We start from the raw sequence: 136,027 nt of genomic DNA, 5'->3' as shown, positions 1-136,027 counted from the left end.
CAAAAACAGGAGAGACGGCCCCATGCTGATCCGGACTTCAGTCAGTGGGTGGAGATATCCCAGCTCCTGTCCACAAACAGTTTCATCTGGAGCCCCTACCCCCTCCCTGACTGTGAGGACCTGGGGTTCCTCTTCTGTCCCACACAGAAGTGGAAGTTTCCTCCCTAATGACCCCAGGATGGTCTTAGACACATGCTAGCTGTCAGCTTTCAACTCTGTTCTTTGATGTGCAACCTTCTCAAGTTAAAAAAAAACTTTTCATTTCTTTTTCTGCACAAAACTTTCATAATCTACATATTTCAGATATATATATATATATGTATGTATGTTTTGAGACAGGGTCTTGCTGTCTCACCCAGGCTGGAGTGCAGTGCTGTGATCGTACCTCACTGCAACCTGGACCACCCAGGCTCAAGCAATCTTCCCACCTCCGTCTCCCAAATAGCTGGGACTGCAGTCGTGCACAAACACACCTGATTATTTCTTTTTTATTATAGGCAGACACGGGGTCTCACTATGTTCCCCAGGTTGGTCTTGAACTTCTGAGCTCAAGGGATCCTCCATCCTCAGCCTCCCTAGGCGCTCAGATTCCAGGGGTGGGCCACCATGCCGGGAACTTCAAACATATTATAAGGAGCGTTTCTTGGTATTTGGAGCAGATGTGGGCTCTTGAGTGGGAGCATCAAACATCTTCCTCAACTACGGAGCTCAACGCCAGGATCCTCTCACGCCCCAACCACTCCTGTCCTAATCTGGTCTGGAAATTCACCATGGCCGAGCCCTCTCCCATGTCCCAGGCACCACAGACCCCCACGTCCACTCTGAGAAGCTGAGGTCATGACCACAAGCTCCAAATGAACAAGGCTCAAGCAAAAGCCACTTTATTGTCTAAGGTCACATAATCAGTGGAAGTGGGAATAAAATTCAGCTCCCTCCTCCACCCCCTGAGTCAGATGACAAACCTGAGTAATTGTCTGAAAACCTTGAACGTGGTTGGAGGTACAGAGGGACGGCCAAGGACAAAGGGGCACTGAGGAGGCAGGAATGATTCAGGGGTTCATTCCCGGAGAAGCGGGTTTTGCTGCTCTGCCCCAGCCCTTGGTGAGCTGAGCGTAGGTCACTAGACAGTGGCTAGGGCTCAGGGCGACCCCATTTCTGTCTGAAATGTCTGCGGAGAGCCTGGAGGTCACCCCAGCCCCATCCCTGGCGAAATGAGAGCCAGGCTCTTGGGGAGGGCGGTTCCCCTTCCTGTTGCGGACGGGACAGCCTTGTGACAGGGAGAACCCAGCCTCCAGTCCACACTCTGCGTGTTTTTGTGTCCCGCCAGGCACTGTGGTCTCATCCGCCTGCACAGCTGAGTCCAGTGGGAGCTGACGCCATGACCCTCACCCTCCCAGTCCTGATGTGCCTCGGTGAGGTTTGAAGAGGGGAAAGGAAGGCCCCAGTCTTGGAGGGAACTCAGTCTAAAGCCAGGCTCTGGTCTGTCAGAGAATCTGGTCTATCAGAGGCTCTGAGGGAGGAGAGGAACTCCTGAGGCTTCGGGGGGCAAATCTCTCACAGGGAACTCTCTTCCAGGGTTGAGTCTGGGCCCCAGGACCCACGTGCAGGCGGGTGAGTCTGTCCCCAGCTCTCCCAGGTCCCTCCTTCTCACTGGGGACAAAGACCCAACCCCGGGCAGCTGGGGGTGGAGATCGCTGTTCTGGGTGACTGATGGGGACATCTGGAGGGTCCTGGGGCTGGGAGCTAGCATCTGAGGGATGAGGATGTCTTGGGATCCAGCCTCTGATTCCATTCTAGGCACCCCCCCCAAACCGACCCTCTGGGCTGAGCCAGGCTCTGTGATCATAAGGGGGAGCCCCGTGACCCTCTGGTGTCAGGGGCCCCTGGAGACTCAGGAGTACCGTCTGGATCAGGAGGGAGTCCCATGGACCTGGGGGAGACAGAACCCACTGGAGCCTGGAGCCAAGGCCAAGTTCCACATTCGCTCCGCGGTGTACAGCACTGCAGGGCGATACCGCTGCTACTTTGAGACCCCTGCAGGCTGGTCAGAGCCCAGTGACCCCCTGGAGCTGGTGGTGACAGGTGAGAGGACACTCAGGGGTCCCAGCCCCAGGCTCTGTCCTCAGGAAGGGGGTCGGCTCTCAGGGGCGTCTCCCTCTCACAGCCCAGCCCTGGGGATGATGCGGGAGGTGGGAGCTCATTTACACTGTGCCTCCTTCTCTCCTAGGATTCTATGCAGAGCCCACTCTCTTAGCCCTGCCCAGCCCTGTGGTGGCCTCAGGAGGGAACGTGACCCTCCAGTGTGATATACGGAACGGATTTCTCACGTTTGTTCTTGTTGAGGAAGAACAGAAGCTCCCCAGGACCCTGTACTCACAGAACCTCCCCAAAGGGCCATCCCAGGCCCTGTTCCCTGTGGGTCCCGTGACCCCCAGCTCCAGGTGGAGGTTCAGATGCTATTACTACTACAGGAAAAACCCTCAGGCGTGGTCGAACCCCAGCGACCCCCTGGAGATTCTGGTCCCAGGTGAAAAGGCCACCAGGCTTCTTTATATAATTTTGGGGAGCCAGATAGGTTGTTGGGAGTTTGGTTGATGACTGATCATGGCCAGGACCCCAGGAGGATGTGCTGATGGATGGGCTGAAGCTGCAAGGAAGACCCCATGGGGAGGCTCGATAGGGAAAGAGGAGCCTGAGTCACCCTCACCTGGAAAGGGGTCAACTCAGGAAGGCACTGGGTGTATCTGCTGCAATTTCCTGTCCCCCTGTGAGGAGAGGACAGACCAGACAGGCAGTGGCCAGGAGCCAGGGAGACACTAGTGATCTGGAATTTCTCCAAGACAGACCCAGGTGAGAAGGAGCCCCTGGGATCTGAGACACAGAGCGTGAGAGACAGTGAGACCTGCAGGGCCAGGACTGGAGAAGGAAGGGGCAGAGGAGGAACCAGCCCTCGGAGTCCCAACTCGTCTTTCCCTTCAGGCGTGTCTAGGAAGCCCTCCCTCCTGGCCCCGCAGGGCCCTGTGGTGGCCCGTGGAGGCAGCCTGACCCTGCAGTGTCGCTCTGATGTCGGCTACGACAGATTCGCTCTGTACCAGGAGGGGGGACATGTCCTCCTCCAGCGCCCTGGCCAGCAACCCCAGGCTGGGCTCTCCCAGGCCAACTTCACCCTGAGCCCTGTGAGCCGCTCCCACGGGGGCCAGTACAGATGCTACGGTGGACACAACCTCTCCCCTAAGTGGTCGGCCCCCAGTGTCCCCCTGGATATCCTGATCGCAGGTGAGGAGCCCAGCGGGTTCAGTCAGGGACCCAGGCTCTGCACAGGCCCTGCCGGGGAATCCAGTTAGTGATGGCCGGGATGAGGGGTGGGGGCGTCCCAAGGGAGGGAGAGACAGACAGAGATGGGATGGGTGGGGAGGGGGAGACTCAGAGAAAACAGAGACAGAGGCTCCCAGAGAGGCCTGGGGAGGTCTCAGCTCAGAATAAGGTGGGGCAGCCCCTCACCCATCCTTCTTCTCTCCAGGACTGATCCGTGACACACCCTCCGTCTCAGTGCGGCCGGGCCCCACGGTGGCCTCAGGAGAGAACGTGACCCTGCTGTGTCAATCATGGCACAACATAGACACTTTATTTTTGACCAAGGAGGGTGCGGCCCATCCCCCGCTGCGTCTAAAGTCGAAGTACCAGTCTTATACATACCAGGCTGAATTCTCCATGAGTCCTGTGACCTCAGCCCAGGGTGGAACCTACCGATGCTACAGCGCAATCAGGTCCTACCCCTACCTGCTGTCAAGCCCTAGTTACCCCCTGGAGCTCGTGGTCTCAGGTGAGGACCCTGACCCTGTTCTGTCCGAGCTCAAAGGCTCAGCTCGGACCCTGCCCCCAGGAGAGCTCTGGGCTGGGATGGAGTCGGGGTTGGGGGGGTCATGATGGGAGGCTCAGCCAGAGGGGGACTCACCCCTCAGAGGGGAGGAGGACAGTGGGGGCACCCCAGGCACGCCCACCCTTGGCCCCATCTCCTGGGACACAAAAGGTGAAAGGTAAGCAGAAGGAAGTTCCGGAGAAGCCACAGAGCAGGTGGAGGGAGGGGTCTCAGTGGAGGAGGGGACTCCAGCACCAAAGCTCCTCACTCCCTGCCTGTGCTTATTCCCAGGACCCTCTGGGGACCCCAGCCCCCCACCCACAGGCTCCACCCCCACACCTGGTGAGTCGCTGAGATCTGGGCTCAGAGGGAGCACGGCCTCCCCCAGGGCAGCCCTGAGTCTCCTGGAGGATCCCATTCCCCTCAAAGACTCAAGCACGAGCTTCCCTCCAGGGAGCCGGGCAGAGCCACAGGAGGGGCCACAGGCTCCCAGGGGCTCCGAGGCTGGGCCGGTGAGGGGCGGGGGGGCGAGGCAGAGGGAGGTGTTGGGGCCCAGCCTGGGGGAGGAGCAGCCGGGCTGATGTGGGGAACAGGGCCACCCCAGCCCTCACCTCCTCATCCTGACCCAGCAGGCCCTGAGGACCAGCCCCTCACCCCCACGGGGTCAGACCCCCAGAGTGGTGAGTGAGGGGCTCTGAGTGGGAGGTGGGCGGGGTCCGGAGGAGCCAGGGCTGGGTTCTGTCCTAGGTTCAGGCTCCTCCGGAGATGGTGACGTGCACAAGCCCTTCCCCTGCCTGGGCCTCAGTTTCTCCAAGTGTAAAGGAGAGAGGCCTGCACAGGTGGGATTCTTCAGGGGCCTGTCCTGTCCCACCTGCAGCAGTGACGGTGACCTGGGGCGGAGGAGGGGAGCAGGGCCATGGTTTGGGGCATTCAGGCTCTTTCCCGGCATCTCCGGGGCTCGGCTCTGGTGCTGGGAATAAGGGCTGCAGGTCAGACTCCTGGGTTCCCTTCCCAGCTCTGCTGCATCCCACCGTGGGGCCCCAGGCAGGTCAATTTTCTACTCCAAGTCAGGTTCAGCAGTTGTAAATGGACTCAGTCCCATCCAGCTCATAGAACCGCTGTGAGGTGTAAGTGAAATCTCGGGATCTGGCCCTGTACACAGTTCAGCAGGGACACAGCCCTCCTGCTACCCTCGGCCCTTCCCAGATACACACAGAGCCTCTATCCAGACAGGTGCTGCATGGGAGTGTGGGAACTCAGCAGAGTGGGAAGCGGACCTGGCTGAGCTGGGGGTGACAGCAATGCAGGGTCCATCCTGCATAGCCCACTCCTTCCCCCAGGTCCTGCTGTGCTGGGGAAGGGAGGGTCGTAAGGAGGACACCAGCCCCAGATGGAGACACTAGCACAGGCCTCTCCTATCAGACGAAGAGACCCAGAGCAGGAAGCGGGTGTCCACCTGGTAGGGCAGCAGGAGAACAGCTGGGGAAAACACAAGGTCCTGGGTTCCCTTCCCAGACCTGCTTCTTTCAGGCTGGGGGGCCTGGGGCAGGCGATTCCCCTCTCTGAGCCTCGGTTTGCTCCTCTGTGAATTGGGGGGTTGGCAATCCCATGTTGCACGACTGCTGTGAGGGTTGGAGTTCATGAAGGAAAGACCTAGCTCGCGCCTGCACACAGTAGGTGCTCACATCAATGACGTCATACCCATTCCTGACGTCATCACGCACAAGGTCTGGGAAGGCACCTGGGGGTTGTGACCGGGGTCTCAGTGGCCTTCATCCTGCTGCTCTTCCTCCTCCTCTTCCTCCTCCTCCGACATCGGCATCAGAGCAAACACAGGACATCGGGTGAGTAGGGAATGGGGTGACCCGTGGGCTGACCGAGGGTGGGCTCAGGGCACCAGCCAAAGGGAACCCAAACACACAGGAAACTCAGCTTAGAAAAACTGCTCCAGAAATTCCCAGGTGAAATATCGAGAAAGAAGAGAATAAATGTGAGCATGCGTGGCAGTGCTTGATTCTCCTGATTTTACTTTAAATTTATGATGTATTTAAAACCTCAGGGCCAGTGGGCCTCCAGGTTTCTTTCTTTCTGCTCAAGTTGTGTGTGCAGGGCAGCTGGTTCGAATTCTCCCAAGCCTGACACTCTGTCCATCTCTGCCCAGCCCATTTCTACCGTCCTGCAGGGGCTGCGGGGCCAGAGCCCAAGGACCAGGTCCTGCAGAGGAGGTAATTCTGCCTGACGACCCCAGACTCCCATCCGCCCGCACAGGCCCCTCACTGCCCCTCACACTCCCGTGTCCTCCCCCAGGGCCAGCCCAGTTGCTGACGTCCAGGAGGAAATTCTCAGTGAGTGACGAGAAGAGGGGGGCACCTGGGGTGGGCAAGGGGGCTCCAAAGTTTCTGTAGCAATGGGAGCATGAGCACAGGCTGGGAAGGGTCTGGGGCCAAGGGGAAGGTGGTCTGAACCCACACTATGGGACATCGGGGACATCACAGTCGCTCCCTGGATCTCGGTCACCCTAGTGGGAGCTGGGCAGGGGCCAGCAGGACTCAGAGGTCTCGGGGAACCTTCCCAGGAGATGAACCCCTTGCTCTGGCCCCGCAGATGCTGCCGTGAAGGACACACAGCCTGAGGACGGGGTGGAGCTGGACAGTCGGGTGAGACCCCGCCCCTGTCCCGGGCACCAAAGGCCTCCTGGTGCCAGATCTAATCCTGCAGGACTTCTCTGTCCTCTTCCCCCGGTTCTCAGCATCATCACGGTGGACCCCTCCTTGTCCAGCACGCTGCCTCCTGCCTGCTGTGACCTCACTCTCTCCTGCTGTCCTGGGACCTCGAGGGCCTCCTCCCGGGTCCCCTTCCTGCTCCTCCTCCTCTGTTTGGCCGTCTGGTGGTTAGAGCGCTCCCCAGGCCTCAGGAGGATGAGGAATAGATGAACCACCCCAGTCCCCTGGGCTCCCTTCATTCATTCATCCAGCCAGTGTTCCCAGGAAGCTCACTGTGGATCGGGCTCCCTGTGGGAGCTGCAGACACAGCAGGCAGCAGAGCCACCCCCGCCTCCTGAGCTCACCTCGTGGTGGGAGACAAAATGCAAATAAATGCAGTGTCCAGCAGTGCAACGTGCTGTAAGAAACATAAACCAGGGAAAGGGCAGAGTGTGGGGCAGTGGGGCCAGTCTGAATGTAAGGGGAGGGCTGTCTGCTCAGCTGTCATCTGAGAAGCCTGGACGGAGGGGGCCACAGGATCCTCTAATGGACGAGCCCCTGCAGGCAGAAGAAACAGCCGTGCAAAGGCCCCGAGGCCACAGCAAGCTCTTGCAGGAAGGCGGGCATTAGGCTGCAGCCAAATGGGCAAGGTCGGAGTGAGGAGGAGAGGCCAGAACCACAGGGAGGGAGAGACCAGACCCTCCACGGCCTTCAGGCGTCCCTGAGATTCCATCAGGAAAGGGATGTAATCAGATCACCCTGGGAACAGTGGGGAAAACTGACTCCAGGGGGTCAGGGGGATTCAAGGACACCCCCCACCAGTGTCTTTCTCCAGCAGAGCCCACACGATGTAGACCCCCAGGCAGTGACGTATGCCCAGGTGAAACACTCCAGATATAGGAGAGAAATGGCCTCCCCTCCCTCCCCACTGTCCGAGGAATTCCTGGACACAAAGGACACACAGGCGGAAGAGGACAGGCCGATGGACACTGAGGTGAGTCCTTTCCTCTCCAGGCCCCCAGGCCTCCCCCACCGCCACCACGTTCCTTCCCTCTCACTCTCCCCCACTGCAGGCTGCTGCATCTGAAGACCCCCAGGATGTGACCTATGCCCAGCTGCAGAGCTTGACCCTCAGACGGGAGGCAACTGAGCCTCCTCCACCCCAGGAAGGGGAATCTCCAGTTGAGCCCAGAGTCTTTGAGACTCTGGCCATCCACTAGCCCATGGGGGACCCAGATCCTACACTCAACAGAAGGAGACTCAGGGACTCCAGAAGGCACGGGAGCTGCCACCAGTGGACATCAATGAACCCCAGCCAGCCTGGACCCCTAACAGAGACCACTAGGATATCCTGGGAACTTTGGGACTCACTCGATTCTGCAGTTAAAGATGACTAATATCCTTGCATTTTTGAAATAAAGCCACAGACTTCTCAATAAATCAATGAGCTGAGAAAACTAAAACAGAAATTAGAGAATGGTATAAATTGAATGATAATGTAAATATTACATATTAAATGATGAAATTGGAAAACTACAAATGAGTGAATGAACTAGAAAAGAATAAAACCAGCCGGGCGCGGTGGCTCAAGCCTGTAATCCCAGCACTTTGGGAGGCCGAGACGGGTGGATCACGAGGTCAGGAGATCGAGACCATCCTGACTAACATGGTGAAACCCTGTCTCTACTAAAAATACAAAAATTAGCCGGGCGAGGTGGCGGGCGCCTGTAGTCCCAGCTACTCAGGAGGCTGAGGCAGGAGAATGGCGTAAACCCGGGAGGCGGAGCTTGCAGTGAGCTGAGATCCGGCCACTGCACTCCAGCCTGGGCGACAGAGCGAGACTCCGTCTCAAAAAAAAAAAAAAAGAAAGAATAAAACCTAGGTAATTAATGACCTTGGCAATGATAGAATTTAGAAAAAGAATGACAAATTATTCCAAATGAAGGTGTGAGGAAGTGGACAAAAATAACAAGAGGAGTTACTAATGAGGACAAAACAACTACGTGAAAACTCATTGAAGCCAAAAAAGCTCATTCTTGAGAATGGTAATTACATTCACAAATCCTAGCCACAATAAGCAAGGAAAAAAGCAGGGGTCAGGCACACATTTCCATATGGGGGCGAAACAGCAGACAGCACCACAAATCTGACACATATTGCCTTTATTTTTTTCACTTTTAAGTACAGGGATACATGTGCAGGTTTGTTAGATAAACTTGTGTCAAGGGAGTCTGTTTTGTTTTTGTGTGTGTGTGTGTGTGTTTTTTTTATTTTTTTTGAGACGGAGTCTTGCTCTGTCACCAGGCTGGAGTGCAGTGGTGCAATCTCCACTCACTGCAAGCTCCACCTCCCAGGTTCACGCCATTCTCCTGCCTCAGCCTCCCAAGTAACTGGGACTACAGGTGCCCACCACCACACCTGGCTAATTTTTGTATTTTTAGTAGAGATGGGGTTTTACCATCTTGGCCTGGCTGGTCTCGAACTCCTGACCTCGTGATCCACCCTCCACGGTCTCCCAAAGTGGTGGGATTACTAGGTATTAAACCTAGTGCCCTGTTTTCCTGATCCTCTCCCTCATTTCTCCCTTCACCCTCAAATGTGCCCCAGTGTCTGTTGTTCCCCTTTATGTGTCCATGTGTTCCCATCTTTTAGCTCCCACTTATAAGTGAGAACATGCAGTATTTGGTTTTCTGTTCCTGCATTAGTTTCCCAAGGATGATGGCCTCCAGCTCCATCTTGCCCCCGCAAAGGACATGCTCTCATTCTTTTTTATGGCTGCATAGTATTCCATAGTGCATATGTGCCACGTTTTCTTTATCCAGTCTGTCACTGATGGGCATTTGGGTTGATTCGATGTTTTTGCTATTGTGAATGGTGTTGCAATGACCATTTGCGTCCATGTGTCTTTATGGTAAAATGATTTATATTCATCTGAGTATATACCCAGAATTGGGATTGCTGGGTTGAAGGGTAGTTCTGCTGATAGCTCTTTGAGGAATTGCCATACTGCTTTCCACAATGGTTGAACTAATTTACACTCTCACCAATGGTGTATAAGTGTTCTCTTTTCTCTGCAATCCCACCAGCATCTGTTATTTTTTGACTTTTTAATAATAGCTATTCTGACTGGTGCAAGATGGTATCTCATTGTGGTTTTGATTTGCATTTCTCTAATGATCAATGATATTGAGGTTTTTTCTGTATGCTTGTTGGCACATGTATGTCTTCTTTTGAAAAGTGTGTGTTTGTGTACTTTGCCCACATTTTAAGGGGGTTGGTTGTTTTTCTCTTGTAAATTTGCTTAAGTTCCTTATAGATGCTGGATATTAGACCTTTGTCAGATGCGTAGTTTATAAATACATTTTCCCATTCTGTAGGTTGTCTGTTCACTCTGTTGATAGTTTCTTTTGCTGTGTAGGAGCTCTTAAGTTTAATTAGATCCCACTGGTGAATTTGTGCATTTGTTGTGATTGTTTTTGGTGTCTTTGTCATGGAATATTTGCCCATTCCTATGTTCAGGATAGTATTGCCTGGATTGTCTTCTAGGGATTTATGGTTTTGGGCTTTACATTTAAGTCTTTAATCTGTCTTGAATTAATTTTTGTGTATGGTATAAGGAAGGGGTCCAGTTGCAATCTTCTGCATATGGCTAACCAGTTATCCCAGCATCATTTATTGAATAGGGAATCTTTCCCCATTGCTTGTTTTGTCAGTTTTGTCACAGATCAGATGGTCGTAGATGTGTGGCCTTATTTCTGGGCACCCCATTCTGTTCCGTTGGTCTATATGCCTGCTTGTGTACCAGTGCCATGCCGTTTTGGTTACTGTAGCCTGGTAGTATAGTTTGAAGTCGGGTAATGTGATGCCCCCAGCTTTTTTCTTTTTGCTTAGGATTGCCTTGGCTATTCGGGCTCATTTTTGGTTCCATATGAATTTTATAATAGTTTTCTCTACTTCTGTGAAGAATGTTGTTGGTAGTTTGAGGGGAATAGCGTTGAATCTGTACATTACTTTGGGCAGGATAGCCATCTTAATGATATTGATTCTTCTGATCCATGAGTATGGGATGCTTTTCTGTTTGTTTGTGTCTCCTCTGATTTCTTTAAGGAGTGTTTTATAATTTCCATTGTAGAGATCTTTCATCTCCCCAGTTAGCTGTATTCCTAGTATTTTATTTGTGTGTGTGTGACACTTGTGAATGGGATTGCCTTTCTTATTTGGCCCTCAGTTTGGCTGTTCTTGGTGTATTGAAATGCTAGTGAATTTGTACATAGATTTTGTATCCTGCAACGTTGCTAAAGTTGTTTATCAACTGGAGGAGCTTTTAGGCTGAACAATCAAGTTCTTTCAAATATCTTAAAAGCCTTTTCAAGAAGGATTACTACAAATAAGCACAGATAATGAAAACTACAATAAACATATAACTCTTCAAAGCCCAGACAATGAAGAACATTTACTAACATCAACACCATCAAGAAAAACACGACCTCACTAAATGAGGTAAATAAGGCACCACGGACCAATCCTAGAGAAGCAGAAATATCTGAACTTTCAGACAAATAATTCAAAACAGTTTTGTTGAGGAATGTCAAAGACACTCGAGATAAAACAGAAAAGGAATTCAGAATTCTATCTTATAAATTTAACATAGAGATTAAAATTATTTTTAAAAATCAAGCAGAAAAATTCCAGAACTGAAAAAAATGCAATTGGCATACTGAAGAATGCGTCAGAGGCCTTTAATAGCAGAATTGATCAAGCAGAAGAATAATTAGTGAAGACAGGTTATTTGAAAATACACAGTCAGGATCAAGAAAATGAGGTGTATATATATATATATATACACATACATACACACAGACATACATACATACACACCATGGAATACTATGCAGCCATAAAAAAAGAATGAGATCATGTCCTTTGCAGGAATGTGGATGGAGCTACAGGTCATTATCCTCAGAAAACTAACTCAGGAACAGAAAACTAAATACCTCATGTTCTCACCTATTAGTGAGAGCTAAATGATGAGAACATGTGGACACAGAGAGGAACAACAGACAGCGGGACATATTGAAAGGTGGGGGTTGGAAGAAGGGAAAGGATCAAGAAAAATAACTAATGGGTACTAGGCTTAATATCTGGGTGACAAAATAATCTGCACAACAGTGAGAGCCTTGGCACTTGGGTCTGAACCTTGCTCAGAGTAGGAGTCTGTGCGAACATCAGTTAAGTTTCCAGAATGACTACCATCTTGACTTACATTTTTAAAACTCTTCCCACTACATGGCCGGGCATGGTGGCTCACGCCTGTAATCCCAGCACTTTGGGAGGCCAAGATGGGCAGATCATGAGCTCAGGAGATTGAGACCATCCTGGTTAACACGGTGAAACCTCGTCTCTAATAAAAATACGAAAAAAAAAAAATTAGCCAGGCATGGTGGCGGGCACCTATAGTCCCAGCTACTCAGGAGGCTGAGGCGGGAGAATGGTGTGAACCCAGGAGGTGAAACTTGCAGTGAGCCGAGATTGCACCACTGCACACCAGCCCGGGCAACAGAGAGAAACTCTGTCTCAAAAAAATAAAAAGTAAAAAATCTTCCCACTACATCAAAACAGGCCCTCAGATTTTTTGATTTTTGTCTTCCCGTTATAAGACCTCTGAGCTGTTCCTCCAGCTGCGAGCTGCCCCAGAGAGAGAATCTGACCAGCACAGTTGATCACTTATACGTAGATGACCCTGGTTTCTGGATTGGTTCCTATATGGATGGATCATTGGATTTTTAGCTTTATCTGAAAGCCGTCCAGACCAAAATGAAGAAGACATTAGCCAAACCCAACATAAGGAATATTGTGGTGGTAGATGGTGTTCGCACTCCCATTTTTGCTGTCAGGCGCTTTCTATAAAGATCTGACGCCACATGATTTGGCTAGAGCAGCATTTACGGGTTTGTTGCATCAGACCAGTGTCCCCAAGGAAGTTGATTATATCATCTTTGGCACAGTTATTCAGGAAGTGAAAACAAGCAATGTGTCTAGAGAGGCTGCCCTTGGAACTGACTTCTCTGACAAGACTCCTGCTCACATTGTCACCATAGCTTGTATCTCTGCCGACCAAGTCATGACCACAGGTGTTGACTTGATTGCTTCTGGCCAGTGTGATGTGATTGTGGCAGGTGGCGTCCAGCTGATGTCCGATGTCCCTATTCACCATTCAAGGAAAGTGAGAAAACTGGTGCTTGCTCTCAATAAAACCAAAACTGTGGGCCGGCGACTGTCTTTAATCTCTAAATTCCGATTGAATTTCCTAGCACCTGAGCTCCCTGTGGTTGCCAAGTTCTCCACTGGTGAGACCATGGGTCACTCTGCAGACCAACAGGCCACCTCCTTTGCTGTTTCTTGGCTGGAACAGTGTGAAGACGCACTGTGCTCTCCCAGTCTGGCCAAGAAGGCACAGGATGAAGGATTCCTTTCTGATGACGTACCATTCGAAGTACCAGGAAAAAATACAGTTACCAAAGATAATGGCATCCATCCTTCCTCATTGGAGCAGACGGCCAAACTAAAACCTGCATTCATCAAGCCCTACGGCACAGTGACAGCTGAAATTCTTCTTTCTTGACTGCTGGCGCATCTGCAATGTTGATTATGGCAGAGGAAAAAGCTCTGGCCATGGGTTATAAGTCGAAGGCATATTTGAGGGATTTTATGTATGTGTCTCACGATCCAAAAGACCAACTATGACTCGGACCAATGTATGCCACTCCAGAAGTTCTAGAACAGGCAGGAATAACCATGAATGATACTGATGCTTTTGAATTTCATGAAGCTGTCTCGGGTCAGATTTTGGCAAACGTTAGAGCCCTGGATTCTGATTGGTTTTCACAAAACTACACCGGTAGAAAAACCAAGGGTGGGATTGCCTCCTTTGGAGAAGTTTAATAACTAGGGTGGATCTCTTCCCCTGGGACACCCGTTTGGAGCCACTGGCTGCAGGTTGGTCACGGCAGCTGCCAACAGATTACGGAAGGAAGGAGGTCAGTACGGCTTAGTGGCTGCCTGTGCAGCTGGAGGGCAGGGCCCTGCTATGATAGTGGAAACTTATCCAGAATAATAGATCCAGAAGAAATGACCGGAAGTTTCTGTGCAGCACTCACACTAGGCAACACTATTTCGGTGCATTCCGAATGACATTTATAGCTCCTAGCTCCCTTTAGGAAAGCAATTCTTGTGGCCTTCTGTTAGACACTTTGCACTTAAGCCTTGCCAGTGTTCTGAGCTTTTCAATAATCACAGTTTACTGCTCTTTCAGGGATTTCTAAGCCACCAGAATCTCACACAGAGGTGTGTAGGTGGTTGGTTTTGGTCTCTACTGTCACTAAAGACAAAACGACGGGATGCAATTGGGAAAGAGGTCAGCTGAGATTTGGAATCATTTTTGTAATATTTGCAAATTATATTTTTCCTATCTGTGTCCTGAAGATAAGTGTTCTCTATAAAATACAAACCAATGTGCCTAAATTAATTCTGGAAAAATAATTCAGAATCTAAACATCACTGAAAACTTACAGAAAATGTTTAGATACATAAATATCATGGTGGTCAACCTTAATAAAGTGGAGAAATATTGAAAATAATAGGCCTGGCATGGTGGCTCATATCTGTAATCCCAGCACTTTGGGAGACCAAGGCGGGTGGATCACAAGGTCAGGAGATGGAGACCATCCTGGCTAACACGATGAAACCCCGTCTCTACTAAAAACACAAAACAATTAGCCAGGCGTGGTGGTGAGCGCCTGTAGTCCCAGCTACTCGGGAGGCTGAGGTGGGAGAGTGGCGTGAACCCGGGAGGCAGCTTGCAGTGAGCCGAGATCGCACCACTGCACTCCAGCCTGGGGGACAGAGTAGGCGACAGAGTGAGACTGTCTCTAAAAAAAAAAAAAAAGAAAATAATAATAATAATAATCTACACAACAAACTGTCACAACACAGTTTACCTGTATAACAAACCTGCACATGTATCCTTGAACTTGAAACAAAAGTTAAAAGAAAAAGAAAAAATCCCATTAGGACATGAGCAAAAGGGCTGGGCATGGTGGTTCATGCTTATAATCCCAACAGTTTGGGAGGCCAAGGCGGGAGGATCTCCTGAGGTCAGGAGTTCAAGACCAGCCTGACCAACATGGTGAAACCCCGTCTCTACCATTAATACAAAAATTAGTTGGGTGTGGTGGCGGATGTCTGTAATCCCAGCTGGGGACAGAGTCACCTGCCTGCATGCAGGTCCTGGGGCCCCGACTCAGCCCTGAAAGAGAGTTCCCTGTAAGAGATTTGTCCCCCTGGGAGCCTGAGCATGCCTTCCCATCGTGGGAGTACCTGGAACTACAGGTATGCACCACCACACCCAGTTATTTTTTGTCTTTTTAGTATGCATGGAGTTTCACCATGTTGCCCAGCTGGTCTCGAACTCCTGGGCTCCAGCGATCTGTCTACCTCGGCCTCCCAGAGTGCTGGGAAAATAGGCATGAGCCATGGCAGGCAGCCAATCATAGCACTTGTTATCATTAGGATGATTCCTCTTTCTTCTCATTCTTGGACACACACCTCCCAGCATCTCATCTGTCAGAGAGGGTTTCTACCAGGGCTGTACTGGGAGTTAGGCTTGAAAAGGGGAGGAAGGCACCACCTGCCTGGGTCTCGAGAGTCTGCTCAGGGCTGTAACCAGCAGGGGAGGGTCCAGTGTGAACCTCATGTCTGACAAGTCTACAGTGAATCTGCTTCACATACACATGGAGGAGGCAGCTCAGGGCTGACCATGAACCTCAGTCAATGGGCAGAGATATCCCAGTGCTATCCACAAACACAGGGGAGGAGGAGCCACAACGTCCCACTTTCACCCAAAACCCCGAGCCCTCCCTGACTGTGAGGGCCCTGGGGTTCTCCTCTGTCTCATACAGAAGTAGAAACGTGCCCCTTAGTGACCCCCTGACATTGCAAGTCACCAGCAGCCACTCGGCTCTGAGCTCGCTGCTTCCTGAGGTTCCCTGCCGGTGTCAGGAAGTTTCATTTCTCATTTCCTTCTAGGGCTGCGTATTTCAGAAACATTATGTATTAGTCGGGGTTCTCTAGAGGGGCAGAACTAATGGGATAGGTGTATGTATAAAGGGGAGTTGATTAAGGAGTATTGATTCATTCACACGATCACAAGGTGAGGTGTCACAATAGACCGTCTGCAAGCTGAGGAGCGAGGAAGCCCGTCCAAGTCCGAAAACCTCAGAGGCTGAGAAGCTGACAGTGCAGCCTGGGCGGCAGAGCGAGACCTTGTCTCAAAAAAAAAAAAAAATATATATATATATATATATATATGTGTGTGTGTGTGTGTGTGTGTGTGTGTGTGTGTGTGTGTATATACACACATATATGAGTGTGTTTTCAAGTCTCCTTCTTTCCCCTCAAGTCGCATGTACAGGGTGCGTGGTTCTAAGGTTCCCAGGGCTGAGACTCTGTCCTTCTTCACCCAGCCCAGAGAAAGGCTAATTTCCAACACCCTGCAGGGGCTGTGGAGCCAGAGCCCAGAGACAGAGGCCTTCAGAGGAGGTAATTCTGCCCGAAGACCCCAGACTCCCACACTCCCCGCCCACCACACTCTCTGTCCTCCCCCAGGTCCAGCCCAGCTGCTGACATCCAGGAAGAAAACCTCAGTGAGAGGAAGAGGGGGTGCACCTGGGGTGCAGATGAGGGCCCTGCAGTTTCAGTGGTAACAGGAAGGGGCTGGGAAGGGGCTGGGGCTCAGGGGAACAGACACTGCCATGAAGGACCCACAGCCCAGGATGGGGTGGAGCTGGACAGTCAGTGTGAGAAACACACTCACCCCTGAAAACCCAAAGAATGCACTCAGAGGCACGGGCAACAGCAAAAGCGAGACTTTTTGTTTGTCTGTTTGAGACGGAATCTCACTCTGTCACCCAGGCTGGAGTGCAGTGGCCAGATCTCAGCTCACTGCAACCTCCGCCTCCACGGTTTACACCATTCTCCTGCCTCAGCCTCCCGAGTAGGTGGGACTACAGGTGCCCGCCACCTCGCCCGGCTAGTTTTTTGTATTTTTTTAGTAGAGACGGGGTTTCACCGTGTTCGCCAGGATGGTCTCGATCTCCTGACCTCGTGATCCGCCTACCTCGCCTCCCAGAGTGCTGGGATTACAGGCGTGAGCCACCGCGCCCGGCCTGAACCTGAGACTTTTAATAGGGTCTTGCAAGATTGGGCGTCTGCTAGGCAGGCACACCTGGGGCAGTCACAGCAGGTAATTTATCTCCTAGCACGCAAGTCCCTCCCTCACTTCCTCACTGGTCCAGTACTATGAGGTTACAATCTTCCCAGACTTCCCCTGAGTTTCATTATCCCCCTTATAAGGTTATATATCTCGTCCCCTTCCCCGCTTAACTTGTAATTTCCCAGTAACGAAACTTTTTTCCCTTTTATGGGCTGACCCCCGCTCTACATTCTGTTCATTTACTGTGATTTGCTGGGAGCATGAGCCCTGCGGTTTGTTAAATCCGCAGACTGGCTGCCAGTGCTGAGAAGGTCCATGCTTTGAAAATGGACCATTTAAAATGTGTTCTCACAAATCCCCTCCTCCTTCTTATTTACTTCCTTTGGTCTCATGTTCATTTGAACCCTTCTAGGGCTTGAATCGCTTTAGAAGTTGTTTACTTTTTCTATTTTATTTTTATTTTTTTGAAACAGAGTCTTGCTGTGTGGCCCAGGCTGGAGTGCAGTGGCGCCATCTCAGCTCACTGCAACCTCCGCCTCCTGGGTTCCAGTGATTCACCTGCCTCAGCCTCCCGAGTAGCTGGGATTACAGGCGTGCACCACCACACCCGGCTAATTGTTTTTGTATTTTTAGTAGAGATGGGGTTTCACCATGTTGGCCAGGCTGGTCTCAAACTCCTGACCTCAGGTGATCCACCCACCTCGGCCTCCCAAAGTGCTGGGATTACAGGCATGAGCTACGGCGCCTGGTCAGATTTTTCACTTTATGACTACATAGTAGGTGTATATATTTATTAAATTACTTTTCAATGGTATTAATTCAATTTGCTATTTTTCAGCTTCACAATGTCTGTCTAATGCATTTCACCAGCTGCCTATATTTTCCTCATATGGTTGTCATTCCTGTGGGGCGGCTCTCCTCCCGCGCACCTGGCCTTTCATAAAGGATTTCTCCCAGGGCTGTCCAGGCATCAGCCTGATGAAGGGAATCGATGCCGCTGCTCCTGCCCCACTCTCCCAAACTTAGCCTCAGCTCAAGACTGTGCCCAGCAGGGATGGGACCAATGCCAGCCTCACACTCACCTGTGGGGCAGACGCCCACATCTGAGCACCGTGGACTGAATCTGTTTCTCACACACAGGGGAGGGGCTGAGAGCTGAGCGTGGACTCCAGTGAGTGAGCAGAGACCCCCCAGCGCCTGTCCACACACACAGGGGAGGGGGAGCCACAGCTTCCAGCCCCACCCAGAGCCCTGACCCCTCCCTGCCTGGGAGGACCCGGGGTTCCTCTTCTGTCCCACACGGAGGTGGGAACCTCCTCCTCCCTAATGACCCTGGGTGGTCCCAGACACCTGTGGCCACTCAGCTTTGAACTCTGTTCATTGCAGGGGACGCATCTCAATGTTGGGAACTTTTCTTTCTCTTTCTGTGCCTGTGGCTGTGGTGATCTGCATATTTCAGACGTGTCACAAGGAGCATTTCTTGGTATTTGGAGCCAATGTCGGCTCTTGAGTGGAGGCGTCAATCATCCTCCTCGACTGTGGAACCCAAGACCAGGATCCTCTCCCGTCCCACCCTCCGGTCTGAACTGGTCTGGAAATGCACCACGGCTGAGCCTCCCGTGTCCTGGGCACCACTGACCCCACAGCCACTGTGATCAGTGGGGTTCATGACAACAGGCTCAGAGGTGACATTAATGTCCAAGGTCACATAAACCCTGGATGATAATCAGGAATTAAACACAAATCAGCTCCCCTCCCCCGGAAGCAGATTACAGACCTAACAAACTGTTCTGAAAATCCTGAACATGGACGAAGGCGCCGAAGGACGGCCAAGGACACAAGGGGCACTGAGGAGGCAGGACCGACTCAGAGCCTCATTCCCGGGGGGGTGGGTGATGCTGCAACAAGGAAAAAAGGGAAAGTACAAGAGAGGGACTGTTTGGTAAGAAGGAAACATACACTCCAAGGACTGTATATATATATATATATAATATATATACTATATATAATTATATATGCTATATATACATTGTATATATAGTATATATATGTGTATATATATTTTTTATATATATATATGTTTTATTCTCTATATTCCCTGCATTTCTCCTTTTCAGACAGGATCTTGCTCTGTCGCCCAGGCTGGAATGCCGAGGGGTGATCATAGCTCCCTGCAGCCTCCGCCTCCCAGGCCCAAGTGATCCTCCCACCTCAGCCTCCCGAGTAGCAGGGACCACAGTCATGAGCCTCCATGCCCAACTCACTTTTTTCTTTTCTGTAGAGACAGGATCACAGTATGTTGTCCAGGACTGTGTGAAGCTCCTGGCCTCAAGCCATCACCCGCCTCAGCCTCCTGAAGTGCTGGGATTCCAGGCGTGAGCCACCACGGTAGACCCTGCATTTCTCCTGTGTTCTCACTGCCACACGCAGCTCAGCCTGGGCTGCACAGCCCGGTGTCAGGTGCGTCTCTGCGGACCTGGGTCTGCCTGCAGCATGGACCTGCATCTTCCCTGAAGCATCTCCAGGGCTGGAGAGACGACTGCCATGGTAAGGACCCCGCAACGCTGAGCCGATGGACGGGCTGAAGGAGGGAGGCTCTGAGAGGGAAGAGGAGCCCACAGTCGCCCTCGCCTGAAAGGGGCTTACTCAGGAAGGCACCGGGTCTATTTGCTGTTGTGTTCCGGCCCTCAGTGAGATAAAGATAAATCAGGCAGACAGTGACCCAGGGACAGGGAGACCCCATTTCTATACGAAATGTCTGCAGAGAGCCTGGTGCCTGCCCCCACCTCAGCCCTGGGGAAATGAGAGCCAGGCTCCTGGGGAGGGCAGTTCCCCTTCCTGTGGGCTGAGGATGAGACAACCCCATAACAAGAAGGACCCAGCCTCCGAGCGGCCACACCCTGTGTGTGTCTCTGTCCTGCCAGCACCGAGGGTTCATCCATCTGCAGAGCCCGGGGTCACTGGGAGGAGACACCATGACCCCCGCCCTCACAGCCCTGCTCTGCCTCGGTGAGATTTCAAGATGGGGAAGGGGAGATCCGAGTCTTGGAGGGACCCCACCCCACACACAAGCCCTGGTCCATCAGGAGACCTCAAAAGCTCGGGAGGCACCAGGGTGAGGAGGGTCTGCTCAGGCTTCAGGGGCAAATCCCTCACAGGGAACTCTCTTCCAGGGCTGAGTCTGGACACCAGGACCCACGTGCAGGCAGGTGAGTGTGTCCCCAGCTGTCCCAGGTCCCTCCTCCTCACTAAGGACAGGGGCCACCCATGGGCAGCTGGGGGAAGAGACTGCAGTTCTGGGTGACTGATGGCGATGACGGGGGGTCCTGGGGCTGGGAGCTGGTATCTGAGTGTGGGGATGTCTTGGAATCCAGCCTCTGATTTCCTTCTAGGGACCCTCCCCAAACCCACCCTCTGGGCTGAGCCTGGCTCTGTGATCATCTGGGGGAGCCCCGTGACCATCTGGTGTCGGGGGACCCTGGAGGCCCAGGAGTACCGTCTGGATAAAGAGGGAAGCACAGAGCCCTGGGACACACAGAAACCACTAGAGCCCAGGAACAAGGCCAGATTCTCCACCCCATTCATGACAGAGCGCCATGCAGGGAGATTTCGCTGTTACTATCTCAGCCATGCAGGCCGGTCAGAGCTCAGCGACCCCCTGGAGCTGGTGGTGACAGGTGAGAGGACACTCAGGGGTCCCAGCCCCAGGCTCTGCCCTCAGGAAGGGGGTCGGCTCTCAGGGGCGTATCCCTCTCACAGCCCAGCCCTGGGGATGATGTGGGAGGTGGGAGCCCATTAAACACGGTGCCTCCTTCTCTCCTAGGAGCCTACAGCAAACCCACCCTCTCAGCCCTGCCCAGCCCTGTGGTGGCCTCAGGAGGGAACGTGACCCTCCAATGTGGCTCACAGCAGGGATATCAGCATTTTGTTCTGATTGAGGAAGGAGAACACAGGCTCCCCCGGACCCTGGACTCACAGCAGCTTCACAGTGGGTGGTACCAGGCCCTGTTCCCTGTGGGCCCCGTGACCCCCAGCCACAGGTGGACGTTCAGATGCTATTACTATTATAGGAACACCCCCCAGGTGTGGTCCCACCCCAGTGACCCCCTGGAGCTTCTGGCCTCAGGTGAGGGACCACGGCCTTCTCTAATCCACTTTCGGGGCAGCTGACAGGCTGTGGGGAGTCTGGCTGGTGACTGAATCTGGAAAGGACCCAGAGTGATGTGTGGATGGACGGGCTGCAGGCGGGAGGGAGACCCCATGGGGAGGCTCTGACATGGGAGGAGGCGGCCTCGGCCACCCTCACCTGGAAGGGGAGGACTCCGGAAGGCACCGGTGTGTTTGCTGTGAGGTCCCGGCTCTCAGGGAGAGGAGGAAGGATCAGGCACAGGGGCCAGGGCTAGGGAGACCCCACTCCTCGGAAATGACTCCAAGGTGAGAAGGAGGCCCTGGGGTCAGAGACTCAGAGTGTGAGAGACAGTGAGACCTGCAGGGCCAGGACAGGAGAAGGAAGAAGTGGGGAGGAACCAGCCCTCCAAGTTCCAACTCCTCTTTCCCTCCAGGCGTGTCTAGGAAGCCCTCCCTCCTGACCCTGCAGGGCCCCATTGTGGTCCCTGGAGAGAACTTGACCCTTCAGTGTGGCTCTGATGCCGGCTACGACAGATTTGCTCTGTACAAGGAGAGGGAACGTGACTTCCTCCAGCGCCCTGGCCGGCAGCACCAGGCTGGGCTCTCCCAGGCCAACTTCACCCTGAGCCCTATGAGGGGCTCCCACGGGGGCCAGTACAGATGCTACGGTGCACACAATCTCTCCTCCGAGTGGTCGGCCCCCAGTGACCCCCTGGACATCCTGATCTCAAGTGAGGAGCCCAGCGGGTTCAGTCAGGGACCCAGGCTCTGCACAGGCCCTGCCAGGGGAACCCAGGTGGTGATGGCCGGGATGAGGGGTGGAGTCCCAAGGGAGGGAGAGACAGACAGAGACAGGGGATGGGCAGGGAGGGGGAGACTCAGAGAAAACAGAGACAGACAGACTGAGGGTCCCAGAGAGAGGCCTGTGGAGGTCTCAGCTCAGAGCAAGCTGGGAGCCCCTCACCCATCCTTCTTCTCTCCAGGACAGTTCTATGACACGGTCTCCCTCTCGGTGCAGCCGGGCCCCACGGTGGCCTCAGGAGAGAACGTGACCCTGCTGTGTCAGTCACGGGCGCAGTTCCACACTTTCCTTCTGACCAGGGAGGGGGCAGCCCATCCCCCGCTGCATCTGAGATCAGAGCACCAAGCTCAGCAGTACCAGGCTGAATTCCCCATGGGTCCTGTGACCTCAGCCCACGCGGGGACCTACAGGTGCTACAGCTCACTCAGCTCCAACCCCTACCTGCTGTCTGTCCCCAGTGACCCCCTGGAGCTCCTGGTCTCAGGTGAGGACCCTGATCCTGTCCCCTCTGAGCTCTAAGGCTCAGCTCAGGCCCTGCCCCCGGAGATCTCAGCTGGGATGGAGTGAGGGAGGTTTAGCCAGAGGGGACGCAGCCCTCAGAGGGGAGGAGGCCAACAGGGCTTCTCCTAGGCATGGCCACCCGTTCTCCTTGCCTGGCATGCAGAAGGTACGGTGGGCAGAGGAATGGTTCCCGGGGATCCACTGGGCGGATGAGGAGAGTGGGAGTGGAAGGGTGCACTCCATGGACGGCCCGAGTCCCTCACCTGCCCCCTGTGCTCCTTCCAGGACCCTCTGGAGGCTCCAATCCCCCACCCACAGGGCCACGCTCCACCCCTGGTGAGTCACTGAGGCCTCTTGGGGAGCGCGGCCTCCCCCAGGGCAGTCTGAGTCTCCTGAAGGATCCCATTCCCCTCCCCTCAAGGACAGGCTTGTGTCCCAGGGACTCAGGCTGGGCTGGTGAGGCGTGGGGGGTTCAAGGCAGAGGGAGTGTTGGGGCCCAGCCTAGGGGAAAAGCAGCTGGGTTCATGTGGGGAGCAAGGCAGCCCCAGCCCTCACCTCCCTGTCTTGACCCCAGAGGTCCTGAGGACCAGCCCCTCAACCCCTCAGGGTCAGGCGAGTGACCTCCTGGAGCTCATGGTCTCAGGTGAGGGCCCTGACCCTGTCTTCTCTGAACTCAAAGGCTCAGCTCAGGCTCTGCACCCAGGAGAGCTCTGGGACACTAGAAAACAGGGGAGTGAAGGGGGAGAATCCAGCCCATGGGAGGGTGGAAATAGACGGGGACCTCCCACCCCTGGCTCCCACACCTGAAGTCCCAGTAGGGTAAAGAGCAGGGAGGGCTGGGAGGACACAGGGGTGAACCTTGGAGGAGATGAGATTAGACTGAAGGTGGAAGACGGAGGCCCCACCCGCTCCCCTCCTCATGTCTCCACCTCAGAATCAGAGCTCTGGGTCCCAACCCCCAGCAGACGCCCTCCTGGAGGGAGAAGAATTCAGGTGCCACCTGACCCTCACCTTGTCTCTGGCAGCTCCCCAGCACTCAGCGCACACCTGAGCGTCACAGGGACCCGCACCTGCTCCTGCAGCAGCTCAGGGACTGTGCACGGCTCCTCTTCTGCTCCACTGACCACATTTTTATTTGGGTTTTTAATCTCATACTGGCCTTTGTGTGCAACCTGGCGAAAGAAGATTTGCAGCATCGCCTGTTTTTCATTCTCACCCAGTTTTGTAACAGCCCTGATCTTACGCACTCCCTGAGGTTTGGTAAATGTCAGGTAGAAATGTGGACTTCCCTTGTTCTGGACGTTTGCTATGGAGGGGGTAGGGCTTATCTTTTAAGAAAAAGTCAAGTGACTGGCACTACTCCCTGAAACCCGACAGCACTTTCCAGATCTCAGAGGGAGGGAGAGACAGAGACAGAGACAGAGACATGCTGGGGCCGCCCTTTCCTGGGCAGTTCATCCTGGCCTAGTCTCAATCCACCAAAGCCCCGAAGCTCAGCTCCCCTGCTGCTCTGCCTTCCCCTCCACCCCACAGACAAGCGGTCATTCCTCTCTGAAGAACAGGCTGAGACCTTGCTGGGACCTGCTTTCTGGAGCCTCTGATGCTCCCTGTCTGGGTCTCCACGCGCCTCCTTCCTGGCTCTTTTTCCTAGTGAGGAATCAGCTTCAGTGTCACCTCCAAGTGTGACCTTCACTGATGACACAGCTCAGCCCAGACCTGCCTGCTTCTCATCTACGTCAAGTAATCAACCTACACCATGCAGCTTAATTCCCTCTCTCTTTCACCATCTCTGCACATACACATGTGTCACACCGACATCTTATGTGACATTAAAACCTAGTTATCTGTATATGTATTCAGATAATATATACTCACACATAAATATAGATCTCTACCCATACATCTAAAACTATCCCTGTGACTGGTAAATTTCCACTATTGTGGTTTCAGATGTTTGTTCAGAAAGCAGAGAGAGCTTTTAGGGCCCACCATATATATAACATAGATTTCTATTTGTGTTTGTGATTTTTGGTGTGTGTATCACATTCTACCTTTTGCTGCCTACATGAATAATTAGCTACCTAGAGATTAAGTGGAAGGTGAAACCTCAGGGGTAGTGGCTGAGCTGGAGTGAAAAGGATGCAGCCCCAGACTGTCACCGCTTTGTGCTCCTGACATTCAGGAGCTCCTGATGACCAACCCTTCATCCACGCAGCCTGGGTCCTCCACTGGTGGATCTGTGAAACTCTCATCTCAGGGGGAATCGGCTTAAGTGCTCCTGTGTCCCAGGCTGCACAGATAGCACACAGGGCTCAGTGACCCTATACTGGGGACCACTTTCGTTGCAAATCCTGAGCCCCTGAGATGTAAGAAAACTCTCCCCCAGATGACTCAGGAGCAATGTTTAAATTCATAGAACACAGGAAAACTGAACTAGTTCCATGAGGAGACTGGAGGGAACCCTGCTCCAGGAGAGGGAGGATTTATTGAGGAACTCTGTAAAAGCCACGTCATGAGGCCTGGAAAAATAAGAACACAGAGCCCAGGGGAGAGGCTGGCTCAGGGCTCTCCCCCTCTGTTTTCATTCTCAGGAGGAGCTGAGACCCTCAGCCCATCACAAAACAAGTCAGACCCCAAGACTGATGAGTGAGGAGATGCTCTCAGTTATGGGACTGGCACAGAGGGTCAGGGTCTGTCAACAGGAGATGGGGGGCGTGCGCTGGGTGGGCATCCAGGGGTCCTGGGTGATGCTGATCTGCCCTGACCTTTGTCGCCTCTTTGTCCATGATCCCCAGCCTCACATCCCCAGGATTACACAGTGGAGAATCTCATCCGCATGGGCATGGCTGGCTTGATCCTGGTGGTCCTCGGGATTCTGTTATTTGAGGCTCTGCGCAGCCGGAGAAGCCCCCAAGAGGCAGCCGGGAGGTGAACAGCAGAGAGGACAGTGCACCCTTCGGAGTGGTGGAACCTCGGGGACAGATGTGATGATCCCAGGAGGTTCTGCAAGAAAATCTACAGCCTGTGCTTTCTGGACTATCTGCCAATCATTCCCGAAGAGAGGGATCAACGTTGAGGTATTCATTTCGCATGACGAAAATGACAACATCAAAGTCATAGGTAGTAGGGCTGACTTAGAAATCCAATACATCCGTAGTAGGACTGCAAATTACTTCAATCAATTTGAGGAGAATATCAGAAGTACCTAACTAAAAAGAAGAGACACACAGCTATAAACATAAAGTACAGAACCTAGAGGAAAATGTGTTCGAATGGTGAGGTTTCATTCACAACAACATGGACAGGACTGGTGCTCGTATTACACACCAGCCGTAAAGCCCAAAAATACATCTAAAACAAAAGAAACAAGTGTGGTTCAATTCCACCATGGGATACCAGGAGCACATGCAAAGGCACAGACGAAATCTACAAAGAGCAACACAAACCAACCATCGATCATGAGGTTGAGTAAAGACACAAGAGTATAAAAAGCCATGCACGGCTATTTCAGCACATGAAGCTCAAAAGGAGGCAACATTTATTTTATAGGGAGGCAAACTCAAAATAGACCCCATAAATAAAGGAAGTAGATAACTCTATGTAATCCAAAATAGTGGTTACACATCAGGAAATACTGGAAGGATCTGTTCAACATGGAAACCACAAGGGCCGCTGGACACAGGCACTGGAATGCTGACTTTCATTTGGTGACCTACAATCCACTTCAAATTATTGGTAAATAGCACATTTTTAATTTGATAGAGAATAATCATACATATTTCTTGGGAGCATGTGGTAATCTGATTCATGCATGCAATGTGTAATGATCCAATAAAGGTTCCCAGGACATCCATCACCCCAAACATTTATATACACATATTTGTTTTTTTCAGACCAAGTCTTTCACTGTTGCCCAGGCTGGAGTGCAGGGGCGCGATCTTGGCTCAATACAACCTATGTCTCCCAGGTTCAAGCAGTTCTCCTCGCTCAGCCTCCCGCGTAGCTAGGATTACAGGCGTGCACCAAAACGCCTGGCTAATTCTTGTATTTTTATTGGAGATGGGGTTTCACCATGTTGCCCAGGCTGGTCTGGAAATACTGACCTTAGGTGATCCGCCCACCTAGGCCTCCCAAGGTGCTGGGATTACAGGCATGAGCCACTGTGCCTGGCCAACATTTATAATTTCTGTGTTGAGAGCATTTCAAATCTTCACTTCTAGCTCATGCGGAATATACAATAATTTGTTGCTGACTATGGTCATCCTACTGAGCTTTCAGGCCCTGGAACTTACTCCTCCTCTCCACTTGTATTTATGCACCCATCCACCAACCTCTCTCCATCTCCCTCCTCCACACTCCCTTGCCAGCCTCTGTTGACCACCATTCTACTCTCTGCCATCACGAGGCCCAATTTTGTAGCTCCCGCGTGAGTGAGAACATGCAATGTTCCTCTTTCTGGGCCTGGCTTATGTCACCGAACATAAAGTCCTCCAGATTCATCTGTGTTGCTGAACATGGTACAATTTCCTTCTTTTTTTGGCTGAATATTATTTCATGGTGTATATAGACCACATGTTCCTTATCCATTCATTCATTGATGGACATAGGTTGATTCCATATCTTGGTTATTGTGAATACTGCAGCAATAAACATGGTGATACAGATGCCTCTTTGCTATACTGATTTTCTTTCTTTTGGAAATATACCCAACTGTGCCATTACTGGATGGTGTGGTTGTTCTACTTTCAGTTTCTTGAGGAACCTCCATACTGTTTCCATATTGACTGCACCAACTTACGTTCCCACCAAGGTACAAAGGTTTCTTCTCTCCACATCCTTGAGAGCATCTGTTAATTTTTGTCTTAGAGATTTAACCAGGGAATGGCATATCTCTGTTTTCTTACCTATCTATCTTTATTTGTCAGGCCATTTAGGGAGCTGAGATTGCAGTATGGTGGTGAAAACCACAGGCTGCCCTGGCCACTAAATGGTAAACAAGGTGGCTCTTGATCTGTCAGACCAATGATCTCACAGGTTAACTTTGTGTTTCATTCACAACATGACCCCAACCTGCCTGATGAGCCTCACCTGAGTCCAGTCAGACAATGAGCCACTACCCAGGTAAGAACGGGAAGAGGAAACCCCTTGCGCAGTACTACATAACATGCAATTGACATTTTTAAGTGGCCATATAACTTTCTGATCTCATTATGTTGAAACCACCTGAACTGGGACGGAGGACACCAACATGGCCTTGGGGTTATTTCAGAGATGAGTTTCAACCCAATCAGGTGGTGGTTTACGGGGATCACACACAGCTTGGTTATTCCAGAGATGAGGTTCCACCCAATCAGGTGGTGTTTTAGGGATCACACAGGACTGGGTTCCAAATGTGACAATGCTCCATGTGCCTTGTCACCTCCTGGACTCCTCTGAAGTGGAAATCAGAGAAAGGCATTTGTGTGCAGCTGCTGCTCATTCCAGATTCCATTCCTAAATGGGAACTTACACGATGCTTGACCCTGAAGAACAGAATTGGCTGAAAAAGAATTCAGGAATTAAATCCCATTTATAACAGCCACAAACATTGAAAGACCTACTAATAAATTTAACCGACAAGGTAAAAACCTCTACAAACAAAATTATGAATCTCTGATAAAAAAAAAAAATTAAAGAGGACAGGAAAAAACTGGAAAGATACCTCCTGTTCATACATTCAAATAATAAATATTTATTAAAAGGACCATAGTACCCAGAGCAATCTACAGATTCATTGTAATTCCTGTCAACATCCCAGTGTCATTCTTCACCGAAATATTTAAAAATTCTACAATTCATATAGAGCCATAAAATACCCAAAATAGCCAACATAATTTAGAGAAACAAAGAACAAAGTTGGAGACATCACACTACCTGACTTCAAAATACACTACAAAGCTACAGCAACCAAAACAGCAAGGCACTGGCTTAAAAACAAACACACTGACAATGGAATAGAGCAAAGAACCTAGAAATAAATCCAGAAATTACAGCCAACTAATTATCAAAAACATGCCAAGAACATATACTGGGGAAAGGACAGTCTATTCAATAAATGCTTCTGGCATAACTGGATATCCACATGCAGAAAAACAAAACTCAACCTCTATCTCTCACGATATACAAAATCTACTCCAGATGGAATGAAACCTGAAGTAAGACCTGAAACTATGAAACTATAGAAGAAAACACAGAGGAAACGCTTCAAGCAAACATTCTATCAATAAAACCTTAAAAGCATAGGAAACAAAAGCAAAAATAGACAAATGGGTTTATCAAACTAAAAAGCTTCTGCAGAGCTCAGGAAACAACCAACAGTGTCATGACCTACAGAAGCAGGGAGAAACATTCGTTACCTATTCCTCTAACAAGGGTTTGATCATCAGAATATATGAGGAACTCTAAACAGCTCGGAGGTTTTGATGGAGAAATGAAGAGAAGGTGCTGCCACGTAGAGAAATAAAGAAGTCAGAAAGAGGAAGTTTGGGAGAAACAAACCACACTTTCCAGGTACTGGAAGGTTCTGCTTCTCTCTCTGACTCAGTTAAGTGTCTTAAACACACCTCCTTCCATCTCCTTCCCCGATGGGGTTATTGCTCCTGTGATGGCCCTGTTGGTTCCTCTTGTCAACCAAGTCACAGAATGGAAGAGCTTTCATTTCCTCAGCATCTTCCTCTTCACACACGATGAACAAATCCACACCATTCTATCCCAGAGCGCTTCTTATCATTGTCTCCTGTCCAACACTACAGTCCAAGCTTAGCCAGTTTCCTCAGTTAATATTTCATGGATTGTGGCAGCATAACTCCAATCCCTGCCTCTATCTCTGGGAAGGTTTCCCATTAACACTGCAGAAGCCCCCATTCTGTGCAATGAGGCACAGCGACACACCAGACACCCACTCCAGCCTGGCCCCTGGAGGATTTGAATTGAGATTGGAACTCTGCAGAGTTGCCCAGGAACGTGGTTTCACACATCCTCCTGTAGGAAATCCATAACCACTATCACCAAGCGGTCCTTTCCAGCATTTCAGGGTGTAGGGGATGCTGGTTGGTCCCTGCAGTGGCAGATCATGTGACAACAACTCTATGGAGATCTTATGAAGAACCTATGGATATCCTATGAAGATCCCATGGAGGTCCTGTGGAGGTCCTATGGAGGCCCTGTGGAGAACCTATGGAGGTCCTGTGGATGTCTTATGGAGATCCTATGGAGGTCCCGTGGAGGTCCTACTGAGATTCTATGGAGGTCCTGTGGAGGTCCTATGGAGAAACTATGGAGGTCCTATGAAAGTCCTATGGAGATCCTATGGAGGTCACATGGAGGTCCTATTGAGATTCTGTGGAGGTCCTGTGGAGATCCTATGGAGAACCTATGGAGGTTCCATGGAGGTCTTATGGAGATTCTATGGAGGTCCTGTAGAGGTCCCATGGAGATTCTATGGAGGTCCTGTGGGGGTCCTATGGAGAACCTATGGAGGTCCTATTAAAATCCTATGGAGGTCCCATGGAGGCCCTATTGAGATTCTGTGGAGGTCCTGTGGAGGTCCCCTGGAGATTCTATAGAGGTCTTGCAGATCCTATGGAGATTCTAGCACTTTTCCATGCATGAGGGTAGGAAATAAGACTTCGAGTTTCAGGATAGGAAGTGCAAGGCCAGCACTGTTTTCTGAGGAACTCAAAGTCAACAGTTTCATGTTCCAGAAGAAGCCCAAATCTTATACGGCTGCTAGGGACACATAAGCATCTTCTTCACACACGATTAACAAACTTCACACACTTCCTCACACACTTCTTCCTCAGTAAGGCACAGAGACACGGGCAGAAAGAAAGCCAGTCAAGGAAAACAAAGCCTATGACTGGCAGCCAGTCAGGCAGACACACTTACAACACACACACACACACACACACACAATCAGTCAGGATCCTACAGATAAAACAGAGATGAAGATAGATGCCAGCAGACATGCAGAGTACTCCTCAGTACAAAGAAAAAAAATACTTTGTTCCCGCCCTGTGCACAGTGTAAGCATGTCTTGTGCTCTGCAGTCAAAAACTCTTTTCTCTCCAGATGTCGACAAGAAACCTTCCCTCTCAGCCCAGCTGTGCCCCCAGTGAGTAAGCTTGGAGAGAATGTGACCTTGTTCTGCAACTCTGGAAGCTCATTTGACCTGTGCCTTCTAACCAGGAAGGGGAGGCCCCTGGACACTGGCTCACTGGGGTGCAGAGACACAGTGGGGCATTCAGGCCAGCTTCCCTCTGGGTCTTGGGGCTGGTGATGGGACCTGAAGATGCTGCAGCTCTCTGTCGATGGCTCTGCCTGTGAGTGCTCAGTCCTGAGTGACCCACTGCACTTGTTACGGGAGGAGCATGCCCTGCAAAACACTAAATCATAGAGCCATGTCTAAGGGACAGTCAGATGGAGACATGGGGATTTTAGGGATCCTGGATGCCCAAGACCATGGGAACCCACCTCCTGCAGCAGCATGACCCAGATGTGAGACATGGAGTCAAAGGAGATCATTTTGGAGCTTTAAGATTGGACTGTCCTGCTAGATTTGGGGCTACCACATACCCTGTTTTTGTTTGGCCTTTGTTTTGGCCAAATTCTTCCATTTGGAACAGCTGTATTTACCCAATACCCGTACCCCTATTGTATCTAGAAAGTAACTAACTTGCTTTTAGTTTTACAGGCTCATAGGCGGAAGGGACGTGTTTTGTCTTGCAATTCAACTGCCTCAGCCTCCCAAAGTGCTGGGATTACAGGCGGGAGCCCGCCTTGATAGTTCACATTTTGATTATGCATCCACCAATTGCTAAACACTGGGGTTGTTTTCTCTATTTACCTATTGTGAAAAATGACACAAAACAAGACACACTTTATATGATTCCATTTATATGAAATATCCAGAGTATGCAAATCCATAGAAACAGAAGGTGTGTTCCTGATTCTTAAGCTGAGGGATGAGGACAATTTGGATGACGACTCGGGGGCTTTCTCGGGTCATGGAAATGATCTGGAATTAGATAGAGGTGGTGATTGCGCCAAAAAACACTGATTTCTCACCTTAAAATGGTGTGAATTCTATCCCATAAGTAAATAAACAAATACTTAATCTATATCCAGGTCTCTGCCCAGGGTTTGGGAAGCTGGAGAGTTTCGCCACAGCCCTAACAGAGAGGAAAACTCAGTTCAGCTCCATCGTGGAAGCTTCTCCTGAGACCATCAGACACCTGAGCTCTAGGAGCAGCTGAGTAACCTGAATGCCAAGGAGGGGGGAGCATCATGACTGGTTCCACGGAGACAGAACTCATAAGGGTGGGAGGCTGCTGTACACACTGAGGGGGGACTTCAGCTAACAGTGAATGCGGGGAGTCAATGTTTTCTGCTTCCCTAGAGATCGAGACACACCTGGGGACCTAAGATAGAGGGGCACTGTACACTCACCCGCAAGTTCTTTCCCATGGGTCTCAACTGAGCATTCACAAGACTGACTGGGAGCAAGATGGAGACCCCACATTGGTGATCAGACAGAAAGAGCTTCCACTGTGCATGGCCTGAAATCTCATTTCCCACACAGGTGCTTCTCTCACATGGAGGAAAAGACATAAGCCATTGGAAAAGGCTCAGATAATTCTGCCCACCTCAGATCCCAGGTAATGACTCATTGTGGCTGGAAGAAAGTGGATCATAAAATCCCTCTACCATAGGAGGAGTGTAGAGAACAATCCTGGACCGTGATCCTAGACAAATATCATTAGAGATATGCACATTTGGAATAGGGACAGAAAACCCCTCCCCACCAAACAAATCTACTCAGTAGAATGCAGCTGCCATGAGGAGCGGGGACAGAAACATGGAGACAGCCCCACCCTCGAGGCCCAGGCACACAGAAACTGCCGGAGACTGAGGCTGGAGGAGGACAGGAGAAACGTCTGCTCTTGACCAGGAGCCTCTCCTGAGAAGCAAGCAGGAGCACCCACAGCTGGGGTTAGGGGACCTAAGGATCCGCTGATGACTTGGTTAATGCAGTGAGCTTCAGCCGGCTCTGTTTCAGCAGTCCCAGTGCATGCTGGAGGGCCCATGAGTGTCACAGCCATGGAGCAATAAAAAAAGGACATGCTGCCAGGCGCAGTGACTCACGCCTGTAATCCCAGCACTTTGGGAGGCCAAGGTGGGCGGAGTACCTGAGGTCCGGAGTTCAAGACCAGCCTGGCCAATATGGGCGAAATCCCGTCCCTACTGAAAATACAAAAATTAGCCAGGTGTGGTGGAAGGTGCCTGTAATCCCAGCTACTCAGGAGGCTGACGTAGGAGAATCAGGGACAGAGGTTGTAGGGAGCCAAGATCGCGCCACTGCACTCCAGCCTGGGCGACAGAGTGAAATTTCGTCTCCAAAAAAATTGTAAAAAAAGGAATCAAAGAAAAAAAGGACATGCATGGAACCAACACCAGCGACTCCCTCTCACCAAGGACCAAGTAGCCACCACTGTCGCTGACAGTCTCACCTGTGACCAACAGAGTGTTCGCCTTTGAGTGGACCAACGAGTCATCTGCTGGCCGCTTGACGACATGACGTGTATTCAACCAGGAGGGGGCAGCAAATCCTCCTGACCGGGATGGATCCTGGCACTGAGACGGGTTCCTCTGAGCTCATTGCGGCTCTCCCCCAGGAAGCGGAGTCTCCCACCTGTTAAATGGAGCATCTCATGACTTAATCTCAGATCGAGGGACCTACACTCACATGAAATCAGTGAGGCAATGAGAACAGGGCCACGTGATATCCTGGGGATGACCTGAGATACGATGCATGCCATGTAGTGGTTGGGTGCTGCTGGGACTGACAGAGCATCAGAATGGCCTCTTACAGTAGATGCAAGAAACGGTTTGTTCATGAGACTCTGCACTTTAGGTGCTCTCTGATGGTGTAATAGACATAGATATAAAACAGGGATATAGATAGCTGTAGACAATATACATATTCATGTGAATGAACACTAAATGATGCTACGTCTTTTTCTTCTAATATTTTTGTTCTTATTTATTTTTCTATAATGGGCTCTGCAAATGAAAATGCTATGTCTTTTCAGAGGTAGAACACGTGGGCTGGGAAAGGAACGGAGCGTGTCATCAATAGCCCCCATCCTCACCCTTCCAGGTGACCCACTGGGGAGATAAGCACATTCTGGGCCTGCACTTTTAGGTGATTTGGAGTTAGATTATCTGCCTGGTGGAAAATTACCACCAGGGAAGAAAATAAGGGTTACCCTATGCCAAAAGTGATCACTTTGCCCTTTCCCTTTTCTTCTTTTTTTTTTTTTTTGCTAACTTTAAAATGTTTATTTTTAAAAAAAAATAGTTGCTTTTTATACAGCTTTACAAAGTTTTTAATGTTTCATTGGCAATGGAATATAAAGGAATTTTACAACTATATAAAAAAGTTACGTTTGCCTAAGAAACAGTATTTACCGTGTGTACATAGTTGACTGACAAAATTCTCTACCATCCAGCACCCTAATAATTGACGAAATAAGTTACTTCCCATGACAAGATCCCCAAAAGAAAGGAGAAGAAAGATACACACAGACACCCTCCTTAGCTCAGAACACAGTATCACGGCCCTATCTGCAGACAACCTGCAATTACCACATACAATTCAGTGATTTAAAAAAAACAAAACAAAAGTTTCGGTGATGAAACAATACTTATAAGTCCCACTGAATTACTGCTTTAGTTTAACTCTACAGAAGAAATTACTTAACCTTCTGCTATTACAAATATAGTTGATTCTCACGTCTTAAGATAAGCCTTCCTCCCCCAAAACCTGACTGCATTTTATCTCTGAAATTAAACGGAAAAACAAACAAAAAACAAAAAACAAAAACCCAGTGATGGTGGCAAATGTACAGGGAATTCACTTCTTCATTCTTCTCAAAGACTGAAATCAATTTCTGGGACCACTAAGAGCTAGACATTCACCTATTTTCAGAGATTTGTCTGTAGACTATGCAGGAGCTTTGTTGTCTTTCTTTCAGAAAGCAGTACCATCAATTCAGATCTTTTAGGGGCCAAAAGCTGTGTTTTTCCTATATTCAAAATCTGCAAACTCTCGGTCCCCAGAACCTGCTCTGAATCCACCATGGTCAAGGTACCACCTCTGCCACCACCACGCCCTCTGCCACCACAGACACCAAGACCTCCTCTGCCTCTGTATCCTCCACGGCCACGGTTTGGACAAAGTGGGATTCCAAATGTTTCAGCATTTAATCTTCCTTCAGTCCAGGTTGGTCTCTGTTCTCTATTGTCATCACAAGAAATATTATCAAAGAAGGATTTAGTTTGGTCATAATAGCAATTACATTCAGGTGGATCTTCTTCATCAGCATATCCGTCACTGTTCTGGGTATCAACTCCTGAGTCTCCTTTATCTTCACCATTTCCAGGCTTCTCCCATTTCTCAAGTTTATCTTCTTTTAATTTATTATGAAACTCTCTGCCAATCTCTTCCTTGTTGAATTGTGCATTTGGACTTTCAAAGTCAAAGTCTTTCTCAAGTTTCATTGGCCCATCTCGCCGAATACCAAATCTTCCCCTGTCACCCCGACGACCCCCACGCCCTCTTCTTGGCACTGAAGGAGCATCTGGAGCTACTTGTCTCTTGTTATCATTTCTGAGTTGCTCATTTTCTGGCCTTGGAACGTTGTGTGCTTCAGCTCACCTGTGCTCCTGATTCTCTATTGCTTTTTGGCTGGTGGATGGCACAGGCCTGGTTGACACAGGACTCCTCCTCCCAACAGGTGCTGGAGCAGGTAAGCAGGCCCAGGCGGTCTGCACTGCTTGTTCCATGGTTGGGCTTTTTCTCAAAGGGTCGAACTGAGCGCTTGAACGACCCTGAGATAATTGTGTTTTTAGAGATCTTGTATCCTGTGTAAAGAAAGAACCAACCGCACTACTTTGGGGCAAGGTACCACTGTTTGATATTTCTATTCCAAAGGAGGTCAAAGAGCTTCCAGCAACACCAACAGCACCAAATGCTGCCCCACTAAGGAACGTGGACTGAACTGGCTGGATATGGGCATCATGCCGAAAGGCCCGTAAGAACCCACAGACTGGAATGAAGAAGTCGATGAGCCTAGTGAGAACTGCACGATAGCTGGGTCCTGACGCAAAGAACACCGTGGTTTTGGTGGCTGGCAAACAGTGAGGTCTTTCATGTCTCTCCCACGGAATACAATGGATTCAGAGACTCCATCTTGTGGCGGTACTGGACCATCTGGCGGTCTGTCTTCTGGCCCAAGGACCGAACTTTGGCGAGGGCTGCGGGGGACTGTTCGGTGTCATGGTGTAGAGGATGCCCTGGTAGTGGATCTCCACCTTGGACTGAGGCTGATGCTTGCTGATGTTAAGGGTGCCCCCGCTCCTGGCCGCTGGCAGAAAAGCAGACCCCACGCCGCTGCCGCCCGCTCCTCACGTCCTCTGCGCACGCCCGCTCCTCCTTCGCTTCAGACCCAACATGGCGGCGGCGCCCGCTCCACACGCCGCCTCAGCACGCCGCCCCCGCACGCCGTCTCCTCCCTTGCTTCAGACCCAACATGGCGGCGGCGCCTGCTCCGCGCAGCTCCCCCAGCATCCGGCCCTCAAGCCCCTTTGCCCTTTTCTTTCTTCCGCTGCAACCTCTGCTTCCCGGATTCAAGTGATTCTCCTGCCTCGACTTCCAGAGTAGCTGGGATTACAGGCGTGTGCCAGGATGCCCGGCTAATTTGTTGTTGTTGTTGTTTCTGAGGAGAGAGAAGGTTTCACCATGTTGGCCAGGCCGGTCTCAAGTGCTCCACCCTCCTCGGCCTCCCAAAGTGCTGAGATTACAGGAGTGCGCCACCGCCCCCGGCCAACTGTATCCTGTTCTTTTTATTTTCTTTATCACAGTAGAACAGCCGGTAGGGAGAATTATGGGCAGCATAGATCACTCACTGGGCACTGATGGAGGCTCCACAGTGGACACAACCATGATGGGTGTCATGGGTTGCATTGTAACCCCAAAAGGACATGTTGGCACCTTAACCCCCTTACCTGTGAGTGTGAACTCATGCAGAAACAGGGTCCTTAGAGATGTGATTAGGTAAATAAAGATGCAGTCATGCTGGAAGAGGACAGGATCTGAATCCAGTATCACTCACATCCCAATAAGACAAGGACGAGACAAGACGCGCAGGTAAGACTGCCATGTGCAGATGGATTTATATTTACCATCAAAGCTGAATCATTAGGGGCCGTTACACATTGAAATATGTTTTTGTTCTCTTCTCATATTAGAACTCCTAGCATAGTAAATAGAAATAAATATATTGGCCGGGCACGGTGCCCCATGCCTGAAATCCCAGCAGTTTGGGAGGCTGAGGCGGGGGGATCACTTGAGGCCAGGAGTTCGAGATTGTCATGGTCAACGTGGCAAAACCTCATCTCTACTAAAAATACAAAAATTAGCCAGGCGTGTTGGCAGGCGCCTGTAATCCTAGCTACCCAGGAGGCTGAGGCAGAAGAATCACTTGAACCCGGGAGGCGAAGGTTGCAGTGAGCCAAAATCGCACCACTGTGCTCCAGCTTGGGCAACATAGGAGTGCAGATATCTCTTTGATAGACTGATTTTCTTTCTTTTGGGTATATGCCCAGCAGTGGGATTACTGGCTCATACGGTACCTCTAGCTTTAGTTTTTTGAGGAACCTCCAAACTTCTCCATACTGGTTGTATTAATCTAGATTCCCACCAACTGTATACAAGGGTTCCCTATTGTCCACATTCTCGCCAGTATTTGTTATTGCCTGTCTTTTGGATATAAGTCATTTTAACTGGAATGAGTTAGTATCATTGTAGTTTTGATTTGCGTTTCTCTAATGATCAGTGATGTTGAGCATCTTTTCATATGCCTCTTTGCCATCTGTTTCTTTTGAGAAATGGTTATTCAAATATTTGCCCATTTTTTGATTGAAATACTAGATTTCTTCATATAGAGTCTTTTGAGCTCCTTATTTCTTCTAGTTATTAGGGATTCCTTGTCAGATGGGGGTTTGCAAATATTTTCTCCCATTCCGTGGGAATGTTTGTTAATTGTATCTTTGCTCTGCAGCTTCTTAACTTGATTTGACCCCATTTGTCCGTTTTTGCTTTGGTTACCTGTACTTCTGGGGTATTGCTCAAAAAAATTTTGCCCAGACCAACATCCCGGAGATTTCTCCCAGTTTTCTTGTAGTCATTTCACAATTTGAGGTCTTAGATTTAAGTCTTGAATCTACTTTGATTTGATTTTTGTATGTGGCAAGAGATGGGTGTCTGGTTTCCTTTTTCTGAGTATGAATATTGAGTTTTCCCAGCACCATTTATTGAAGAGACTGTCTTTTGCCAGTGTATACTCTTGGCACCTTTGTTGAAATCCATATACTGTTGGTGTATGGATTTGTGTCTGGGGTCTCTGTTCCATTCCATTGACATATGTGTCTGCTTTTATGCTACTACCATGCTGTTTTGGTTACTATAGCTCTGTAGTATAATTTGAAATCAGGTAATGTTATGCCTCCAGTTTTATTATTTTTGCTTAGGATAGCTTTGATTATTCTGGGTCTTTTGTGATTCATACATTTTAGGATTGTTTTTTCTATTTGTGGGAAGAATGTCATTGGTATTTGATATGCATTGCATTTAATCTGTAGATTGCTTTGGGTACTCTGGACATTCTAACAATATTGGTTCTTCCAATCCATGAACATGGAATATTTTTCCATTTTGTGGTGTCATCTTCAATTTCTTTCATCAATGTTTTATAGTTTTCATTATAGTGATCTTTTACTTCTTTGGTTAAGTCATTTCCTAGGTATTTAATTTTACGTCTAGATATTGTAAATGAGATGAGCTTTTATTCTTTTTCAGGTTGTTGACTGTTGATATATAGAAATACTTCTGATTTCGCCGGGAGCGGTGGCTCAAGCCTGTAATCCCAGCACTTTGGGAGGCCGAGACGGGCGGATCACGAGGTCAGGAGATCGAGACCATCCTGGCTAACACGGTGAAACCCCGTCTCTACTAAAAAATACAAAAAACTAGCCGGGCGAGGTGGCGGGTGCCTGTAGTCCCAGCTACTCGGGAGGCTGAGACAGGAGAATGGCATAAACCCGGGAGGTGGAGCTTGCAGTGAGCTGAGATCCGGCCACTGCACTCCAGCCTGGGCGACAGAGTGAGACTCCGTCTCAAAAAAAAAAAAAAAGAAATACTTCTGATTTCTTTTTTTTTGATGGAGTCTCGCTCTGTTACCCAGGCTGGAGTGTAGTGGCACGATCTTGGCTCACTGCAACCTCTGCCCCCTGTGTTCAAGTGATTCTCCTGCCTCAGCCTCCCAAGTAGCTGGGATTACAGGCGCCCACCACTGTGCCTGGCTAATTTTTATATTTTTAGTAGAGACGGGGTTTCACCATCTTGGCCAGGCTGGTCTTGACCTCCTGACCTCGTGATCCACCTGCCTCAGCCTCCCAAAGTGCTGGGATTACAGGCGTGAGCCACTGTGCTTGGCTAGAAATGCTTCTGATTTCTAAATTTTGATTTTGTATCCTGCAACCTGACTGAATTTGTTTATCAGTTCTAATAGTTTTCTTGTGAAGTCTTTAGATATTTCCAAAGATAAGATCATACCATCTGCAAACAATGATAATTTGATTTCTTCCTTCCCAATTTGAATGCCCCTTATATCTTTCTCTTGTCTGATTGCTCTAGCTAGGACTTCCAGTGCTATGTTGAGTAACAGTGGTGACAGTGGGCATCTTTGTCACGTTCCAGATCTAAGAAGAAAGGCTTTCAGTTTTTCCCCATTCTGCAAAATACTAGCTGTGGGTCTGTCATATATGGCTTTTATTATGTTGAGGTATGTTTCAACTATCCCCAGTTTTTTAAGGGTTTTTATCGTAAGGGATGTTGAAATTTACTAAGTGCTTTTTCAGCATCAATTGAAAGGATCATATGGTTTTTATCCTTCATTCTGTTGTTATGATGTATTACATTAATTGATTTGCATATGTTGAATGATCCTTGCATCCCAGGGATTAAATCCCACCTGATCATGTTGAATGATGTTTCTCATATATTGTTGAATTTGGTTTGCTAGTATTTTGTTGAGGATTTTTGCATCCATATTCATCAGAGATCTTGCCTGTAGTTTTCTTGTTTTGATGTGCCTTTGTGTACTTTTAGTATTAGGGTGATATGGCCTTGTAGAATGAGTTTGGAAGTATTCCCTCCTCTATTATTCAGAATGGTTTGAGTAGCATTGATTTTATTTATTCTATAAATGTTTTGTAGAATTCAGCAGTGAAGCCATCAGGTCCCAGGCTTTTCTTTACTGGGAGACTTTTCATTACAGCTTCCATCTCATTACTTGTTATTGGTCTCTTCAGATTTCTTCCCGGTTCAATCATGGTAGGTTATGTGTGTCTAGGAATTTGTTCATTTCCTCTAGATTTTCCATGTTATTATTACTTTCTCAAATATTTGGTAGAAATCAACAGTGTACCCATTCGGGCCAGATTTCCCTATGGAAAGATTTCTGAGTGTAGGTTGAATATCTTTTTTTTTTTTTTCTTTTTTTGATGGAGTCTCCCTCTGTCACCTAGGCTAGAATTCAGTGGTGTGATCTCGGCTCACTGCAGCCTCCGCCTCCCGGGTTCAAATGGTTCTTTTGCCTCACCGTCTCGAGTAGCTGGGATTACAGGCATGCGCCACTTCGCCTGGGTAATTTTTCTATTTTTAGTAGAGGTGGGATTTCACCATGTTAGCCAGAGTGGTCTTGAATTCCTGACCTCAGGTGATCTGCCCGCCTCAGCCTCCCAAAGTGCTAGAATTAAAGGTGTGAGCCACTGCACCCAGCCAGTTGAATTTCTTTAATAAAAATAGGAAATGTTACACTATATATTTGTTCTTGAGTAAATTTTGGTAGTTTGTATACTTCAAGATATTTTCTATTAAATGTAAGTTGTAGAACATCTTAGCATAGATTTCTAGTTTTGGTTCACTAGTCCTTTTATGTCTGTAGGACTGGAAGTGGTGCTTCTTTCCAACTTGGTTTGGTAATTGTTGTGCTCTCTCTCTCAGTCTCTTACTTTACATCCTGCAGATGTTCATATGTTATAATTTCATTGACTTTTTTTGTTAATGTTCTATCAGTTTAATGTTGTGTGATTCTATAACTCATGAATATTTGTTTTTGTTTTTGTTTTTGTGGTGGAGTCTTTCTTGCCTAGGCTAGAGTGCAGTGGCATGATCTCAGCTCACTGCAACTTCCACTTCCCGGGTTCAAGTGAATCTCCTGTCTCAGCCTCCCGAGTCATTGAAAATACAGGTGTGTGCCACCATACTCAAATAATTTTTGCATTTTCAGTAGAGACAGAGTTTCACCATGTTGGCCAGGCTGGTCTCAAAGTCCTGACCTCAAATGATCCACCTGCCTCAGCCTCCCAAAGTGCTGGGATTACAGGCATGAGCCACCACACCCAGCCAAAACCCATCAATATTTAGAATGCTATTTGTTTCCAAAGTATTGCTTTTTCTCCAAATGTCTTCTTATTGTTGGCTGCTAATTTAATGGAACTTCTAATCAGGAAACGTTACCTGTAGTAACAGTTTGGATGCTTACTTTGTTGTCTAAAAATGATAGATATGGCCGGGCACATGGCTTACACCTGTAATCCCACCACTTTGGGAAGCTAAGGTGGGCGGATCATGAAGTCGGGAGATCGAGACCATCCGGGCCAACATGGTGAAACCCTGTCTCTACTAAAAATACAAAAAAATTATCTGGATGTGGTGGCGGGCGCCTGTAATCCTAGCTACTCAGGAGGCTGAGGCAGGAGAATCGCTTGAACCCAGAAGGCAGAGATTGCAGTGAGCCGAGATCGCGGCACTGTGCTCCAGCCTGGCGACAGAGCAAGACTTCGTTTCAAAAAAAACAAAAAGATAGATACTTTTGATCAATATGTTTTCATAAGTAAGTATTCCTGGCCTCACACGGTGGCTCACACCAGTAATCCCAACACTTTGGAAGGCCAAGGTGGCCAGATCCCGTGAGCCCAGGAGTTTGAGACCAGCCGGGGCAACAGCGAAACCACGTCTCTACAAAAAATACATATTAAAAAAATTTAGCTGGGCAAGGTGGCATGATCCTGTAGTCCCAGCTACTCAGGAGATGGTTGTGGGAGATCCACCTAGGCCTGGGGAGGTCGAGGCTGCAGTGAGCTGGGATACTGCCATTGTATTTCAGATGGAGCAACAGAGAGAGACCTTGTTTCAAAAATAAATATATAAAGAAATACACTTTCCCACTTTGTTGTTATATGTATATTCCAGAAATGTTTCTATACAAACTTACATAATACATAAACAATTGAAACATCATATATAAGCATCAGATTGAACATTCGTGCCATTCAACTTTCACAAATATTTTGTTCACTTAATCTATCAAAGTCTGATCAGTATTTCTTCAAATCCTCCATTGTGTCTCAGTTGAAGCTTTGTAAATTTTAAGGACATGTGGTTGGCTGAGTGAAAGTGTATAACTTTCTCTTCTTCACAGATTGTTGATTTAAAAGTATGAACTATCAACTATTTTTCTTTTCAGAGGCTGTTTGTGTTAGTATTGGTTTGCTATTGCTGCCATAACAAATTACTACATATTGAGCAGCTTCAGCAACACAAACTCGTTATCTCACAGTTCTGAATATCAGAATTCTGAACAGGTCTTTTAGGACAAAATCAAGGCCATGACGTGGCTGCATTCCTTTCTGGAGGCTCCAGAGACGCGAATCCATTTCCTTGCTCTTTCAGATTCTTAGTAGAAATGTATATACTTGTATATACACAGATTACAGATAGATCTATGCTTACTAGTTTTTCGAATGTACTGTTGATTTATTTTATTCACAGTAGCATCTCATCTTCTCCATTTGGGGTTCATTATTCCACTCCCTGATTTACATCATTAGTATGGCTTTCAGAAAGAGCCCAGATGCAAACATATCTGCAGCCTTGCAGCTCCAGCGATGCCTCGCTCTGTCTCTCTCTCTCTCTCTCTGTCTCCCTCTCCCTCTCTCTGTCTCAATATCTCTCTCTCTTTCTCTGTCTCTCCATCTCTCTCTGTCTGTCTCAATCTCTCTCTTTCTCTGTTATTATCGTGGTACCTGATAAAAGGACACTGAAAACGCCCTTCTTATTCCTCATAAGACCACCGCCTGACCTGACGATTCACAAATGTCCCGAATCTCCTTGTGTTTTAGGATTTATTCACAGCTGACTCTGAAACTTAGTCCTTTAATAATAACGAGGCCAGGTTGCAGTGAGCCAAGATCGCGCCATTGCACTCCAGGCTGGACAACAAGAGTGAAATTCCATCTCAAAAACTAATAATAAATAATAATAAATAATACTTATAATAGTAATAACTAGGCCCAGCACAGAACTCTGTCCTCACAATTAAGCCCTTGTGGTTGTTTCTCCTGTCTCTTCTGGGGCTGCTGTTTGCTTTTTTGAACTCCAGTCCCGATGAGCTTGTCATTCATTCAAGGGTCATTTACATTTTCTCTGGTAGTTTTAGGATTATTTTAAATTGATGCCTCATGTTTTTCACTTTACCATGATGGAGATATTAAATTTAGTTATCAACTGATGTTTTCTCTTCAGTTCTATAAAAATTTCAACCATTAGCTCTTCATGCATATCGTGAACTAACATCCTTCTTCCTTCTTTCTGAAACCGTGACAGACACGTTCTTTCTTCTCATTCAACTTCCTGTATATATTAATCTTTTCTATTGTTCAATTTCTGTTCTTTCCATGATACAGTATGGAAAATTTAATGAACATTTTATCCTAATGTATATATTTACTATTTCAGCTGTCTTGTCCTGGATTAAATTATGTTTTTGATTTTGTTATGTTTGCATAGTAGATATATACGGCTAGTAAATTACTTTGGGTTTTTTTTTTTTTTTGAGACACAGTTTCGCTTTTTTTTTTTTTTGAGACATAGTTTCGCTTTTTTTCTTTTTGAGACGAGTCTCGGAGTCTCGCTCTGTCGCCCAGGCTAGAGTGCAGTGGTGCAATCTCGGCTCACTGTAAGCTCTGCCTCCGGGTTCACACCATTCTCCTGCCTCAGTCTCCCAAGTAGCTGGTACTACAGGCACCCGCCACGACGCCCGGCTAATTTTTGTATTTTTAGTAGAGACGGGGTTTCACTGTGTTAGCCAGGATGGTCTCTATCTCCTGACCTTGTGATCCACCCGCCTCAGCCTCCCAAAGTGCTGGGATTACAGGTGTGAGCACGGTATGAGCACCGTGCCCGGCCGACAGTTTCACTCTTGTCCCAGCTGAAGTGCTTTGGCGTGATCTCAGCACACTGCAGCCTCCACCTCCCAGGTTCAAGAGATTCTCCTGCCTCAGCCTCCTGAATAGCTGGGATTACAGGCACTCACCACCACACCTACATAATTTTTTGTATTTTTATTAGAGTTGGGGTTTCACCATGTTAACCAGGCTGGTCTCGAACTCCTAGCCTCGAGTGATCTGCCCGCATCTGCCTCCCAAAGTGCTGGCATTACAGGCATGAGCTACCACGCCCAGACATAAATTCCTTTTTAATGGTGTTAATTTAATATAGTTTTTCAGCTTCACAATATCTACTTAATGCATTTCGACAACTTTCCTCATATGGTTGTCATTCCTGTGGGGCGGCTCTCCTCCCACGCACCTGGCCTTTCATAAAGGTTTCTCCCACGGCTGTCCAGGCATCAGCCTGATGAAGGGGATTGTTGCCGCTGCTCCTGCCCCACTCTCCCAAACTTAGCGTCAGCTCAAGACTGTGCCCGGCAGGGATGGGACCAACGCCAGCCTTACACTCACCTGTGGGGCAGACGCCCACATCTGAGCACCGTGGACTGAATCTGTTTCTCACACACAGGGGAGGGGCTGAGAGCTGAGCGTGGACTCCAGTGAGTGAGCAGAGACCCCCCAGCGCCTGTCCACACACACAGGGGAGGGGGAGCCACAGCTTCCAGCCCCACCCAGAGCCCTGACCCCTCCCTGCCTGGGAGGACCCGGGGTTCCTCTTCTGTCCCACACGGAGGTGGGAACCTCCTCCTCCCTAGTGACCCTGGGTGGTCCCAGACACCCGTGGCCACTCAGCTTTGAACTGTGTTCATTGCAGGGCACGCATCTCAAAGTGAGGAACTTTCTTTCTCTTTCTGTGCCTGTGGCTGTGGTGATCTGCATATTTCAGACATATCACAAGGAGCATTTCTTGGTATTTGGAGCCGATGTCGGCTCTTGATTGGGGGTGTCAATCATCCTCCTCGACTGTGGAACCCAACACCAGGATCCTCTCCCGTCCCACCCTCCGGTCTGAACTGGTCTGGAAATCCACCATGGCTGAGCCTCCCATGTCCTGGGCACCACTGACCCCACAGCCACTGTGATGAGTGGGGTTCATGACAACAGGCTCGGAAGTGACATTAATGTCCAAGGTCACATAAACCGTGGATGATAATCAGGAATTAAATAAAAATCAGCTCCCCTCCCCCGGAAGCAGATTACAGACCTAACAAACTGTTCTGAAAATCCTGAACATGGACGGAGGCGCCGAAGGACGACCAAGGACGCAAGGGGCACTGAGGAGGCAGGACCGACTCAGAGCCTCATTCCCGGGGGTGTGGGTGATGCTGCAACAAGGGAAAAAGGGGAAGTACAAGACAGGGACTGTTTGGTAAGAAGGAAACACACACTCCAAGGACTGTGTGTGTGTGTGTATATATATATAATATATAGTATATATATGTGTGTATATATATGTTATATATGGATGTATATTTTTATATATATATATATATATATGTGTTTTATTCTCTATATTCCCTGCATTTCTCCTTTTCAGACAGGATCTTGCTCTGTCGCCCAGGCTGGATTGCCGAGGGGTGATCACAGCTCCCTGCACCCTCCGCCTCCCAGACCCAAGTGATCCTCCCACCTCAGCCTCCCGAGTAGCAGGGACCACAGGCATGAGCCTCCATGCCCAGCTCACTTTTTTCTTTTCTGTAGAGACAGGATCACAGTATGTTGTCCAGGACTGTCTGAAGCTCCTGGCCTCAAGCCATCACCCGCCTCAGCCTCCTGAAGTGCTGGGATTCCAGGCGTGACCCACCACGGTAGACCCTGCATTTCTCCTCTGTGCTCACTGCCACACGCAGCTCAGCCTGGGCTGCACAGCCCGGTGTCAGGTGCGTCTCTGCTGACCTGGGTCTGCCTGCAGCATGGACCTGCATCTTCCCTGAAGCATCTCCAGGGCTGGAGAGACGACTGCCATGGTAAGGACCCCGCGATGCTGAGCCGATGGACGGGCTGGAGGAGGGAGGCAGACCCCATGGGGAGGCTCTGAGAGGGAAGAGGAGCCCACGGTCGCCCTCGCCTGAAAGGGGCTGACTGGGGAAGTCACCGGGTCTATTTGCTGCTGTGTCCCGGCCCTCAGTGAGATAAAGATAAATCAGGCAGACAGTGGCCCAGGGACAAGGAGACCCCATTTCTGTCTGAAATGTCTGCAGAGAGCCTGGTGCCTGCCCCCACCTCAGCCCTGGGGAAATGAGAGCCAGGCTCCGGGGGAGGGCAGTTCCCCTTCCTGTGGGCTGAGGATGAGACAATCCCATGACAAGAAGGACCCAGCCTCCGAGCGAGCGGCCACACCCTGTGTGTGTCTCTGTCCTGCCAGCACCGAGGGTTCATCCATCTGCAGAGCCGGGCCACTGGGAGGAGACGCCATGACCCCCACCCTCACAGCCCTGCTCTGCCTCGGTGAGATTTCAAGATGGGGAGGGGGAGATCCGAGTCTTGAAGGGACCCCACCCCACACACAAGCCCTGGTCCATCAGGAGACCTCAAAAGCTCGGGAGGCACCAGGGTGAGGAGGGTCTGCTCAGGCTTCAGGGGCAAATCTCACAGGGAACTCTCTTCCAGGGCTGAGTCTGGACACCAGGACCCACGTGCAGGCAGGTGAGTCTGTCCCTAGCTGTCCCAGGTCCCTCCTCCTCACTGGGGACAGGGGCCACACATGGGCAGCTGGGGGAGGAGACCGCAGTTCTGGGTGACTGATGGCGATGACGGGGGTCCTGGGACTGGGAGCTGGGATCTGAGGGCTGAGGGACATCTTGGGATGCAGCCTCTGATTTCCTTCCAGGGCCCCTCCGCAAACCCGCCCTCTGGGCTGAGCCAGGCTCTGTGATCATCTGGGGGAGCCCCGTGACCATCTGGTGTCGGGGGACCCTGGAGGCCCAGGAGTACCGTCTGGATAAAGAGGGAAGCACAGCACCCTGGAACACACAGAAACCACTGGAGCCCAAGAACAAGGCCAGATTCTCCATCCCATCCATGACAGAGCACCATGCAGGGAGATTTCACTGTTACTATCTCAGCCCTGAAGGCTGGTCAGAGCGCAGTGACCCCCTGGAGCTGGTGGTGACAGGTGAGAGGACACTCAGGGGTCCCAGCCCCAGGCTCTGTCCTCAGGAAGGGGGTCGGCGCTCAGGGGCATCTCCCTCTCACAGCCCAGCCCTGGGGATGCTGCAGGAGGTGGGAGCCCATTAAACACGGTGCCTCCTTCTCTCCTAGGATTCTACAACAAACCCACGCTCTCAGCCCTGCCCAGCCCTGTGGTGGCCTCAGGAGGGAACGTGACCCTCCAATGTGGCTCACCGAAGGGATATCACCATTTTGTTCTGATTGAGGAAGGAGAACACAGGCTCCCCCGGACCCTGGACTCACAGCAGCTCCACAGTGGGCAGTTCCAGGCCCTGTTCCCCGTGGGCCCCGTGACCCCCAGCCACAGGTGGACGTTCAGATGCTATTACTATTATAGGAACACCCCCCAGGTGTGGTCCCACCCCAGTGACCCCCTGGAGATTCTAGCCTCAGGTGAGGGACCACGGCCTTCTCTAATCCACTTTCGGGGCAGCTGACAGGCTGTGGGGAGTCTGGCTGGTGACTGACTCTGGAAAGGACCCAGAGTGATGTGTGGATGGACGGGCTGCAGGCGTGAGGGAGACCCCATGGGGAGGCTCTGACATGGGAGGAGGCGGCCTCGGCCACCCTCACCTGGAAGGGGAGAACTCCGGAAGGCACCGGTGTGTTTGCTGTGAGGTCCCGGCTCTCAGGGAGAGGAGGAAGGATCAGGCACAGGGGCCAGGGCTAGGGATACCCCACTCCTCGGAAATGACTCCAAGGCAGCCCTTGGTGAGAAGGAGGCCCTGGGGTCAGAGACTCAGAGTGAGAGACAGTGAGACCTGCAGGGCCAGGACGGGAGAAGGAAGGGGCGTGGGAGGAAGCAGCCCTCTGAGTCCCGGCTCCTCTTTCCTCCAGGCGTGTCTAGGAAGCCCTCCCTCCTGACCCTGCAGAGCCCTGTCGTGGCCCCTGGAGAGACCCTGACCCTGCAGTGTGGCTCTAACGTCGGCTACGACAGTTTCGCTCTGTACAAGGAGGGGGAACGTGACTTCCTCCAGCGCCCTGGTCAGCAGCACCAGGCTGGGCTCTCCCAGGCCAACTTCACCCTGGGCCCTGTGAGGGGCTCCCACGGGGGCCAGTACAGATGCTACGGTGCACACAACCTCTCCTCCGAGTGGTCGGCCCCCAGTGACCCCCTGGACATCCTGATCTCAAGTGAGGAGCCCAGCGGGTTCAGTCAGGGACCCAGGCTCTGCACAGGCCCTGCTGGGGGAGCCAAGGTGGTGATGGCTGGGATGAGGGGCGGGGGTCCCAAGGGAGGAAGAGACAGAGACAGGGGATGGGTGGGGAGGGGGAGACTCAGAGAAAACAAAGACAGAGAAACTAAGTGTCCTAGGGAGAGGCCTGGGGAGGTGTCAGCTCAGAACAAGGTGGGGCAGCCCCTCACCCATCCTTCTTCTCTCCAGGACAGGTCTATGACACGGTCTCCCTCTCGGTGCAGCCGGGCCCCACGGTGGCCTCAGGAGAGAACGTGACCCTGCTGTGTCAGTCATGGCGACAGTTCCACACTTTCCTTCTGACCAAGGAGGGGGCAGCCCATCCCCCGCTGCGTCTGAGATCAAAGTACCGAGCTCATAAGTACCAGGCTGAATTCCCCATGGGTCCTGTGACGTCAGCCCATGGGGGGACCTACAGGTGCTACGGCTCAGACAGCTACAGCCCCCACCTGCTGTCTCTCCCCAGTGACCCCCTGGAGCTCATGGTCTCAGGTGAGGGCCCTGACCCTGTCCTCTCTGAGCTCAAAGGCTCAGTTCCGGCCCAGCCTCCAGGAGATCTCAGCTGGGATGGAGTGAGGGAGGCTGTGAGGGAGGCTTAGCCAGAGGGGACGCAGCCCTCAGAGGGGAGAGGCCAACAGAGCTTCTCCTAGGCATGGCCACCCGTTCTCCTTGCCTGGCATGCAGAAGGTACCAGGTGGGCAGAGGAATGGTTCCCGGGGATCCACTGGGCGGATGAGGAGAGTGGGAGTGGAAGGGTGCACTCCATGGACGGCCCCAGCCCCTCACCCACCTCCTGTGCTCCTTGCAGGACCCTCAGGGGGCTCCAGCCCCACACCCACAGGGCCACGCTCCACCCCTGGTGAGTCACTGAGGCCTCTTGGGGAGTGCGGCCTCCCCCAGGGCAGTCTGAGTCTCCCGAAGGATCCTATTACCCTCCCCTCTAGGACAGGCTTGTGTCCCAGGGACTCTGAGGCTGGGCTGGTGAGGAGGGTGGGGTTCAAGGCAGAGGGAGGTGTTGGTGCCCAGCTTGGGGGAGGAGCCAGGCTGATATAGGGGAGCAGGGCAGCCCCAGCTCTCACCTCTCGGTCCTGATCCAGGAGGCCTTGAACACCAGCCCCTCAACCCCTCAGGGTCAAGCCCCCAGAGTGGTGAGTGGGGGCTCTGAGAGGAGGGTGGGCGGGGTCCTGGGGAGGCAGAGGTGGGTTCTGTCCTAGGTTCAGGCGCCTCTGGAGATGGTGACGTGGACAGGCCCCTCCGCTGCCTGGGCCTCAGTTTCTCCAGGTGTAAAGGAAAGAAGCCTGCGGGGCCGGGCACGGTGGCTCAAGCCTGTAATCCCAGCACTTTGGGAGGCCGAGGCGGGTAGATCACAAGGTCAGGAGATCGAGACTATCCTGGCTAACACGGTGAAACCCCGTCTCTACTAAAAATACAAAAAACTAGCCGGGCGTGGTGGCGGGCGCCTGTAGTCCCAGCTACTTGGGAGGCTGAGGCGGGAGAATGGCGTGAACCCGGGAGGCGGAGCTTGCAGGGAGCTGAGATCGCGCCACTGCACTCCAGCCTGGGAGCACAGCGAGACTCCGTCTCAAAAAAAAAAAAAAAAAAAAAAAGAAAGAAGCCTGCGGGTGGGAACGTTCCTTTCAGCTCTGACTCCCAGCTGTGGCCTCCTGGGAGAGGAGGCCTCCCAGGGAAACCTCCCAGACCTGATTCCACAGGGGCTTGTCCTGTCCCACCTGCAGCAGTGACGGTGACCTGGGGCAGGGGAGGGGAGCAGGGCTGTGGTTCAGGACGGTCAGGCTCTTTCCCTGCAGCTCCAAGGCTCAGCTCTGGTGCAGGGAACAAGGGCTGCGGGTCAGACTCCCGGGTTCCCTTCCCAGCTCTGCCGCTTCCTGGCTGGGGGTCCTGGGGCAGGCGATTCCCCTCTCTGAGCCTCAGTTTGTGCATCTGTGAAATGGGTTGTGGGGGCGGCAATTCCATGTTGCACAACTGCTTGTAAGGGTTGGAGGTCTTGAAGGAAAGACCTGGCACGCGCCTGCACACAGTAGGTGCTCACATCAATGACGTCATTCCCACTCCTGTTATCATGCTCAAGGTCTGGGAAGATACCTGGAGGCTTTGATTGGGGTCTTGGTGGCCTTCGTCCTGCTGCTCTTCCTCCTCCTCTTCCTCGTCCTCCGACGTCAGCGTCAGAGCAAACACAAGAAATCGGGTGAGTAGGGAAGTGGGGACCCCATGGGCCGACGGAGGGTGCACCAGCCAGAGGGAACTCAAACTCACCGGGGTGTCAGTTTAGAAAACCAGTTCCAGGGAAACGTAATGTCAGCACGCATTTACAAACTTCAGTATTCATGGAGTTTTTTCTATCTCATAAAATATTTGAAACATCTATGCAGGAATATTTTTAGTTTTCCTTCTTCCCCTCAAGTTGCATGTGTAGAATGGGGGTTCTAATGTTCCCAGGGCTGAGACTCTGTCCATCTTCACCCAGACCAGAGAAAGACTGATTTCCAGCGTCCTGCAGGGGCTGCGGAGCCACAGCCCAAGGACAGGGGCCTGCTGAGGAGGTAATTCTGCCTGAAGACCCCAGACTCCCACCCACCACAGCCCATATACTGCCCCTCACACTCCCGTGTCCTCCCCCAGGTCCAGCACAGCTGCTGACGTCCAGGAAGAAAATCTCTGTAAGAGAAAGAAGGGACAAATGGGGGTGCTGGGAAGACCCAAAATTTCAGTAGCAACAGGGAGGGGCTGGGAAGGGTCTGGGGCTCCGTGGAAGATGGTCTCGCCCCCCACTGTGGGACCTCCCTGGATCTCAGTGGCCCTAGTGGGAGCTGGGCAGGGGCCAGCAGGACTGAGAGCTCTCAGGGATCCTTCCCAGGAGACGAAGCCCTTGCTCTGCCCCAGCAGATGCTGCCGTGAAGGACACACAGCCTGAGGACAGGGTGGAGCTGGACAGTCAGGTGAGACCCCGCCCCTGTCCCGGGCACCAAAGGCCTCCTGGTGCCAGATCTAATCCTGCAGGACTTCTCTGTCCTCTTCCCCTGGCTCTCAGCATCGTCACGGTGGACCCCTCCTTGTCCAGCACGCTGCCTCCCGCCTGCTGTGACCTCACTCTCTCCTGCTGTCCTGGGACCTCGCGGGCCTCCTCCCGGGTCCCCTTCCCGCTCCTCCTCCTCTGTTTGGCCGTCTGGTGGTTAGAGCGCTCCCCAGGCCTCAGGAGGATGAGGAATAGATGAACCACCCCGGTCCCCTGGGCTCCCTTCATTCATTCATCCAGCGAGTGTTCCCAGGGAGCTCACTGTGGATCAGGCTCCCTGTGGGAGCTGCAGACACAGCAGGGAGCAGAGCCGCCCCCGCCTCCTGAGCTCACCTCGTGGTGGGAGACAAAATGCAAATAAATGCAGTGTCCAGGAGTGCAACGTGCTGTAAGAAACATAAACCAGGGAAAGGGCAGAGAGTGTGGGGCAGTGGGGCCAGTCTGAATGTAAGGGGAGGGCTGTCTGCTCAGCTGTCATCTGAGAAGCCTGGACGGAGGGGGCCACAGGATCCTCTAATGGACGAGCCCCTGCAGGCAGAAGAAACAGCCATGCAAAGGCCCCGAGGCAGCAGCGAGCTCTTGCAGGAAGGCCGTGTGAGGCTGCAGCCAAATGGGCAAGGTCAGAGTGAGGAGGAGAGGCCAGAACCACAGGGAGGGAGCGGCCAGACCCTCCACGGCCTTAGGGCGTCCCTGAGATTCCATCAGGAAAGGGATGTAACCAGATCACCCTGGGAACAGTGAGGAAAATTGACTCCAGGGGGTCAGGGGGACTCAAGGACACCCCCCACCAGTGTCTTTCTCCAGCAGAGGCCACACGATGAAGACCCCCAGGCAGTGACGTACGCCCGGGTGAAACACTCCAGACCTAGGAGAGAAATGGCCTCCCCTCCCTCCCCACTGTCCGAGGAATTCCTGGACACAAAGGACACACAGGCGGAAGAGGACAGGCAGAGGGACACTCAGGCTGGTCCTTTCCTCTCCAGGCCCCCAGCCCTCCTCCACCCCCATCACGCTCCTTCCCTCTCACTCTCCCCCACTGCAGGCTGCTGCATCTGAAGACCCCCAGGATGTGACCTACGCCCAGCTGCAGAGCTTGACCCTCAGACGGGAGGCAACTGAGCCTCCTCCATCCCAGGAAGGGGAACCTCCAGCTGAGCCCAGCGTCTACGCCACCCTGGCCATCCACTAGCCCGGAGGGCACCCAGACTCCACACTCAGCAGGAGACTCGGGACTGCTGAAGGCACGGGAGCTGCCCCCAGTGGACACCAGTGAACCCCAGTCGGCCTGGACCCCTAACACAGACCACGAGGAGACGCTGGGAACTTGTGGGACTCACCTGACTCAAAGATGACTAATATAGGCCGGGCGCGGTGGCTCACGCCTGTAATCCCAGCACTTTGGGAGGCCGAGGCGGGCGGATCACAAGGTCAGGAGATCGAGACCATCCTGGCTAACACGGTGAAACCCCGTCTCTACTAAAAATACAAAAAAAATTAGCCGGGCACGGTGACGGGTGCCTCTAGTACAGCTACTCGGGAGGCTGAGGCAGGAGAATGGCGTGAACCTGGGAGGTGGAGCTTTCAGTGAGCCGAAATTGCGCCACTGCGCTCCAGCCTGGGGCACAGAGCGAGACTCCGTCTCAAAAAAAAAAAAAAAAAAAAAAAAAGATGACTAATATCGTCGCATTTTGGAAATAAAGCAACAGACTTCTCAATAATTAATGAGTTAATAAGAAAAAAAAAAAACCGACGTAAAGGCCAGGTGTGGTACTCGGGAAGCTGAGTCGGGAGGATTCCTTGAACACAAGAGGTTCAGGCTGCCGAGGCTGCAGTGAGCTATGACTGTGCCACTGCACTCCAGCCTGTGTGACAGAGGGAGACCAAAAAAAAGAGTGAGTGAATGTTTTAAATTCAATGATAATGTCAATATTACACATCGAACTTACGAAATGGGAAAATTAAGAAGCATAGCCAGGTGCAGTGGCTCACGTCTGTAATCCCAATACTTTGGGAGGGTAAGTGGGGAGGATGGCTCGAGCTCGGGAGTTCGAGTCAGTCTGAACAGCATAGTGAGACCCCATCTCTACAAAAAATAAAACTAGTCCGGCATGGCGGCACACACCTGTAGTGCCAGCTACTTGAGAGGCTGAGGCGGGAGAATCACTTTGGGCACAGGAAGTCGAGGCTGCAGTGAGCCAAGATGGTACCTCAGCACTTCAGCCTGAGCAACAGTGAGACCCTGTCTCAAAAAAAATAAACCAAAACAATTAAAAGGCCAGTGAAATTACCTGTTGATTAGTGTTTGCATAATACATTTTTCATCCGTCTGCTTTTTTAATGTGATAAAATATAAACAACAGGCCGGGCGCGGTGGCTCACACCTGTAATCCCAGCACTTTGGGAGGCCGAGGCGGGTAGATCACAAGGTCAGGAGTTCAAGACTAGTCTGGCCAAGATGGTGAAACCCCGTCCCTACTAAAAATACAAAAATTAGCCGGGTGTGGTGGCGGGCACCTGTAATCCCAGCTACTCAGGATGCTGAGGCAGAGAATTGCTTGAACCCGGGAGGCAGAGGCTGTAGTGAGCCAAGATCACACCACTGCACTCCAGCCTGGGCAACAAGAGCGAAACTCCATCTCAAAAAAAAAATCCAATCTTGTAATCTCTTTTAGATCACTTATATTTAATGTAATCACTGATGGCATTACAATCATGTGTCACTGAATGACAGGGATATGTTCTGAGAATCCATCATTAAAAAATTTTGGCTGGGCATGATGGCTCACTCCTGTAATCCCAGAACTTTGGGAGGCCAAGATGGGTGGATCACCAGAGGTCAGGAGGTCGAGACCAGCCTGCTCAACATGGTGAAACCCTGTCTCTACTAAAAATACAAAAATTAGCCAGGCATCGTGGTGCGCACCTGTAATCCCAGCTACTTGGGAAGCTGAGGCAGGAGAACCTGGGAGGCGGAGGTTGCAGTGAGCCAAAATCGTGCCATTTCACTCCAGCCTGGGAGACAGAGTGAGACTCCATCTCAAAAAAAAAAAAAAAAATTCACTATTGTGTGAACATCATAGAGTGTACTTACAATTACACAAACTTACGTGGTATAACCTACTACATACATAGGCTGTACCATCACATACGCAATGTGTAGCGGATCGAAACATCGTTCTGCAGCACCTGATTGTGCTCAGGCTTGCCTTTTTGTTTGTCTCCTCTGTTTTTTGTTGTTTCCCCTTTGCTGCCTACTCTTGGTTTTTTAGAAATATTTTTAGTTTTGGCTGGGCGCGGTAGCTCAAGCCTGTAATCCCAGCACTTTGGGAGGCTGAGACGGGCGGATCACGAGGTCAGGAGATCGAGACCATCCTGGATAACCCGGTGAAACCCTGTCTCTACTAAAAAGTACAAAAAACTAGCTGGGCGAGGTGGCGGGTGCCTGTGGTCCCAGCTACACAGGAGGCTGAGGCAGGAGAATGGCGTAAACTCGGGAGGCGGAGCTTGCAGTGAGCTGAGATCTGGCCACTGCACTCCAGGCTGGGCTGAGTAAGACTCCGTCTCAAAAAAAAAAAAAAAAAAAAAAGAAATATTTTTAGTTTTGATTTGTTAAAAACTCACGATTCCTGAACTTTTCTATTGAATATTTTTGGACCATGGTTGGCCACCAGGTTACTGAAAACATAGAAAGAAAATTACAGATAAAGGGAGACTACTGTATTACAGTTTTTTAAAAATATATTTTAAAATTGTTTGTAGAGATGGGGTCTCACTATGTTGCCCAAACTGGCCTTGAACTCCTGGGTTCAAGAGCCTCCCATCTCCACCTCCCAAAGTGTTGGGATTACAGGCATGAGCCACTGTGCCCAGCTTAAGAGTTTTTAATTGACAAATAATAATTGTACATATTTATAGGGTACAGAATATTTGATTTTATCTACTAGTGTATGTGTGGTTTTTTTCTTTTCTTTTTTTTTTTTTTTGAGATGGAGTTTCACTCTTGTTGCCCAGGCAGGAGTGCAATGGTGCAATCTCGGCTCACTGCAGTCTCCACCTCCCAGGTTCAAGTGGTGCTCCTGCCTCAGCCTCCCGAGTAGCTGGGATTACAGGCACATGCCACCACACCTGGCTAATTTTTGTATTTTTAGTAGAGACAGGGTTTCACCATGCTGGCCAGGCTGGTCTCGAACTCCTGACCTCGTGATCCGCCCGCCTCCCAAAGCACTGGGATTATAGGCATGAGCCACCGCACCCGACCCAACAAATATATTTTTATTGAGATACAACACTATTTGGTGGCATTTAGTAAATTCACAATATGTTGTAAGCATCACCTCTATCTCATTCCAAAACATTTTTATCATACTGAGAAGGAAACCCAGTTTACATTCAGCAATCACTCCCACCTAATCCCATGCAACAATTAACCGACTTTCTGCCTCTATCGATTGGCTTTCTTTGAATACCTTTTTTTTTTTTTTGAGACAGGGTCTCACTCTGTCACCCAGGTTGGAGTACAGTGGCGTGATCTCTGCTCACTGTAACCTCTGCCTCCCAGGCTCAAGTGATCCTGCCTCCTGAGCCTCCCAAGTAGCTGGGACCACAGGCACATGCCACCATGCCTGGCGAATTTTTTGTGTTTGGTAGAGGTGGTATTTCACCATGTTGCCCAGGCTGGTCTCGAACTCCTAAACTCAGGCAATCCACCTGCCTTGGCCTCCCAAAGTGCAAGATTACAGGCGTGAGCCACCACACCCAGCCTGGATATTTCTTATAAATGAAATAATGTCATATGCGACCTTTTTTTCCTGACTGCTTTCATCTAATATATTATCAAGGTTCACCTGTGTAGCATGTGTGAGTGTGTCATTCCTTTGTGTGGTTGAATAAGATTTTGTTGTAAGGATATACCACACGTTGTTTCTCTACTCATCAGCTGATAGACATTGCTACAAAAATAAGTCGTGGCTATGGTGGTGCATGTCTGTAGTCCCAGCCACTCGGGAGCCTGAGGCGGGAGGATCACTTGAGTCAGGATGTCAAGGCTGCAGTGAGCTAGGATAGTGCCACTGCACTCCAGCCTGGGCAACAAACCTTTTCTTTTCAGCAAAGAAAAAAGAGGCCAGGTGTGGTGACTCATGCCCATAATCCCAACGCTTTGGGAGGCCAAGGTGGGCGGATCACCTGAGGTCAGGAGTTCAAGACCAGCCTGGCCAACATGGTGAAACTCCATCTCTACTAAAAAATACAAAACTTAGCCGGACATGGTGGCGCGCATCTGTAATCCCAGCTACCAGGGAGGCTGAGGCAGGAGAATTGCTGGAACCTGGGAGGTGGAGGCTGCAGTGAGCTGAGATGGCACCACTGTACTCCAGCCTGGGTGACAGAGCAAGACTCTATCTCAAAAAGAAAAAGAAAAAAGAGGCCAAGCTTGGTGGCTCACGCCTGTAATCCTAACACTTTGGGAGGCCAAGGCAAGAGGATTAATTGAAGTCAGGAGTTCGAGAACAGCCTGGCCAACATGGTGAAACTGTCTCTACTAAAAATACAAAAATTAGCCAGGTGTGGTGGCACACACCTGTAATCCAGCTACTTGGGAGGCTGAGGCAGGACAATCACCTGAACCCAGGAGGTGGAGGTTCCAGTGAGCTGAGATCACGCCACTGCACTCCAGCATGGGAAACAGAGCAAGACCGTGTCTTGAAAAAAAAGAAAAGAAAAGAAAAAAGAGAGTGCTACTCTAACAGGAAAGTTGGCCGGGCGCGGTGGCTCACGCCTGTAACCCCAGCACTTTGGGAGGCCGAGGCAGGTGAATCACGAGGTCAGAAGATCGAGACCATCCTGGCTAACCCGGTGAAACCCTGTCTCTACTAAAAAATACAAAAAACTAGCCGGGCGTGGTGGCAGGCGCCTGTAGTCCCAGCTACTCGGGAGGCTGAGGCAGGAGAATGGTGTGAACCCGGGAGGCGGAGCTTGCAGTGAGCCGAGATCGCGCCACGGCACTCCAGCCTGGGCGACAGAGCGAGACTCCGTCTCAAAAAAAAAAAAGTAGGGAAGGCACCTGTTCGGGGAAACAAAACCCAGGCTCGAAGGAAGCTTGTGCTTCTCTGTGAGCAAAATGGTCTTAGAAACACCTCCCCAGGCCTCCTTCTCCCATGCGGGCCGTCTGTCCTGTGGCGGCCCCACTGGCTCCTCCTATCAACCAACGCAGAGAGTGGAAAAGCTCCTCACACTCTTCTGCTTCACACACACTGAACAAATCCAAACCGCTCTGCTCCCATCTCACCTGGCTCCACCCATGTCCCCTGGTCCATCCCCACAGTCCAAGCTCAGCTGGAGACCAAGGACGCCCTCTGGCTGTGCACTGTGTCAGCTCCCTCCTGGCCCCCTACTCCCGGCTCCCATCCATCCCTCTCATCACTTCCGAGGCCTCTTCTGACAATCTCACCTGGCTCTGACCCTCCACTGCTCAAATTCCTTCGACGGGGCTCCATCTTCCAGAAATAAGATCCACGTTCCTGTACCTCATGTTCAAGCCTGTTGATGACCAAACCCGATACGCTTTCCAGCTTCACGGGCTATGGCTCCCGCTCTGCCACAGCAAACTCATCACAGTCACCCACCCTCTGCCAGACACACACACCCTCCGTTATTGAACACTGGTAAGTCTTCTGATGGCTGCTTCCTGAGCCAATCTGGATGTAGCCGGGCGCCTCTGCAGAGCTCGTAGACAATGATAAAGACAAGCCCTCCTGCCTCATTCCACTCAACTGCAAACATATTTGTGTCACAGGTCATGAGGAGTCCACGCAAACCACTGAGAATCCTTATTAGCACATCACCTAGCGGTGGGGCTCACAATGGAGTGTGGTTATGGTTAACCGTCAGTAAAACCCTCCCTATTGCATTCTGTGCAGTGTTGGGCTTGTATAAAGAGACGTCTGTTTCTACTGTGCTTTCTAAAGATTCCCCATTTTCTTTTTTTTTTGAGACGGAGTCTCACTCTGTCGCCCAGGCTAGAGCGCTGTGGCACAATCTCGGCTCACTGCAAACTCCGCCTCCTGGGTTCCAGTGATTCTCCTGCCTTAGCCTCCAAAGCAGCTGGGATTCCAGGTGTCCACAATCACGCCTGGTTAATTTTTTATATCTTTAGTAGAGACAGGGTTTCACTATGTTGGCCAGGCTGGTCTCGAACTCCTGACCTCGTAATCTGCCCACCTCCACCTCCCAAAGTGCTAGGATTACAGGTGTGAACCACCGCGCCCAGCCACATCTCCCATTTTCGTAAACGTATAACATCCAATAAATCTTCATGGTGCACAAGACCCCTGAATGACAAGGTCCCAGCTTTCTTTGGCTCACTCTCAGGTCTGAGAACAGCCCACACTGTTTCTGGTGGAGGACGCCCTCCACGCACCACACTCGCTGTTCACGTCTTGGTCTCTCCATCCCCTAGAAGGACCCCTCACTCCCGTGACCAGGTGCACGCTGCTCACCCGCTATGGGCATGTTTTCCTCCTTTCCTACAACTTGTCGAAACCGGAGCAGAATTACCTCCTGTCTAACCATGGGTAATGTGTCTTCAGTAACCCAAGCTCCGTGAGTCCAGCAGGAATCCTATCAGCTTCACCCACAAGTCCTCTCCTCCTGGCGGCATGCCTGGATGTGGTAACCACTCGATACACCAACCGCCTGATCGCGAGGTTGATTAAAGAAAAGATGCATCCCAGAGCTCAGGACACCAAGGGACCTGCCTCTAGAATTACAACAGTGACTGGGCTGTGTCCTAAGGCCCTACCCTCTCTGGCCTCATGTGCTAGAACAAGGGTCACCCCTGGATTTGAGTTGGGTGAGGTGGAGGCAGGCAGAGCTTGGGGGAGTCAAATGTGGTCTAAAAGGCCCCCAGAGCCTACTGTCCCCACAGCCCCATCCTTCGGGGGAGCCGAGCAAGGCCCTGGGGGAGGGGCTGTTCCCCTCCTGCAAGGCCACTGATGAGAACACATGACCTGTAACACAGAGCCCAGGGCTCCTAATACCCAGCACGCCCATCTGCCCCCCATGCTCTGTGGTTCAGTGGTCTAATCATCTGCACTGCTGGGGACCATGACAGGCAGGGCCACAACCTCCACCCTCATTGCCCATCTCCCTGCTGTGTCCAGGGAAGCCTTAGGCGGACACGGGGTGGTCGGTGACCCCGACCTTCATGGGCCAGAAGCCCAAGGCAGAAGGCATGGAGTTGAGACCGGTGGGCGCTCTCCCTGCAGGCCCCCGAGAGTGTGCATCCCCTAAATACCAGTCGCCTTATCTCAGGGGCGTCCAGGCAGCCCTCAGCCCTCCCTCTCAGCACAGTCGGGATCGCTGGTGCTCTCTGGAGATGGCCTGACCGCCCAGTGTCACTCAGACCAGTTTTGACAGCTCTGCATTGACCAGGACAAGGGGTTCCCAACCCCCTCCCTGACTTCCTCCTGGGCCCTGTGAGCCACCCACATGGGGGCCAGCACGGATGCTGCGGAGGACACGATGCCTCCTGCCGGAGGCTGACCCCGTCACCCCCACCCAATATGCTGGTTGCAGGTGAGGGGCCCCTGCCTAGCCCCCGTCCCGCTCTCTGCTCAGACCCTGGGCTCAGGGTCATCCCTGGTGATGAGGGTAGAGGGAGAAAATGAGATGGGGGCAGTGGTCCAAGGAGATCACCAAGAAAGGGAGAGCAAGAGGCCCGCAGATTAAACAGACCCACGCAGGCCGGGCACTGTGGCTCACACCTGTCATCCTAGCACTTTGGGAGGTGGGTGGATTGCTTGAGGCCAAGAGTTTGAGATCAGCCAGGGCAACATAGAGACTCGTCTCTACAAATTTTCGAGACGGAGTCTCCTCCCTCTGTTGCCCACTCGCTGCCTCTGTTCACAGAGCCCTGCAGATGAAGACCCGTTTCCTCCCCAGCCTGCAGGCCTCTCCCCAGCAGAACCGCACGCCTCACCTCCCACCCCTCTCCCCCTCCAGGCGGCTGCATCTGGAGCTCTGGGGGAGCTACACCCAGGTGGGCCACCACCTCACACCAGACAACTGCACTCTTCCTCCCAGAGGAGCTCCCAGAGGAGCCCAGTGACTACGCTGCCCTGGCCATCCACGAGCCCACACAAGACCCAGACCCCACGCTCCAAGCAAGACCACAGTGAGCCCAGACGCTGCAGCAGCTGGCCCCATGGACGTCCAACAAGACCGCCATCACTTCCCAAGTAGCAACCGAGGGAAGGGCCACCACCTAGCTCGAGTAAGCGGCAGTGGACTTCACGTGGTTTACAGCAACTCAGCTGTGTTCCAGAGCCATCCCTGCACTGACCTCAAACCCTGAAGGCCTCCAGACAAGGACCCAATCAACTACAGCCTGCAGCCTGAGGGGTTGCACAGGTTCAAGTTTCTCACTTCCTCAGCAACCAAACCCCTTCCCAACACAGATATCAACAAGGCCGAGAAAAGGGAAGCCTGCCAACCTCTTGACCATGAGTCCACAGAAGCACCAAATGCAGATAGGAGGAAGAGTTCCCTCAATGCCCCTTCCCCTACACAAACCCACTTCCCCTACGTGTGAGACAAAACTGGGAACTTGCCCAACATCAACCACAACACAAACAAGCTTTGAAACTGGCAAATTCGGTGAAGTGCTCCCCAACAAAAACAGTTACTAACAGTTCACCTTCCCCAGCAACCAGTCTCAGGCCAGCTCTGCCCCACCTGTCTCTTGCTGGGCGGGGTCAGGGTCCCAGGGCCACAGGCAGGACGGGCCCCCACCTCCACTTGCTCCCTCCCGCCCCTACATGCAAACGCCGGCTTACTTGGAATTTCCATCTGGTTTTGACTGTTTTTCCCAAAAGACCATTGGTCTCTCCCCTGATGACAGAAGCTTCTGGTAAACATGTGTTCACCACTGTGGAAGAGTAGTACTGCGAGGCCAGGGACCACTGTCTGGTAGGCACGCTCCTGAGCCTCCCAGGGAAGGCTGCATGTTCAGAGCAGGGGAGAGTCAAGGAGACACCCACACACACCAATTGTAAAGCGCTGATCCTGTTTATTTGGCAGGAAAACTAGATAATCCAGCAGCCCAGGAGGGAAAGGTGGGCTTAATCCTCCTCCTCGTCGTCTCCAGCCCCGGCCCCACCCTGGCCCTTCTTGGCGTTCTTCCTCTTCACGCGGCCCGGGCGGCCACCCCCATAGGGAGAGCGCAGGGAGAAGTCAATGTGCTTCTGGGAATCCAGGCGGACAATGAACGACGGGATATTCACCACCTGCTTGCGGACCCTGGAAGAGGCGACAAAGTGAAGTAGACTGGAGGAGAAACGGATGCTAACCCCAGTTCAGGCACCACTCTCTCCTCTTCACCCACCCCATGAGGCTGCCACGGCCACAGACACCGAGGCACTGTGGGAAGGGCGCTCCTGATCCTATGGGCCTCATGTGAGTCCAGGGTTTGAGGGTATCACCTTAACCCCCAAAAATGCTTCAGGTGAGTTTCTCAACCACATTTTCTAGGAGAAATTCAAAAGTATCCCACCTAAGACCACAAAGCAAATGAGGTGGCCAAATAAGAGCCCAAGTTCTGAGTCTGAAACGTCCTGAACCCCACGCCTGACACAGCTGCATTACCACGTGCGGCAGCAATGCCCACAACAGCACAGCAACCCGGGGCTACGCTGACACACGAGGCTCTGCCTGCGGCTCACAGGCTTAGTGAAGGGCTGGGGCGGAGATTCTAAATGCTAACATCTTGCCCTCTTCCTGTACAGCTCCTCCCCGTCAATGGTGCCACGTTACAGGAAGGGCACACTGAATACCCAGAAAGCAGTCATGGATTAGGGTCTGGAATCAACTTCATAAACGAGTCAGGAGACAGCTGAACCCACCACCCAAGCGAGGAGAGGCTGGTTCTCTCCCTCCACTGGGGACACCAAGAGCTGTTACCTGTCCAGCTGCCCACATGCCTGGCAGAGGCCTTCACAAGGTGTACGGCTAGAGCCGCAGTGACCCTTGCGCTGGGCTACTGGGGCATGAGGCTGCCCCAGCTCCCTGGTGAGCTGTGTGCAAGGGTGAATCTGTACCCTCTGGGTGAGCTCACACCCATCACTTCCGAGGGCTGCATAGGAGATAGGACAGCAGGCTTAGTGAGGGCAGCCACCAGAGGGGAGGCAGAGGAAGGTTCGGGCGCCCATCAGAGGTGGTACCTGATATGGCGCTGGCGGATCAGCACGCGAGCATGGTGGATGGACTTGGCCAAGCCCAGCTTGAAGACCTGGGTCTGCAGGCGTCTCTCTAAGAAATCCTCGATCTTCAGGCCCAGGATGTAATCCAGCTTCATCTTGCCCTCATCCAGCACCCCAATGCGGACCAGCCGCCGCAGCAGGGCGTTGCCTGGGAACAGTGGGAGGAAGCACTGATTCAGCCTTCTGACCTCAGGCTTCTTGGGTTCAAATCCTGGCTCCACCTCTTCGTAGCTCCATGTCACGGTGGTGAGGAACAGGTAGTATTAGCACCAGTCACTGTGACCCATATCACTGTCAAAACTATCCTATGGGCTGGGCGTGGTGGCTCACGCCTGTAATCCCAGCACTTTGGGAGTCTGAGATGGATCACTTGAGGTCGGGAGTTTGAGACCAACCTGGCCAACATGCCGAAACCCTGTCTCCACTAAAAATACAAAAAATGGCCGGGCGCGGTGGCTCAAGCCTGTAATCCCAGCACTTTGGGAGGCCGAGACGGGCGGATCACGAGGTCAGGAGATCGAGACCATCCTGGCTAACCCGGTGAAACCCCATCTCTACTAAAAAATACAAAAAACTAGCCGGGCGAGGTGGCGGGCGCCTGTAGTCCCAGCTACTCGGGAGGCTGAGGCAGGAGAATGGCGTAAACCCGGGAGGCGGAGCTTGCAGTGAGCTGAGATCCGGCCACTGCACTCCAGCCTGGGCGACAGAGCGAGACTCCGTCTCAAAAAAAAAAAAAAAAAAAAAAAACAAAAAATTAGCCAGGCTGTTGGCACACTGCCTGTAATCCCAGCTATTTAGGAGGCTGAGGAAAGAAAATTGCTTGAACCCTGGAGGCGGAGGTTGCAGTGACCTGAGATGGGACCACTGCACTCCAGCCTGGGAAACAGAGTAAGATCCTGTCTCTCTCACACACACACACACACACACACACACACACACACACAACCACCCTATGGGTGTCAGGCCATCATCCATAGTAACGTGCAGGTGACAGGAGGGCAAAATATACCTGCCTCCTCATCTGAAGTGTGTCACATCCCTCGCTCCACATTCTTAGCAACAGTAAAGGAAATCATCTCCTTACAAGGACTCAGTCTGCAAAAGACCAAGTGCAGCTGCTATTAAGCTACTACCACCGTTAACAAAGCACAGTGGTTGAGAGTTCATATCCTGAGTCCAGAAAGCTCTTCTGATTAACCAGATGTGAGATTAAATCACATTCCCTATGCCATAAATATCAGTACCTACACCTTTTAGGGAGAGAAAAGAAATTTCTAACACTAGAATTTTTCCAGCTAAGTACATGTCATTCATTTTACTATTCTGTATGAAATTTTCCACTAAAAATATACACAGTATGTATATAACCTAACAACACACTGCATAAAATATCCAACAGATGTCAGCTACTATACCCCAGGCTCAGGACAACTTGCTCCTTACCCTGTCCAAAGCCATGGCTTCTAGCTAATACTCTGGACTCCCCTTGCCCACCTCCGTCAAGGCAAATGCCTTCCTGTAGGATCCCACTCACTGCTATAATCCCATACGCGTTCAGCAAATCAACTGCCCCTTGACACTGGGGTAAACACCTCAAACTGCTTTCCTTATTATGTGCACTTTTATAAAAAGTGCCTCTCACTAGTTATAGCAAACAATTCAAGCAAGCTTTAACAAACAGACCCACATTCATCAGGCACTCTGATATTCCTGGCACTGCTGTTACCCTCCAAGCGAAGTCTGAAAGAAAGCTAGCTGACTGTGAGGACCCAAAGTCTTCCCAATAGGGAGCAGTTACAGGTAGGGAGATAGAATCAAAATGGAAACACCAGCTGTGTACCTTTCCAGCATCCTGTGTCATACTATGGCTTCAATTTTTGTTCTCTTTTTTAATGCTCAACATCAGAGAATTTTTAAACACCCGAACATCAAAATACAAAAACATGTCCAAAAGGCAATGAAAACGAGTTTGGGATCATTTACCTCCTTGGACACTTCATGCCTTTTTGTGTTTACATTAGAAAATAGAAACTTCAGCCAGGCACAGTACCTTATGCCTGCCCTATAAACCCAGTATTTTGGGAAGCTGAGGCAGAAGCATCAATTGAGTCCAGAAGTTTGAAACCAGCCTGGGCAACATAGTGAGACCCCATTTGTACCAAAACAACAAAAAAGGAAAACTAAATTAGCCAGGCATGGTGGTACATGCTGGATTGCAGTCCCAGCTACTAGAGCTGAGGAGGATCACTTAAGCACAGGCGGTCCAGGTTGCAGTGAGCCACGACCATGCCACTGTGCTCCAGCCTGGGAGACAAAGTGAGATCATCACCATTAGGCAAAATAAAGCCATGATTTAAAAATAAAGTGTTTCACATTTATTATCATTTTTCAGACGGAGTTTCCCTCGTTGCCCGGGCTGGAGTACAATGGTGATCTCGGCTCACCGCAAACTCCGCTTCCTGGGATTCTCCTGACTCAGCCTAGGATTACAGGCACACACCACCATGGCCGGCTAATTTTGTATTTTTTTTAGTAGAGACTAGGGGGTTTTTCTCCACGTTGTTCAGGCTGGTCTTGAACTCCCGACCTCAGGTGATCCGCCTGCCTTTGCCTCCCAAAGTGCTGGAATTACAGGTGTGAGCCACCGCGCCCAACCCACATTTATTAACCCATCTATCTCCTGAAAAAGAACAGAAGAGTCAACCACAGGCAAAACCTTTAAGTATGAAGACAATAGTTTTCAACAGCACAATAAACCTTACACCTTCAACAAAATCATGTCCTGCTACTGAGTACTGTTACACGGGCTCCGCTGGGCCAATGCACCAAGAGAATTTAAAATGCTTTAAAAATGCAAACCAGGGAGGACCTCAGTGGGAAACAGGTCCTTGTCATACAAGGCAGGTATTACAACGCCTTCGTTTCTGATCTGAAAAATGGACATGATTCCCACATGTATTCACAGTTGTGCTGAGGGTGAATTCCTGATTTTTTTGTTTTGAGATGGAGTCTCCCTGTCACCCAAGCTGGAGCACAGTGCCGCAGATTCCGTCTCCCAGGTTCGATCAATTCTCCTGCCTCAGCCTCCCGAGTAGCTGAGATTACAGGACCACCACCAGGCCCGGCTAATTTTTGTATTTTTAGTAGAGATGGAATTTCACCATGTTGGCCAGGCTAGTCTCCAACTCCTGACCTCAAGTGATCGGACCACCTCGGTCTCCCAAAGTGCTGGGATTACAGGCATGAGCCACCGCGCCTGGTCTCTATCTGTTGGTTAACTGCCAGCCAAATGTTAGCGGCTGTTCAGTCTTTTAACAGATGAGACTCAGAATCTCGCCCGTCACACGTTAGTGGGAAAGGCTGGATCTGAATCAAGGCAGGATTACACCAAAGAGCAAACATCCAAGCTCCTCCTTCCCGTCCCTGGCTAGGCTAGAGGGTTTCATTTACTAGAAAGTGTACTTACCTGAACAGCTGTCTACCCCCTGGGAATTTTCACTTCTGCCTTGGAAAACCACAAATATCGCTCAGACACTTGCACCGCTTTCTCACATGACTAAGTTTCATTGCGATTAGGCTCTATATTCGGAAAGTCCTCCCTAAAACCAGAGCCAGCTGTAGCCCACTCCCCACAGGACTCTGGGATAAACTCCCACCCAGTATCAGTATCCACGGGGGAGGGATCTCCAGCACTTTCATGAGATTGTCAACAGGGTCTACAAATTGACAAAAAGAATGAAAGGGTCAGGTGCAGTGGCTTACACCTGGAACCCCAGCACTATTTAAGGCTGAGGCGGAAGGATCACTTGAGGCCAGGAGTTGGAAACCATCCTGGGCAACAATGCAAGATCCTGTGCCTATTCAAAAAAAAAAAAAAAAAAAAAAAAAAAAAAACAGCTTCTAACATCTGCAAGCCCGGGTCAAACTGCGATAATCTGTGGCTAAGCATGCTCCGGGACTTTCTCAATGCCTAACATGGATGACCACTCTCATGCCTCAGTCAGGGCTCAGGTGCAGAGACTGCTTTTCACCACAAATCATGACTACCCAAACTGAGGCAAAAGCAGCGTCTCAGGATATACTAATGCCAATCTTGGTCATGCCAATCTGCCGTAGAAAGCACTCCAATAACACCGCATCTCAGAGTAAATTTTAAAACAAAATGGTTAACATGATCAACTTTCATGTTAATGTCTGTTCCACCACAATTAGTAAAGTAAGCCTAAGTCTATATGATCTGCATGCCCTTCTAAAGTCATCACCTGAAATGCTGTTCCCTGAGACATTTTACAGATTCTCTCCTGTTCAGGCCTTTGCTCAATGCCATCTACATGTCCTTAACCAGCTTAATAAAGCAAGCACCAGCCTGGGCAACATGGTGAAACCCCGTCTCTACTAATAATACAAAATTAGCCGGGCGTGGTGGTGCATTATTAGCCTGTGATCCCAGCTACTTGGGAGGCTGAGACTGGAAAATCGCTTGAACCCGGAAGGCAGAGTTTGCAGTGAGTGGAGACTGCACCAACTGCACTCCAGCCTGGGCAACTGAGCGAGACTCTGTATCAAAAGTAAAATTAGCCGGGCGTGGTGGCATGTGCCTGTCTGTAGTACCAGCTACTTAGGAGGCTGAAATAGGAGAATTGTTTGAACCCAGGAGGCGGGGGTTGCAGTAAGCCGAAATTGAGCCACTGCACTCCAGCCTGGGCGACAGAGCAAGACTCTGTCTCAAAAAAATAAACAAAACAAAAAAAATTAAAAAAAAAATAAAGCAAGCAAAAGTGCAAACCCTGTTATCACCATCACTTATTCCAGAAATTCCACTTCCTAGTCTACTCTCACCACCAGCAAACAGGCCACACAAGCAGTACTGTTTTGAGATACCATATAAAGACATAGACAAGTGCCCAAATGTGCAGGCCTATCTTTAGCTCTGGTCATTACTAAACTGAAGGTCCAGTAACTGGGCAAAAAAGCCACACGCCTAAGAAACAGGACAAAGAGTCTGATCCAGTTCCACTTTTCCTACTCCACAAGTGCCATGAAAACACTAAGTTAAAAGGCTGGCTCCATTTGTCCAATGACACAACTCATCACTAGAACAGAGGCGGCAGAACGGAGAATGCCCCTCACAAGCCCTGCGCCCCACTGCTCTGCTGTGGACTCCCATACGTACCTTCGAACAGACGCCGTGGGTCCTTCTCATCAAGCGTCAGCAGTTCCCGGGCGGCCTTGCGGATCTTGGCCAGGGTAAATTTGACCCTCCAGACCTCACGTTTGTTCCGGAGCCCATACTCGCCTGGTGGGGAGAAGAGAGTGGACAAGTGTAAGGGAGTGGACAAGTGTAGTCCCACGTACTGGTACAAAAACTACCCTGGCAGCTTTGGATACACAGAACCTTCCTAAACCACGAAGAGTACCAAATTTAAGGGGCCGACTAGATCAAGCACGTGGGCGCCTTCATCCACGTGCTACCCGCCTCCTCCCGGAAGCCGCACCACTTCCCAGAAGCCTTGGCCACTCACCGATCAGCTTCAGCTCTTGGTCGAGACGAGATTTCTCAAAGGGTCTCCGCGGGGTCACGTAAGTTTTGCGACAAACCCAGCTCCGGGCCACCGGCATGTTGGCTCCGCTTACCCGTCTGCGCCTGCCCGGGAGGGAAGCGTGAGCCTAAGAGCTCCGGGCGGCGCCTGCGCAGTCCCACAACTACGCCAAAACCTTGCGGCGCCCGGATTGGATCTCGCGAGAATAACCTCCAAAGCTCTCATCGCCAGTATCCGCCCCCACTACTGTGCTGCACTCCCGTTCAACCACCCTACTCCAATCCCTAACGCCTTTAGCTTACTCATGGAAGCTCGGAAGGCCCGCGCGACCATCCAACCCAAACCCTAGCGAAAAAGGACATCACCACACCTCACCTGAGCGTAAGAGCCGGCCACTGACGAAGAGGCGCGCCAGCGACAAGGCTACGCTCTTATAGTAACGCCGGCGCCTCGTGACGTCATCACGCACCAGGCACGTCTGAGCCAATCAGAAGAGGCGTTGGCTGGCTGAGCAGCAGTAGAGACGTGAGGCTGGGCTAGAGCGGCGTGCTAACCTGGGAGGACTAGGTTTCTTCCGGGCAAGGAGTAGAAACCTGAGAAGCGGGGAGAATCATCCTTCTCCGTCCCTGGACGGTGGTATTTCTCTTTCTTTCTGAGAATCAGGGTCTCGCTCTGTAGCCCAAGCTGGAGTGCAGTGTTGTGATCTCGGTTCACTGCTGCCCCGGGCTTGAGCGATCCTCCCACCTCCTCCCCAGTAGCTGGGATTACAAGCACACGCCACGAGCCCGGGTTTTTTTTTTTTTTTTTTTTTTTTTTTTGGTACAATCGGCGTCTTGCCATGTTGCCCAGTCTGGTCTTGAACTCCTGGCCTCGCGAGAGCCTCCCACCTTGGCCCCCCAAAGTGCTGGAATTACAGGCGTGAGCCACCGCGCCCAGCCGAGGTTATTTCTGTCACTGACAATAATGTGGCATTATGGAACGCTTTCTATGTGCCACATACTGTTCTAAGAATTTTAAAAGTATTTACTCAATCTTCAATACATACTTATGGAGCACTCTCGGAGAAGTTGCCCTCCCCCATGGTACTATTATCAATACCCACTTAAGGAGTATTAATACTATTATCAGTAATTTATTTTTATTTATTTTTGAGATGGAGTTTCGCTCTTGTCACCCAGGCTGGAGTGCAGTGGCGCGATCTCGGCTCATTGCAACCTCTGCTTCCCGGGTTCAATCGGTTCTCGTGCCCCGAGTAGCTGGGACTACAGGCGCCCACCACCATGCCCGGCTAATTTTTATGTTTTTAGTAGAGACGGGGTTTCGAACGCCCGGTCTCAAACGCCTGACTTCAGGTGATCCACCCGCCTCAGCCTCCTAAAGTGCTGGGATTACAGGTGTGAACCACCGCGCCTGACCTAGTTCTCTTTTTATATATAGTCTGGTTATTGTCCGCTTGCAATCCCTTCTGTCCACACCGGATGCGATGATCTGTCTCCACAGCTCCTGTTCTTCAGTTCTCTTCCCTACGCTGCTGCCTCGGCAGTCAGTATCCCCTCAGGAAGCTGTCCTACCCACCCCTTTCTCTTCCACCGCATCCACACCATTCGGATGCCTGGATTCAAACGCCATGTCACCACTTGCTAGTTGCAGTGCCTTCGACAAGTTTCTCAATCAATCTGTGCCTCAGCGTCCTCCTCTGTAAAACGGGGAAGGATGGTAGTGCCTACCTCAGAGGCTTATTTGTGAGGCTTAAGTGAGAGTCTATCCAGTGTTTAGGAAAGTGTCTGGCGTAAATAAAGCGCCTAGTGTTAGCTATCATCGTCATTATTGTCATCTGCATTGTACTTCCATATCTTACAAACTACCTTGTTCAGTTTTATGGGGTTTTGTTTTGTTTGTTTTGAGACGGGGTTTTGCCATGTTGCCCAGGCTGGTCTTGAACTCCTGGACTCAAGTGATCCACTCGCCTCAGCCTCCCCAAGTGCTGGGATTACAGGTGTGTGCCACCATGCCCGGCCAAATTTTATATATTTTTGTATCCTGAACATGTGTATATTATTCTGTAACTAGAAACAAATGCCAATCACCTGGTGAATGGATAAACAAAATGCAGTTATGTCCATAAATGGAATATTCAGCAGTAAAGAGGAACAAAGCTGGCCGGGGGTCGGTGGCTTATGCCTATAATCCTAGCACTCTGGGAGGCTGAGGTGGGTGGATTGCCTAAGCTCAGGAGTTCGAGCCTGGGCAATTATGATGAAACCCTGTCTCTACTAAAATACAAAAAATTAGCCTGACACCGTGGCCAGTGCCTGTAATCCCAGGTACTTGGGAGGCTGAGGTGGGAGAATCGCTTGAACCCAGGAGGCAGAGGCTGCAGTGGGCCGAGATTGTGCTACTGCACTCCAGCCTGGGCAACAGAGCAAGACTCTGTCTCAAAAACAAATAATAATAAGCAAGGAAGAAGATGCACATGGTCAGTTCATGAGGAAGCTGCAAAGTGGGACCTTTGGGTTTCACTCTGAGATGGAAAACTCCAGGCGAGTTTTAGACAGAGCTATGACATGGTCTGACTTAACTTTTAATATGATGATTCTGGCTGCTCTGTTGAAAACAGACAATAGAGGGGCAAGAATAGCAGGCAGGGCATGAGTTAGGAAGCTATCAAGATCAAATGAGCCATGGTTCGGTTTTTCTAAGATGCTGGTAGTGAAGGTGGAGGGTGGGGCCAAACTGTGGATCCACAGTGCTTTGAACATGGCACCTATAGAATTTGTTGACTCACAACATGTGGGGACACCAGTCACAAAAGTTTTTTTGTTTTTAAATAGAGACGAGACGAGGTCTCACTATGTTCAGCCCAGGCTGGTCTCAAAGTCCTGAGCTCAACTGATCTTCCCACCTTGGCCTCCCAAACTGCTAGGATTACAGGTCTGAGCCACCACACCCAGCCACAAGGGTTTTAAATGAGGAACATTTCAGAGCGGAGACTCCTGACAGAGGTAATGAGACTTCTAAGTACTTTGTTGTAGACAGGAGAAAGGGTGGAGAATAGACATACAAAGCCACTTATGAAGCAGGCACAAAGAGAGTATTGGCCAGGCAGGGGTCTTTTTTCTTTTTGAGATGGAGTCTTGTCTTTTTTTTTTTGAGATGGAGTTTAGCTCTTGTTGCCCAGGCTGGAGTACAGTGGCACGATCTTGGCTCACTGCAACCTCTGCCTCCTGGGTTCAGGTGATTCTCCTGCCTTAGGCTCCTGAGTAGCTAGGAGTACAGGTGTGCACCACCACGCCCAGCTAATTTTTTTTTGTATTTTTAGTAGACATGGGATTTTACCATGTTGGCCAGGCTGGTCTCAAATTCCTGACCTCAGGTGATCTGCCTACCACAGCCTCCCAAAGTGCTGGGATTACAGGCGTGAGCCACCACGCCTGGCCCAGTATCATATTTTAAATTAATCTAAACTTAAAGGAAATTGAGATTCTATGAGTCTGTTTACTGGGAATGGCAAGAAAGAGGGGAGATGGGAGTCTCTCTAAACCTATTCTGGTTCTAGAGGCTGCTCAATTCACACAAAAGAGAGAAAGAATGAAACATGGGGGGAAGAAATTGAAGAACTAGCGGTGGAGACTTTCAGCCCCAGAACTTTACCATGTGAATGTCTTTTCTGTTTGTTTTTGTTTTATTGAGACAGAGTCTAGCTCTGTCGCCCAGACTGGAGTGCAGTGGCACGATCTCGGCTCACTGCAACCTCTGCCTCCCGAGTTCAAGCAATTCTCCTGCCTCAGCCTCCCAAGTAGCTAGGATTACAGGCACCTGCCACCACGCCCAGCTCAATTTTTGCATTTTTAGTAGAGGCAGGGTTTCAGCATGTTGGCCAGGATGGTGTCGAACTCCTGATCTGCCCGCCTCAGCCTCCCAAAGTGCTGGGATTGTAAGCCCCTGCACCCGGCCTCACCATGTGAATGTATTACACTGACAAAATAAACGTGACAAAATAAAACTGCATATTGATAAGATAAAGGTGAAATTATTGGAATAGTGGTAGTGTTCTAGTACTTTCTTAAGCAAAAACATGGATAAATGATTTCCTAAGTGCATATTTTATACATATACATGTGTTTTAGCTTTTATAAAAATTGCAGAATATAACAAATCCAAAAAAAGAGTCTAAAATATAAATGTATAGTATCAAAAAAATTCTCAACCACTACCCAGGCCATGAAAAAGCAGAATGCCTTCCAGAGTCATTCCTGACACTCTCCCCACGCTCTGAACTCCTAAAATTACAATACTCATTTCCTTTCATGATATATATACACACACACATATATACACACACACATACATGTCTTGCTCTGTCTCCCAGGCTGGAGTGCAGTGGTGCAATCACAGCTCACAGCAGCCTCAACTTCCCAGGCTCAAGGGATCCCTAATTTTTTTTAAATTATTTTTTGTAGAGATGGGTATTACAGTGTTGCCAGAGCTGGTCTCAAGCTCCTGGACTCAAGCGATCCTCCTGCCTTGGCCTCCAAAAGTTCTGTGGGATTACAGGTGTGGGCCATCATGCCCAGCCTATATTTTTATTTATAACCTTTGTATGCATCTGGGAAATTTTGTAGAAATCTTTTCAAAAGGAAGTTTAGTGCAGTAGAAAGAGTGCAGATTTAGGAGTGAGGAAAACCAATTTTGAAAGGCCAAGCCTGCTATTTACTAACTGTGTGACTTTAGGCAAGTCATTCCCCCTCCTCCAGGCCTTTTTCTCATCTGTATATGCAGATGAGACTATCCACTGGTTCCAGGTTTGTCATAAACATTCAAATCATGAACATTTATATAACAAGTTTATTGAGATCTTCTGAGACTTAAACCCTGTAGAAAACAGATGAATCAAACCCAGGCCCCATTCTCAGGAAGCTCACAGTGTGAAAACAGGTAACTACAAAAACACAGCCAATAAGTGCTTTCAAACAAGGAAGAACATAAAAAGGATGTAGTGTTCGAAAACCTGGAATCAAAAACTAACCGCAGAGAAAGGTAGGAGGATGTTCTAGACTCCCAGAGAAGAGCTGGGGAACATCTAGAAAGGCTCTTGCTGCAGACACAGCCATGTCCCCCTAGGTCTTGGAGTTCACTGCAGGCTGGCCCATTGCAGGGAGGTGTAGACCACCTTACCATCAGGCTGCGGAGAACAGAGGAGCAGGGTCTTTCTGACGCTGGTTCCAAGGCGCCCAGCAGCAACCAGGTCCTGGAGTGGGATGGGGTCCTCCGGGGCCCAGCACTGAGCGATGTAGTGGGCATGGAAGCGGAGGGGGTCACCTGGGGGAGGGAGAGAAGCGCTGAAGCAGTGACCAATGGCAGAGGGCTGGATGCCACAGGAATGACCACTGGGAGGAGATTTGAGATCATTTCAGCAATCACTATGAATACTCTAAAACAGATGCTCTTGGACCCAACTATTCCGCTCTAGACTTTTTTTTTTTTTTTTTTTGAGACGAAGTCTCACTCTTGTTCCCCAGGCTGGAGTGCAATGGCACCATCTCAGCTCACTGCAACCTCTGCCCCCTGGGTTCAAGTGATTCTCCTGCCTCAGCCTCCTGAGTAGCTGGAAATACAGGCGCCTACCCACCACACCCAGCTAGTTTTAGTATTTTTAGTAGAGACGGGGTTTCACCATGTTGGCCAGGCTGGTCTCAAACTCCTGACCTCAGGTGATGCACCTGTCTCAGCCTCCCAAAGTGCTGGGATTACAGGCGTGAGCCATGGCGCCCAGCCTGATGTCTAACTACTTCTAAGCGAATCTTCTGGATCATAGTAAACATTTAATAAAAGTTGCTAAACTGCTTTCCCAATGAGTTCAGGAGCTCCAAAATGTTTCCTGTCCATCTATGAATTTCAGAGGCTAAGAGAAAGTGATACAAAAAAAAAAAAATGCAGCTGGGCCTGTAATCCCAGCACTTTGGGAGGCCGAAGTGGGAGGACTGCTTGAGCCCAGGAAACGGGACCAGCCTGAGCAACAATAGAGACCCCATCTCTATTAAGACAAAAAAAAAAAAGAAAGAAAAAAAAACGCAGAATACATTGGGATCGTATGGAAAGGCACAGCAACCAGAGGCCCCAACCCAAACTCACCAGGATAGACCAGGAAGTCACCTCCGAACTTGCCAGCCGCACTGAGGAAGAACCCTCTCTCCCACAGGTCTCTGTAAATGCTGTAGCGCAGCTCATGGGCAGGGCGGCCGGCGTGGGGCCAGTCTTTAGACTGGACACGCCAGTCCAGGGGCCTGGCCTTGACAGGTCGAGGCCTGGCAGTGGCCAGCTGGACAAGGAGAGCAGATCTGGGCAAGGGGGCTACCCCATTTGAGGGCTCTGCTTGGGAAGAGGAGGGACCTGGTGGGGAGTACAGAGAAGAGTTTGGTAAATCCAAGGGGCAAAGTCTTCTCACCCTCAGGGAGACCCAGGCACTGGATTCCCAGCTAAAATTTCCAAAAGATCTCTCCTCTCCTTCCCGTGGTTCGTGGACTCCACCTCCCATACTCACCGGCTTCCTCCTGCTCTCCCGAAGCCTGGCCATCACTGGTCTCGTTCTCTTTGGCAGCCTGGCTCGAGCCAGCCTCATGGCTCGAGCTGGCCCCTGAAGCCTGTTCTAGTTTCTGCTTCTTGGCAGCCTGGCCCTCCGTAATCTTCTCCAGGAGCTCCTGACGACGGGTCTCCCGGGCCTCAGCTGCCAAGGCGCTCTGCTCCTGGAAGCTCTCCTCTTGCTGGCGCTTGAAGGCTGTCAGGGCCTGAGAAGCACACGTCGCTGGAACCTCCAAGCTTACGGTCCCTTCGGAAGCCAGGAATCCTGACTCCCAGGCCCGGCTCCCACCGAACCCAGGGGTCCCGGCCCCGCCCCCTTATGATCCCACCAGGGATCCCGCCAAGGCGCTCTGCTCCTGGAAGCTCTCCTCTTGCTGGCGCTTGAAGGCTGTCAGGGCCTGAGAAGCACACTTCGCTGGAACCTCCAAGCTTACGGTCCCTTCGGAAACCAGGAATCCTGGCTCCCAAGTCCCGCTCCCACCGAACCCAGACGTTCGAGCCCCGCCCCCTTACCAGGCTGTGGTGCTGAGGGTCTGGGCGCGGGGCGCTAACCAGAGTCACGGCGCCGATCTCGGCCAAGAGCCGCGCCTCTTCGGGCATCAGCAGCAGCGGGAGGCCCAGGCGCGAGTTCTGGCGGGGCCCGCGGGGCAGGGCGCCTACCGTGCGGCCCCCCACACCCAGGCGCTCCCGGAGGGCCTGCACCGCCTCGGCTCCCCACACCAGGGAGCGACCATTCGCCACCTCCACCACTAGCATCCTCCTGCGGGAGCCGGGAAGCAAAGCAGTTACCGAAACGGCTGCGCGCCGCGGGCCACCGGAGCACAACCAAAGCCTCCGGGGTCTTGGCGAAGACCCGCCCCTAGTCCTCAGGGGGCGGGGCCTCGCTCAGCCGCCGTTCACCACCTGCTGGGCCGGAGCGCCAGGCCCCACCCCAGGGCGATCCCGCCAGGCCCCGCGGCCGCCGGAGACCGACCGGCGGCCCTCGCCCCTCGCCGCGCCCCCGGGGCCCTGCTCTACCCTTGTGACCCTGCAGTCGGCACCCGCTTTGTGCCCACACTGCCGTACCTACCATTGCGCCTTGGAGTCTCAAAAACAAACCTCCCCAAGCGCGGCGACACGCCCCCTTACAAAGGTCCATTTTGGCACCACCCTCTTGCAAAGTGGGCGTCCCCCTTCAGGTGCCCCCCTCAGGGGTCAGAAGCTCTCGAGGCTAAGGCACTGCCAAGGCCACACCCACTTCGGGACGCTCCGGCCTTGGCTCCTCCTCTTTCCGAACCACTGTGATTCGGCTTTCGGGTCTACAAGCGCTCAGACTCCAACAGTACAAAACCCTGCCCCCTTCAGAGCACAAGAATTGCGGCGGTCGGGCGTCCTTGGCTTCACCGAATCCGCAGCCCCGCCCCCTTCTCGAACGCGAGCAATTTGGCGTTCGGGTGTTCTCGGCTCGGCCGAATCCGTAGCCCCGCCTCCTGCCGGACGCCTGAGGTTCGGCGTTCGGGCGTCATCGGCTCCCGGCAGTCCCGCAGGCTGTGGCCCCGCCCCCTCCGAGCGCCAGCGCACCCCCGATGGGGAGTTCCCGCCCGACGACCGAACCCCATAGCCGAAAGCCCCGCCCCCTGGGCACCCGCCGTCCGCTCTCCGCTCAGGCGGGCTCACCCCACTTGGGAGCGCTCAGTCCGCCTCCTTGCTTCCCTTCAGAATGTCCCACGGTCCACCGACAGAACCAGCGAGTCACCTCATAAACACTAACTCGCAGTCGAGGCGGAGCCACCCACTACGCACCGCGCCACGCGCTCCTTCCTCCACCCGCTCTTGCCGACCCTCTCGTCAACTTCGTCATCCCGCCCCGTCAGCGCCGGGGGGAGTCAGGACCCGCCCCTCGCAGGCTCGAAGCCCCGCCCTCCTCCCTCGGTGACCACCTTGGCCCCGCCCCACCGAGCGCACCTCCCTCTGCCGCTTCCTCTCCTCAGCTTGGGAACTTGAGGCTCGTCACCCTGGCCCCGTGCCCTAGGCGCACGCCGGCCCTCGGGGTTCCGCCCCTTTGAGGGCAAGCCGCTTTCGCCCCGCCCCCTTGTAAATCCTTATCAGCATCTCGCGAACCTGTTGACTCCGCCTATCATCCTAGCGTCCCTTGTACCCAACTATCTACGAAGTAAACCGAAGCATATGGCCCCACCCACATCCGGCCGAGTCTGTGGTCCCGCCCACATCGGAACAGTGACACTAAGGACTCGACTATCTCCGAAGAAAGCCGAAACATGTGGCCCCGCCCACAGTAGCCCCAGCGCTCCGTTCTCGACTATCTCCGAAGTGAGCCGAAGTTTGTGGCCCCGCCTCCCGTGAACTCAAGCTCCCGATTGTGCCCGAAGGAACCCGAACGGAGATCGCGCCTCATCCCTCACGCCGAGCTCCAGACCCCGCCTCCTTTCCGGATCCCGTCTGTCTCCCTTCGGGTCCAAAGCTTTTGGCTCCTCCTTGTTCCGAGCCCGAAGCCCTGCCCCTTCACGTTCTCGGGGCTCGGAGCCCGGTGTGGACCTGGACTCGAGTCCCGTTGTCGACTCGCGCTCCGGTCGCCTGCTCTGGGGCTCCTTCCCTGCCCGCCCGGGACCCTGACCGTGGCCTCATCCCCGCCCCGATCCGCGCGGCCCAGCGGGCGCCCAGAAGGAGCAGGCGGCGCGGGGGCGCGCTGCGCGGGGGAGGCGTGGCCGGAGCCGCAGCGGCCCGCGGGCTGGGACTGCTCGGCCGCCTCCTGCCCGGCGAGCAGCTCAGGTGGGCCGGGGTGGCGGCGCCCAGTGGCAAGGCGAGGTTACACGGCTGCAGGGTCTCTGCAGGCTGGTGGGTGCGGGGCGGCCCCGGAGGCGCGTTAGAGCTCGGGGCTGGCGCAACCGCCTGTGGATCTGCCGGGGATTGGATCCGACCCACGCTGGGGTGCGCGGGACGGGTTGGGGCTGGGCCTGGGCCTGGGGAGGGAAGGGTGTCCAATCCCCGGGTTCTCCGTAGGAGAGGGGTCTGGAGCTCCGAAGGAGGTGAGGCTGGAGGCCCGGGCTCCTCTGAGTGCTCGCGAAGGACAAGGGCTGGGGGTTCCGGATATCTGGTTTCACAAGGGCTGGGGGATGGGGGATCCAAAGAGGGGGTCTGGGTTCTTGGATCCTCGCTGGAAGAGGGGTCTCGGAGGTCTAGATTCCTGGGCTGTCGAAGAGGAAGGGTCTGGGAGGGGTGCTGTTTCTGGGTTTTAAAAAGAGGGGCGTCTTCAAATCTGGGTCCCTAGTATGGGTGCAGGGAGTAACTTTGATTTCTGCCTTCGCAAAGGAGGCGCCTGGGTGCTGGGAGATCCCCACGCTTTCCTGGGTTCTCAAAGGAGAGGAGAGCTGGAGGCCTGTGCGCTCATAGGAGAGGGGCTGGGGGTGGATTCCTGTCTCCAAGGAGGAAGGGGCTGGAGTCCGGGTTCCTAGGTTCTCAAAGGAGAGGAGCTGAGTCTCGGACTCCATCATCCTCAAAAACTGGGGTCTAGAGGGCTGGGTTCCTGGATCCTGGAAGAGGGAGGAGGCAGGGGGCCTGGATTCCTGGGTTCTCACTGTGAATCTCTGCCCCTCCCCCAGACCATGTCGCCTGAAGAATGGACGTATCTAGTGGTTCTTCTTATCTCCATCCCCATCGGCTTCCTCTTTAAGAAAGCCGGTGAGTCAGGCTCCCTCCGCAGTGGAAAATAAAGGGGGGGACCCTCTGGAAGGTTCCAGGCTTATGCTGTCCCTTCCCCCTGCAGGTCCTGGGCTGAAGAGATGGGGGGCAGCTGCTGTGGGCCTGGGGCTCACCCTGTTCACCTGTGGCCCCCACACTTTGCATTCTCTGATCACCATCCTTGGGACCTGGGCCCTCATTCAGGCCCAGCCCTGGTGAGAATTTGGTGGAGGGAGGAGAGGGAGAGGAGGGCAGAGGAGGAAGCAACCTGTTTCCTCTTTGGGTCTTTTTCAGCTTCTGCCTCATCTCTGGCTGTCTGGCTGTCTCTTGTTGATCAGCTCCCTTCTCTGTTTCATGTTTTTTTTTTTTTCTTTCTTTCTTTCTTTTTTGAGATGGAGTTTCGCTCTTATTGCCCAGGCTGGAGTTCAATGGTGCGATCTCAGCTCACTGCAACCTCCACCTCCCAGGTTCAAGCGATTCTCTTGCCCCAGCCTCTCGAGTAGCTGGGATTACAGGCATGCACCACCATGCCTGGCTAATTTTGTATTTTCAGTAGAGATGGGGTTTCTCCATGTTGGTCAGGCTGGTTTCGAACTCCTGACCTTGTGATCTGCCTGCCTCAGCCTCCCAAAGTGCTGGAATTACGGGCGTGAGCCACCACACCCAGCCTCTTCATCTGCTTTTCTTCCTCCCCCGCCTTCTGCATCTGGTCCCTGTGTGTTTGTCCCAGTCCGCTACATCCATGTCATGGAGAGAGGTGGATGGTGTGTCTGCTGGCCCTGCCACCGTTCATATTCATTCATATCCACCCCCCTCTTCTTGAGCCCTGGACCTTGGAAATAAAGAAAATGGAGGAGTGCAGGGTCTTCACCTGAAGCTTCTCTGAATCTCGTTCTTCTCTGTTGCTGTGTGTTTCTGTGTGGCTGAGCCTCTTCTCCCCATTTCAATCATACTCATTCCGTCCCTACATCCACCCTCCAGTCCTCGCTCTCTGCCCTTCTGTGTTTCTGTCTCTGAATGAATGGGGAGAGTTGGGGGAGGATTGGTGGCTGGACTCGGGGAGTGGGTGGCCAAGGCCGAGACTTCTGTGCCCAACACAACGCACCTCCTGCTTTTGCCCAGCTCCTGCCACGCCCTGGCTCTGGCCTGGACTTTCTCCTATCTCCTGTTCTTCCGAGCCCTCAGCCTGCTGGGCCTGCCCACTCCCACGCCCTTCACCAATGCCGTCCAGCTGCTACTGACACTGAAGGTCAGACTCGGGGCTTGCCACTCCCCTCCAGCCTCCCTGTGGGCCCCTTCACCTGCCCACTTTACCTCCCCCTCCAGCCGCTCCGGGATTTTACCTCCTGCACACCCTGGGGGTGGGCCGCCACCACACTGCTGCCCTGGGCATGGGGTTCCCCATTCACATGCTCTTGGCAGGTCTTCACCTCCCAGCTCCTCCTGGGGCGAGGAAATAACCCATGTGGGGTAACAGTAGGTGCCATTGGGTGCTTGCTGTGAGCCAGAGGCCCAGCCGGGTGGTTTACCAACATGCTGTCCTTGAATCTCTGTAGCTAGCTATTCTGCAAAGGAGAAAAACCAGCTCTGGGGAAAAGGTACTTGTTGAAGGGCACAAAACTAGGGCATCCAGGTCTGGCTCCTAGTCACCTGGGAAGATGGGTGAAAACAGACTCCCAGGGCCCACCCCAGACCCACAGAGTCACAGTTTCCTACTGGAGGCTTATCTGTGAACACAGCGGTCATGCTAGGTAGGGAGCGGCCTCCACAGCCTTCAGCGTGCCCCGCGGGAGCTCAGCAGTGGCAGGAGTAGGTTGGATGAGAGAGGGGTTAGAGGAGGAGCATTTCAGGCCGTAGGGATGACGTGTGTGGAGGGGAGCAGGATGGGTTCACCTGCTGCACCAGCCACATCCGCTTTCTGGGAAGAGCAAAAGGGAATGGGCAGCAGGGCTGACACCATGCTAGGTCTGGCTGGCGACCGTGAGGACTTTGGACTTCCCACGGAGGACGGAGATCTGCTGGAAGAGGGGATCATTGGTTTGCGGCCAGAAGAGGCAATGTGACCAGTTTTAAATGTTTAAAAATACTTGTTCTGGCCGGGCGCGGTGGCTCACGCCTGTAATCCCAGCACTTTGGGAGGCTGAGGCAGGCGGATCACCTGAGGTGGGGAGTTTGAGACCAGCCTGACCAAAATGGAGAAACCCTGTCTCTACTAAAAATACAAAAAATTAGCCGGGCATGGTGGCGCACGCCTGTAATCCCAGCTACTCGGGAAGCTGAGGCAGGAGAATTGCTTGAACCCAGGAGGTGGAGGTTGTGGTGAGCTGACATCGCGCCATTGCACTCCAGCCTGGGTGACAAGAGTGAAACTCCGTCTCAAAAATAAATAAATAGAAATACTCGTTCTAGGCCAGGTGCGGTGGCTCACGCCTTTAATCACAACACTTTGGGAGGCTGATGCGGGTGGATTACCTGAGGTCAGGAGTTTGAGACCAGTCTGGCCAACATGGTAAAACTCCATCTCTACTAAAAATAAAAAAATGAGCCAGTGTGGTGGCTCACACCTGTAATCCCAGCTACTTGGGAGGTTGAGGCAGGAGAATTGCTTGAACCTGGAAGGTGGAGGTTGCAGTGAGCCAAGATCCCACCATCGCACTCCAGCCTGGGCCTCCCCGGGCGAGACTCCGTCTCAAAAAATAGAAATAAAAAAATACTCGTTCTGGATGCTGAGGGAGAATTGAAGTGGAACAGGGCAAGATGGAATGGACTCGGATAAAGGGATCCTCCTTTATCCTATATAAAGAGATCCAAATAAAAAGGATCCCTTCATCCAAGTCCAGGTGACAGACTGTGGTGCCTTGATACAGGCTGTCGGCTGTGGGTAGGTCTGAGCTGCAGCCGGAAATGCGCATTTAGGATGATGGAAGGAGTGGCCACCGTGTGGGCAGGATGTAGAAGAGCGAAAAGGGGTGGTGCCGGCTGGGCGCGGTGGCTCACGCCTGTAATCCCAGCACTTTGGGAGGCCGAGGTGGGTGGATCACGAGGTCGGGAGATCGAGACCATCCTGGCTAACACGGTGAAACCCCGTCTCTACTAAAAATACAAAAAATTAGCCGGGCGTGGTGGCGGGTGCCTGTAGTCCCAGCTACTGGGGAGGCTGAGGCAGCAGAATGGGTGAACCCGGGAGGCGGAGCTTGCAGTGAGCTGAGATAGTGCCACTACGCTCCATCCTGGGTGACAGAGCAAGACTGCCTCAAAAAAAAAAAAGGGGTGGTGCCTGAACCCCAGACCAGCAGCAGGAACCATTCCCAACTCATGGCCCAGGGGAAGTGGCTCAGGTTGTGGTACCTTGATGGAAAAAGGGTTGTGTAGGCCTGGTGCAGTGACTCATACTTGTATAATCCCAGCGCTTTGGGAGGTCATAGCGGGAGGATTGCTGGAGGCCAGGAGTTTAAGACCAGCCTGGGCAATATAGTGAGACTCTGTCTCTACAAAAAAAAATAAATTTTTTTTTTAAGACAGAATCTCGCTCTGTCACCCAGGCTGGAGTGCAGTGGTGTGATGTCACTGCAATCTCTGCCTCCCAGGTTCCAGCGATTCTCCCACCTCAGCCTCTCGAGTAGCTGGGACTATAGGCGCCCACCACCACACCTGGCTAATTTTTATATTTTTAGTAGAGACAGGGTTTCACCATCTTGGCTGGGCTGGTCTCAAACCCCTGACATCAAGTGATCTGCCCACCTAGGCCAACCAAAGTCCTGGGATTACAGGCATGAACCATCACATCACGCCAGGCCATATATATATATATATATATATATTTTTTTTTTTTTTTTTTTTTTGAGACGGAGTTTCGCTCTTGTTGCCCAGGCTGGGTGTAATAGCACGATCTTGGCTCACCACAACCTCCGCCTCCTGGGTTCAAGCAATTCTCCTGCCCCGGCTTCCCGAGTAGCTGGAATTACAGGCATGTACCACCATGCCCGGCTAATTTTTTGTATTTTTAGTAGAGACGGGGTTTCTCCTTGTTGGTCAGGCTGGTCTCAAACTCCTGACCTCAGGTGATCCGCCCACCTCAGCCTCCCAAAGTGCTGGGATTACAGGCGTGAGCCACCACACCCGGCCAACATTATTTTTTTTTAAAGGGTGAGTAGAGCCACCCACCTTGAAACGATCTGTCAAGGGTGATGGCCAGCCCAAGGCCATCTCACAAGGGAATAAAAGCCCTGCCCTCCCTCTCCTGACTTTGTCCGACTCCAGCCAGGGCTTTCTATGGACAACCCAGCCACAAGCTGGAGGAATGAGATCTATTGATATAGGGTAGACCTTGGGACTGGTGGGAAAGGGTGGAGGGTACAACATATTCAGCTCAGTAGTGGAGATGAAAAGTGGCAACAGAGTCAAACTTAAGAGATTTCAAGGCAGGCCGATTACTTGAGGCCAGAAGTTCGAGACCAGCCTGGCCAGCTGAGGCATGAGAATTGCTTGAGTCCCCAGGAGGCGGAGGTTGCAGTGAGCCGACTGTGCCACTCTACTCCAGCCTGGGTGACAGAGCAAAACTTGTCTCAAAAAAAAAAAAAAAAAAGAGATCGGATTTGGGGAGTGAGGAAGTGAGGGAGGTTTTGGGTTTGAACAATTTGGTGGCCTATTGTTTCAGGGGAGACACTAGAAGAGGATCTACTTTGTGGGGCGGGTAACATCGTCTTCCGTTTCCAGTGCGTTTTGGGGTGCCTGGAGACATCCGAGTCTAAATGCCAATAAGCCACTTGATGGATAGGTCTGGGGCTGGGGTAGCGTTTGAGCATCATCAGTGTGTGGATAGTATCGAAACCTCTGTGACTGCCTTAGAGCAGGTAAGGACAGAACAGGGAAGGCGGGGAGGAGGGCCTGGGACTGAGCCCTGGGGAGCACTGCCCAGCTAGAGGCGTTACACACAACCTAGATACGCAGAGCTGCGAGCATGCAGCACCCCTTGGCTGCAGAGGGCAGCAGCACAAGGGAGATGGGTGTGGGGAAGGGCCCAAAGTCTGACCTGGCCCCTTGCCCACCCCCTTCCGCCCAGCTGGTGAGCCTGGCCAGTGAAGTCCAGGACCTGCACCTGGCCCAGAGGAAGGAAATGGCCTCGGGTTTCAGCAAGGGGCCCACCCTGGGGCTGCTGCCCGACGTGCCCTCCTTGATGGAGACGCTCAGCTACAGTTACTGCTACGTGGGAATCATGACAGGTGAGTGGGCCTGCCCGGCAGCTCTGTCTCTCCGCCGCCCTGAGTGCCTGTTCTATGTTCCCGCCCTGCCCGGGGCAACCTCCATCCTAGCATCTGCTGCTGTGAGGGTGAGCATGTGTCTGGGTCTACGTCTCACGCCTCCGCTGGACCAGAGCTGCTTCGGGGTAGAAGCTGGCTGTTCTCAGCCTAAGTGATTCCTTGCTCTTCTCTTCTGTAGCTTATGGGGAGCACAGAGAAGAGAGAAAGGAGGTAAAGATCTATGTCAACCTGATGTTTTTGCTGCCCAGATAACAAATATTCACAGCTTAGGGTCCACTTTCAGTTTAAGGAAATATTTTTCATCTGGGCGTGGGGACTGACGCCTATAATCTCAGCACTGTGGGAGGCTGAGGCCAGAGGATGGCTTGAGGCCAAGAGTTCAAGATCCACTTGGCCAATGTAGCAAGATCCCGTCCCTTTAATTTAAACCTTTATTTTAAAAAAATAAATAAATATAAAATTTTTTTTTTTTTTTTTTTTTTTTTTTTTTTTGAGACGGAGTCTTGCTCTGTAGCCCGGGCTGGAGTGCAGTGGCCGGATCTCAGCTCACTGCAAGCTCCGCCTCCCGGGTTTACGCCATTCTCCTGCCTCAGCCTCCGGAGTAGCTGGGACTACAGGCGCCCGCCACCTCGCCCGGCTAGTTTTGTTTTGTTTTTTTTTGTTTTTTTTTTTGTATTTTTAGTAGAGACGGGGTTTCACCGTGTTAGCCAGGATGGTCTCGATCTCCTGACCTCGTGATCCGCCCGTCTCGGCCTCCCAAAGTGCTGGGATTACAGGCTTGAGCCACCGCGCCCGGCTTTTTTTTTTTTTTTTTTTTTTAATAAATATAAAATTAAAAGGGCCGGGCGCAGTGACTCACGCCTGTAATCCCAGCACTTTGGGAGGCCGAGACGGGCAGATCTCCTAAGGTAAGGAGTTTGAGACCAGCCTGTCCAACATGGTGAAACCCCATTTCTACTAAAAATACAGAAATTAGCCGGGCATGGTGGTGTGCGCCTGTAATCCCAGCTACTTGGGAGGCTGAGACAGGAGAATCGCTTGAACCCAGGAGGCAGAGGTTGCAGTGAGCCGAGATTGCACCACTGCACTCCAGCCTGGGCAAAAGAGCAAGATTCCGTCTCAAAAAATATATATGTATGTTGGCCAGGCGCGGTAGTCTGTAATCCCAGCACTTTGGGAGGCCGAGGCAGGTGGATTACAAGGTCAGGAGATCGAGACCATCCTGGCTAACACAGTGAAACCCCGTCTCTACTAAAAATACAAAAAATTAGCTGGGCGTGGTAGCGGGCACCTGTAGTCCCAGCTACCCGGGAGGCTGAGGCAGGAGAATGGTGTGAACCTGGGAGGCAGAGCTTGTAGTGAGCCAAGATTACGCCACTGCACTCTAGCCTGGACGACAGAGCGAGACTGCATCTCAAAAAAGTGTATATATATGTACACATATTTATATATATAATATGTGTGTGTGTGCGTGTGTATATATATGTGTATATATATGTATATATGTGAAATTTAAAAAAAATTTTCATTAATGTTTACCTCATCAAAGTTTTTTTTCCAATAACAGCTCTAGGGAACTCTAATTCACATAGTCATCCACTTAAAACATACAACTCTTGGCTTCTTTGATTTCCTGAAAAAAAGAAAAGAAAAGAAAAACCAACATACAACTCCCTGATTTTTAGTATATCCACGGAGTTGTGCAAACATGACCACTGTGTAGTTATTTTCAGAACAATTTCATACCCTGCAAAGAAACCCCGTATCCGTCATCCCCCAAACCTCCATCCATCCCTGGAAACCAGTAATTGACTTTCTATCTGTAAAGATTTGCCTGTTCCGGACATTGTACTTACACATGGAATCACACAATATGTGGTCTTATTTATTTATTTTAATTTTTTTTTTTTTTTTAACTTTCCATGCTACATTGACCTAAACATACGGTCTTTTGTGAACATACAAAAATTTTAACCCTGGTCCCTTCTGTGAATCACACTGCTTCCTCCCTAGGCCAGATCACCATCATGTAGCTAAAGTTTCACAACTATCTCCTAGTTTCTTTCCTTCCTCCCTTCCTCCCTCCTTCCCTCCCTCCCTCCCTCCCTCCTTCCCTCCTTCCCTCCCTCCCTCCTTCCCTCCTTCCCTCCCTCCCTCCTTCCCTCCTTCCCTCCCTCCCTCCCTCCCTCCCTCCTTCCCTCCTTCCCTCCCTCCCTCCCTCCCTCCTTCTCTCCTTCCCTCCTTCCCTCCCTCCCTCCTTCCCTCCCTCCCTCCTTCCCTCCTTCCCTCCTTCCCTCCTTCCCTCCTTCCCTCCTTCTCTCCTTCCCTCCTTCCCTCCTTCCCTGGCTGGAACGCAGTAGCACAGTCACTGCTCGCTGCAGCCTGGGCTCAAACGATCCTCCCGCCTCAGCCCCCCCAGTAGCTGGGATTACAGGTGCCCTCCACCACACCTGGCTAATTTTTATTTTTTGTAGTGATTGGGTCTTGCCGTTTTGCCCAGACTGGTCTCGAACTCTTGGGCTCAAGCAGTCCTCCCAGCTAAGCCTCCCAAAGTGCTGGGATTCCAGGTGTGAGCCACCGCGCCAGCCCCTCTTTCTAATTTTCTATCACTGTCTCTGTCTCTCTGAGTTTCTTGTCCCCCTGTCTCTCGTTCCTTATCCCCATCTCTCTGGGTCTCTGTCCCTACCCTTGGGGTCTCCCCGGCGCCCAGTCTCTGCCCCTCTCTCTCCCTCTTCCCACCTTCCCTCCAAGCTCCCTCTCCTCCTCCTGCAGACTGGAGCTCTGCCCAGCTGCCTGTCTGACGGCGGCCCTCCCTCCCCGCCCCACAGGCCCGTTCTTCCGCTACCGCACCTACCTGGACTGGCTGGAGCAGCCCTTCCCGGGGGCCGTGCCCAGCCTGCGGCCCCTGCTGCGCCGCGCCTGGCCGGCCCCGCTCTTCGGCCTGCTGTTCCTGCTCTCCTCCCACCTCTTCCCGCTGGAGGCCGTGCGCGAGGACGCCTTCTACGCCCGCCCGCTGCCCGCCCGCCTCTTCTACATGATCCCCGTCTTCTTCGCCTTCCGCATGCGCTTCTACGTGGCCTGGATTGCCGCCGAGTGCGGCTGCATTGCCGCCGGCTTCGGGGCCTACCCCGTGGCCGCCAAAGCCCGGGCCGGGGGCGGCCCCACCCTCCAATGCCCACCCCCCAGCAGGTCAGGCGGCGCGAGGGAGGCTCCCCAAGACCCAGCAGCCCCCACCTCCAAGGGCTGGCTCTGCCCCTAGCAGGGAGGAGAGCGGGGAGCAAGGGGCTAGGGCCACCATCTTTTTGTTAGCAGAGTGTCGCCCCCTTGGCAACCACGGCCTGCCAGCCCCTGTCGGTAGGGAAAAGACCCCTGGTACTGACAGATGCCCCTTGTTGCTAGCGCTTGTCACCCCGCAGTATGGTGAACTGCCCCCTGTCGCTAGGAAAAGGTGGTAACTTAGCAACCCTGTGCCACCCCTCTGTTGCCACGGAAGTGTCACCCCCCAGAACCAGGTTGTTCCTGCTTGCTGGGGATGCCATCCTTTGGTAGTGGTGGGTCACCCTCTGTTGCTAGGGAAACGGTTCCCTAGCAACGGAACACTGCTATTTGCTAGGGAAGCAGGATCCCTAGCAACAGTAGTTCACCTCCTTTTTGCCAGGAGTTTTGCTCTGTTGCTGCAGATATGGCTCCCCCTGCACTGCACCTTTGTTGCTAGGAGCTAGCACTGCTCCATCCCATGTGGGATATCCTCACATGGCAGCCCTCAGCTGCCCTCTGTTTGCAAGGAAATAGCAATTTCCAATCCCTGACCAGTGCTGTTCCCCAGCAGAGGGCATGCCATTCCTACCAACTACGGTTACACTGTTGCTAAGGAAGCCAAACCTCCCCCTGGTAACTATGGGTTGACCCTTGTTGCCAGAGAGGCTCCACCCCCCACCCCCCAGCACTGGTATTGCTAGGCAAGTAGCACGGCCATAGCTGTGGACTCTCTTGTGGCTAAGGAAGCATTGCCCCCGTGTTGCTAGGGAAATGGCACCCCCGGCAACCAGGAGTAGACTGCTCTTGTGTTCCTCGCAGCTGCAGTCAGCCTTCCCCCAGGGGCTTGGACTGCAGCTGGGGGAACAGCCCGTCGATGTAAATGATGAACTACTCCCTGCTAGGGTTGTCCCCTAGTCGTCACCAACTGCCATTCTGTTGTGGGGGTAGTGACACCCCCACATGAATTTATTACCACTGCCCTAATAACCATGCTCTGATCCCCAGCTGCTAGAGAGACGATGTCCCCCCAGTGAATCCAAGCAGGAATTGAAGGTTTTTCTAAATCTGCTGGGTCCCCACCCCTAAAGGATGGCTCCCCTCCCATCATCAGAGGCCACCAAGGCTTCATATGGGCCAACGTTTCCCACTGGTGGGGCTGTCGGCATGAGTGACGAGGGAACCACTGTATTGTTAGAAGTGACACTTCTCCAACAATCATTGCGACCAGGAAAAAGTCCCTTTCTAAAAGCCTTTCTAAACATCCTAGGCCTTGTTGCTAAGGAATGCCTTTTCCTTAGCAACAAAGATCATGGGGACCCCACTGGTGCCTGGAACATCTCCCTAGCAACCATGAAGCACCTTGTTATGAGGGATGATAATCACAACTTCCCTAGCAACTGCAGTGTCCGACGATTTAGAAGGGACCACCCTTGGAGGCTTCTCTGAACATACTGAGCTTGGTTGCTTAAAGGACTCATAGCTTAGCAACCATAGCCCTTCAAGGCTTTTCATGGCTGTGGCAGGCCCCATTAGGTACCAAAAGCAGCAGCAGCCCATTGTCAGTGAACTGTACCACCCGGCCCAACCATCGTCCTCCCCTACAGGCACCCTCTGGGCCACCCTCCCTTGTTGCCCTAGCAAGTCTGACAGCCAGGAGGCCATTGCCTGGCCAGGATCCCTTCCTTAGCATCCGGGGCTGGGACACTAGCAGGCGTCGGGAGGGGGCCTGGCTGAGCTGCATGTCTGTCCCCCACCCTCATCCTCCACCCCCCAGTCCGGAGAAGGCGGCTTCCCTGGAGTATGACTATGAGACCATCCGCAACATCGACTGCTACGGCACAGATTTCTGCGTGCGGGTGCGCGATGGCATGCGGTACTGGAACATGACGGTGCAGTGGTGGCTGGCGCAGTATATCTACAAGAGCGCACCTGCCCGTTCCTATGTCCTGCGGTGAGTGAGTCCCACCAGCCTCAGGTGACACTGCAGAACTACATCACCCAGCAAGCCCCAGGGTAGCCTGCAGCTTCCCTGGCTGGGTTCCTGCCCCGGAGGCTCATGGGAGTTGTAGTTTGTTTAGCCTGGTTTTGCCCTGCCTCTGATGAGTGGCAGCATGCTGGTGTAAAACCATTCCCCCTCTCTGGGCCTCAGTTTCTACTTCTGTAAAGTCAGCCTCACTTGACAGAAGCAATGTACTGAGTCCTGTGGACTCAACAGCCAGCCTTCCTGGAATCTTGGCCATCCAGGTTATGGAGAAACCTTGAGGAGTTAGTTGACCTCTTAGTTGCCTCAAGTGTTAAATGGAGTGAATGCTATTTATTACTGGTGTCATAGGTAGATAGAAGGACTAAATGCGATAAAATGTGAAATGTATTTAATGTGAGGCCTGACAGGTAAGTGCATGCTACGTATTCGTTTTTATTGTTTTTCATTCTTCCAGTATTTCTTGAGTGGAGACTCTGCGCTTAATATTGTTATCTGTGCAGCCTTTAGAAGCAGAAACTCAGGCCAGGCACGGCAGCTCACGCCTGGAATCCCAGCACTTTGGGAGGCCCAAGTGGGTGGATCATGAGGTCAGGAGTTCAAGACCAGCCTAACCAACATGGTGAAACCCTGTCTCTACTAAAAATGCAAAAATTAGCCAGACGTGTGGTGCGCACCTGTAATCCCAGCTACTTGTGAGGCTGAGGCAGGAGAATCGCCTGAACCCAGGAGGCGGAGGTTGCAGTGACCTGAGATCATGCCACTGCACTCCACCCTGAGCGACAGAGCGAGACTTTGTCTCAAAAGAAAAAGGCCGGGCGTGGTGGCTCACGCCTGTAATCCCAACACTTTGGGAAGCCGAGGCAGGCGGATCACGAGGTCAGGAGATTGAGACCATCCTTGTTAACATGGTGCAACCACATCTCTACTAAGAATACAAAAAATTACCTGGGCGTGGTGGTGCGCACCTGTAGTCCCAGCTACTCGGGAGGCTGAGGCAGGAGAATGGCTTGAACCCGGGAGGTGGAGGTTGCAGGGAGCCGGCATCTCGCCACTGCACTCCAGCCTAGGCAACAGAGCGAGACTCCGTCTCAAAAAAAAAAAAAAAGAAGTAGAAACTCATAGCCAGGCGCGGTGGCCCACACCTGTAATCCCAGCAATTTGGGAGGCCCAGGCAGGTGGATCACTTTGAGGTCAGGGCAATATGGTGAAGACTAGCCTGGGCAATATGGAGAAACCCCTTCTCTACTAAAAATACAGAAAATTAGCTGGGCATGGTGGCAGGCGCCTGTAATCCCAGCTACTCAGGAGGCTGAGGCAAGAGAATCACTTGAACCCAAGAGGCGGAGGTTGCAGTGAGCCGAGGTCACCTGGGCAACAGAGCGAAACTTCGTCTCAAAATAAAATAAAAGAGGCCGGGTGGGTGGCTCACGTCTGTAATCCCAGCACTTTGGGAGGCCGAGGTGGGCGGATCACAAGGTCAGGAGATCGAGACCATCCTGGCTAACATGGTGAAACCCCGTCTCTACTAAAAATACAAAAAATTAGCCAGGCGAGGTGGCGGGCGCCTGTAGTCCCAGCTGCTCGGGAGGCTGAGGCAGGAGAACAGCATGAACCCGGGAGGCAGAGCTTGCAGTGAGCTGAGATCGCGCCACTACACTCCAGCCTGGGCAACAGAAAAGACTCTATCTCAAAAAAATAAAAAAGTAAAAAAGCAAAAATTAATTAATCAATTAAATTAAATTAAAGACGGAAGGGGAAGACCCAGCAGGAGTAAGTTTTGGGAGTAAGAAGGATGAGGACACAGGGCTTGGGTTTTAGTCTGATTGACTTTGAGGTGGCTATTAGATTTCCAGCTGAGGTTATTGGATATATCATTATGTGATTCTGACGCTTAAGGGAAAAGTCGCTCTTGAAAGGGGACGCTTGAGTGGCATTAGGTGTAAATTATACCTTTAAAAATTTTTATTATTATTTATTGTTGTTATTATTTTGATGCTTTGTCACCCAGGGTGAAGTGCAGTGGTGTGATCTCAGCTCACTGCAACCTCCATTTCCTGGGTTCAAGTGATTCTCATGCCAAGAGTAGATGCAGGGTTTCGCCATGTTGGCCAGGCTAGTCTCGAACTCTTGGCCTCAAGTGATCCGCCTGCCTCGGCCTCCCAAAGTGCTGGGATTACAGGCGTGAATCACCATGCCTGGCCAAAATTTTTTAATTAATTTTTTTTTTTTTTACTTTTTAAAAAATACAGAGAGATGAGGTCTCGCTGTGTTGACCAGGCTGTTCTCAAACTCCTGGCCCCAAGCAGTCCTCCCATCTCAGCCTGCCAAAGTGCCGGGATTACAAGCATGAGCCACTGCATCTGGCCAGGTATACAGGTGATACTTTTTTTTTTTTTTTTTTTTTTTTTTTTTGAGACGGAGTCTCGCTCTGTCGCCCGGGCTGGAGTGCAGTGGCCGGATCTCAGCTCACTGCAAGCTCCGCCTTCCGGGTTTACGCCATTCTCCTGCCTCAGCCTCCCGAGTAGCTGGGACTACAGGCGCCCACCATCTCGCCCGGCTAGTTTTTTGTATTTTTTTTAGTAGAGACGGGGTTTCACTGGGTTAGCCAGGATGGTCTCGATCTCCTGACCTCGTGATCCGCCCGTCTCGGCCTCCCAAAGTGCTGGAATTACAGGCTTGAGCCACCGCGCCCGGCCTACAGGTGATACTTAAAGCTCTGGGGCTGAGGCCAGGTCAAAGCCCAGAGCACCCCAGTGTTTACACAAGTGCTTCTCAACTGGGGGCAGTTGTGCTGCTGCTGCACCCCCAGGAGACACGTGGAAATCCCTGGAGACATTTTGTTTTAACTGGAAGGTGCTAGTGGGATGTAGTGGGTGGAGGCCAGGGATGCTCCTAAACACCTTAAAATGCACAGGATTCATCCTTTTTGTTTATTTTACAGCTGAAGTGAAGTGGCATGATCTCGGCTCACTGCAACCTCCCCCTCCCGGGTTCAAGCGATCCTCCTGCCTCAGCCCCCCTAGTACCTGGGATTACAGGCACATGCTACCATGCCAGGCTAATCTTTGTATTTTTAGTAGAGATGGGGTTTTGCCATGTTGGCCAGGCTGGTCTTGAACTCCTGAGCTCGGGTGATCCACCTGCCTCGGCCTCCCAAAGCGCTGGGATTACAGGTGTGAGCCACCACACCGGCCAGAGGTTTTTTTTTTTTTTTTTTTTTTAATCATCCGGTTACTTTTGTGCTTCTAGCACTCAGATGTGTCTGAGGGACAAGCCAGTGACCACGACAGGGAAGACCTCCCTCAGGTCGCCATCTGGGCAAAGCTCACTGATAGATACACAGATGGACAGTGAGATGGACAGCGACTTCTCTGTCGTTGATAAAGATGGGGTGAGAGCCTGACTCTGTAGGTCTTCAAGGGTTAGGGAATTAAATTTACGGGTATATGAGGAGAGGGGACCAAGACTCTGGGTCCCAAAAGAGGAGGCGACCGAGGCTGGAGATTTCCGAGTCTTCAGGAGGCGGGAATTATATTCTTGAATCCCTGAAGGAAGAAGAGGCTGGGACTCTGGGTCCTGAGGGAAAGGATGGGAGGGATTCTGGGTGGGAGGGGATGAACTGGGCCCTAAAAAGAAAGGAGTAGAGACTCCTGGGGCCCTGAGGGAGGAAGGGGGACAGGCTTCCGAAATCCTGAGTTCCTGAAGGAAGAGGGGACCTGGGCTGTATAGAGGAATGGGAGGTTGGGGGCTCCTGGTTTCTTTTGTTGTTGTTGTTGAGGCAGAGTTTCACTCTTGTTGCCCAGGCTGGTGTGCAGTGGCACAATCTCAGTTCACTGCAACCTCTGCCTCCCGGGTTCAAGTGATTCTCCTCTGCCTTAGGCTCCCAAGTAGCAGAGATTACAGGCGCCTGCCACCACGTCAGGCTAATTTTTGTATTCTTAGTAGAGACAGGGTTTCACCATGTCGGCCAGGCTGGTCTCAAATCGAACTCCTGCCCTTTTTTTTTTTAAGACTTGAGTCTCACTCTGTCGCCCAGGTTGGAGTGCAGTGGTGCGACCTCCGCTCACTGCAACCTCCACCTCCCAGTTTCAAGTGATTCTCCTGCCTCAGCCTCCTGAGTAGCTGGGATTACAGGCACACATTACCACGCCCAGCTAATTTTTTGTATTTTTAGTAGAGACGGGGTTTCATTGTGTTAGCCAGGATAGTCTCGATCTCCTGACATCATGATCCGCCCACCTCAGCCTTCCAGATAGCTGGGATTACAGGTGTGAGCCACAGCGCCTAGCCCTTTTTTCTTTTTTTTAATAGAGATGGAGTTTCACTATGTTGCCCAGGCTGGTCTTGAACTCCTGGCGTCAAGCAGCCCTCCCACCTCAGCCTCCCAAAGTGCCGCGATTACAGGCGCCAGCCGTTGCCCCAGCCTCCACACTCTTGAAGAACCAGAAAACCAGTGGTCTTCCCTTCTCAAGAAAACAGGACTTGGCCAGGTGCAATGTAATTCCAGTATTTTGGGAGGCCAAGGTGAGAGGATCACTTAAGCTCAGGAGTTCGAGACCAGCCTGGGCAACACAGCAAGACGCCATCTCTACAAAGAAAAAAAAGAGGCCAGGTGCAGTGGCTCACGCCTGTAATCTCACACTTTGGGAGGCCGAGGCAGATGGATCACAAGGTCAGGAGATCAAGACCGTCTCGGCCAATGTGGTGAAACCCCATCTCTACTAAAAATACAAAAATGGCCGGGCACGGTGGCTCACGCCTGTAATTCCAGCACTTTGGGAGGCCGAGGCAGGCGGATCACAAGGTCAAGAGATCGAGACCATCCTGGCCAACATGGTGAAACCCCGTCTTTACCAAAAATACAAAAATTAGCCAGGCGTGGTGGCACACACCCGTAGTCCCCGCTGCTCGGGAGGCTGAGGCAGGAGAATCACTTGAACCCAGGAGGTGGAGGTTGCAGTGAGCTGAGATTGCGCCACTGCACTCCAGCCTGGGTGACACAGCGAGACTCCATCTGAACAACAACAAAAAAATACAAAAATTAGCTGGGTTTGGTGGCACTTGCCTGTAATCCCAGCTACTTGGGAGGCTGAGGCATGAGAATCACTTGAACCTGGGAGGCGGAGCTTGCAGTGAGCTGAGATCCGGCCACTGCACTCCAGCCTGGGTGACAGAACGAGACTCTGTCTCAAAAAAAAACAAACAAAAAAAAACCCATTGGGCTGAAGAATTAGACTTGTTGGTCCTGGGAGAGGAAGGGCAGTGGAACATAAAATGTTAAATCTTTAAAGGAGGAGAGGGTCTTCATAGGACTGTGAGTGTGTATGGGAGGCTGCGAGCTCCTGGATCCCTGAAGGAGACCTATCGCCTCCTCCGCTTTCTGGAGCTAGGGGCATGGTTCTGAGCAGGGAGGGCCTGGGGCCTGGTCTCCTGGATCTGAGGGAGGAGGGAGGTGGGGTCTGGACTCCTGGGTCTGAGGGAGGAGGGGCTGGGGGCCTGGACTCCTGGGTCTGAGGGAGGAAGGGGTGGGACCTGGACTCCTGGGTCTGAGGGAGGAGGGGCTGGGGGTCTGGACTCCTGGGTCTGAGGGAGGAGGGAGGTGGGGTCTGGACTCCTGGGTCTGAGGGAGGAGGGAGGTGGGGTCTGGGCTCCCGGGTCTGAGGGAGGTGGGGCTGGGCCTGGACTCCTGGGTCTGAGGGAGGAGGGGCTGGGGTCTGGACTCCTGGTCTGAGGGAGGAGGGCTGGAGCCCGGGACTCCTGGATCTGGGGTCAGTGGGCATAGGGGACCTGGACTCGCAGGTCCTGACTCCCAGCCTCCTCCTCAGGAGCGCCTGGACCATGCTGCTGAGCGCCTACTGGCACGGCCTCCACCCGGGCTACTACCTGAGCTTCCTGACCATCCCTCTGTGCCTGGCCGCCGAGGGCCGGCTGGAGTCAGCCCTGCGGGGGCGGCTGAGCCCAGGGGGCCAGAAGGCCTGGGACTGGGTGCACTGGTTCCTGAAGATGCGCGCCTACGACTACATGTGCATGGGTTTCGTGCTGCTCTCCTTGGCCGACACGCTTCGGTACTGGGCCTCCGTCTACTTCTGTATCCACTTCCTGGCCCTGGCAGGGCTGGGGCTGGGGCTGGCTTTGGGTGGGGGCAGCCCCAGCCGGCGGAAGGCAGCATCCCAGCCCACCAGCCTTGCCCCGGAGAAGCTCCGGGAGGAGTGAGCTCCGTGACGCTCCCTCTGCCAGCTGGTCCCGGGAATTCTGTGAACCAGGCCGCTGTCTCCTCCCCAGAAAGAGTCCTTACCTTGGAGAGGGTCCTGGAGAGAATTTCCTTTTCCCCAGCTAAATACTCTGCCTGCAACTGAAGCAGACCCGGGGGTGTCCTCCCTGCCCTCCGCCCAGGGACCACCTCCACTCCTACAAAATCCAAGTTTTGTCCGGACAAGAGTCTCGTGGGCCCCTGCTCCAGCTTCTGGGTATCCAGAGAGCGCTGCACTTCCCCAAAACGGAAGGGGCCCCTGGGCAGTGGGTTTTGGACAAATTCCCTTTCTTTGCATCCACAATGTGGGGTCAGAGCTTGGGGGCAGGTCCTGGGAATGGGAAGCCTCTTCCTTGTGTCTTTCGCTCCACTTTTAGCTCATGGCACCGATATTGCAGACTTGGAAGGAAGCATAAGTTTCCCATTTCACAAAGGGGAAACTGAGGTGCAGATGCGCGGGCCTGGGGACGGCCGTCCCATGGCTTCCATCGGGGCCCCAACGCTCCTGGCACCCTCTTCTCATCCCTTGGCCTATGACAGGTCACCACGTGTAAATCTTTCCCAATAAAGTGTTGCACAAAGGCATTGTGTCTGTGCAGGTATCTGGGTGATAAACGGCAGGAAGGACTTAGGCCACGGAGTCCGGGGTGAGGTACAGCTGCCCAGCCCAGGAACCAAACTGTCAGGCCTGGGGCACCAGAGGGACTTCAGTTCCCAGGACACCTTTCGCATCAGCGGCCCTGAGAAACTACAGGAAGTGTACCTTACTCCCTCCGGGCCACCTACTGGCCAGGTACACACCTGCCCCGGGCCCCTCCCTTACCTGGGGCAGTGTTTGCCTGGTGGCTACTAGAAACAGCCCAGCCTGGGGCCATGGAAGAAAACCCAACCTTGGAATCAGAAGCCTGGGGCTCCTCCAGGGGGTGGCTGGCCCCCCGGGAGGCCAGAGGAGGTAGGGATGCCAGGAGAAGCTCAGATCCATCCGACCTTCAGGCTAGGTGGGAGTCCTGCTGGAGGAAAGGGGAGGCCTGGCCTGCTGAGTCTGAGGGCTGAAGAGAAGGTTCCACTTCCTGATATTATGGGGGACAAAGGAACTGAAGGCTGAAACTCCGGGGTCTGAGGAGGAGAAGCCTAGAGAACCAGGCTAGTCTGGAAGGAGGGGATGGCTAAGGGCTGGGAGTTTGGGTGTCTTGGGAATAGGAGAGGCTGGGTTCCCACACTTCTGAGCTAGAAGGAAAAGAAAGTTGAGGACTGGACTCCTCTGCCCTGGAGTAGGAGGGGTCCGCGCCTGGGGATGGAGTTGAGGACTGTGGGCCCCTGGGTCCAGGGAAAGTAGAGACTGGCACCCCGACTCCTGGGCCTGAGGGAGGAGGGGCTGGGGACCTGGTTTCCTGGTCCGAGGGAGGAGGAGCTGGGTACCTGGACTCCCGGGTCTGAGGGAGGAGGGGCCAGGGACCTGGACTCCCGGGTCTGAGGGAGGAGGGGCCGGGGGCCTGGACTCCCGGGTCTGAGGGAGGAGGGGCCGGGGGCCTGGACTCCCGGGTCTGAGGGAGGAGGGGCCGGGGGCCTGGACTCCTGGGTCTGAGGGAGGAGGGGACTGAGGCCTGGTTTCCTGGTCTGAGGGAGGAGGAATTTGGGCCCAGACTCCCGGGTCTTCCCAGCCCCCTGCCCCTCCCCAGGCCCATCGCTGTCCTCTGTGCTGAACGAGCTGCCCAGTGCTGCCACCCTTCGGTACCGAGGCCCTGGGGTGCTGCCTTGGGGGGTGCCGGAGGAGGAGGAGGAGGCTGGAGGAAGGAGCAGAAAGGCCTTCACCGAAGTCACCCAGGCGGAGCTGCAGGACCCTCACCCTTCCCGGGAACTGCCCTGGCCCATGCAGGCCAGACGGGCACACAGGTGAGGCCCCACCTCCGGCTGGGACCCGCACAGCCTGGACCGGGCCCTTCTCCCATACCTTGGACGCGGTCTCCTCCCTCTGTCCTCTGCCGCTCCTGGCTGCTGGGGCCTCTCTCTGCCTCGCTCAGAGCTGCCTCTCTTGGTTTCTTTTTTCCCGTCTTTGTCTCTCCTTCGGACTCCAGGTGAGTGCTGCCTTTCCGTGGCTCCGGGATCTCTTCCCTGTCTCTGGGATTCGCCATCTCCCTGGTCTCCTCCAATCCTGTCTCTGCCTCTCAGTTTTTCTCTGTGTGTGTCCAAAATCTGTTAATATTTCTCTGCTTTACGTCTTCCTTCATCTTTGCCTCCTCTTCAAAGCCTCCCTCTCTTTAACTTCTTTCTTTTCCCATTCTCACGGTATAATTCGCAGGGCCTGGTGAACAATGAAAATGCAGGTGCCCTCCTTCAAAAATGATTGTGGGCCCGGCGCAGTGGCTCACACCTGTAATCCCAGCACTTTAGGAGGCCGAGGCGAGTGGATCACCTGAGGTCAGGAGTTCGAGACCAGCCTGGCCAACATGGCGAAACCCCAACTCTACTAAAAATACAAAAATTAGCTGGGTGTGGTGGCATGTGCCTGTAATCCCAGCTACTCGGTAGGCTGAGGCAGGAGAATTGCTTGAACCACAGAGATACAGGTTGCAGTGAGCCAATATCGTGCCATTGCACTCCAGCCTGGGTGATAGAGTGGGACTCCATCTCAAATATAAATATATATATAGTATATATATGGAAAAAACAATAAAAAACAACAATATATCGCCACTCCCCTACTGATCAGTGGCGGGATCGTGCCTGTGAATATAGCCACTATACTCCAGCCTGAGCAACATATCGAGACCCCATCTGTATCTTTTAAAAGTAATAATCAGGCCGGGCGCGGTGGCTCAAGCCTGTAATCCCAGCACTTTGGGAGGCCGAGACGGACGGATCACAAGGTCAGGAGTCGAGACCATCCTGGCTAACACGGTGAAACCCCGTCTCTACTAAAAAATACAAAAAAGTTAGCCGGGCGCGGTGGCGGGCGCCTGTAGTCCCGGCTACTCGGGAGGCTGAGGCAGGAGAATGGTGTGAACCTGGGAGGCGGAACTTGCAGTGAGCCGAGATCGCGCCACTGCACTCCAGCCTGGGTGACGGAGCAAGACTCGTCTCAAAAAAAAAAAAGAAAAAAAAAAGTAATAAAGTAACAATATGACAAAAAAAATACAAATTAAAAGAACAGCTATCTATATAACATTATCTTGTATGAGGTATTGTAAGTAATCTAGAGGTGATTGAAAGTGCATTGGAGCGCTGGGTGTAGTGGCCCACACCTGTAGCCCCAGCACTTTGGGAGACTGAGGCAGGAGAATTGCTGGAGCCCAGAAATTTGAGGCTGCATTGAGCTACGACTGCACCACTGCACTCCAGCCTGGACAACAAAACGAGACGCTGTCTCTGAAAAATCAGATAAAAAATAAAATAAAATTTAAAAAACCACAGAAGAGTATGTGTAGCCTGTATGCAAATACTATGCCATTTTATATACAGAATTTGGATATTACAGATTTCGGTATCCTTGGGGAGTCCTTCAACCAACCCCCATGGATACTGAGGGACGACTGTATTTATAAAGTGAGAGCCCAGATAAACTCCAGCTAGGGCAAGCGACAGCATGACAGCACCCTGTGCGTCCCTCCCCTGACACCCCCTTTCTCCTCACGAGGAGATGGTAACCTTCTCCCCCAACCTTTTTTTTTTTTTTTTTTTTTTTTGAGATGGAGTCTCGCTCTGTTGCCCAGGCTGGAGTGCAGTGGCCGGATCTCAGCTCACTGCAAGCTCCGCCTCCCAGGTTCACGCCATTCTCCTGCCTCAGCCTCCCGAGCAGCTGGGACTACAGGCGCCCGCCACCTCGCCTGGCTAGTTTTTTTTTGTTGTATTTTTTTTTAGTAGAGACGGGGTTTCACTGGGTTAGCCAGGATGGTCTCGATCTCCTGACCTCGTGATCCGCCCGCATCGGCCTCCCAAAGTGCTGGGATTACAGGCTTGAGCCACCGCGCCCAGCCGCCCTTTTTTTTTTTCTTTTGAGACAGAGTCTCGCTGTGATGCCCAGGCTGGAGTGCAGTGGTGTGATCTCAGCTCACTGCAGCCTCCGACACCTGGGCTCAAGCGATTCTCCCACTCCAGCCTCCCGCTTTTCTGTGTAGCTTTGCCAGCTCTGTGCTCTGCAACTTTGTACAAATAGAATCATGCAGGCTTCAGTCTTCTCTGCTGTTTTCTTCTGCCTGGCATTAGGTTTCCTTCTTTCTTTCTTTTTTCTGAGAAGGAATCTCATTCTGTCACCCAGGCTGGAGTGCAATGGTGCCATCTCAGCTCACTGCAACCTCTGTCTCCCAGGTTCAAGCGATTCTCCTGCCTCAGCCTCCCCAGGAGCTGGGATTACAGGCGCCCACCACCAGGCCCAGTTAATTTTTTTTTTTTTTTTTTTTTTTTGTATTTTTAGTAGAGGCAGGATTTCACCATGTTGGTCAGGCTCGTCTCGAACCCCTGACCTCAGATGATCCACCCACCTTGGCCTCCCAAAGTGCTGGGATTACAGGCATGAGCCACCGCACTCAACTGGTTTCTTTTTTATTGCCACAGAGTATTCTATCTTATGTATAGGCCACAATTTACTTCTCCGTTCTACTTTTGGGTTGTTTCTACATTCGGATGGTTCCCAGTCTGGGGCTGCAAAACCCCTCATTTTCTGCCTCTTTCCCTCCCAGGCAAAGAAATGCCAGGGACCAGGTGATCTATGGCTCTGGAACTAGGACGGACCAATGGGCGCGGCTACTTCGGAGGTCCAAGGAGAAAACAAAGGAAGGCTTGCAAAGCCTGCAGCCCTGGTCATGGACACTGAAGAGGATCGGGGGTGCGGTGGGGTTCGGATGATGTGCTGGGGGCAGGGCCTGGACTCCTGGGTCTGAGGGAGGAGGGGCTGGGGACAGACTTCTGGGTCTGAGGGGGGAGGGGCTTGGGCCTGGATTTTGGGGTCTGAGGGAGGAGGGGCTGGGGTCTGGATCTGAGGGAGGAGGGGCTGGGATCTGGATCTGAGGGAGAAGGGACTGGGATCTGGGTCTGAAGGAGGAGGGGCTCGGGGCCTGGACTCTTGGGTCTGAGAAAGGCACGGCTGGGCCGGGCGCGGCGGCTCACGCCTGTAATCCCAACAGTTTGGGAGGCTGAGGTGGGTGGATCACCGGAGATCAGGAGTTCGAGGCCAGCCTGACCAATATGGTGAAACCCCGTCTCTACTAAAAATACGAAAACTAACTGAGCATGGTGGCGCATGCCTGTAATCCCAGCTACTCGGGAGCTGAGATCGGTGAATTGCTTGAACCCGGGAGGCGAAGGTTGCAGTGAGCCGAGATCACGCCACTGCACTCCGGCCTGGGCGGCAGAGAGAGACTCCGTCTCAAAAATAATAATAACAATAACAATAATAATAATAAAAATAGAAAGAAAGCAAGGCACGGCTGGGCCCCCAGTGCCGGGATGGGAGGAGCTGGTCCTGCTCCCGGGAAGGAACCTGAGCCTCTCTCTCTGCTGCCCCCTGCAGGCCAGTTTGGCGCCGGCACCGAGTCCTACTTCTCCCTGCTGCGCTTCCTGCTCCTGCTCAACGTGCTGGCCTCTGTGCTTATGGCCTGCATGACGCTGCTGCCCACCTGGCTGGGAGGCGCTCCCCCAGGCCCTCCCGGATCCAACACCTCCTCGCCCTGCGGCTCCTATAACCCCCACCCCCAGGGCCTGGTCACCTTTGCCACCCAGCTCTTCAACTTGCTCTCAGGAGAAGTAGGTGCCTGGGGCCCTGGGAGTTTCCCCCGCCCACCTGTGAGCCCAGTGCCTTCAATGACACGAACCTCAAACCCTGACCCCAGACCCTGACTGTGCAGCTCCAGGAGCCCCGCCTCCTCCCACAGTGGCCCCCGCGCCGCCTTCCCCCCCACAGGGTTACCTGGAATGGTCCCCTCTCTTCTATGGCTTCTACCCGCCCCGCCCACGCCTGGCGGTCACCTACCTGTGCTGGGCCTTTGCCGTCGGCCTCATCTGCCTCTTGCTCATCCTGCATCGGTCAGTGGCACCTGCACCCCTGACCCCGTGACGGGACGGGTTGGGGTAGGAAAGCAAGTGGTGGTGGCAGAAACTCCCTCCCCAAGAATCCTCAGTCTTGCAGTGTAACCCTTTCTTCTGTGTGAGTTCAAATCAAGGTTTTGTGCCGGGTGCGGTGTCTCACGCCTGTAATCCCAGCACTTTGGGAGACCGAGGCCGTCGGATCACGAGGTCAGGAGATCGAGACCATCCTGGCTAACATGGTGAAACCCTGTCTCTAATAAAAATACAAAAAATTAGCCGGGTGTGGTGGCGGGCGCCTGTAGTCCCAGCTACTCCGGAGGCTGAGCCAGGAGAATGGTTTGAACCCAGGAGGCAGAGCTTGCAGTGAGCTGAGATCAGGCCACTGCACTCCAGCCTGGGCGACAGAGCAAAACTCTGTCTCGAAAAAAAAATAAAATAAAATAAAATAAAATAAAGGTTTTGGGATTTTTTTTTTCATTTGTTTTTGTTTGTTTTTGAGACAGAGTCTTACTCTGTCGCCCAGGCTGGAGTGCACGATCTTGGCTCACTGCAACCTACACCTCCCGGGTTCAAGCGATTCTACTGCCTTGACCTCCCAAGTAGCTGGGTTTACAGGCTCCCGCCACCACGCCCAGCTAATTTTTTGTATTTTTAGTAGAGACAGGGTTTTGCCATGTTGGTCAGGCTGGTCTCAAACTCCTGACTTCAGGTGATACACCTGCCTCGGCCTCCCAAAGTGCTGGGATTACAGGTCTGAGCCACCATGCCCACCTTGTTTTATTTTTTGAGACAGGGTCTCACTCTGTCACCTGGGTAGAGTGCAGTGGTGCAATCATAGCTCACCTGAAGTCTGGGCCTCTGGAACTCAACTGATCCTCCCACCTCAGCCTCTGGAGCAGCTAGGACCACAGGGACGCACCATCATGCCCTGCTAAATTTTTTTTTTTAAATGTTATAGAGGCAGGGTCTTGCTATGTTGCCCAGGCTGTGCTCAAACTCCTGGGCTCAAGAGATCTGCTCATCTCAGCCTCCCAAGGTGCTGGAATTACAGGCATGAGCCAATGTGCCTGGCCAAAAGTCAACTTTTTTTTTTTTTTTTTTTTTTTGAGATGGAGTCTCACTCTGTTATCCAGGCTGGAGTGCAGTGGTGTGATCTCAGCTCACTGCAACCTCTGCCTCTCGGGTTAAGCCATTTTCCTGCCTCAACCCCCTAAATAGCTGAGATTGCAGGCATGCAACACCATACCTGGCTAATTTTGTATTTTTAGTAAAGATGGGGTTTCACCATGTTGGTCAGGCTGGTCTCGAACTCCTGACTTCAAGTGATCCACCCACCTCGGCCTCCCAAAGTGCTGGGATTAGAGGCGTGAACCACCGCGCCCAGTCAATTTTACTCTTTTTTTTTTTTGAGAAGGAGTTTCGCTCTTGTTGCCCAGGCTGGAGTGCAATGGTGCGATCTCCAGCTCACCACAACCTCTGCCTCCTGGGTTCAAGCAATTCTCCTGCCTCAGCCTCCCAAGCAGCCGGGATTACAGGCCTGTGCCACCACACCCGGCTAATTTTGTATTTTTAGTAGAGACGGGGGTTTCTCCATGTTGGTCAGGGGGGTCTCGAACTCCCAACCTCAGGTGATCCGCCCACCTCGGCCTCCAAAAGTGCTGGGATTACAGGCGTGAGCCACCGCGCCTGGCTCAATTTTACTCTTTAAAATATATATATATTGCAGTGTAGTGTCTCCTTAGCCCAGGCACTGTACTAGGACATGGAGAACCATTTGGGAGTCCCCAAACATGTGTACAGCTTACCGTTTAGTAGGGGAGATACACTGTGGGACAGACTGTTAAATAAGCAGGCTGGGCCCGGTGACTCACACCTGTAATGTCAGCACTTTGGGAGGACGAGGCATGTGGATCACCTGAGGTTGAGAGTTTGAGACCGCCTGACAAATATGGTGAAACCCCATCTCTACTAAAAATACAAAATTAGCCAGGCATGGTGGTGCATGCCTGTAATTCCAGCTACTCAGGAGACTGAGGCAGAAAAATTGCTTGAACTCAGGAGGTGGAGGTTGCAGTGAGCTGCGATCGGGCCATTGCACTCCAGCCTGGGCAACAAGAGCAAACTCCGTCTCAAAAATAATAATAGTAATAAAATAAACAAGCAAATCAATTATTTGAGTTTGGGAGCAATACTATACAGAAAACGAATGGGATGTGAGGATAGAGAGCAAGAATCAGCAAACTTTTTCTGTGAAGGGCCAGGAAGTAAATATTTTCGTTTTTGAAGGCCTTGCAGTCTGGGACTCAACCAAACTCTGCCACTGTAGTGCAAAAGCAGCCACACACAATACATAAATGAGTGGGTGTGACTGTGTTCCAATAAAACTTTATTTACAAAAACAGTGGTTGGCCCAGATTTGGCCCATGGCGTCTTGTTTGCCAACCCCTGTGATACAGAATAATAGGTAGGGACCCTCATTAGATGGAGTGGTAAAAGCCTTTCTATCTGGAGTAAAGGACCTGCAGATAAAGAGAAAGAAGAGAAGGAGCCAGGCAGGCGAACGGCCAAGCCACCAGCATTCCAGGCAGAGGGAGCTGCAAGTGCGAAGGCCATGCGGTAGGAAAGAGGTTTGAGGTGTTCTGAGAAATAAAAGGCCTGTATGAGAAAAAGCGGCAGGGCCAGTTGCGGTGGCTCATGCCTGTAATTTCAGCTTTTTGAAAGGCTGAGGCGGGCGGATCACTTGAGGTCAGGAGTTTGAGACCAGCCAGGCCAACATGGTGAAACCCCATCTCTATTAAAAATATGAAAAGTAGCTGAGCATGGTGGCATATGCCTGTGGTCACAGCTACTTGGGAAGCTGAGGCAGGAGAATCAGTTGAACCTGGGAGGCAGAAGTTGCAGTGAGCCAAGATCGCACCACTGCACTCCAGCCTGGGCAACAGAGCAAGACCCTGTCAAAAAAAAAAAAAAAAAAAAAGACAGGATTTAAGCTCTGAGAAGTATGGAAGGGTCAGATCAGGTAGGCCCTGGCAGGTTATGCTAGGAAGAAGTCTCAGTTTTGTTTTGTTTTGTTTTTTTTGAGAGGGAGTCTCGCTCTGTTGCCCAGGCTGGAGTGCAGTGGCCGGATCTCAGCTCACTGCAAGCTCCGCCTCCCGGGTTTACGCCATTCTCCGGCCTCAGCCTCCCGAGTAGCTGGGCCTACAGGCGCCCGCCACCTCGCCCGGCTAATTTTTTAAAAAATTTTTAGTAGAGAGGGAGTTTCACCGTGTTAGCCAGGATGGTCTCAGCCTCCCAAAGTGCTGGGATTACAGGCGTGAGCCATGGCGCCTGGCGTGCCCCCTTCTCTTGAGTCTTTACCTGCCATCTTCTCTGGGTCTCTGTCTTCTTCTCGGGTCTTCCCGCCCAGCCCCCTTCTCTGGGTGCCTGTACTTCTTATGGGTCTTTGACCCCCATCTTTTGTAGATTTAGTTTCTCCTTTCTCACTGTCTTTGTCTCCCTTTCTTCGAATCTCCCTCTGGGGCCTCTGTCCCTCCTCCACATCTCTGTCTTCCTCAGGGCCTCTGTCCCTTTCACTCTGGGTTTCTGCCCCCTTCGCTCCGGGGCTCTGTCCCTGTCTCCTAGGTTTCTGCCTCTCTCTGTGGGGTGCCTGTGCCCCAGGTCTGTCTCTGAATCTCCCTTGGACTTTGCCTTCAATGATTGTAGGTGTCTCCGCCTCTTTGACCCTTTCCCCATCTGGTGGCAGCTCCCCTAGTACCCAAGGCCTTAGGGTTCGTCTTCCCCGTTGGTCCCAATATGAAGGATGCCCCCATAACCCCCGTTCCTGGCTGTCCTTTCACATCCTGTCTCTCCTCTCAGCTCGGTGTCCGGGCTGAAGCAGACACTGCTGGCGGAGTCCGGGGATCTGACCAGCTACAGCCACCGGGTGTTCTCAGCCTGGAACTTCGGTCTCTGCGGGGACGTCCACGTGCGGCTGCGCCAGCGCATCATCTTGTACGAATTACAGGTGCGATTGGGGGCGGGTTATGCAACGGGGTAGGGACCAGACAGGACTGGGCTGAGATAACGCACAGGGCCTAACCCGGTGATGGGGCCTCCGGAGAGACGCTAGGCAGCTCCTTCTCCAAGAAAGGCAGGTCCTGGGGAATGAGAGGGTTGAGAGGAGGCCGCGATAAGGCTGCCCGAGATCCAAGGGTGTAGGAAAAAGATGCACTAAGGCTGGGATCGGTGGCTCATGCTTGTAACCCCAGCACTTTGGGAGACCGAGGCAGGTGGATCGCTTGAGTCTAGGAGTTCGACACCAGCCTGGGCAACATAGGGAGGCTCCCTCTCTACCAAAAAAAGTAAGCACAAGAAGCGGGCGGGGCTTTAAGGCAATTTGGTTCAAAGTTAAGTGATGGGAGCGGCCAGCGGAGCGTCTTGATATAGATGAACTGGAACTTCAGGCCAGGCATAAAGCGCAGGGCCGCCTGGGGGCGGAGCCTCTGATGGGCGGGGCTGACCAGGGGCGGGTCTTGGGGGTGTTGGGCGGAGCTTCGGGGGCGGGGCCCGGGGTGCTGAGATTGGTCGCGCAGGGATGGGGGCTTGGGTTGCTGGATCCGGCCGCGGAGGGGCAGGGCTGTAAAGGGCCACTGGTTTCTTAGAGCGCCCCGGAGCGGGTGGAACCGGGACTGCAGAGGTTGTTAGCTGGTGGGGAGAAGGCTGCATCAGTTCACGTTGAGGAGGATCTCTGGAGAGCCTGGGGGAACCCAGAGGCCAGCGCCTTGGGAAATGGAGTCCAAGCGGGCATCTCTCGTGCCTTCAGGTGGAGCTGGAGGAGACAGTGGTGCGGCGCCAGGCTGCTGTGCGGACTCTGGGCCAGGAAGCCAGGGTTTGGTTGGTGCGGGTGCTGCTCAACCTGCTGGTGATCGCACTCCTTGGGGGAGCCTTCTATGGCATCTACTGGGCTACAGAGAGGACCGTGGCGCTGCAGGTGCGGAGGGTCTTGGAAGAGGAAGCCGGGGGTCCTGGAACCTACATTTCCAACGATGGAGGGAGGGAATGGAAGTTTGGGATGCCAGAGATCTTACAGAGGAAGTATGGGAGAGGGTATGTTTGGACCCTGGACTTCGGGGTTTTAAAGGAAGAAGAGAGACTGGGCGCGGTAGCTCACGCCTGTAATCCCAGCACTTTGGGAGGCTGAGGCGGGGGGATCACGAGGTCAGGAGTTCGAGACCAGCCTGACCAACATGGCGAAAATCCGTCTCTACTAAAAATACAAAAATTAGACGGGCGTGGTGGTGCACGCCTGTAATCCCAGCTACTCAGGAGGCTGAGGCAGAAGAATCACTTGAACCCGGGAGGCAGAGGTTGCAGTGAGCCAAGATTGCACCACTGCACTCCAGCCTGGGTGACAGAGCCAGACTCTGTCTCAAAACAAACAAAGAAACAAAACAAAAACAACAAAGAAGAGGTCTGGGGGAGGACCTTAAGCTTAGCTCCTCCAGGACCCCAAGCCTCTACTCATGGTCCACTCCCTCTCCCAGGAGACGTCCCTTGTTCAGCAGTTGCCACTGCTGAAGCTTGGGGTGAATTACCTTCCGTCCATCTTCATCGCTGTGGTCAACTTTGTGCTGCCGCCCGTGTTCAAGCTCATTGCTCCACTGGAAGGCTACACTAGAAGTCTCCAGATCGTTTTTATCCTGCTCAGGTTCCAGCCTCATGGGGATGGCTGGGAATGATGGAGGGTCGGGGCGGTCAGAGGGGTGTTGGCGCTGACAGGTAAGACACGGAAATCCTGCTGATATCGGATCCAGGGATTCAAATCCTGACTCCGCTGGCCAGGCGTGGTGGCTCACACCTGTAATCCCAGCACTTTGAGAGGCCGAGGCTGAGGTCAGGAGTTCAACACCAGCCTGACAAACACGGTGAAACCCTGTCTCTAGTAAAAATACAAAAGTTAGCCCGGCGATAGTGGCTTCTGTAGTCCCAGCTACTCGGGAGGCTGAGGCAGGAGAATCGCTTGAGCCTGGGAGGTAGAGGGTGCAGTGAGCTGAGATCGCGCCACTGCACTCCAGTCTGTACGACAAGTGAGACCCTGTCTCAAAAAGAAAAGAAAAGAAAAGAAAGAAAGAAAGATCCTGACTCTGTCGCTGGGCCTCTGCTTCTTCATCTGTGAGATGGGTTGAATGTGAGCGCGTTCCACTGAGAAGGGGACTGCCACGTGGTGGGTACCGGATCAGGGCCCATTCTCTGCCTTCCCCCCGCCAGGACCGTGTTTCTTCGCCTGGCCTCCCTGGTGGTCCTGCTCTTCTCTCTCTGGAAACAGATCACTTGTGGGGGCGACTCCGAGGCTAAGGACTGCAAAACCTGTGGCTACAATTACAAAGAACTTCCGGTGAGAACGGCATGGGATCTGCCTGGGACTCCTAGGTCCCTGAAGGAAAGATGGAGCTAGGTGGGTCCAGACTTGGTTTGGGCGGAGAGGGGAGCTCGGGATGCTGGAACACTCTCCCATGGGTACGAATGTTTGAAAAACGAGGACCCCCAGAGAAAGTATTGACAGGGTCTCATAGGCTTGCGATGTGGAGACTCGGACGCGTGGGCCTCCAGGTGCTCGGGTCCTGAGGTCTTTCTGACCTATTTCTTCCTTCTTCAGTGCTGGGAGACTGTCCTGGGCCAGGAAATGTACAAACTTCTGCTCTTTGATCTGCTGACTGCCTTGGCAGTCGCGCTGCTCATCCAGTTTCCTAGAAAGTGAGAGCCCCGCCCCTCGCTGTGGCCCCACCCCCCCTAGGACCAGGCCCTGCCCCATCGCGCTGTTCTTTTCACCGCGCACCTTTTTACTGTTCCCGCCTCTGCCGGCTCCCTTTGCTTGCCCTAGGTCCGCAGATCTCCCCCACTCCCCGCCCTTGTTTTAGTGGGTTACTTCCCTGTGGCCCCGCCCCTACCGCCGCGACACCTGGGCTCCGTCTAGTTCTCTGGACACACCCCCTCCACGTGGAGTCTTGAAAGTCCCGCCCCTCCTCAGATACGCTTGCTTCCTATTGGCGGGCAGGGCGGTGGAGGCGGGGAAACTCCAAGTAGCCGCGCCCCTGACTCGGGCCCGGCCCCGCCCCCGCCCCGTCCTTCAGGCTCCTCTGTGGCCTCTGTCCTGGGGCGCTGGGTCGTCTGGCGGGGACCCAGGAGTTCCAGGTGCCCGACGAGGTGCTGGGGCTCATCTACGCGCAGACGGTGGTCTGGGTGGGGAGTTTTTTCTGCCCTTTGCTGCCCCTGCTTAACACGGTCAAGTTCCTGCTGCTTTTCTACCTGAAGAAGGTAAGGGGTAGGGGGGGACTCTTGGGTCTGAGGCAGGAGGTATTGGGGCCCGCACTCCTGGGTCCTGGGCAAGGAAGATCACGGGGTCCTGGATTACTAGGTCTTAAGAGAGGAGGGGGTTGGAGGACAGACTCCTGGATCTGAGAGAAGGAGGAGTCTAGGGCATTCTGACTTCTATGTCTGAGGATCCGGGGACTTAGACTCTGGGGTCCTAGATGAGGAAGGGGCTCAGACTCCTGGTTCGGGAAAAAGGAGAGGCGGGTAGGCCGGGCGCGGCGGCTCACGCCTGTAATCCCAGTACTTTGGGAGACTCAGGCGGGTTGATCACCTGAGGTCAGGAGTTTGAGACCAGCCTGGCTAACATGGCAAAACCCCGTCTCTACTAAAAATACAAAAAAAATTTAGCCGGGCTTGGTGGCGAGCGCCTGTAATCCCAGCTACTTGGAAGGCTGAGGCAGGGGAATTGCTTGAACCAGGGAGGTGAAGGTCGCAGTGAGCCTAGATCGCGCCACTACACTCCGGCCTGGGCGACAGAGCGAGACTCCGTCTCAAAAACAGAAAACAAACAACAGCGAAACAAATTAGCCGGGAGTGGTGGTGCACACCTGTAATCCCAGCTACTTGGGAGGCTGAGACACGAGAATAGCTTGAACCCAGGAGGGGAGGCTGCAGTGAGCGCCACTGCACTCTCGCCTGGGCCACAGAGCGAGACTGTCTCAAAAAAAAAAAAAAAAAAAAAAAAAAAAAAAGAGGCACAGACTCTTGTGTTTCAGATCCCCTTTCTCCGTGCCTTACCCCCACCAGCTTACCCTCTTCTCCACCTGCTCTCCGGCTGCCCGCACCTTCCGGGCCTCCACGGCGAATTTCTTTTTCCCCTTGGTTCTTCTCCTGGGTCTGGCCATCTCCAGCGTTCCCCTGCTTTACAGCATCTTCCTGTAAGTGCGAGAGGTTCCCGCCTCTCTCCCTCCCTCTCCCCCCATTCAGTGTTCAGACTCCTGGCTCTACTTGAACCCAGCCTGTCTTGACTTCAGGATCCCGCCTTCTAAGCCGTGTGGTCCATTCCGGGGGCAGTCGTCCATCTGGGCCCAGATCCCTGAGTCTATTTCCAGCCTCCCTGAGACCACCCAGAACTTCCTCTTCTTCCTGGGGACCCAGGCTTTTGCTGCGCCCCTTCTGCTGATCTCCAGGTGAGGTGGGCCACACTTCTGGGTCTGGGTTTGAATGCGTGTGATCTGGGGGCCACCACCTGCGTCCAAGAGAGGAAAGGCTTGGGGGTGGGAGCAGGCAATGTACTGAGTCTGAGGGAGGAGGCCTAGGCTCCTGGACTGCTGGGTCCGAAGGAGGAGGTGGGCGGGACTTAGGACTCCTGGATCTGAACGCGGAGGTGCTGGGAGACTGAACTCCTTGAGCCTGGACGAGGAGGGACTTAGGGGTCCACATCCCTGACTTCGAAGAGCGTGTCAGGAGTGGCTTCCGTTCCTGTCTCCTCCAGCATCCTGATGGCGTACACTGTGGCTCGGGCTAACTCCTACGGACGCCTCATCTCTGAGCTCAAACGTCAGAGAGAGACGGTGAGCCAGGCGGGTCCCTGAGAGGGCCCCCGGGGAACACGGAAAGGGGCTGGGGAAGAGGGCTGTCACACCTCCACCTCTCTTTGCCGCAGGAGGCGCAGAATAAAGTCTTCCTGGCACGGCGCGCTGTGGCGCTGACCTCCACCGAACCGGCTCTTTGACCCCCGCAGCTCACGCCCCACTTTCAGACCCCAGGCCCATTGTAAGCCTAGGTCACAACATCTGTAAACTAGGAGAACTGGAGAAGACTCCACGCCCTTCCAGCTTTGGTATCTGGAGATTTCCAGGGCCCCTCGCCGCCACGTCCCTGACTCTCGGGTGATCTTTCTTGTATCAATAAATACAGCCGAGGTTGCTGAGCGCGCTTTGAAATCTGCGTCCTGAAGGTGGGGGCAGGGCTACCGCAGGGCAGGAGCCAATCAAATGTATGGGCATGTTTGTCGGTGCGGAGCGCACTTCCGCAAGGAGACTTGACGGTCATGTCGACCAATCGACGGCCGCATCTGGTAGCATCGGGGCGGGCCAACTTGTGATTGGTTCAGATCTGTGATAAGAGGCGGTTGCTAGGGGATACCACGAGCCGAACGCCTAACATTCGCTGTGAAAAGGACGTCTCAGCCAATCACCTGTCGTTACAGGCCAGGGGGCCGTACCAACTAATTCGGAACCAATCTGCGGTCGAAGTAGGGACAAGAGGAAGGGGGGCATCCTCTCGCCAATCGGAAGTGCAAAGAGGCGGGCGTGCCAGTCCCTGGACAGCTACGACGCCATGAATATCTTGCCCAAGAAGAGCTGGCACGTCCGGAACAAGGACAATGTCGCCCGCGTGCGGCGTGACGAGGCCCAGGCCCGGGAGGAGGAGAAGGAGCGTGAGCGGAGGGCGCTGCTGGCTCAGCAAGAGGTAAGCTCGGAGGCCGGCCGGGCTGACCGCCGGAGCCCAGCGCGCACGCGCCGCGGTTGGGGGCCGGAAGCGGAGGCGTTGCGCAGGCTCAGTGTGCCCGGTGTGAAATTCGGGACCAGGCGCCGATCCCGTTTTCGAGGGCGTTGCTCTGCAAACCTTGTGGCCACTTCCACGAAACCTCCCTTGATCTCGCCTTCGTCTTAGTTTCCCCCCACTGATGTATTTCACATGGCTGGAACAGTGTCTAGCACAAAAGAGCAGCTTAAAAACATTTAATGAATACATCAGCGCTTGGACAGTTCAAGGAAATTCGGATCACTTTTTAGTTTGCCTGCGCAGTTTATTTATTGAGCACCTATTGTATGCTAACTACATGCAGAGCGCCTGACTTGCGGAATCCCCAGGAGGCACTGTTCGTTCTTAGAGGGGCACTGTCATCTCCGTTGCACGGAGATGGCTTCAGTGAGGGGAAGGCACATTTAAGGAGAGGGGGACAGCCAGGCTCCACGCCATCGGGCGAGCCCTTTCCTGCACCGCCCCCTAGACACATACACACAAACACGGGCTTTCTGTATGGCTCCTTAAATCTGTTTGGTGTATACCCAACTTTCAGTTCCTTAGCTAGTCTGATCCTCCACAGTGGGTGGGAGGTAGTCTGGGTTTTTAGAATCTCAGTAGGCTGCTGAGCGCTGTTGGAAATCTGCGTCCTGAAGGCGGGGGACAGGGCTTCAGCAGTCGACTTGGGGTAGTGACTTGGAGCCATGGCTAGAATTCAGATCGTCTGGCCTAATGCAGTTTGGTCTACCTTTATGGCTGTTTTAATTGTCTCACTTGAGGTTAGGAACCCCTTTGGTTTAGGCCAGGGACCTCCTTCCAGCCATCCTTGATGACCCGTGGTTTACGATTTGAAAGGCAGTTTACAAAACCCAGGCGTTGCCTCATCTGCCTACCCTCACCCCCAGCTAGGACAGGTGCCTCTTTTAGGCGTCTAGTGCTCCCTTTCTTATAACCCCAGCACCCTGGACTGCCATTTTCTGTGGTGGGCACCAGACTCACAGTTCTTGAATTACCTCTAGGTTCTGAATGCCCTGCCTATAACTTTCTCCCCAGGCCCGTACAGAATTCCTACGAAAGAAAGCCAGACATCAGAACTCACTGCCTGAGCTTGAAGCAGCAGAGGCGGGAGCCCCAAGTTCTGGCCCTGTGGACCTGTTTCGGGAGCTGCTGGAGGAAGGGAAAGGAGTGATCAGAGGCAATAAAGAGTACGAGGAAGAAAAGCGACAGGAGAAAGTAAGCTGGCCTCACCCACTTCATTAGAGGAGCCATGAATCGAGTTGGGGGGAGAGGGCACTTTAGCCACTGCTTGTGATCAAGGTCAAACGAGAACGAACACACAGAATTTAGAACCATACCAAAGCATGACACTTAAGAAGTGTTGCCATCTGGGCACCCACAGGGCTTGGAGGTAGATGCTAGAGGTCCCCAGCTGCTAGGCAAACTGCTCAGTTCTCAAAACTGGAGGGGTCTGAAACCTTGATAGGCTTTTAAAAATGTAAATCAGCCAGCTGTGGCTCATGCCTGTAATCCCAGCACTTTGGGAGGCTGAGGCGGGTGGATCACCTGAGGTCAGGAGTTCAAGACCAGCCTGGTCAACATGGTATCTCTAAAAATACAAAAAAATAAGCCAGGTGTGGTGGTGCACGCCTGTAATCCAGCTACTTGGAGGCTGAAGCAGGAGAATCGCTTGACCTGGGAGGTGGAATTTGCAGTGAGCTGAGATTGCGCCACTGCACTCCAGCCCGGGTGACAGAGCGAGACCCCATCTCAAAAAAAAAAAGAAAAAAAATAAAAAGGCGAATCATTCGCCTCTTGCCTTTTGGCTAAGATCAAGTGTAAAAAGTATGTCTGGTCGTGCATGGTGGCTCACACCTGTAATCCCAGCACATTGGGAGGCCAAGGTGGATGGATCACCTGAGGTCAGGAGTTCAAGACCAGCCTGGCCAAACATGGCAAAACCCCGTCTGTACTAAAAATACAAAAATTAGCCAGGCATGGTGGTGCGTGCCTGTAATCCCAGCTACTAGGGGGGCTGAGGCAGGAGGATTGCTTGAACCTGGGAGGCAGAGGTTGCAGTGAGCCGAGATGGTGCCACTACACTCGAGCCTGGGCAACAGAGCGAGACTGCCTCTCAAAAAAAAACAGGTACATGAGCTCTTGTCACTCACCTGCTGTCTCTGGACTTGCTGACCCCACCCATGGCTCCTCTGCTTTGCTTGATCCCTTCAGGCTTCTCTTCAAGTCTCTCTGCAAAGATGCCTGCCTCTGAACACTCAAGTGGCTCCACTTGTCCCCTCCTTCCCCTGCTGTTACCTGCCACTGTCCCCCCAGGGGGAACTTGGCCTCTGTTGGTGTCTTCCATCCCCAGCACCTGGTACAACTGGTTCATGACAAGCCTTAGGTACCTGTTTGCTTAGATTCCTATGTCAGGGAGACACACCTGACACCTTGAAAGATTGTATCCCATCTCTTGTATTTCCCGGCCCCCTCAGGAGAGGCAAGAGAAAGCTCTGGGCATCCTGACATACCTGGGCCAGAGTGCAGCGGAGGCACAGACTCAACCCCCTTGGTACCAGCTACCCCCAGAGCGAGGGGGGCCCCCGCCTGGCCCAGCCCCAGATGAGAAGATCAAGAGCCGTCTGGACCCTCTTCGGGAGATGCAGAAGCATCTGGGGAAGAAGAGACGGCACAGCGGTGAAGGCAATTGCAGCAGAAAGGAAAAGAAGGAGGGGTCTGAGAAGCTGCGACCCAAGGAGTAAGAAGGAAGACCCTCCTCGGCAGACCAGGGCCCAGACTTTCAGGGCTTGGCAGCAGCCCAGCATGGGCACTGCAGGGTCTCTGGTCAGGACAACCAGGGACCCGGTGAAGGGCTGGCTGGGTGAAGTGGTTCTCAACATGTGGTCCAGGAAGCCCCAGGGGTCCTGCCACCCTTTCCCGGGGTGCCGTGGTATCAAGCCTATTTTCCTGACACTGTTGGCCTTTTTCACTCGCATTCTCAGGCACATAGTGCAGGTTTCCAGAGGCTGTGTGATGAGAAGACACCCTCGTTCTGATGGCTGATGGCACAGATGCTTGTGTCCAAACTTTCTTAGTTTTCACTTCTGATTTGCAGTATATTAACAGGTAGAATCTATTTAAACAAAAGCTCTTAGGGTCCTCAGTTTTAGAGTATAAAGGGGTCCTGAGACCAAACAGTTTGAGAGCTGCTGGGTTAAGACAGTAAAAGCAGGCTTGTCTCCATACCCCTGGTCTAGAGGGGGTACACTGCCTGTACTCTTTTCTCTAGAAAGGGAAACTGAAGCCCAGAGAGGGCCAGGGGGCTGCTCATTGTGCTTTCTTGACCTGGAGGAGCATCAGATTTTAAAGACTGGGGAGGACCAAAGTCCACAGAAGGGAAGGCCAGAGACGTGCCCATGGTGTCCCAGCACCAAGCGGCTTCTTGCAGAAGGCCTGAGAGCTGAGGCTGGGGCATACTGGATGCAGCAGGGCTTCCAGGCGGCAGCTCCCTCTATGGGAGAGGTTGGGGGAATGGCCTCCTAGGAGCTACCAGCTTTCTGACCTCACTCCTCTCCCCGCAGGCCTCCATCCCTGGACCAGCTTCGAGCTGAACGTCTTCGGAGGGAAGCAGCTGAGAGGGCTCGGGCAGAGGCCCTGCTGGCCCGGGTCCAAGGCCAGGCACTACAGGAGGCTCAGCCGGAAGAAGAGACAGATGACCGGAGGCGGCGGTACAACTCCCAGTTCAACCCCCAGCTGGCCCGGCGCCCCCGCCAGCAGGACCCTCACTTTGCTCATTGACTCCTGAGGGGGGTACAGGAGAGCTGCTGCTGCCAGCCGTCATATAAAACTATTTATTCATAAATATTTTCCAAAATGAAAATAGGTTTACCAAAAAATGTCCCTCACTGGGGAGGGGAGGAGGGGCAGCCCTCGCCCCCGGGCCCCCAGGGTGGGGCTGAGAGGAAAACCTCCCGGCCCCTCCCTGCTTCCTGGGAGAGGGGGTGCCCCTGGCCTGGGGCCTCCCTCCAGTCTTCCAGGGCAGGGCCCTCGCCTGGGCAGGGGGATCAGCATGCGGGGGAAGGGGGTGGGTAGAGGGAGGGGCCGGTGTCACTGGAGGTCCCGGTCCTCCAGGTAGCGGTACTCAAAGGTGAAGCCTTCCTTCTTCCGCTGGCCCCACTTCTCGTAGTCAAAGTAGATGTAGGTGCCCTGGCCGGGGGAGAAGGCGGTCAGTGAGTGGACGAGGAGGTGGTCTGGGATCTGGGCCGGACCGACAGACAAAGGGGACAGTTCTTAGGGCTGTAGGTGTGTCAGGCGCCGGGCCAACTGCCCTGCACGCGCACACTCACTGCACCCTCACAGGGTTCTTCTTGGGTAGGAAATGTTATCATGCCACTTCAGCGAGGAGGAAACGGAGGGGGCCGCAGAGGTTCCACCGAAGCCAGCTGCCAGAGCGGGGCCCCAGCACCAGCACCAGGCATGAGTGCACAGCCTTCGTTTTCTCGAGGGCTGCGGCTTTTGAGCACCTCTCACGTGTGAGTACAGGATGCATAGCCTAGCATTTAATCTTCACAAAGACCTCGAGGCAGTGGGTACTGTCCCCCTTGTTCTAGAGAATGGAACAGGCTCAGAGTCTAAATCCAAGCACTCTGCAGGGACATTTTATTGGTGACGGCAGTGGTGTGGGAATTTCTGAATGACTGGATGGCCTGAAATGTACTAACTTGGAGGATGGTTTTGGGGCAAACCAGGAAAGGACAGGAAGTCTGTAGTTAATGTCTGAGGACACAGTGGGAGAGGAGCTAGGTCCTGAATGAATGTTTTAAATGCATCAAAGATGGCAACCTGGGAAAACTAGGAGAGGGAACTGAGTTCTCTGAGGACAAGGACCTTGTAATACTTCATCCCCATGAAGGGGCTCGGCTTCAGGGAAGTATTTGGTGGGAAAAAAAAGTCACTGTAGAACACACTGAAAGTAATTTGGAAAAAAAAAAAATCCATGACACTGACTATGTAGCAGTCACCATTAAGTACTTACACGTTATTAACTCATTTAATCTTCATAACAACTGCATTAGGTAGGTCTTCTTCCCCCCATTTTTACAGATAAGGAAATTGAGACACACAGTTTCGAGTGACTTGCCCAGAGTCACCCAGCTAGACTGGGCTCAAACCCAGGTAGGCTGGCTCCAGAGTGTTTGCAAGAAGCAGGAATTTCCCAGTATTAAAACTTGAGAAGCCCATTAAAAAAATTAGCTTCCCCACTGAGCCCCTGCCCTGCTGGGTGCTGGGACCTGGAGGTGAAAGGGGGGCCATCAAGGTCCCTGGGCAGCAGAGCCCACAGCCTGGTACAGGGAGACATACCGGGAAAATCCCACACCCAAGCGAGTGTGCCCAGCACTGCAAGGGGGAGGCACCGGGCTGGGTGGCGCCAGGAAGGTGTCTGAGGAAGGGACATTTGGGCTAAGACCCACAGGAGGCGTAGGAGCTGGCCAAGTGGAGGATGAGAGGGCAGTGTTCCAGGCTGAGCAGACAGCCCGAGGGAGGAGAACGTGGTCAGGCTGAGGGACTGCGCCGGCTGAAAGGTGGAGGCGAGGGCGCAGAGGCCAGCAGGGGCTGCCTGGAGCCTGGGGACTCTACCCCAACCCTAGCAGCGGGAAGAGAGGGGGCGGGGCCCTCACCTGCTCAAACTCGTCAGTGATGGTCTTGGGCTCCTCGTGCCTCTGGAACCACATCATGTACTTGGTGTGGAATCGCCACGACTGCTTCTTTAGGGCCTTGGCTGCCAGGTACTGTGCCTTAGTGCCCTGGGGGAGGAACAGTGGAGAGGGGGATCAGGGGGCCCCCAAACTGGGTGGGGAGCCAGGGGGACGGGGCAGGACATCAGGGCTGAACCCCGGCCCCCGCCACAGACCACAGTTGGGCTGGACAATCCTCGTGGAGATGGGGCTGGGGGCACAGAACATACCAATGCTGGTCAGGAGAAGGAAAATGAGACAGGAGGTGAAAATTGCTTTCAGAGAAGCTTTGAGAAGGAAGAAAAACTAATGTGTGATGAGAGCTGAGAGAGGAGGCAATTTAGAAAATTTCCCAAGCGGGGATGAGGGTGGAGGTCACTCATGACTCACTGGGGTTGGGAGGAGGTTGGACAGTTCCCCAGTGGCCTCCAGGGAGGCCTGAGAATGGCCGACGAGTGGAGTGGGGTCGGCCTAGACTGAGGGGCTGCTGGAGCAGGGCTGTGGGGGGACCCCATGGGTTAGCCAGTAAGCTATTGGAAGAAGGGCTGGGGTGAGCCACAGTGGACTGGCCTCGCTCTCAACCCGAGCAGTTCTAACACCTTTGGGCTGGAAGCGGGGACAGGGACAGGTTGAATTGGCGGGGGGGGGGGCCCAGGACTGGGAATAGGGAGGGGGTGCGGTCCCAGTGGCCGCAGTGGGGCACCCACCTCACCCCTCCAGCCCGAGGGGGGACGGCGGCGGTGGCGGCGAAGCCGGGGGGCCCGAGGCTGCCCCGGGGGCCCTGCTGTACCTCCAGATAGTAGAAGATGAAGAAGAGTGTCTCGGTCGACAGGCGCTGGTAGAACTCCACAGTGTCCGAGTGTGGGGGTGGCATCTGGTGGTGGTAGGGGGGCGTCGGACAGGGGTTCCGGGGGAGGTACTGCCTGTGGGAGCAACAGGAAGGTCAGTGCCAGCTGCCTGCTAGTCTTGCCCTGACCAAAAGGGTGCTCAGAACTGCATCCCCACAGGGGAGGTGGTACAGAAAGACCCAGGGTGGTGCTGACCTTCAGTGGAGAGCCCGAGTCAGGGGCCTGGTGCTCTACCCACAGCCTCACAGGTTTAGCCACTGCCTCCTTGCTAAGACTCGAGCCCCAGCCCACCCCCCTTCCCTGGGACCCTCACCGGATACGCTCAGAGTCAGAGGGGTGGGGCATGTGGTGCCAGGCGGCCTCTTCCATGGCCTGCTGGTAGAGCTGCTCCTTGGTGAGGGGCACAGGGCCCAGCGGACAGACACCCAGTGACAGCGGTATGTTCACCTCTGACAGCTGCAGGGGTGGCTGAGCTGAGGCCGGAGGTGCTGATGTGCTGCTCAGGATGATGTCTGTGGGGAGAGGTGGGGGTCCGGCCCCTCAGTGGTGAGGATGGGTCAGGGGCCAGCCCCTCCTCTTTGGCCCACTGCTTCCCCACCATCCTGGGTTCCTCACCTCGCTCAGTCAGGTGCAGCGTTGGCACAGGGTCCTCAATGCCAGAGCTGATGGCTGCCCGTTCCGCCATGGACTTCAAGGAGCTCAGAGGCTCAGGGGCCTGGGGAGGAAACGAGAGGCCTGGCCTGAGCACTTGGGCTGCAGCAGCAAGTGCAGCCTGACACAGGTCCCAGATGCGCTCGCCTGCCCTGCTTGGGGGCTGTGGAGGGCCAATGAGCCACTCCTCATGATCTACCCATGACAGGTAAAAGCATCAAACTGTAGGGAAACAACTGGAAACAACTGACACATTCATCAGCAGAGGAACGTCTAGTAAGTGGGACTCTGCACCGTGGAATACTGCACGGAGATTTTCAAAACACAAGTTCGTGACATACTACAGAAGTAAACGCCAACCTGCAGAATTATGTACAGTGCGCTACCATTTTTGTCAAAGGATGTGCCAATAGTACACGCTGCTTCACTAGGGACACCTACATGCTGGGAGAGCTCCCGCCTGTCTTGAAGGAGGCAGGAGTCTACATGCTCAGCTGTCTGCCTCTGACTGGCATGGGGTGACTGGGATCAGGGTGAGCCCAGCCCTGCTAGACTTCAGTCTCCTTGCTGGCGACAGGTAGGCTGGGTCTCCAGACCTGTAGCCACAGCCTCGTTTCCTATTACAAAGGTTACAGCAGGCTTCTGTTCCCCAAAGTCAGGGCTGGTTCCTCCATCTCCTCCGGCCACGTGCAGCTGTCCCTAACCCCAGCCCTGTGCGGGACTCCACAATGCATCAGTTGCCAAGGCTTATCCATCCTGTTTTGCTGTATCGCCCAGGCAGGTCTCAAACTCCTGGGCTCAAGTTATCCTCCTGCCTCTGCCTCCCTAAGAGCTAGGATCACAGGTGTGAGCCACCGCGCCCGGCTATCCGTCCTGCTTCTAACCCACCTTGGATGGCTCCTTTCCCTGTCACGCCACCATGCCCCACGCAGCCCAAGCCTGTCCTCTCCTACCCAGACCACCCTCCCTCTATCCTGTCCTCACCAGCCCCGGGGGACCTTTCCAATGAAGTCATGTTGTTCCTTCTCTACTCCAAACCTTGCCACGGTTCCCGACCACCCACCCCAGCAATTCCTTTTTGTTGGTGGTGATGTTAAAAGGTATGGACCCCTTTTGAAAATCTCAAAGCTGCTGTTTCCCCTTTTTCCAGAAAAATGCATGCACTATAAATATCTTGTCCACCATACTTCTAAAATTTGGGCCAGGCACGGTGGCTCACACCTGTAATCCCAGCACTTCGGGAGGCCGAGGCGGGCAGATCACCTGAGGTTAGGAGTTCGAGACCCGCCTGACCAACATGGTGAAACCCCATCTCTACTAAAAATACAAAAATTAGCTGGGCGTGGTGGCAGGCATCTGTAGTCCCAGCTACTCAGTTGGCTGAGGCAGGAAAATCACTTGAACCTGGGAGGCAGAGCTTGCAGTGAGCCAGATGGCACCACTGCACTCCAGCCTCGGTGACAGAGCAAGACTCCATCTCAAAAAAAAAAAAAAAAAAAAAAATTAATACTTCTGTTGGGTCAGAAACTGTTCCAATAGCTTCGTAAGAATGATTTAGTCTTCCAAATAAACCTATATGGTAGGTATAATTGTGATTATTGCCATTTCCCATATGAAGGGAAGGCACAGAAAGGACAATGCCAAGACTTGGACCCGGACAGCCTGGGCGCACACGCTGCCTCCCCGTGGAAGCTGCGCTACAGGATACTGGCTCACAAGCCAAGCCCCAGCTCCTGAGCCTGGATGATCAGGACCCCCCGTCCTGTCCTGCTACACCTACTATCTCAGCCCTGCAGCTGGTGGCACTGCCTCCTGCAGAGTGGACACCTCTCTCCTCTCTGCTGCATCCTGCCCAGCCTCCTAAAGATGCATGCTCCTCCTAAAGCACCTCCTGAAGCCCTTCCTGCAGCTGTTAGCCCCCCTGCCTGGTCCAGGTCTCAGCTTAAACATCACCACCTCTCAGAGCCCTCCTGGGCCTGTCTCCCAGGTCAGCTCAGATGCCCCTCAGTGGGCCCACAGCAACCTTCCCTGCAGCTGCCCCAGCAGGGAAGCTTCCTAAAGGGAGGAACCAGGCTGCATTCACCCAACACAAAGCGTGGCCCCCAGTGGACTTCAACAAGTGTCTTCTTGACTGAAATGGTTTCTTAGCTAGGAAAAGGAGCGCAGTGAGCTAGGTAATGGATCATGTGAACTAGAGAGACTGGTATGCCTTGTGAGGACAAATGGGGACAGAAACTGAGGGCCTGGGTGGGGATGAAGATGGAGACCCAGAGAGAGCAAGCAACAAGTATAACCAAGAGAAAGGAAAAGAAACCCAGAGAAACAGAGCTTTGGAGGGAACAAGAGGGGAGGTATGAGAGCCCCCAGAGATCAAGGTCACGGGAAGGGTGGTACAGAAAGACCTGGAGAACGAGCAAGTGTGAGAAGGGGACAGAAAGCTAGAGAGAGAGAGATCCAGAAAGGGGGTTGGGGCAAGGGGCACAGCTAGAGACCTGGAGGAAGGAACAGCAGAGTCAGGGCACAGAGGCTCGGGGGATGCCCAAGGAGCCCACCTTGATTTCCGGGGCGGTGCTGAACTGTGGAGGCCCATTGAGTAGGGCACCGGCTGCCTTGGCATCACTGAAGCTGGGCGTTGGGGAGCTGGGAGGATTCACAGGCAGTGGCACCAGGAGGCTGGGTCCCCCTGAGTTGTTCCCTGAGCCTGGGGCCACGCCCCCAGCCCCTGTTGGGGCTGCCGCACTGGGTTCCTTCCTGGAGAGCATGGAAGAGAGGGGTTGAGAGGAGGGCCCCTGAGGGTGGGATGGGCAGAGAGGCCTGGCTGGAGAGAGGGGAGACTGCACACATCAGATGGGATCTGAGAGGGGTGGCTGAGGGTAGACAGATGGGAGAAACTGGCTCTGGGCAAACAAAGGCAGAACCCAATCTTTGGAATGGTTTCTCATCAGCAGAGCAGAGCTGCGGGGGTGGGAGTGAGGATTCTCGGGTGCTCCACCAGGCCACAGGCTGATCAAAACCAGCTGCCTTGGGCAGGTGGACGCAGGGCCCATTCCCTCTTGGGCAGGCCAGCTGGAGCTGGGGTGAGGGGACCAGGAAGCAGGCCTTTCCTTTGTGCACACTGATCTTTCTTGGGGCAGTCTTCGGGAAACAGGCGGACACAGGGGAATGGTCTGAGCTAAGATTTGGAGGAGTGGCTGCAGAGGAACGAGGACTTCGAGACAATTCACTTTGAAAAGTGGAACAGTGACCCTCCAGTGGCAATCAAGTAGCCTTGGGCAGGTAACAGAAATGGGGAGGAAAGGGTATGGGGTTCTTGAGAAAACTTCCACTTAGATGAGAACATATTTTAGAATGTTCTGAAGGGCAAAGCAGGGAGGCTGATGTAGTTTCCGTGCTGGAAAGAAGTGGGGGTGTTAACACCCGACAGAGGTGGAGGACAGTGCTCGGACATTCCCAGCAGCAAGGGCGGGGGGCCCAGAACCCACTGATGCAGGGGTGAGGCACCAGCGCCTCTCTGTGCCGAAAGGCCACCATCCCAACCCTGCTGATGGCCGAGACACTCACGAGGTGCTGGGAGGTGGGTTGTGGGGGCCGGAAGGGGGGCCCAGGGCCTGGCTGCTGGCATTGTTGCCCCCACTGCTGCTCAAAGCCACCTCTGCCGGGCTGTCTGCCACAACTGAGCTGTAACCTGGGAACAAAGAATAAAATGGGAAGGGCTGCCGGCGGCTGCCCAGCCCCGCCCATGCCCACCCCTCTGCCTCCCCACTCACTGGTGGCGCCATTCTGCTTGCCAGCCCCTCCACCGGCACTGCTGTTACTATTGCTGCCGCTCCCTCCACCTCCGCCGCCGCCGCCTCCGCCAGGCTGGGCACTGGGGGGCCGGGGCTGGGTCGTGCTGGGCCCACTGGTAGCCGATGGGGCCACAGCCTGGGCATAGGGGGCAGGGGTGCCCGAGTTGTGGCTGGGAGCTGGACTGGCCTTGGGACCCAGGGCACTTGGGGGTGCTGCTGGGGCGGGGACCCCGTTGTTGCCAGGAGTGGTACTCAAGGCAGAGGCAGCAGGCGGGGGGCCGGAGGGGTAGGTGGGCGGCACAGCTGGGGACTGAGGGTGCTGGTTGCTGTGGACAGGCTTGGAGCCGTTTTTGGCTGGAGACTGCGGGTGGGAGAGAGCAGAGGATCAGGACCCAGTGGGCCAGCTGGTCTCCCTCACCACCCCCACCTCAGGCTCCATTTTCGTCCCAGCAGCCTCCTCTCTGGCCTTGCTGCCCCCAACTGCTCCCGCCCTCCTGGGAACCTGGGTGACCTTACTCACCCTCATGGCTTCAGTCACCTTCATGCTTAAAACACTCACACTGATTTCCAGCCTGCCCAGCTTCCCAAGTCCTGCCTGGACACCGCCCCATGGACACCCCCACAGGGATCTGACCACAACTTAGGTTGTCAGCCAGAGAAGATCCATCTGTTGGAAGCCAGGGGACTAGTGGGAAACACCTAAATGTCCTCAATATGAGATTAGCTGGAGCAGCTTAATGTCCAAGAGTAGAAGGAAAAACAGCTAGAAATTGGATAGTAATTCTGAACATCACCTGAAGGGTCATAGAAACTACTCACAGGGCTGTAAGTTACCAGCACTCCAGAAAGTGGTGGGAGGGTAAATGTGCTCATGGTATCCCCACTGCAGGCAGCTGCCGACAGCACTCAGGCTGCTGAGCCTAACCACCTCCTGCACTTCTTTCCAGCCACCCCACAGGCTCCCTGCGCTTACCAAGCGCCCAACAGGACTGACTAACCACTTCTCTCCTGGGATCGCTGCTTGGCAGTGGGAGCCTGGGAAGGTGGCAGAGCCCAGCCTGGCCCCTGGAGTATCTGCCTCAGTGTCTCTCCTCATCACCTCCTGGCCCTGCTGCCCGCCCTCCCTACTACCCGCGGGTCGTCTTAGTCTCCACGCCAGCCCCCTAAGTGCCCACTCAGGGTGTCCCCTCGAAACCATCCATCCCGTTAGCCCACAGAGGGGCCTCAGGCCCACGCTGCTCCTGCCTAACATTCTTCTGTAGCAGCATTTCCAAAAGCAGGCTCCTGTCCTGGGCGATGTTAAAGGAGTTGGAGAAGCACTGCCCACCACCGTCTCCTCTCAGAAACTTGAAGTGTGTGTTATCAGCACAGCAAAGCCCCATCACTTCCTAGGCTTGTTTGGCTCTGGAGGCCACTCAGGTCCACAAAGCCTGAGCCCCTCAGCCTGACAGTCCCAGTCCCTGTGCTCACAGTTGGAGCCCTGGCCCTGCACACCTGGCCAGCCATCTCTCCACACTTCCAGGCTTTCTGTCACAACTTCCCCTTGTTACTGGCTGCCGCCTCTCCCTGCCAAGCAAACTCACCTGACTCTCAAGCCCAGGGCACTCCGCAGCAGCATCTCCTGACTGCCTGGCCAGGCTGGGGGTGACCTGTGCCACCCCCTTGACCACAGCACCAGTCACCTGTCCACCTGCCCTGCCCACCTGCCCTCAGGGCAGCACTGATTTCTGACCCACCTGTGTCCACCAGCCCAGCACAGTGGCCAGCACTCAGGTCTCAATGTGCCTTTGGGATATTGGCCAACATGCCCATCCATTCCAGACTCACACCCACCTGGCTGACTTCACTGTCTGTGGAACGTCCCCTCTTCTTATCATCTTCAGAGTTTTCCTGAGGTAGGGGAGGCAGAACAGAAACCTGTGTGACCTCTGGGGGTCTGACAGAGAACCGCCAATCTCTGAATGTCCCGGGCCCTGGGCCCAACTGACTGCCACTGCAGCCCCAGAGCTGGTCAAACAGCTGTCCTTAATCTGCCTGGAGAAACCACCTAAATTCAGGCTCTCCAATGTTCTTGTTTTCTGGGAGCCAGCACTGACCCACCAGCCTCTTAAGGATCTGGGAACCTGCTCTCCACAGGGAATCCAACCCTTGGATCCCTGCCCAAGGTGGCCAGCTACCCAGCCTCCTCAGGCAGCCCAGGCACCGGCCCCTCCCATCTCCCAGATCCAGGACCTAAACTGGCCCAGGATACACCCTATTACTCTTTATGTTCTTTAGGGACCCAGATGTAGGATCTTAGGGTGTGCTCCAAGAGCCTAGACCCTGGATACCTAGATCTGTGTTTCCTCAATTACTCTCCCGTAGCCACTTTGGAGTGACCCAGATTTGCCTCCTCGAGTCCAGCCCTGCTGGAAACACAAGGTACTCATGCCCCGTGGGGCCTCACCGTGGTACAGTTGGCTGGGCTGGGCGGGATGGGAGAGCTGGAGGTGGTCGAGGTGGGTGTGCTGCTGGACTGGTTGAAGATCTCATCCTCCATGTGGCTGTGGCTGGGGGGGGAGGTGGCGACCAGCGCCTGTGCTGTGGGGGCAGAAGAAGGGCATGCTTAGCTGGCTCACAGCCCACTCTGGACCCTCACTTCCTGTGCCACGATCAGCCCCAGGGCCTCACGAATGTCCTCGAGGTCCAGGTCATCGTAGAGAAACTCGTTCTCCTCGAAGTCGGGGTCCTGGGATGAGTCGACATAGTACTCAACGTCATCCTTGATCTTGCGGATGGCATCAACAAGGATGGAGTCATTGTCCAGCATGCGCAGGATGGTCTCTAGCATGCGCACGTGGTAGCGGTGCTTCTCGATGTGCCGCTTCAAGCCCTCGATCCGGTCCTGCTTCTGCTGGCGAGCCCAGGGCCAGGCTCAGGGGCTGCAGACCACCTGCTTGGCCCCTCCTGCCCCCACAGAACCTGTCCTCAGTCCCTGACCCCTGTAGAGACCCAAAGCCTCCACGCCAGCCCCTTCTGGGGTAGGGCAGTATGGGGTCCACCCACCCTCTGAGCCCTGTGGGGACCACAGGGCTTGACATCTTGGGATCCCACTGCTCTGCTCCCTCCTCTTCCCACACGTTTCTGGCTCCAGGAGTCCTTGGAAACCTCTAAACAACCCCAGAGGTCCTTGTGCCATCCCATGACTTGGCCTCATCTGTACCTCACCTGATTTCTCAACTGAGTCCAGATTTCTCAACTGAGCCTGCCCACCACTGACTGCCTCTGGCATACGGATACCCTCCAGCTTGCTCCAGCAGTAATAATGATAACCCCCATTTGTGAGGAGCTTGCTGTTTAGAATCATGATGATATTTGTCATCACTAGGTCCCCCAACCCCACCCATTTATCCCAGCGGGAGCGAAGATCCATAAGCCTCGCTCCTGCCCTCCTCTCAAGGCCCCTTTAGCATTTAACATCTTAGTCTCAGTTCCAAATCCCTGCTCTGTTCAAGGACCCATCATCTCCCCAAAAGCCCCTGGTTCCCAAACCCCTCAGAATCTGACACCCAACCCTGTCATCGTCCACTTCCTGACCCTTTCCCACCCAGAGCTTCCCTGAGGACCCAGCTCTCCCCTCCCTGTGTTTCTGGTTTCAACAAGTCCATACAGTTTGTATCCCTTTGAACTCATACCCCACAATCCCAGATTTCAGAACCTGGGACCCCAATATCCAGCTTCGTCCCAGATTCCTCTCTTCCTTCAGGCCCAGTTCTCTGCCTTCTCCATGTTCTGCCTGTCTCTACCCACTGTGCTGTCCCTAGGACCAGCGTCCTCTGGATGCCAGGAGGCCTCTTGCCATGGGTGTCCTTCAGGTCTCACGCTTACTCTGTGGCTCAAGCTCAACCTGCATTCACATTCCCCCAAATCGCTCCTCTTCACGAAGGCCCCACTGTCTACCCAGACACCCAGGGGACCCTGAGATTCTGTCTGACCTCCCTGCCCCACCCAGGCAGCTGCTAAGCCCTCCCAATCCTGTCTCTCAAATCCCTAATCCCGGCTGCTGGCCCTGTCTGCCTGAGGAATCCGGGCCCCAACTCCCAGGAGCCTAAATGACTGGCCTCCTGCTGGCCAGCCCATCCCCATCCCAAAGGTGTGGGGTCTCCCTCACTCACATCCTTGTCGCCCTTCTTCTTGCGTGTCTGCACTGACAGTGACTCCACCTCACTCTCAAACTGGTCCACCTGCATGTTGAGCGTGTCGATGGTATTCTAGGGGAGGGAGAGGAAGAGGAAAGCCATCAGCCAGGGTTCCCGCCTACACCCAGGGCTCAGGATCCTCAGAGTTCACCTCCTCTTCTCCACCCCAACTCACCGTGAGCCACTGGCCAACCTCTTCCTTCTCCTTCTGGGCAGGATCTACCTTCTGGGCCAGGCCCAGGCCCTCCTTACTGTAAGCTTTGGTTTTGGTCTCTCGTTCCACAACTTTGAACCGTTCCATTTGCTGTAGAGAGTGTAGTTGGCAGGGGGCTCTCAAAGGCGGGAAAGGAGGTGACTAAGGGCCAGCAGACACTCAGACCTGAGCCTCATGACCCTACTTTCTGAGCTCTGAGTCTGCTGCCTCTTCCTTCCCTTAGCTCCAGAAACCCTACTTCTCTTGAAAAACTCTGGGGTCTGGCCGTGCTGCCTCCGCCCCTTGAGATCTCAAGAATCTGGTGACCTTCCCACCTGTCTAGGACTCAGGCTCTAGGCTCCTACCGTCTCAATGAGCTTGCGGTTGTCTATAAGCTGCCTCTTGTCCTTGATCTCGTTGGACGCTACCCATGTCTTGATCTGGTCCCTCAGCCGCTGCAGATGGGAAAAGCAAGAAAGTCAGACCTCAGGATCCGGGAACTGGGACCCACAGCTCCTTCTCCCTGGGACCCAGCAGTCCACTCTCCCAGTTCCCTCAACCCTCAGGACACAGGCGTCCAGGCCCCCAGCCCCCTCACTTGTAGCTTCTTAATCTCCTTCTTTAGGTCAGCCTCATACTTTTCTTTCTGGTTCGCGTTGGCTGCATTGTGGAGCTGAGGGATGGAGGGAATTCAGAAGTCAGTGTGGGAGGGGATGTCCCAGTACCCACTCCACTGAGTCTTCCTTATGCTAGGGACTCGAGGACCCCCCAACCCCTACCCCCAATGAGTCTTAGAGCCTATTCTCTTAGGTCCTCAGCATCTGCAATATGTAGCCCCTCCCCCTGGTTAACACCCAGAGGTCCTGAACCTTCTTCCTGTGCCCTCCTCTCTGAAGACCCAGATGATTAGGGTCTCAGCCCCTGTACCTTCTGCCAAATATCTTCAAACTGCTCCACGCCCTCGGACACCTTCTTGAGGCAGCGATCAATCTCACCTGGCCAGGGAGGAAGAAGGCTGTGAGAATCCTGCCCAGGCGGCAGGTATCTAAAGAGCAGTCCTCCGAAGAGGGAGCACATAGCTACAGGTGCAGCAGGAAGTCAGTCTAGTACCTTGGAGTTTGCGCTTGTCCGCCATCTTCCCTGCCCTACAGACGCACTCTCTTCATACTCTCTTGGAGACGGACGCTGCTGGGAGAGATTGGAGAGGAATTAACACGTATTCTCCGGCTGGTAAAAACCCAGAGACATGGACCTAGTCAGCATAGTTAGGTAGGTGGGACTGGTAAAGGAAAGAAGCATTTGCTATCTGACAAGAGACCAGTCCCAGTTCTCCTGATGCTCACTTGACTGCCCAGCACAGTGTCTGGCCAACAGAGGATCCCATAAGTTTGTTGAAACAAGAAAAGTTACATACTTTTTTGTGTGCCTCTGACTCAGGAAGTGGAAAATTCCTGTAGCACGGAGTACCTTCTCCCCAGATTACACTCAAAAAGATTTTTCAGAGCAGGACAAAGTCATGCTGCACACAGCTGATGACTGGGATGAAGGCATTAGCCCTGCAGATCACACTTCCTACTCAGAGGGGCTGGGTACAGAGGTGGCTAGAAGAGGTCATCCCTCAGACAAGCCAGCAGACAAGCGAAACTGGCAGCTCACAGAGAAGGGCGTGTGCGTGTGTGGTGTGTGTGTGTGTAAGCTGTAGGTGAGAGAAGAAAGATTGCGGGTGGGGGAAAATGACGGCGAGCAGAGATGCCGAAAACTATGAAGAGCTGAACCCACTCAGACAGACAGGGCTGAATGCCAAGTAGAAGGGACTTAAACCACCAAGAAATTTATTCCAGAGCAGGATCCTTAAACCAAAAGGAAATAACACTCCTAACCCAAAGAAACTGACACCAAGAAGGGTTAGAGATTTGGGGGCAGAAGGCAGTACCCAAGAGAGACCTGGGAGAAGACAGAAATCTTACTAAGATAAGAGGGTGCAAAGGTACCACAGCTGTGGGGAGCCAATCTGCACACACGAAGGAATCCCATATCAAGTGGATTGGTAATTTAGACTCAGGGAAACAGGCACCATCAGGGCAGGAGCCCAAAACTTAAAGAGAGAAGCATCTTTATTTTAAAGGAAATTACATGGAACCCAGAGAAGACTGAGGTCAAAAGGGAGTTCCAAGGAACTTGAGTCCGAGGGAAGACACATCTTAGGGCCTGACAGCGAGACCGGGGAGCCCTGGGGAGAGAGGCTTATGCTCAGAAGACTTCTGAGATACCAGTGGAGATTGCCCTCTTCCCCTCCAGGGAGGGGGCCTGTAATGAAAAGCACAGTTCCCTGGGATCCAGGGGCCGCTCCCACTCTACTTGTGCAGGGCAGGGCACCCGGGAGTAGTCACTTACTGTAAAGACAGAAACAGCCCCATACTGAGGACTAAGAGCCTCAATACAGAGGGAAGTCACACCAAGAGGGTCCTCACCCACAAGGAAGGGAACATCTGGCAAACAGTGCTCTCCAACAGAACTTTGCAATGCTGGAAACACTCTATTTATGCTTATCTGTTGGCCACTGAACATCTGAAATATGGCAAGTGTAATGGAGGAACCGAATTTTTCATTTTTAACTAGTTATTAATCACCACATGTGACTAGCAGCAACCATATAGGACGGGTGTGCTTTAGAACAAGAAGCCCATAAAGGACAGGACTGGTACCCTAACCCCAGAGAGAACTTTCCCAACACTGCCGGGACCCATTCTGGGTGGTAATAGGTAGGGGTGCTACCTTACACTTGAGGGGACTTAAATCTCCTCAGTAAAAGGCCCAACCTAAAGCAAAAGGCAGCACCCCCGCTCAGAGTCAGAGTCAGCTAACATGCCACACCTGGGGAATCTCCAGGAAGGCAAAGCAACAACAAAAGGACCCAGGAGAAAGTGCCGCAGTGGGGATTCTGACTGAGGAGGGGCAAGTCCCTTTGATCCAGGGAGCTTATACAAGGCAAGGGCCTGGACACCAACCCTGAGGTGTGCAGAGATCCTCACCAAAGTCCAACACCCCAACACAGAAAAGCCTCTTAATGCATAGGGGGAACAAGAATGTGAAACGAGAGCGTACGCTCCCTCTTTCCATCCCAAGAACCCAACAGAGGGTCATGGGCAGGTGCTCCAGCCCAGAGAGAGAAGAGGTCTCATGGTCTTCACCCCTAAACAAGGCAATCAACACCTTAGGGAGGTGACACCCTCCCTGCGTCTCCACACGGAAAGGACTGGCGCCCTAGCACAGAGGAAGAACACCCCCAGAGAGGAGACCACACTGTGGCAGCAGAGAAGGAAGTCCTGGAGGGGTCAGCAGCCAGCTGGAGGGGAACAAGAGCCCTAGCCCAGGGAGGTGATGTTTCAGACAGAACAGCGTGACATCGAAGTCAGCTACAGCTGAGACCCAGCGAGGAGGCAGCTCCTCCACAGAGAAGGGGCAAGTGCCAGAGGCCCAGGGTACTTGTCCCCTATAGAGGCTGGAGCCTTAGTCACAGCGGAGACAACACCTTCCCCCCAAGAAAATTCCTATATCATGAGGGTGTCTGTACCTCTGGTCCCCCTGGCAAAGGACCAGAGAGAAGGGAAGCTGGAGCTTGAGTCTCGAAGCTGAGACGCTGCCAGAGAAGAAAGAGCCCCATTTGCTGCAGTCCGCGGGGCGTCCACCAAGATCCTCCAAGGAAGGTGGTGATCGCAGGTCCACTCCCAGGCGTGAAGAACCTGTGCTCCAGCAGCAAAGGCTCTCCAAGAGCACTGAGGAATCTGGGAGCCTTGGCCCAGGAGACTTACCCAAGAGGAACACACATCCCCACAGGGCAGGGACCCACAAGGGGTGGGGTGGGGTGAGCAGGACACCAGCCTCACAGGAGCCAACACACCTACATGAGGGCCAAAACCAGTAAAGAAGAACCCCCCAAACTTCACCTCAGGGAAGGTGATACCACCACACAAAGACTCGAGGAGGGAGGGGCAGGAGGCTTAGTCCTGGGGAACTAACACTGGGCGGTCCTTAACCTTGGGGGCTGTCATGTGCCCACACAGTGGTCTTTGTCATGAGGCGCCTTTGATCTGGGAGAGCTTCCGCCTCTGCAGCAAGGAGCTCTGGGAACTGATGTTGAAGGGTGATCCTTAACCTGGGTGGCTGCTGACATGCCACACAGAGGCTCTGAGACTCTAGAAGGAGGATGCGTTAGGGCCTGGGGTGGAGGTAGTCATCTCCACTGAGATGCCCCTGCCAAGGGTTGGGGGCTGGAAACTCCTACTTTGGAAAGTCTACACCAGAGAAGTCTCTGGTCCCAGGGACGGGGTCCACAGTGGAGTCTCCCGCTTGAGACTCCGGTATCTTACATCCACACAGCCAGGCAACTATGCCTTACCCCATACAGTGAAAAATCAAGACGGGGTTTTGGAAGCATTAGCCGGGGGCACCTGCATCCGAGAGGGATCCTCAGCCTTACGGTGGGGACACACGCAGAGGCGTGGACACCTCAAATCCAGAAGAGCAGCCGTACCAATACCAAGGATGGCAAGAACCTTATCCCTGGGGGAGGCAACACCAAGAAAGGGTCCTTACCCTGGAGAGAAGGCACAGCCCCAGAGGGAAGAGCCCCCACCTCGCAGTACAGGAACCCGGGTCTAGGAAGCTTCCTACTCCCATGGAGTACCAGCAGCGGGGCTGGAAAGCGAAACCCTTGTTCTCCAACTGCTGACACCCAGCGTGAGGGTAGATGGGAAGATAACAAACCCACAGTGTGGGATCTGATGCAAATATCAAGGGCAGTGGGCTTCTTGGTCCCTGGAGAGATGACAATCCTAAAGGAGGAGACTGGTGTGAAGGCAGAAGAAGCCTCACAGGCAGGGGTGAAGGGAGACATCAAAACCCCTCACCAAAAGGGCAGGAGAGCTCACCTGGGGTGGGGGGGTGCCCGCCCTGCACTGAGAGGCAGGGACTGCTCAGAAAGAGGGGCTGGCGCTGCCCGCAGTGGGAGCTCACTAACATGGACAGCGTGGGGGCTTAGTGTCCTTCACCAGGCACCTGAGCGCCAGGGGAGCCCAGCAGCCCCCAGCAGCAAGACCACAGTGGCCCTGACATCACCGGGAGAGGCCCACGCCCAGGTCGGAGAGCCAGGATGCAGGGGAGTTCCAGGCTGCAAAGCCAGGGGCAGACAGCACTATCCAAGAAGTGTGAGAGCTGAGGCCAGACGTGGGCCACACTGAGGACCGTCCTGTACCCCAGGTGGGGGAAAGCCAGACCCCCCCAAAAGGCAGGCGCCCGGTGCAGCGGGAAGCGAGGCTTGAGCCACCCAGGGCGCTTCTCGCTGCGAGAGGAAAGAGCTGCAGACCACAGAGGTGGAAACTTCGGCAAAGGCTCCAACTAACGAGGAGTTTCTCCTCCACTCCTCTCCCAAGAGGCTCCCATCCGATACGGACGGGCAGCTGGAACCTGAGATCCAGGGGAGGCTGCGCTCCGGGGAGCACTGAGGAGGGATGCGGAGGGTGGCCTCGGTCCTGGGAAGGGTGACTCCCCCACCCCGCTGAGGTCCTCGCCCCGGGGTGTTGGCACACCCCCCACCCCGCCACCGTCGAGAGAGAAGCCCCGGCGCGGAGGCTGCCCCCCAACGCGAAGGACCGAGGCCGAGGGGGGCAGGCACCTGAGCCCCGAGAGGGCGGGCACCTGGGACCAGGGGCGCCTCCATCCTTCCAGCCAGGAGCCAATACCGACGCGGAGAGGGGCGGGCACCTCGCGCCCGGGAGGCTTCGCACCCTCACACCCCTACCGGGGGGCCCGACGCGATGCCACGCGGGGAGGTGGCGGCGGGCGGGGCCCGGGGTCCGGGTCGCGGAAGGACCCCCGGGCGGCGCTGAGGGGCGTGAAAAAGGCGGAGGAACGGGAGGGCGAGAGGGAGGGAGCCGCCCCCCGCCGGGAGCCCCGCGCTGCAGAGGCGGCGGCAGGGGGCAGGCGAGGGGAGGCCATGTCGCGACAGACGGCGGTGTCGCCAGGGCGGGAGGCTGCGGGAAGGGCGGCCGATGGCGCCGGGGGGAGGAGGGGAAGGGGTCCGGCCCAGTCGAGCCTGACGCTCTCACCACAGGAGCTGGCGCCGCCGCTGAGGAGCGTATCGCGACAGGCGGGGGAGGCGAGCGCCCGCCGCCTTTTTCTCGCGCCCCGGGCCCGGGCGCTATCGCGATAGCGGCGCGAAGCGGAAGTGGGGTTGGGGGAGTGGGCCCGGGGTTGTTCTGACGACGGGGGTCGGGGATCAAGGGAGGCCGCGGCGTCTGCCGATGGCTCCGCGGAAGCTGACCGGGCCCGGTCCAAGATGGCGGCGGCGGAGGAGGCCTCCCCTCCTCTCTTCTCGTCTCTGGCGCCGACCCGCCCCCGAGTCCCGAATATAGGCCTGTCATTGCTCCCGCTGAACGTCGCTCCTGACCCTTGGAGGCGTTCTATTGGTTCCTGGCAGGGATGTGCCCTGCCCCCTTTCGCGGATTGGGTGATTGCTCCAAGGCGCGGCGTTCGATTGGCCTCCCGCGCAGCCTGCTAGGATTGGCTCAGGTTTTCCTCCCCGCTCCTCCTCCTCCTCCCGCCTCAGGGCACAACACGCCAGCGCGAGGACCCGAACGTCAATCAAGAGACCTGTGTCGTGCTGATTGGATGTATCCGCCCCCCTCTCCTAAAACAATTGGTCGCGGGGAGGAGCTAGGACAGTCCAGGGGCGGGAAGTCGTCCGTCAAGTTTAGAGCTCTTTTTAATTGGTTGCGGGGGCATATTCTGCCTTGAAGTAATTGGTTGGTCCTGGAAGTGGGTGGGGAAAGCGGAGGAAGGCATGGAGTGTGGGCGTTAGAGGCCGCGTACCTAATGGGAGACAGACAGGTGCCTTCAAAGCGGGGGCCGAGCCGAAGTCATCTGCCAATCAAAACAGCCACTGGGCCAAGGGGGAGGAGCTGGGCAAGAAAGTCCACCCCTTTCTCTTCCTTGGCCCTAACGGTTATCATTCATGCTAGTTTGACCAATAGCGTGGCGAGTGGGCGGTAGCTGCTCGTAGAGCGTGTGAAAGAGGGTGTATGTAACTGGCAGAAGTGGAACTTGGGCGCAACCCTTGCGTCCTGGCCAGGTAGGCTCCTTCCCTGTCTCTCAGCTGCCTCTTCTTTCCCCAAGTGCCTCCGTGTTGGCACATCTCTGAAATTATTTGCTGAGTGAAAGAAGGAAGGGACCAGAGACAGTGCTTTAAGTCACTAGCACCGTGCATAGCAGAATTGGTTGGGAAACGTGAGGCGTGGAGTTTTTGTCCTGCCCCTGCCTGGTTAGGCGACCAGATGGTGGGAGAGTCATTCTCCTCTGCATCTCCGCTTCCTTAGCGTGTTGAGGACGCCGCCGAAGGTACAGAGGAGACGGGTGGCTCCCTAATTCCTGCTCGTTTCAGGTCTCAGCTCTGTCATCTTCTTGGGGAGAAAACTTCCCTGACCCCCCGGGCGGAGCGCTCCTGTGCGCCTTGTTCGTTAGAATTTATTTTTGCACGTCTACCGTCATTTTCGTAATTATTCGGTTTCCCTGTCTGGATTTTGCATCTCCAGCACTTAGCACGCAGGAAGTAGTCAGTAACCATTTGTCAAAGGAATAGATGAATGAATGTGAGGAATGACTTGTGATTGAAAACTTACTAGACACTGAGGCTTCCACGAACCCGGAGGCATTTGCCCAGGGTCACACAACCGAGATGGGAAGCCAGATCCGCCCCTTCCTGTCTAGGTGGTGGAAAGTAAGATAAATCCCAGAGAGAAGTGAACGTGAACAAGTACGGAGTCGGTCAGCACATCAGAATGGCCTGAGGCAAGAGAGGGAGGAACGCTTGCAAAAATCCATATTCTTAGGCTCACATGCAGACAACGGGAATGAAGCCTAGAGTTATTGTTCTAGAGCTTTGCTATTCAAATTGTGGCCCCTGCACAAAGTAGTGCTTCTCAGACTCCTCCGGAATCACCTAGGAATGTGTTAAAATGCAAATTCTGCTTTTCTAACAAGTGCCCCAGTGATGCACATGGTCCACAGTTCACACTTTGCCCACCAATGATCCAGAGTGATGACTTTCAAACTTGGCTGCACATCACAGTCACCTGAGGAACTTTTTGTTATTGTTGGTGGTGGTGGTGGTGTTGAGACGAAGTCTTGCTCTTGTCCCCCAGGCTGGAGTGCAATGACACAATCTAGGCTCACTGCAAGCTCCGCCTCCCGGGTTCAAGTTATTCTCCTGCCTCAGCCTCCCGCCTCCCGAGTAGCTGGGATTACAGGCGCCTGCCACCACGCCCGACTAATTTTTGTATTTTTAGTAGAGTGGGGGTTTCACCATATTGACCAGGCTGGTCTCGAACTCCTGGCCTCAGGTGATCCGCCTACCTCGGCCTCCCAAAGTGCTGGGATTACAGGCGTGAGCCACTGTGCCCGGCCCGGCTTGCAATTTTTAAAAAAGTTCCTCAGGTAGGCCGGGAGCAGTGGCTTGCGCCTGTAATCCCAGCACTTTGGGAGGCCAAGGCAGGCGGATCACCTGAGGCCAGGAGTTCGAGACCAGCCTGGCCAACATGGCGAAACCCCGTGTCTACTAAAAATACAAAAATTAGCCGGGCGTGATGGCGCACGCTTGTAATCCCAGTTACTCGGGAACCTGAGGCATGAGAATCGCTTGAACTCGAGAGGTGGAGGTTGCCATGAGCCGAGATCGTGCCACTGCTCTCCAGCCTGGGTGACAGAGCAAGACTACGTCTCAAAAAAAAAAAAAAAAAAAAAAAAAAGAAGTCCAGATAGCCAGGCTTGCACTAGACCAACTAAAACAATCTCAAGGTGGGAGCCAGACATGAGAAATTTGTGTGTGTGTGTGTGAGAGTCTCTCTGTCTCCCAGGCTGGAGAGCAGTGGCGCATCTCGGCTCACTGCAACCTCCGCCTCCCAGATTCAAGTGATTCTCCTACCTCAGCCTCCCAAGGAGCTGAGACTACATGCGTGAGCCACCGCGACAGCGTGAGAGCCACTTACAGAGCCTTTTCTAGAGCAGGGCTTCTCCAATGCGGCCTTGGATCAGGCGCATACCTATCACCTGGGAACTTGTTTGAAATGCACATCTTTGAGCCCCACCCTAGACTGAATCAGAAACTCTGGGCCCAGCAACTGTGTTTTAACAAGCCCTCGGTGTGATTCTGAAGCGTATTAAATTTGGAGAACCTCTGTTCTGAGTACCAGGGCTGCAGGCCCAGGTGACTCAGATTCCTTTCCTGAGACTCACACCCTCGTGCCACAGCCCCATTGGTAGATGCCAGGTATTTTGGCCAAGGGAGATGAGAGATTCTGAACACAGCTGGGGACCACAGGTCCTTCCCTGGCAGAACAGTATGTAGAGATCAGCAAAGGCTGTCATTTTCAAACAGGGTTGACCCAAAGGGTCAGGGATGGAATGGAGGAAAGAGACTTGACTTAGGCAACCTGGGGTAGTTTGGCCAAAGGAAGCTCCCAGGTGTGTCGACTTTTTGACTTGCGGGAGGAGAGAGATTCAGAGATTGCCACTGAGGTCCTGAGACAGAGCTCTGGGATGAAGGACAGGGATCCAGAGATACAGAGAGTGGTGACCGGGAGGCCCAGAGAGGGCAACAAAAAGAGCAAAATCTCAGACAGGACCTAAAAAGTCAGAGGGAGCCCCAGATAGCATGAGCTGGAAAGAGGGAGGGAGAGAGTGAGGGGAGGTGGAGAGAGGGAAGGTGGAGACAGGGAGGGAGAGAGAGGGGAGGTGGAGAGAGGGAGGGTGAGGGGAGGTGGGGAGAGGGGAGGTGGAGAGAGGGAAGGTGGAGAGAGGGAGGGAGAGAGGGAAGGT

At 53.2% G+C, this 136,027-nt stretch overlaps 9 protein-coding genes and 2 pseudogenes across 28 annotated transcripts; 7 read left to right on the top strand and 4 right to left on the bottom strand.

The window, feature by feature from the left end:
* Positions 1–1,283: 1,283 nt before the first annotated feature.
* Positions 1,284–8,092, top strand: LOC105496998 (leukocyte immunoglobulin like receptor B5). Of its 6 annotated transcripts, none has more exons than XM_011767652.3 (14): positions 1,284–1,412; positions 1,576–1,611; positions 1,798–2,082; positions 2,228–2,527; positions 2,980–3,276; positions 3,521–3,823; positions 4,151–4,201; positions 4,492–4,539; positions 5,587–5,703; positions 6,021–6,084; positions 6,167–6,204; positions 6,464–6,516; positions 7,397–7,555; positions 7,635–8,088. In XM_011767652.3, exons 1-14 carry the CDS (start codon positions 1,379–1,381, stop codon positions 7,779–7,781), a joined length of 1,932 nt encoding a protein of 643 aa, XP_011765954.1. In that variant the 5' UTR covers positions 1,284–1,378; the 3' UTR covers positions 7,782–8,088. The 6 variants fall into 6 exon arrangements, with proteins under 6 accessions (XP_011765954.1, XP_070943888.1, XP_011765955.1 ...); XM_071087787.1 differs by having other exon boundaries at positions 4,489–4,539; XM_011767653.3 differs by having other exon boundaries at positions 7,400–7,555; positions 7,635–8,085.
* Positions 8,093–12,295: 4,203 nt separating this feature from the next.
* On the top strand, positions 12,296–13,721 carry LOC105496997 (trifunctional enzyme subunit beta, mitochondrial-like; annotated as a pseudogene).
* Positions 13,722–19,705: 5,984 nt separating this feature from the next.
* On the top strand, positions 19,706–53,406 carry LOC105466496 (leukocyte immunoglobulin-like receptor subfamily B member 3). The gene is given in 13 exon segments (XM_071087799.1): positions 19,706–19,840; positions 20,005–20,040; positions 20,224–20,508; positions 20,655–20,957; positions 21,394–21,690; positions 21,943–22,245; positions 48,894–48,944; positions 50,175–50,291; positions 50,571–50,646; positions 50,726–50,763; positions 50,990–51,042; positions 51,924–52,085; positions 52,087–53,406. Coding segments are annotated over 13 exon segments (1,977 nt in total). The 5' UTR covers positions 19,706–19,806; the 3' UTR covers positions 52,309–53,406.
* Positions 33,675–35,726, bottom strand: LOC105497320 (protein LSM14 homolog A pseudogene; annotated as a pseudogene).
* LOC105496994 (leukocyte immunoglobulin-like receptor subfamily A member 6) lies at positions 46,022–48,877 on the top strand. The gene is made up of 6 exons (XM_011767650.3): positions 46,022–46,166; positions 46,329–46,364; positions 46,549–46,833; positions 46,980–47,282; positions 47,727–48,023; positions 48,275–48,877. Exons 1-6 carry the CDS (start codon positions 46,133–46,135, stop codon positions 48,682–48,684), a joined length of 1,365 nt encoding a protein of 454 aa, XP_011765952.2. The 5' UTR covers positions 46,022–46,132; the 3' UTR covers positions 48,685–48,877.
* Positions 53,407–61,165: 7,759 nt separating the features above from the next.
* Positions 61,166–68,414, bottom strand: LOC105497008 (ribosomal protein S9). The gene is made up of 5 exons (XM_011767660.2): positions 68,290–68,414; positions 67,897–68,018; positions 67,548–67,670; positions 62,336–62,522; positions 61,166–61,415 (listed from the first exon to the last, which is right to left on the bottom strand). Exons 2-5 carry the CDS (start codon positions 67,991–67,993, stop codon positions 61,238–61,240), a joined length of 585 nt encoding a protein of 194 aa, XP_011765962.1. The 5' UTR covers positions 67,994–68,018; positions 68,290–68,414; the 3' UTR covers positions 61,166–61,237.
* A 4,327-nt stretch (positions 68,415–72,741) lies between these two features.
* Positions 72,742–76,672, bottom strand: LOC105497014 (tRNA splicing endonuclease subunit 34). 4 transcript variants are annotated; one of them, XM_071087803.1, is made up of 5 exons: positions 76,438–76,672; positions 75,007–75,253; positions 74,456–74,699; positions 74,047–74,304; positions 72,742–73,233 (listed from the first exon to the last, which is right to left on the bottom strand). In XM_071087803.1, exons 2-5 carry the CDS (start codon positions 75,247–75,249, stop codon positions 73,046–73,048), a joined length of 933 nt encoding a protein of 310 aa, XP_070943904.1. In that variant the 5' UTR covers positions 75,250–75,253; positions 76,438–76,672; the 3' UTR covers positions 72,742–73,045. The 4 variants fall into 4 exon arrangements, with proteins under 4 accessions (XP_070943904.1, XP_070943903.1, XP_024653509.2 ...); XM_071087802.1 differs by lacking the exon at positions 76,438–76,672 and adding an exon at positions 76,276–76,401; XM_024797741.2 differs by lacking the exon at positions 76,438–76,672 and adding an exon at positions 76,150–76,354.
* A 197-nt stretch (positions 76,673–76,869) lies between these two features.
* LOC139360467 (membrane bound acylglycerophosphatidylinositol O-acyltransferase MBOAT7) lies at positions 76,870–95,509 on the top strand. 4 transcript variants are annotated; one of them, XM_071087791.1, is made up of 9 exons: positions 76,870–77,262; positions 78,093–78,171; positions 78,257–78,386; positions 79,294–79,420; positions 83,234–83,393; positions 86,261–86,621; positions 88,465–88,641; positions 91,924–92,065; positions 94,500–95,509. In XM_071087791.1, the coding sequence occupies exons 2-9, from the start codon at positions 78,096–78,098 to the stop codon at positions 95,028–95,030; spliced, it is 1,704 nt and encodes a 567-aa protein (XP_070943892.1). In that variant the 5' UTR covers positions 76,870–77,262; positions 78,093–78,095; the 3' UTR covers positions 95,031–95,509. The 4 variants fall into 4 exon arrangements, with proteins under 4 accessions (XP_070943892.1, XP_070943895.1, XP_070943893.1 ...); XM_071087792.1 differs by lacking the exon at positions 76,870–77,262 and adding an exon at positions 77,276–77,421; XM_071087793.1 differs by lacking the exon at positions 76,870–77,262 and adding an exon at positions 77,498–77,519.
* A 119-nt stretch (positions 95,510–95,628) lies between these two features.
* On the top strand, positions 95,629–110,168 carry LOC105497321 (transmembrane channel like 4). 2 transcript variants are annotated; one of them, XM_071087786.1, is made up of 15 exons: positions 95,629–95,717; positions 96,604–96,817; positions 99,601–99,746; positions 100,431–100,663; positions 100,821–100,942; positions 104,801–104,948; positions 105,747–105,914; positions 106,468–106,631; positions 107,192–107,318; positions 107,580–107,677; positions 108,055–108,238; positions 109,043–109,173; positions 109,270–109,425; positions 109,731–109,809; positions 109,902–110,168. In XM_071087786.1, exons 2-15 carry the CDS (start codon positions 96,795–96,797, stop codon positions 109,968–109,970), a joined length of 1,848 nt encoding a protein of 615 aa, XP_070943887.1. In that variant the 5' UTR covers positions 95,629–95,717; positions 96,604–96,794; the 3' UTR covers positions 109,971–110,168. The 2 variants fall into 2 exon arrangements, with proteins under 2 accessions (XP_070943887.1, XP_070943886.1); XM_071087785.1 differs by lacking the exon at positions 95,629–95,717 and adding an exon at positions 95,727–95,876.
* Positions 110,169–110,291: 123 nt separating this feature from the next.
* LOC105497011 (leukocyte receptor cluster member 1) lies at positions 110,292–114,562 on the top strand. 2 transcript variants are annotated; one of them, XR_011617885.1, is made up of 5 exons: positions 110,292–110,710; positions 111,821–112,000; positions 113,260–113,522; positions 113,767–113,890; positions 114,346–114,477. XR_011617885.1 is itself a non-coding variant. In XM_071087808.1 (4 exons), exons 1-4 carry the CDS (start codon positions 110,579–110,581, stop codon positions 114,560–114,562), a joined length of 792 nt encoding a protein of 263 aa, XP_070943909.1. In that variant the 5' UTR covers positions 110,292–110,578. The 2 variants fall into 2 exon arrangements, 1 of the variants encoding a protein (XP_070943909.1); XM_071087808.1 differs by lacking the exon at positions 113,767–113,890 and having other exon boundaries at positions 114,346–114,562.
* Positions 114,563–114,601: 39 nt separating this feature from the next.
* Positions 114,602–132,511, bottom strand: LOC105497009 (CCR4-NOT transcription complex subunit 3). Of its 7 annotated transcripts, XM_011767664.2 has the most exons (19): positions 130,845–131,697; positions 129,732–130,720; positions 127,268–127,342; positions 127,085–127,152; positions 126,756–126,830; positions 126,523–126,612; positions 126,140–126,268; positions 125,941–126,036; positions 124,457–124,679; positions 124,233–124,366; positions 123,620–123,676; positions 121,766–122,147; positions 121,560–121,683; positions 120,551–120,749; positions 117,963–118,062; positions 117,661–117,859; positions 117,290–117,422; positions 116,443–116,568; positions 114,602–114,970 (listed from the first exon to the last, which is right to left on the bottom strand). In XM_011767664.2, exons 3-19 carry the CDS (start codon positions 127,290–127,292, stop codon positions 114,872–114,874), a joined length of 2,259 nt encoding a protein of 752 aa, XP_011765966.2. In that variant the 5' UTR covers positions 127,293–127,342; positions 129,732–130,720; positions 130,845–131,697; the 3' UTR covers positions 114,602–114,871. The 7 variants fall into 7 exon arrangements, with proteins under 7 accessions (XP_011765966.2, XP_011765968.2, XP_011765965.2 ...); XM_011767666.2 differs by lacking the exons at positions 129,732–130,720; positions 130,845–131,697 and adding an exon at positions 132,265–132,511 and having other exon boundaries at positions 127,268–127,345; XM_011767663.2 differs by lacking the exons at positions 129,732–130,720; positions 130,845–131,697 and adding an exon at positions 132,265–132,511.
* Between the last annotated feature and the right edge of the window lie 3,516 nt (positions 132,512–136,027).

Source organism: Macaca nemestrina, chromosome 20 (genome assembly GCF_043159975.1).
Source record: "Macaca nemestrina isolate mMacNem1 chromosome 20, mMacNem.hap1, whole genome shotgun sequence".
Taxonomy (NCBI): domain Eukaryota; kingdom Metazoa; phylum Chordata; class Mammalia; order Primates; family Cercopithecidae; genus Macaca; species Macaca nemestrina.
This window is presented reverse-complemented; position numbering and strand designations above follow the sequence as displayed.

Coding starts and splice junctions, on each gene's coding strand:
- LOC105496998 (XM_071087787.1), top strand. CDS start 1,379: ATGACCCTCACCCTCCCAGTCCTGATGTGCCTCG. Junction 1,413..1,575: donor CCCAGTCCTGATGTGCCTCG/GTGAGGTTTGAA, acceptor ACTCTCTTCCAG/GGTTGAGTCTGGGCCCCAGG. Junction 4,540..5,586: donor GGGGTCAGACCCCCAGAGTG/GTGAGTGAGGGG, acceptor ATCACGCACAAG/GTCTGGGAAGGCACCTGGGG.
- LOC105496994 (XM_011767650.3), top strand. CDS start 46,133: ATGACCCCCACCCTCACAGCCCTGCTCTGCCTCG. Junction 46,365..46,548: donor CAGGACCCACGTGCAGGCAG/GTGAGTCTGTCC, acceptor ATTTCCTTCCAG/GGCCCCTCCGCAAACCCGCC. Junction 46,834..46,979: donor CCTGGAGCTGGTGGTGACAG/GTGAGAGGACAC, acceptor CTTCTCTCCTAG/GATTCTACAACAAACCCACG.
- LOC105497008 (XM_011767660.2), bottom strand. CDS start 67,993: ATGCCGGTGGCCCGGAGCTGGGTTTGTCGCAAAACTTACGTGACCCCG. Junction 67,671..67,896: donor CCAAGAGCTGAAGCTGATCG/GTGAGTGGCCAA, acceptor TCTCCCCACCAG/GCGAGTATGGGCTCCGGAAC. Junction 61,416..62,335: donor ATCCGCCAGCGCCATATCAG/GTACCACCTCTG, acceptor CGCCTCTTCCAG/GGTCCGCAAGCAGGTGGTGA.
- LOC105497014 (XM_071087803.1), bottom strand. CDS start 75,249: ATGCTAGTGGTGGAGGTGGCGAATGGTCGCTCCCTGGTGTGGGGAGCC. Junction 74,700..75,006: donor ACCCTCAGCACCACAGCCTG/GTAAGGGGGCGG, acceptor TGTGCTTCTCAG/GCCCTGACAGCCTTCAAGCG. Junction 74,305..74,455: donor GGGAGAGCAGGAGGAAGCCG/GTGAGTATGGGA, acceptor ACTCCCCACCAG/GTCCCTCCTCTTCCCAAGCA.
- LOC139360467 (XM_071087791.1), top strand. CDS start 78,096: ATGTCGCCTGAAGAATGGACGTATCTAGTGGTTCTTCTTATCTCCATC. Junction 78,172..78,256: donor CTTCCTCTTTAAGAAAGCCG/GTGAGTCAGGCT, acceptor TTCCCCCTGCAG/GTCCTGGGCTGAAGAGATGG. Junction 79,421..83,233: donor AGCTGCTACTGACACTGAAG/GTCAGACTCGGG, acceptor CCTTCCGCCCAG/CTGGTGAGCCTGGCCAGTGA.
- LOC105497321 (XM_071087785.1), top strand. CDS start 95,798: ATGGAAGAAAACCCAACCTTGGAATCAGAAGCCTGGGGCTCCTCCAGG. Junction 106,632..107,191: donor ATCGTTTTTATCCTGCTCAG/GTTCCAGCCTCA, acceptor TCCCCCCGCCAG/GACCGTGTTTCTTCGCCTGG. Junction 109,810..109,901: donor TCAAACGTCAGAGAGAGACG/GTGAGCCAGGCG, acceptor TCTTTGCCGCAG/GAGGCGCAGAATAAAGTCTT.
- LOC105497011 (XM_071087808.1), top strand. CDS start 110,579: ATGAATATCTTGCCCAAGAAGAGCTGGCACGTCCGGAACAAGGACAAT. Junction 112,001..113,259: donor AAGAAAAGCGACAGGAGAAA/GTAAGCTGGCCT, acceptor CGGCCCCCTCAG/GAGAGGCAAGAGAAAGCTCT. Junction 113,523..114,345: donor GAGAAGCTGCGACCCAAGGA/GTAAGAAGGAAG, acceptor CTCTCCCCGCAG/GCCTCCATCCCTGGACCAGC.
- LOC105497009 (XM_011767666.2), bottom strand. CDS start 127,292: ATGGCGGACAAGCGCAAACTCCAAG. Junction 127,153..127,267: donor GGACAAGCGCAAACTCCAAG/GTACTAGACTGA, acceptor CTCCCTGGCCAG/GTGAGATTGATCGCTGCCTC. Junction 117,860..117,962: donor GCTGCACCTGACTGAGCGAG/GTGAGGAACCCA, acceptor CTCTCCCCACAG/ACATCATCCTGAGCAGCACA.